Source organism: Adiantum capillus-veneris, chromosome 14 (assembly GCF_014529385.1).
Source record: "Adiantum capillus-veneris isolate H3 chromosome 14, ASM1452938v2, whole genome shotgun sequence".
Lineage (NCBI taxonomy): Eukaryota > Viridiplantae > Streptophyta > Polypodiopsida > Polypodiales > Pteridaceae > Adiantum > Adiantum capillus-veneris.
Window position 1 is genome coordinate 69,448,440 of NC_140944.1, and position 136,206 is coordinate 69,584,645.

The 136,206-nt window shown below is 44.8% G+C and overlaps 1 protein-coding gene across 1 annotated transcript; it reads left to right on the forward strand.

Annotated features, from left to right (window-relative positions):
* Positions 1 to 14,854: 14,854 nt before the first annotated feature.
* Positions 14,855 to 115,054, forward strand: EDA7 (embryo sac development arrest 7). Its single transcript, XM_086528719.1, has 16 exons — positions 14,855 to 15,064; positions 48,740 to 48,838; positions 48,951 to 49,042; positions 49,494 to 49,594; positions 78,894 to 78,984; positions 79,072 to 79,130; positions 79,233 to 79,353; positions 107,266 to 107,334; positions 107,448 to 107,500; positions 111,685 to 111,793; positions 112,823 to 112,993; positions 113,068 to 113,226; positions 113,438 to 113,530; positions 113,619 to 113,789; positions 113,868 to 114,148; positions 114,257 to 115,054. Exons 1-16 carry the CDS (start codon positions 14,947 to 14,949, stop codon positions 114,552 to 114,554), a joined length of 2,085 nt encoding a protein of 694 aa, XP_086384845.1. The 5' UTR covers positions 14,855 to 14,946; the 3' UTR covers positions 114,555 to 115,054.
* Positions 115,055 to 136,206: the final 21,152 nt, after the last annotated feature.

Here is a 136,206-nt window from a genome sequence, read left to right on the forward strand (position 1 = left end):
CACAAAAAATCGATGCTCTACTGTGCCTTTTTAAGTGGCAAGTGAGTGTAACAATACTAAGTAATGGTTCTTGTGCACCTAATGCTACTGGTGTTGGCTGAAAAGGCGCGGTTGGTGATGGTCATCATGCAACGGTGCTTGGGGTACATTGGCATGCAAGGTAGTTGGTGCATTTGAATTGTTCTTTTTTCAGCTATCGGCCACCATCCCAAACGACCCAGGTGTTGTCAAAAATTGGTTGATGGTACGTGTTGCATGAGGGCATGTAGGGTTTGCAGTGCTTACAACTAGTGAGCATGTGGAGTTCGGGTGCAAAAAGACATGCATGTTTTTGGATATATTTTGCATGCTCTTGCACTACGTGCTTGTCGTTGCCATTATTATGGTATGCTGCTGACGCTCCCATTGCTAAAGTCTGTTGTCGATTACCTATTGCTGCCGCACGTACCCATCGATCTCGCACTATGTTGATGAGGATCGCTCTATCTACTTATGATGCCTCACTTCCTTTATTTTGAGATTAAGAAGCTTATTATTGTTATTATGTTTATTTTCCTTAGGGCTCTTTCCCACGATACATTCCTGAGCATTGGTGCCAGGTCCCTTGAGAGCTATGGATTCTCTCTCGATCATCTCCATCGCAATGTTTCTTGGGTTCGCCTCCAGCATTGAGGGAATAAACAAGAAATATATATGTATGAATGTATGTATGTTTACACCTATTTGGATTTAGATTCGTGCTCGAGCTCCTCTTGCACATCTTTGGTTCATCGTTATGATGTTAGAATATCTTATTCGTCTTCTACTTCCTAGCTCCACATGTAATAAAAATCCTATTACCTACCTTGCCATGATCAGCTATCATGCACTCATCTTCTCTTCGCTCTCACCAGGAGATTATCCCAATCATAGTAAATCAAAGTGTCAAATTGATCATCATGCTATGCAACTTCATATGGATCCTATTGCATAAAATATCATGAATTTTATATCTTATTCGACCGCTTTCACTAATTACAAATTAATGAAGAATTAACGTTAAGATATCCAAGGATTTTCAAGAAATAGGTAACATCAAGGAATTTTTTTTAAACGAGAGTTTAAATAAACCAAAAAGCACTTAGCTCTGGTGCCTAATCGTACCGATCCTTGCTCAGATACCAGTTTTTGGATCTCTTTGCCTGATTGTTACAAAGAGTGTAGCCTTGCACTCTGATACCATACTACATACGAAAGACGAGGTGTCCTTGCAAAACATGGAAAATAACATGCTCCGAACAATAAACACAAAAGATTTGCATATGTGGCATACTGCACACCACATAATCAAAGCTATGCATGATTTGAAAGAGACAAACAGCGAGAGAGAGAGAGAGAGCAAGGGAGCACATGCAAATGCTCCTCCTAGAGCGGAGTGCTACATCGGCATGGCAAGAGGGAAGAGAGAAGTGAAGAGAAGAGAAGAATAGACACAGACACTAGGTGCAATCTCCCCCCGTGCAAGAGTGAGCATTTTCCTCTTGCATGTATTTATTTATAGATTTCTTGAATGCTCAAAGTGAATACATATTGGCCGACCGAACATAAATGGCCATAGCTCATAAGGAGCACTTAAAGAGTGAAATGACCGTAAATGTGCTATCCTTTCACATACCCCTTAGCTTTTTGCACCTATCACCTACAATAAATAAGTCATTTTCCATTCATTACACCACCCTCCTGGACGTAATGGTGGACAAAATAGTGGACGAGGTAGAACAAAATTAAACTTTAGTACTATGTACCATCCCCGATCAGATGGGCAAAACAGAGCAAGACCACAAAATTATTGAAGATATATTCTCATGTATTATTACAACAGGGAACTTAAGTGATGGATTCAATTTTTACCTCTAGTGGAGTATGCTTTACGATGCTTCACACCATCAAAGCATCGGTATGATTCCATTTTGTGCCTTGTATGGTGAAGAGTGTGACTCTTCACTCAACTTTCCACATCCTACCATAAGAGTCGAAGCACCTTAGAGGATGCTTGAAGAGATGAAAAACCAAATAAAGGCCATCTGAAAGGATATTCAAGTAGCTCAAGATCACCACATGCAATATGGGTACGATAAGAGATCCAAAAGGATTCAAGGAAGGAGACAAAGTTTCTCTTTGGATTCACCCAAAGAGAAGTAGCTTATCACTTGGGAAGTACAAGAAGTTTAGCCCACGCTATTGTGGTCCTTATGAAGTAATCGAGTGTAGAGGTACTCAAGCTTACAAGTTGAAGTTGCCATATCATATCAAAGTCCATGATGTATTCCATGTAAGCTTATTGAAACCCCACATTACTAGTGATGTCCAACTCCTTAATGATAAACAAATTGTTATACCCGCCCAAAACCTCTTGGAGCTCTAACCCTATAAAATTTTGGAATCTTGAGAGAAAGTCTTCATAATAGAATTATCAAAGAACACCTTGTTCAAAGGCATGACTATCGTGAAGAAGATGCAATTTGGGAAAATGAAGCCACCTTACTACATACAGAAGGAATACCCTCACTTGTTCTTGAGATGAGAACATCTCGAATTTCTAAGTTGGGGAGTCCGAATTAACTATAATTTTTATCAATGAATTTTCCTTCCACTCAAGACTCTTATTCTAAGGTTAGGAGCATTCTTAAGTGTATTAAGAATTAAGGATTTGTTCAAGACAAATTCTACACACAAGTTATGTTAATTCTATGTTTTATATCTTAAGAAATAAAGCGAAGGTTATATAGAGGCTTTACTTTTAAGAAATGGGTGTTGACTATTTTGTGGCTCACGGGTAACCGAGAGAAAAGGACTCAAAAAGGAGAGGCCAATGGGAACTCAAGCTAGAAGCAAAGGTCGCCCATGATTTGACTATACAAAAAGCAGTGGTCGTCCATGATTGTTGACTATGCAAAAAGCAGTGGTCGCCCATGATTGACTACACAAAAAGCAATGACGCTAGAGACTTGCAGCCGAAAATAGTGATATGGGCGTGGCAAGGATCTGAAAAGCATACGCCAAGAATAACGCACACTAGAAGCCTATAAAAAGAGGTAAAGACATGCCATCTCGGCACTAACCCCCTTCACCTCCCCCCTCCTCGACTCTCGCCAAGGTGGCGACCAAGGCATAGTCCTTTGCATACTTGGCCACGAGGTTTCAAAGTCTTCATTGGCGTTGTTGGTTGCGCACGAGGGACAACCATTTATCGAACTCAAAAACTTCCCTAGAGGTCACCCATCCCAATAAAGCTCTAGTCAAAGAGCGCTTAACCGCAAGATAATGAATCAGTGAGTTAAACCTCTTTGTTGTCTATATCCTCAAAATAATATGGGGTTAAGATTGAGTTTTTTGTCTACCTAAGCCAAACCGTGTGAAAAATAAGCTTATAAAGAAACATTCACGATTAGCTAAGCATGCATTTATGTGGGTGTATTACGGGTGTTTGCACTGATAATTAGGGAGTAGATTGCATTGTTTACGTGATTTTCTTTATATCAGTAATCCTCTATGTTGTTATTGTTTCTCCTTAAATACAATTTTCTCAATCACTTGGATGTAGAGTGTGAAGTATGGTTTCCTTCCTACACAAGGTTGTGTAGGCAGTAGAAGGTGTTTCTAGATAAATGGATGCATAAAACTCACACTACATTCTTATGTAGTTTACAGACAGTTTATATCTCCTTGTTGCAACTAATATCCATGTGGTTCCGATTGATTCTAGTACTACTCCCTTTTATCTTCTCCGTGTACTACATGAGAGATGGCCCCACCAAGGAAGAGAACACACACTCAAGAACACGAAGCTCCAATGCCATGCCTAAACCTCAAGTGAAACTGTGGTGTCAGAGGATGAGGTTGTTGGTGGCTATCTTCAACCGCACATGGTTGTTGCATCCGCTCCTATTTTGGTAAGTCAATTGTCGATTTCTGCATTGTTCATACATAAGTTGACCTTAGTATAAAAAGATTAGGATGTTTTAAATTGACTAAAAATGTGATTATCATCACGAGAGACAAGAATACGTTTTCATAAATTAAGTTGAAAGAATTGTTTGGCAACAAAGAACTCTTTGATATAGGGTAAACTTGTTTGATCACTATGGAAAGTTATCCTTAGAAAGGAAAGTTACCGATAGGGCCTGCTCTTGCTAGATGGAGCTCGCGTTTAGCGAGAAAATACCACAATTAGCGGAGAATAAGTTGTGCAACACTTGATGGACCACGAAGGATAGAGGACTTCCTCTCTTCTATTGCTTGTATCCTTGCTTTTTTAAATTGGAGTAAGGTGTTGTCAATGAAACTTGAGAATAAGGGAAGACCAACTATCAAGTCGCCACAATCTCTAAATTGGGGACCTTACACAAGGAGTCAAGTAGGATCGTTAATCCCTCTAACATTTATTGTAGCAATACTCATTAAAGTGTACTTTAAACAATTTGAATAGCTTCCTCATTGACAACTTCTTGCATATTAATTGTTGACAGGTGGAGGATTAGGGCCAGAAGATGTAGTTGTCTCCTATTGGGGTCGAGATGTCCTATTCTGATGGTATAGTAGCCATTGAGTCTATTGCCGCAAGGGTCTTAGGAGATGAAATGTCTACCAATTTGTCATAGACAATAGGAGATATGTAGTTGGAAGCTAGAATCCTTGGTTAAAGGTCCTCTTGGCTTGTTGAAACCCATCAATATAGGCCATTACCAGTCTTGTGCCCTTATCATATGATTTAACATTAGAGTGTTTAAATGATGAATCTTGTTGTAGCCATAGGCTTTAAACTGCCTTCCGATACGAACCTACAGGTTGAGCATAAATAGGGGTTGTAGGGGCAAAGGCATAAGGATTATTGCCAACAGGAGTGGGATAGGTAGGTTTCCCCCCATGTGTTACCCTCACGGACACCCTATCACCTTCGACGGATGCATACTATTTATTTGATTGAGTCATGGATTTGGCTTGTCGGTCCAATAGGTGTGTAGGTGATCGCTGATGAGCAGCGCACCACTTATCTTATTTTTACAGTAGTTTTGCAACAATCGGCCACTGTGGGCGCCCATGTGTGAATGGGCCAAACTCTTATAAAAGGTCCATTTGACTAAAAATCCTCATTCTCTGAGGTGTAAGATCAAAAGTGCTCTTGCTCCATCTCTGTCTCCTTCTCCTTTGTGTGCTCACAGGTGAGTGTGTGTGTGTGTGTGCTTGAGAGAGAGAGAGAGAGAGAGAGAGAGAGAGAGAGAGAGAGAGAGAGAGTGATCGAGCATTGCGGCGACATCGACGGCGGCGAGGTGGTTGAGCGCGGCATTGACGGCAGCTCCTTCTTCTTCGCAGCACAGGATCCTTCACGGCGAAAGCATTAAGTAGTGAGTGACATACCCCTTCCCTTTGAGCTTGCTAGGCTCTTCTAGTTGTGTGTTTGCAGCCTTTCGAGGCTCGCACAGAGTGCACAGGCAAGTTCCCAGCTTCGACACGTACGGCAAAGCGTACATTTTTGGCGCCGTTGCCGGGGAATGCCTTGCATTAAGCTTGAGCAACACTCATTGCTACCTCTAGAAGCCTTTCTTCCATCTATTTCTGTTTTTTGTTGTGTTGTGTGAGAACTATTAAGTGGCCGCAATGGGCAGATTAGCAGGTTTTTGTTAGCTACTGTTAAGTGACTGTAATGGACAGATTATCAGGTTTTTGTCAGCTTCTGTTAAGTGGCTGTAAGCTCTGTTAGTGTTGCATTGTACTTGTTTTTGTTAGTTTTGCAAGATTTGTAATGTGCATTAGTAGATCTGTTAGTGAGTGTAGACAGTGAGAAGTAAAGTAGACAGTGAATACTAGAGTTGATTGTCTATGAGTGTGCATTGTACTGTGTTTAACAGTGTGTTAGCAGAGGTAGTTAATGTTAATTAGTTGTGTTAGGTAGAAAGAGGTTAGACAGAGGTCGCACGAGCTACAGTGTGCGTGTGGGAGCTCGACGTCCACGCGGCCACATTATCGCTCGGGGAAAAGAAAAAAAACTTGAAAAAAATAAAATAATAAAAACACTCGGGATATTTGGGACTCAAAAAGAAAACTCAAAACAAAAATTTACAAAACCTTATCTTAAAAGGAAGGGATCGGGATCTTTCCCCAAGCCCAAGCCCAGGCCCAGGCCTCAGTCCTCAGTCTTATGATATACTATACACACCACTTTATATATAAAGACTAGAACCTCAAGTGAAGGGAGGGCATGTGGGACAAGTTCCTCAAGTCCTCCACCATCCCCTTCACACTCACCCGTTGGACTTGCTAATTCTAGCCCTCTCCCCACCTAGGAAAAGACTAGTTTTAGGATTCCAAGGGTTGAACGTAACCAAATCGGGGGTTGTAAAGCACGGCACGTCCCCTAGCCAAGACGCTCATTTTGAGCTATCACACGCCATATTTCGTGGCTTGGTTTAAAAAAAGAACCAAAAGTAACAAAAATTTGGGTTGTAAGCACCTAAAAACTAAGTGAGCGGCCTTCACGGGCACTCACCAACACCTCTAGAGTGTTGAGGTCACATGCACCTACGCTCTAGTTGTGTGCTAGAGGACGAGCACATAGAGAGTGTCTCCGTTTATGCGAGAACTCATTATTCCTCTACCTTAGGCTCTAGGCCCTTAGCGAGAACCCAAGGTAGTACCACTCAGGACCTACATATTGCGTCTAGTGACTCTTCCTCTGACTACGACATCATGGAGGGTTACCTAATGCTTAATCCTGATAGTTCAAGCCAAGACATGCATGCCATGGGCCCACGTTCTGGGCCGAGCATGCTTAGCCGCTTGAACAAAACTTTTAGTAGAGCCACTTGCTCCGAATATGGAAGCTAACGATGTAAATGAGGGGGATGGGGAAGTAAATTTGCCATTCATGACCAATGCAGATCCTATGCTCCTGGAGAATGTGCACGTGAATACTCCATTCATTGCCCCCCCTGACTCTTAAAAGTTATTCCCCTCCAAGGTTATATTACCTGATGGTAGAAGTCTTGCCGAAGTACATGAGGTTGAGCGATATATCATTGTGGCTAGGAAAAGGAAATCAAGAGCTTACGTAGGCCAGAGCAACGACGAGAGTTAAAAGAGAAAGCCCCTATGTCAACATCCATGCCAGATAAGCAATCGAGTGCTCCTGAATCAACGACCACTAAAGATCAACCCATAGAGAGCCACATTGCATCTAGTTCAAAAGACACCCCTAGCACCTCAATCCTAGATGGAGCGTTCCTAAATGAGAACTGGGAGTACAAACTACAAATGAAAACTCTAACCGACCTATACACAGGTCACACCTATTACGTGGGTTGGTTAGATGTCCTACAATCCACAACGGGTGCTACTAGTGTAGAGGATCAACAACAAAGGGTTTGTGAGGTCATCCATAGGGTTATTGAGCTAGATTGATATAACAAGGGGATCCATATGCCTTCAATGGGTCTCATGAGATTCTTGGATATAGGGAAGGCTAAACAACCAACATTTCACAAATGGAGACTCCCTCGGTAAGTCTGATGGATCCTCCATATGTTGTTTCGCCAGGGGTCTCAGTGCAATCTAATCCCACGAGTAATAACTTTACCTTTCCAAGTCTAGCTCATCTTTCCCTTGATGACACCACAACTACCATGCCTAGCCCAGTGATGGGCATGCTAAGGAACACACCATCTCATTTGTTACTAAGCACTGCAACACGCCATGGTAGCTCAATGCCAAGGAACACGCCATGGACCTCATTTGTTAGTAAAGCACCGCAATATGCCATGGTAGCTCAATGCTGGCACCGTACCTACAAGCGTGTATCAATCATATGCACCTACATTTCCTCGTACTCATATAGCTCCTATCCCAGGATATACTTGCTTGGACATATGATGATATGAAAGGTGTTCCACCTTCCATGGTGCAGCACACAATCCCCATGAATAGCATTGCTAAACCAGTCCAGCAACGATCATACCCAATGAATCCTAAGTATGCAAAGATTGTTCAAGAAGAGATTGAAAAGCTTGTCAAATGTAGATTCATATACCCTATTGAGCACTTAGAATGGGTGTCTCCAATAGTGATTGTGCCGAAAAAGAATGGGAAACTCATAGTGTGCGTGGATCTCAAGAAGGTCAATGCCGCCACTAAGAGGGACCATTACCCCTTGCCATATTCAGAACATGTGCTTGAAAGAGTTGCATGAAAGGAAGCTTATAGCTTTTTAGATGAGTATTCTGGATACAATCATATTACAATTGCATTAGAGGACCAAGCTAAAACGGGTTTTATAACCGAATTCGGAGTGTTCGTATTTCGTGTTATGGCTTTTGGCTTAACCAATGCTCCTGCTACCTCCAAAGATTAATAAACATTGCTTTTAGAGAATATTTGAGGGAGTTTTGTGAAGCTTTCTTATATTAATTTTGTGTTTATTCTTCTTGGAAAGAACATCTATTATCTTTAGGAAAAGTGTTTGAGAAGTGCAGATTGTATCGCGTCTCCTTAAACCCTTGTAAATGCCAATTTAGGGTTAAACATGGAGTCATTTTAGGACATATAGTGTCCAAAAATGGGATTTCCACATACGAGAGCAAATTTAAAGCCATTGCTAAATTGCCACCACCTACAAACTATAAAGGAGTTCAAAGGTTCATGGACCGTGTTGGTTATTACTAACGATTTATTTTAAACTTTGCCGAGATAGCTCGTCCTTTGTACAAGCTTCTTATTGAGTTCCACTGGACCGTAGAGTGTGACCATGCTTATGAGTCATTGAAAAAGACCTTGACAAGCGCTCCCATTCTACGAGTTCCTGATTGGAATGTAATTTTCCATTTGCATATTGATGCATCGAACTTTGCTATTGGGTGTGTTCTAGCTCAACCAAGAGAACATAAATTTGACTACCCCATTAGCTTTGCAAGTCAACAATTGAATGATGCTAAGAGAAACTACACCACTACAAAGTGGAAAGGTTTAGCTATGATTTACGCAGTGAAGAAATTTTGCTAATACCTTCTGGCCAACAAGTTTGTTTTCTATGTTGATCATCGAGCCTTGTTGTATCTAGTAAATAAACATTGTTCCACGGGAAGAATTACACGATGGTTGTTAACTCTTCTTGAGTTTGATTTCACCGTTGTGGTGAGACCTGGTAAAAGACATGTCACGGCGGATCATTCGTCTCGCATACACAATGGTGAAGCCCCTACTGGAGTCGATGATGATTTACTCGATACTTTCTTATTTCTAGTTGAGACCATGCCTGAATGGAGTGAGAAGATTGTGAACTTTTTAGTTATTGGTTTTCCACCCAAGGAGCTTCGTAAGGATATAGCTCAAAACTGTTAAAAGAATGTGAACCTTACTCTCTCATTGCAGGAACTCTTTACAAGTTAGGGAAGGACGATATTGTTAGACGTTGTGATTGTGAGGATGAGTATTTATACATACTGCAAGAAGCCCACATGGGTATAGCCGGAGGACATTTCTCAGGAGAACTAACTGCTAACTAGAAAGGTGTTGCAAACAATCAAGCTATTGGTGGCCTACCTTATTCAAGGATGCATCACTTTTTGCAAAAGGATGTGATGAATGCCAACGTTATAAGATCACAGAACGAAAGGATAAGATCCCCTTATATCCTGTTAAATAGACTCAACCATTTGAAAAATGGGGTTTAGACTTTCTAAGCCCAATTTGTCCGGCAGCTCGTAACACTCAATCTCGATATATTATCATTGCCACTGACTATGAGACAAAGTGGGCGGAATTCAGGGCGACACGTAAGGCTGATGCAAGGTCAACTGCCAAGTTTCTCTTTGAGAACATTATTACAAGATTTGGTTGTCCCTTTGAGATTGTGAGTCACAATGGTACTCATTTTATAAATGGAGTCATAAAGGAACTCATGACAAACTTCATGATAACCCACCACAAGTCCACGCCTTATTATCCACAAGCAAATGGCCAAGCTAAGAGCACTAACGAGACCTTTATTTGTATCTTGACCAAAACAGTCGAAGCTCATCCACAGATTGGGATTTGAAGCTGACATCACCTCTATGGGCTTATCGTACTTCTTATAAAGTGGCTATTAATTGTACACCATTCAAAATGGTATATGGCCAAGAAGCAATTATGCCATGGGAGTTTGTAATTCCTAGTCTGCGCGTAGCTTCACAAGAAGGTTGGGATGGTAAGCTTTTAGTTGAGTGTTTATATATCCTTGAAAGGTTAGACGAAGAAAGACAATTGGCTGTGCAAAATGCACTAGTGGAGAAAGATAGGACGAAGAAATGGTTTGATCGTCATCTAAAGAACAAAGATATCAATGCTGGTGATAAAGTCCTTATGTATGGAGTGCGAAACGAGAAGAAAAAGTTAAAATATGCTGGAAAAGAACCATATAGAGTATGTGAAATCACCCCACAAGGTACCATTTGTGTGGAAACTCTTGATGGAGTTGAAACCATTGGATTCCTCAATGGGAGAAAATTTAAAAGATACTATGATCCTTTAAGTCAAGAGGAGCTACGTGCCATCCATAAAAAAAAGGCAGCCAAGGCACAAACAGAATTTAAGAAGATACAAGCTCAAGCTGAGGCTAAAGAGCGACAACAACACATAAGACGCCAACGAGAGGCCAACTTTGGAGTTACACATGCATTCCACATTGAAATAGAGGATGATTGATTGGACTCTGATACACCTCTAAGATACCCTCTTTATGTAGTTCATATACGGAAATAAAAGCTTCGACACAACCTTCACCTACCATTGTACATATCCATACAAACAAGAAAGTGTTTTCACCTCCCATTGTAAGTTCACCACCTACAACAACGTTGCAAATAAAATCAAGGGAGAGTACCTTACCACCCTTGCAACTAGATAAAATGCCTAGGACAGACGAAAACTATTGGTCAAAGTCTTCACCTATGATAACTTGGAACAATTGGTTTCAAAAGGTGATGACATCATTCCAAAAGGTATGATCTACCCAAGGAAGGGGGGAGTGGTTGCTGACACTCATCATTCACTCACTCCCCTCTTAACCTTCCTCCCTGACCTCTCAATCTCCAATCTTAGGGAATGTATATACAAAGCCTTATACTCACAAAAACCAAAATAAAAAAGTAAAAGAGCAAGAGCCACCAAACAAAAATATGGAAACGTACAAGTTCTATATATGACACAAAATCATAAAAACACATTATGCACAAGGACACGACCTTTTGACACGACCTTTATAATATTTGCACTTTAACCATCATGTATGTGTACAGATATGGCTAGTACACTAGAGTCATCCACTCCTACCTTGGGTGAGAGGTACCCTCTTTACTTTTCACAAGTGTTTCACATAGTCTTTCCGGTGCTTGCCTGTGAATGGGATTTGGTAGGTACGCTAGCACGTGAGAGGAATTTTGAGGAGTTAGAATGGTTGATACGTCTCTTGACCACGACTGATCCATACTTAATAGAGAGCGTCTCTCCCATTGCACAAGCCTACCCTTTTGACCAAGATGACTATAGACGTCTAGTGACCTTCTTAGTAAGCATTGGCGCCTCTAATGATGAAGAAGATTTACATGATTACACGGATGGCACGTATAGTTTCACGGATGATGACTTTGTTTTTCTCGACGATGATGAGGATAGGGATTTAGCCTTAGGGTTACCTCCCTGTATCTACAATAACCTGCTACCTTGACTCTCTAGGGGGAGTGTAATAATTAGGTTAGGGTTCCTTATGTTGTTTGATTGTGTTCAATAAAGGTTGGTACCTCTTCCCATTGATGTGCCTCCTAGAGGTATTCCTTGTGCTTTCTAGTGTGTACATGAACGTGTTGTTGTTGTTAGGATTTGGAACTTCATGGAATATTTCTCTTGTTCACTCTTCAAATCAAGCGCGATCATCAACATAAAACAGGTGTTTCTGGACCATTAGCATTGCCCCTTGTCTTTGTTTTTGCATCCATGTTTGCTTGCTTTAAATGTGATTGTTAGCACAATATTCCGCACATTTGCTTAGATTAAACATTAGATTCTATATAAGTTTCTGTCATAATCCCTTGTCTAGATTTCATAATCAGGCAATCTGACTAAGCTAGTTTGACCAAGTTAGGAGTTAGAGATCTTCTCTTAATACCATGGGGAATGCCTTCCTAATAATCAATGGTTACTTTAAGTTCTTAATCCGATTTAGGCAGGATTGTGTGCAATGTACTAGAGCTTTCTAGTGGGCTTAGTTCCTATTGACCTTTAGCTTAAGTATTATAAAGGGAGTTTACTAGAGTGATGAGCCTGGGGAGGGTAACAGTGTTATATGACTCCCCAAAGTTTCAAAATTAAAATGCTGAAAACGAACAAACAAAAAAATCAAAAGTGCCACAATGTAAAATCTTAAGCTGGAAGAGAAATGCCAGCTTGATTTGGTACTTCACTCACATGTATCGCCTATGGTACTAGAGCCCTAGAGGTTCCTAGTGTGGGCACTTTTCCTTGAAAAGCAAAAAACCCAAGGCATACAAAATAAGCAGACACATCAAAATTGAATCAATGTGAAAAGACTTTGGGGGTCAAAGAAAAGGGAATAAGTCAGGCGATGATTTCATGAGCAATTCCTTTTATCGTAGCTTAACTACAAGGTCTTCTAGGTAAAGCCTCTAGTAAGCCCTCGGACATGAAATACTTGGCTCTCGCGATTAAACAACTTAATTGACCAAAGAAAATTGAGAAGCTTGCCCATGGTACTAATAGTTGACTCTAGTGCCTTTCGACCATTAATTTATTGACCCAGACTTGTTTAGTTTTTGACCTTTACAACTGTTTATGCGTTTGATTATACTACAGTTTAATGTTTACTGCTGACAAATTGGTTAATACTTTGTTACCAATCAATTTGTGTGCCTACAACTGCATATGCTTTTTAATTGTATAGGAGAATGCAGTTACTGTGCCAAATTTGGTTGATTTTATAGTGATTGAAAAAGACTAAGGACATTCAATATCGGATGCTCTTCCACCTCGACGAACGAACTTCATCTCAATAGCTTCCGAAGACGAAATCTACATCAGGAAGGGGGGTATGTTAACCCTCACAGACACCCCATCACCTTCAGTGGATGCATATTATTTACTTGATCGAGTCATGGACCGGGCTTGTTGGTCCAATAGGTGTGTAGGTGATCGTCGATGAGAGGCGCACCACTTATCTTATTTTTACAGTAGTTTTGCAGCGTTGGTCATTGTGGGCGCCCGTGTGCGAATGGACCAAACTCTTATAAAAGGTCCATTTAACCTCAAAATCCTCATTCTCTGAGGTGTAAGCTAAGAAGTGCTCTTGCTCCATCTTTGTCTCCTTCTCCTTCGTGTGCTCACAGGTGTGTGTGTGTGTGTGTGTGTGTGTGTATGCTTGAGAGAGAGAGAGAGAGAGAGAGAGAGAGAGAGAGAGAGAGAGAGAGAGAGAGAGAGAGAGCATTGCGGCGGCATCGGTGGTTGAGCGCGGCATCGACGGCGGCTCCTTCTTCTTTGCAGCACATGATCCTTCACGACAGAAGCAGCGAGCGGTGAGTGACACACCCCTATCCCTTTGAGCTTGCTAGGCTCTTCTAGTTGTCTGTTTGCAGCCTTTCGAGGCTCGCACACAGTGCACATGCAAGTTCCTAGCTTCGACACGTACGACAAAGCGTACACCATGGAAATTGGCCTAAGTATTTGTAGACACTTCTAGAGAAGTGGTAGATCACCCAAAAATCTGCTCTTTGGGTACTAATTTTTTTAATGCCAAGATATGAGGGAACCATTTCCACTTGACCATTACTGATTGTGGGACAAGTCTTGGACAAATACCCCCATTGTCCACAGCGGTAGCAAGACCCAGAGAGATTACTCCATTTAAGATAGAGTAGGATTCTATCCACACATGCAATTTCAATTTCAATAGTCTCAGGAGGCATTTTATTAGTTTGCCACATAACGCAGGTGCTGTCCTATTGGGGCAGTTGATGGTGGGACAAAACATCACTTTACCAAGGGAACCAATGAGGTTAATCGACTGCCACAGAAAGGAAGGGAGATCAACAAACTCCACCCAAATTGGGCATTTCGACAGGAGCTCTTCTTTAATAGCTCTGATTGGCTACCAAAGGAAAATATGGACAATCTAATCATAGATAATGGTTGTTGGAGAAGACAAGGAAGATTTTTGGTCCTCTTGCTTGTTGAAATTAACTTCAAATAGACCTGTGCCTGAGTAGAAGATACGGTCTATTATCATTCAACGAAATCCTTTGTTGTTGATTGACAGTGCAATGTTGTTGACAGATGGCAATCTGGCTGTGAAGTACAACACCACAGCCTTTTCATGCATAAGGGATAGATGCACCGTCCTCGCTCTCTCTCTCTCTCTCTCTCTCTCTCTCTCTCTATAGTTTCCTAGTTTAAAGGGAAAATTACCATAATACCCCACTAATTTGTGGAAATTCCCAAAATACCCATTGCATCTATTTGGTTGGATCGTTCAAGATTTTCTAATCTATATTTCTTTTTGACAATTGAGATCCGTTTTTGAGTGTTAGCAATACATTAATGAAGCAAATCATCTCCAAAGCCTACATGACCAACTCAAATTCTAGTTCTAGCATCTACAATCAGTTTTCTTATAAAAAACCACAATTCTTTTTATTTTTGGAAAAATTTACTCTCACAACCAGGGGTATTTTGGAAAATTTGAAGGGCATTCTCGGAATCTGTGACGAAATATTGGGGGTATTTTGGAAATTTCCACAAATTAGAGGTAATTTTCCAGACTTGGGAATTTCAAACTTCATAACAATTGTTCTCTCTCTCTCTCTCTCTCTCTCTCTCCCCCCCTCTCGAACGCGCGTGCAGCGAGCAGCTGCAGCTAGCAAGAGGCAAGATATGGGGAGTATGAAGGTTACATCGCTGAATGGTGTGAAAGTGTACAGTGTCTCCGACCAGCGCTCATTCCCTTCCTGGCTTCCGCCCTCCAAGCTCAAGACCTTGAAGAAAAATGATGGTAAGAGAGAGAGAGAGAGAGAGAGAGAGAGAGAGAGAGAGGCTACAAGGATTATGTTTTTTCATGCGTAAGGGAGTATACACACACAACCACGCACACAAAGCCAGAGATGGGCATGTGGGATATTTATGGCCAATTTTTTTGCGAAATTGTTATTTATGCTGTGTATATTAACCTTTGAAGGCTTTTAATACATACACTTAAAGCTGATAGTTTCTGTCTGTTTGCCATGGTCTTAGACTTTAGCACATGATTGCCCCTGTTTTAAAGTATTTAGTTGTCTGTGGCATTCTATATGGTTGTTCATGGCAGACTGGCAGTAGCATTCAAAAAAAATGCGCTTCTGAAGATCAGAGCCACTTAGACATGTGAATTCCTGCTTATATAATCATTGCTCTGTGTAGGGCATTCTCAAATTTTCTTGAGAATGAACTATCTAAGTGAAAAGGTAACACCCATTATCCCCAAAACAGAAAAAAGGCCAGAAATGACACCGTCCACGTTATAATATAGTGTGTGCACACATTTGTGTGGAGAGAGAGAGAGAGAGAGAGAGAGAGAGAGAGAGAGAGAGAGAGAGAGAGAGAGAGAGAGAGAGAGAGAGAGAGAGGAAGAAGAAGAAGAAGAGAATTTTAACGTCGTAGGAAGCTATCCCAAGAGACCTCAAAGATCTATCCAACAAGAATTGAACTCAAGACCTCTTATCCAAGAGGGGAATGGCATAACCAATCTACCACACTTGGGTGATAGAAAGATTATACCATTTTCCTCTTCTTATTAACACACTCACACACCCACACACACACTCGAGAAATGAGATGAAATGATGTATTAACGTCTACAAAAGGCCAAAATGACCTATGAGACCAACAAGTTACAAATTGATGAATCTAATACAAAGTTTGTTGCTGAAAGAAAGACTAACATCCTAAACAAAATGTTAGTGAAAGTGAATGTGGGGGAAAGAATAGAGACTCTCTAGTCAATACAAAGGTACAAAATATTGAGGGGTGCAAGAAACTTAAGCTATTAAGAAGGGAATAATCATCCAGCTCAAAATAAATCTAGCATCGGTCGGTGTCGGATCTCCTCGATGTCCTCCATGGTCAAAAACCTGACTGGGCATCGTGCTCTCTCTCTCTCTCTCTCTCTCTCTCTCTCTCTCGTCTACTCTTGCTCTTGATTGCTATCTCCATACTCAATAAAATTTGTTGAGTCACCAAAGAGATGCCATGCATCAAGGCTCACCGTTTCCAAAAGTTTCTTCTTTTAACACAATTCCAACCACGCTGTTTCCCGTTTCAAGGTCTTGACAGTGGACACGGGGTTCGTGGTAACTATGGTTTGTGTGCATGCTATGTTTGTTATGCTGCTTGTGGTTTTTGCTTTTGTCTGTGTTGCTTGTTTTTGGTCGTAAGAAAGCACATGGATACCTTTCGTAAAAGACTGATATTTCACAATGGCTGATGAGCCCCTGAATGAAGCTTTGCAGGAATTGTCACATCATCCGTTTGTATGTCATGCCACATCAATATGTTAGAGCTTTATGTTCACCTTCCGGATGCTTTCACTCTTGCTCATGGATTTTCTCAAGTGCAGATGGGCCCTTTGTTGTAGGTCAGCCACCCTTTCACCCTCTTGGTAAAGATTTTAGGCACATATAGGGTATGCACCATGCATTTTGACCATTTTTTTTTCCCAGTTTTGGTGGATTTTCTGTGTTGGGTATTTTTAGGGGTTTTCCAACCCAAAGTTGGCTCACTATATCAATGTAGCTACTGTCCCCTCTCTTGACATGTATTTCTTTGCCTCTTGAGTTATGGAATTGTCGGCTTTGCCTCTTTCTTTGTCACAACTCACGATGTGGCAAACATGTCGATAGTAGAAGACAGAGGGGACACACACACACACACACACACACACACACACATATATATATATATATATATATATATATATATATATATATAGAGAGAGAGAGAGAGAGAGAGAGAGAGAGAGAGAGAGAGAGAGAGAGAGAGAGAGAGAGAGAGAGAGAGAGAGAGATATGAAATGATCTATTAACGTCTTCAGAACGCCAAAATGACGTATGAGACCAATCCGTTGCAAACTGGTGAATCTGATACCGTGCCTGGGTACAAAAAATAAAGAGATAGTAAAAAAAGAAGACATACTAAAATGAATTTAGAATCTAGAAGGTGCTAATGTCTGGAACTGTGTGGGGTATGTGTGTGTCAAAGTAGAGGATGCGGAAGCGTAGAGACCAAGGAGAGAGCACGAGGCAAAGAGAGAGAGAGAACGAGAGAGAGAGTCTCCTGAACCAATCAACCTTGCCAATGAATAACTGAATATGTTTACAATGGAGGCAAGGGGTTGCTTGTCAAAGTGAGCAGCGGAAGGTGGAGAGAAAGATAGAGACAATGGCGATGGACACACAAGAGACAGATGGAAAAGGTTGGCAAGCCCCAATAACTCCAGATGGCATAAACTGTTGTGTACAAGATGGCAAGATATGAATGGGATAGTGCATCCTCCCCTCCTATATGTAGGAGAATAGGGACTAGGTAGGGTAGACCAGAAACCCCAACGACAATGCACAAAATAACCCATAAATGAGGAAAAAATGGAAAAGGGCCAGAATAGGTCCCGACCAGGAAAAGTGCTCAGCAAAACAGGTGTATGGGTGGCCAACCCACAACCAAGGGCCAGTGCACGTGTTGTGTGTGAAGCTGAGGAAGAAGATGCAACACGCCTGGCAAATCTGGAGTGTGAAAAGAAGAAGCGCTAGCCAAACAAAAAACGACGAACCGTCCAGCACCTATGTGATGATGACCGGAGCTAGGTCAGGCTGGTCAAGTCGCACAAGGAAGTTGATGGAGAGGCTAACAACAAAACAAGTCGTTGAAGAGGATATATATGAGGGAAAGATGGAAGACAAGCATGGAGCTCATCGATTGAGGTCAGCAGAAGAGAGAGAGACGGAAGAGAGAGAAACCCTCCTGAAGCAGAGCACTCTGACACAAAAGGATAGAAGGCCAAGGTGGTAAATAGGCAAACTCCAAGCCAAAAAGTGATCTCGATCATAAGAGGGAAGGAGGAGGTGGATGAAACTAGAGGGTGAAGCCATCGGCCTGTGAAGGGCTAGAGATGGCGGTGGCAGACATCAAGCCGTCCCATCGTCAGGATCTGAATCCTTCTTGCGGTCCTACCGTTGTTTATAGCATTTTGCTGCAAAATGACCTTTCTTTCCACAATAGGTACAAGTAATGTCTGGGCGACAAGGTGTACAACCAGGTCCAAACTGTCCGGGAGCACTACCACCCCTACTAGATGTAGAAACCAATACAGTAGAACCCGCAGAGGCGTCTGAGGTGGCTCTGTCCTGAATGCGCGAAGCTATGTGCTGTACAGCGGGTAAGAGTTTCTCCCAAGTGATAGGAGTAGGGCGCGTGGAGGTAGTAAGTGATTGGAACAAGGAATCATAAGTGTCGGGAATCTTGAGTAGCAACCGAGTTGCCATGCCCTCGGAAGAGATCTGGTGACCACAAGCGGTTAGCTCATCACGGAGCAGACGTATGCGGGATATGAAGTCCTGGATAGTCGAAAATGACGAGACCTATAAATCCATCAAAGTCTATTCCAGAGCGAGGATCCTTCTGGGTGTCTTCGCCTCGTACATGTTGCAAAGGAAACCCCATACCTCTTGTGCAGTGATGTGAGAGCGTAAAGACGTCAACACGCTATCCGCACAGTTGATGAGTGAGTAATCAAGATTTTGTGCTATAAATCCCGGAGCCAAGGCATAAAAGACAATTGTAAGGTTTTTTGGAGACAATCATTACTATGAATGAATGAGCGGATAAGGTTTTCTTTGTACCTTGTGTGTTTTCTCTCCTCTACTGCGAATTTCAATCTCTTGCATTGCACCGCACAAATGCCGCGTCGAAATTTCGAGGGCACCATTGTGTTTGTCTCTTCAAGCTCTATGTGCAGCATTGCAAGTGTCACACAAAAACCGAGTAACGACTTCTACGACCTTCCAGGTGACATTTCTTTCTATCATAGTGTCGATTTGAGATCCGTCGATTGCACTTTAGTCTAGGCACTTAGGAGAACCTAGTAGGCACATCTGAAGTATGAAAGGTTGACCTACATCTGGCTGCTAAGAGAAAATTTCATTAGTATCCCTATGTCATATTGCAGCTGAAAACTGAGGTCTCTTTAGGCTGAAAATTAATGGTCTTGTCTTTCCGGGCTGAATCTGCTACCTCTTTTAGGGCTGAATCTGCAAGTTGTTCATTGCTGAAAAAGCGCTGCAGGCTGAGGTATTCTGGTGGTCCAAATCTGATGCAAAAATGCCAGGCTGATGATGCTTCCAAAAACGCTAGGTGCTGTGGGATATTGCGGGAAGATCTGGTGCAAAACGCTAGGGCAAGGGGGCATTGCTGTCGTGTCTGATGAAAAACGCCAAGGGGAAAAGGGGCTGACGATGAGGAAAAACGCTAGGGCTGAGTCTTGCTTGGAGGGGAGAACCACCAAGGTCTTGCTTGAGAAGTTGCCTGCTGAGCTTGGCTCCTGTTGCTTCTTCTGCCATTTAGTGCTAGTCTAGGTTTGCTTATATACAAACTTACTCAATTTGCCCTATCTACTTTCCAACAAAAGTCACTTAAAAATAACAAGTGAAAAATGTCAAAAATAGGTAAAATAGGCTAAAATCATTGGAAGATACCCCTGATTGATTCTGATGGAATCATGGATTCTGATGGGAATACTGATGATCATGCTGTGTGCAACCAGAGGATATGCATCTATACTAAGTGACTGGGCATGCACGGTCTACGAATAGACTCACAAAAGTGCCAGATCACTTCTAATCTAGATTGACTGGACTGACTGAACCCTGATCATGCTGTAGCTTGTCCACGGACACATAGGGTTGGATGTGTCACGTGACATCCCCTCCTTTTCAAAGTGAGGTACTAGTACCAAACTGTATGGTGTCGAGGGGGATCGCCACTTGCATCCGGAATCCTGGAAGGGACTTTTCGCCGGCCCGCTTTGATGTGTGGGTCGTGCGGTACTTAACTTCATAAAGGTTTGCAACGCTTGCTTCTTTGGGCCGCGCCGAAAGTGACAGTCTTCTGTGGCTCCTTCAATGCTTCAACTTCATCTAGAGTCATGATTCTTTCTTCTTCAAGAATCTCCACGGCTAAAAATTCCTGAAACCATTTCCAACACAAAACCATGAACATACCCATTCCATGTAAAGTGAGTGGAAAAAATCTTGTCTTCCTCAAAGACTGTGCATGCAATGTAGACGAACAAATAGACGGAGTGCTAATCCGTTCACCACACACACGCAAATAATGAGATCGAATCTTTCTCTTTTGATCTAAAGCAATCAACTGTGGCAATGCACAATGGAAATGCCCATGCTTGGTGTTTATACTTTCATGTGCTCTTTCTACGAATGTGTCATGCCAAGGAAGAGACATGGAATGTGACGTCCTTGAATGCATACTTTTCAGCTTTTCATGAATAATCCGCATACATTTGTGCTCATTCATGAGTGAAACGTGCTCAACGTACAATATGTCATGCCTAGTAAAAGGGGTCACATAAAGACGTTGACTAAAATACAGGAAACGATCACGAATGAAACACTCGTACAATGCGTGCGTATCAATCATGCGAACACATAATACTTCCTGTGAGGGTTCTTTGGACCTAGGCTCGAGAGCCAAGATCGGATCTTCTTGAACGATCGAATCGTCCTGTGGGGGTTCTTTGGACCTTGACTCGAAACCCAAGATTGGTTCTTCGTGATTGATCGAATCTACAACGAGGTTAGCTTCGCTAGAAAAAGCATCCACTAACACATCATCCTTGTGAACAATCACATCATCTTCATGCAACTCATCAAGCTTGTGAAAAATCACATCTTGATCATGCAAATCATCATGCTTGTTATTGTCAACCAAGTCATCATGCTTATCATTGTTATTCAAATCATCATCATGCTTGTCATCATGCAAATCTTGTGTATCATGCTTTGGAGAAGAAGAGACTGAGAGAGTCTCTTTTCCCCAAATCTCTTGCATATGTGCCTGAACGTGAGAAAAGAGTCGCCAGAACTCTTTGTTGTGTCGGTTGCTTTGTTCTTGGCTTGCTTTGGCTGCCTTTCTTTCTGCTTTTCTTTCGACGTGTCTGCGTTCCATTTTTGCCATTCTTTCTGCATGGCTTGCTTCGCGTTCTAACTTCCTTTTCATAAACATCTACTCCAACTCCTCCATAGGAGTTAGTGCAATCCTTGACGTAGATGGGGAAGGGGGAGAGTCGGAAAAACCTCCTGGTGGGGAAAATTCTTCTTTGCCTCTCTCATGCTCATTACCTCCAAGCGAAGTATCCATTCCGCTTCGAGTGATGACCATTCTGAAGTCGTGGGTTCTTGTGGTCTTGGGTTCTTAAGTTCACGAGGAACTCGGGTTCTTGCGGGTCTTGGTTCTTGGGTTCTTGAGGGTCCTGAGGTTCTTGAGGTTTTCTTTCGCTTGCAATCTGTGTTAGAGAAGGATCTTCTCTTCACCCGAGTTCTTCTCTTTTCCATGGGCGCACCCCTTGGCGGCCTTGCGCTCACACCAAGGTTGCTTTTTCCCACCTCACACGTCGATTAGCCGGCCGCTAAGTGCACGTTTCGCTCTCAATGAGTGAAAAGAGGCACAAGGGGAGGTTGGACAAGCCCTTCTTTCCTGGGATTCCTTTCACTCTTCAAAAAGACGATTAGGAATCGACACGCCCAAGTGAACTTGGGTTCGTGCGACCTCAACAAGCAAAAAAATTCTTGTGATTCTTGTGGTTCTTTCCTTGAGTGATACAGAACAGTGCGAAAGCTCTGATACCAATGTTAGGTATAGCGGAATGAATGTTTGCGCTTTGCTCAAGATGAGTGCTCCGAATTGTGCTCAAGGTTCCTTTTGTCCTTATGGAAGGGAGAGCCTTCTGTTCTTAATGAGAGAATGCTATGATCACAAACAAAGTGAATGGACACTGTGCGTGCAAGTGTATGAGACTGAGAGATAGAGAGAGAAGAGAGATACGACACCGGAGACGTTGTAAAACCCTCCTCCGAAGGCCCCACTCTCGTCGGCGAGAGTTGTCTACTTATGATTGCACAATCTGGTACAATGGTGATACATGAGACTGATGCAAGTCTAGACTATGTCGGCGATGACGACGGTGATGAAGAAGTCGACCTAAGGGCTGAAATGTGCAATCTTTCTACTGCTGTCCAAAAATGCTATGGGCTGAAATCTGCGACTAGTCCAAAAACGCTGATTTGGGGGCTGTTTTTTGTGGGTCTTTGACGCTGAAAATCTGCAGGTTTAGGGCTGAAAACTGAGGTCTCTTTAGGCTGAAAACTGATGGTCTTTCCAGGCTGAATCTGCTACCTCTTTTAGGGCTGAATCTGCAAGTTGTTTATTGCTGAAAAAACGCTGCAGGCTGAGGTATTCTGGCGGTGCAGATTTGATGCAAAAACGCCAGGCTGATGATGCTCCCAAAAACGCTAGGTGCTGTGGGATGCTGCGGGAAGATCTGGTGCAAAACGCTAGGGCAAGTGGGCACTGCGGTCTCGTGTGATGAAAAACGCCAAGGGGAAAAGGGGCTGGCGATGAGGAAAAACGCTAGGGCTGAGTCTTGCTTGAAGGGGAGAACCACCAAGGTCTTGCTTGAGAAGTTGCTTGCCGAGCTTGGCTCCTGTTGCTTCTTCTTCCATTTAGTGCTAGTCTAGTTTGCTTATATACAAACTTACTCAATTTGCCCTACCTACTTTCTAACAAAAGTCACTTAAAAATAATAAGTGAAAAATGTCAAAAATAGGTAAAATAGGCTAAAATCACTGGAAAATTCCCCTGACTGATTCTGATGGATTTTGATGGGAATATTGATGATCATGCTGTGTGCAACCAGGGGATATGCATCTATACTAAGTGATTGGGCATGCACGATCTACGAATAGACTCACAAAAGTGCCAAATCACTTCTAATCTAGACTGATTGGACTGACTAACCGTGATCATGCTGTAGCTTGTCCACGGACACAGGGTTGGATGTGTCATGTGACATTTTCGGTCTTCTTTGCTCGAGTCAGATGAGCTAGAAGAACTGTCAGAAGAAGAAGAAGAACTGGGTACTCCTTCAAATCGAACACGCTTCTTTTGTTTCTTTGCCTTTTCAAATGTCGACTGACGACCCAAATAGCCCAGGAAGTTAGTGCCTTTCTTCTGCTTTTTGCCGTGCTTTGTTTTGTGCGTCAAAAAGCTGAGCAATTAGTGCATCAACCACCTCTTCTAATTCCTTCTCTGAATATTTCTTAGGAACAGGAGGTTTCTTGAGAGTGGGTTTTGGGGGTGGTATTGTGGTTTACTGCCACTGCGTGTGCACCTCCTCGAGAGAGGTCTTACTCATATATTTTGCCATTTTCAGGTCCTTGGCAAAATTAAGCATCATCTTTGTTGCATCGCCGATTAATTGTCGACGCTCCATCTCTTGACGCTCCGCCTGAGTAGGCCGAGGCGGGCCATACTCATCACGTAAATCTTGGTTGTGATCCCTTCCCGCATCTCCGGATGCAGAGGGAGTCGATTGATCTTGCCTGAAGCCATAGGTGCCGCGGAAAAAAATTTGGGATCGGATTTCTCGTAGAAGAGAAATCGGCCGTGCTCTGATACCACTGTAATAGACTTGGACACTCCAAGTCAAGAATCTACCACGACAGCACCAAATAACCACTTTAAAACAATTCACAGTTCACAATTTATTTGACACTGGCCCGGCGGAGTTCCGTGCCTAGAGATATTGGCCCCAAAGAGTGGCGTCCCTCTCGATATTTCTTTTTGTATTAATCTGAGTTAAAAGGTACAAGGGTTGCCAAAAGCAGAGCCCCAAAAGCTGAAAATCAAAAGCCTAAAAGCTTTCTAAAAATAAAGCAAGGTTTTTTTTTTTCTCTCTTTCTCTCTTGCTTAATAAATTAAAGCAAGAGGCTTTTCTCTTAGCAAATAAAGCAAAGGCTTTCTCTCAATTGCGTAGAAATCAGCGAAGAAAATAAAGCACCAAAAGCAATGCCAAAAATCTCCTGTTGTACTGCCCTTCTGCCGAAAATCTCGCCGCAATTCGTGGGGGTCCGTACAACTGCCACGTGTTAGCTCGCCACGTCAACAGATTTCAGATTTCTACAGTCAGGGTTAGGGTTTCAACAAAATTAGGGTTTTCTATTTTGAGGTTAGGTTTTTTGCAAAATTAGGGTTTTTGATTTTAGGGTTAGGGTTTCAGCAGAGCGGGCAGCCACATCATCACTTTGTGACAGCACCAGATGCAGGAGCAAGGCCGGGACACACGGCATTGGCAGTATCGGTAAGCCAGTCCCAAAGGTCAAACTGCATAAGCATCACCATGATCTTCATCTTCCAGACGACAAAGTTGGAGCCGTCAAGCTTTTTGCTGGGAGGAAAGATGGGCATGGTTGGAAGTGTTGCCATAGATACAGTAAAAAAATCAGTAGAGAAGTCTCATGTGTAAAATCAGAAGCAAAGGTGAGGATAGGATCGGAAACCACGCCGGATAGAACGCCAGAAGGCCGCGAAGTAGAGGGTAAGTGACGGGAGAGGCAAGGGAAACCCGAAGGGATGCCGATGAAGCAAAGTCAAGGTGCTGCTCAAACCTGAAATTGCAGCAAAAGGGAGCTCGAAACACCGCGAGAACGTAGGGGTTTGAGCAAAAACGCAGGTGATGAACACCGGATGTCGAGAAGGTAAGGTGAGGGCTGTAAATGCACCAAACCAGGTTGAAAATCAGCAATGGAGAGGTTGGGAAATCACCGGCAATAGTCACAGCTGTTCAGCTCCCAAGCGGGAAGACCAAGGGGCAAGGAGCTGGGCTCCGGCTGTCCAAGATCTGCAAGAAAATGCTGAATTGAAGATTAAAAAACGCTGGTCCAATGGTGTCGCGATCGTCACACAAAACGCTAGGAATGTTGGCTGCTGTCTTGCCCAAAAACGCTAGGATATAGGGCTGGAAAATGCAGATCAGCGGGCTGCTGTCCTGCAAAAATGCTAGGCCTTTTGCTGGCTGCTGTCCTGGAAAACGCTAGTGCAGGAAAACTCAGATCCAAAAGTTGGCCGTCTTGCAACAAAAACGCTAGTCAAATGGCTGCCTGGCTGCCAAAAACACTGATGCAAAAGAATGGCAGAAGGTGGCGATCAGGTAGAGGGTGGGAGGGCGCTAGCAGAGGATGCAGAAGATGATGCTTGCCACCAAAAACGCTAGGGCTGCCAACAAAAAGGCTGGATCCCAAAAAACGCTAGAGGAAGAAGAAGCACTTCTTCGCGATGGAAATCTCCGCAGTGTCCTCCCAGGTGTAGGCGATGGTAGATCCAAGCCTAGAGCTCTGATACCATGTCAAAGTGAGCAGCAGAAGGTGGAGAGAGAGAGAGAGAGAGAGAGAGAGAGAGAGAGAGAGACAATGGCGATGGACACACAAGAGACATGGAAAAGGCTGGCAAGCCCCAATAACTCCAGATGGCATAAACTGCTGTGTACAAGATGGCAAAATTTGAATGGAATAGTGCATCCTCTCCTCCTATATATAGGAGAATAGGGAGTAGGTAGGGTAGACCAGAAACCCCAACGACAATGCACAAAATAAGCCATGAATGAGGAAAAAATGGAAAAGGACCAGAATAGGTCCGGCCAGGCAAAGTGCTGAGCAAAACCCTAAATGTGCCTAAAGATCCCTGTCTAGCAAGTGTACGGGTGGCCAACCCACAACCAAGGGCAAGTGCACGTGATGTGTGTGAAGCTTTTAGGCAGGGTGCGAAGCATCTGGAGATGAAGAATCTAACATTGCTTATATAGCAACCCTAGTAAATTGCCCTACCCAGACTTTGACAGATAAGTAAAATGAATACCTAAAAGTCAAACTAAATAATGGGATCACATTAGGCAGTTCACTTGAGATGCCAAAACTCTTAACACCCTCTTTGTAGCTCATAGTGACATCAATACCAAGTCGATGAAGAAGCTACCATGGACACCCCAACAACACCTGTAATGCTGGATACATGTTGGATTTGCTACCCTCAACTTTGTACCTGAGAATGCCATCTTGAGAATCGGTTGCCTTTTTAGAAACTTTGAATTGTAGACCACACTACGTCCAAGAATCCCCATTCGTGAACTGTGAACACATTACGTCCAAAATATAATATTCCAAGTTAATGAATTGTGGAACACATCCTGTCCATGATCCGACCAACAACAATGGATTCGTGCACTCATCATAGTGTTTTAGATACGTGTGATTGGTTCCGTGCCAAATGCATGTGCCTTGAACTCCAACCTACGGGTCCAAACACCGATAACTTGAACTCCAACACAAGGGTCCAAATTAATTAGAGGGAGCACTGTTTGCCCCTCTCTACCACTCACAAGCCTCTCTCTGGCTGAAGCCATGTGACACTGGTATCCATGTGACTAGAAGGCGGGAGTCCGTGCCAGTGTAGTCATCACCAACTAGTAGCCTCTTTTTTGTCCTTCACTAAGTCACTATCATTGCTTTCCTCCTGATGCTTGCTTTTACCTTTGTCCTTTGTAGAATCTTTGTCTTTACCTATGGATCTGCAATCCTTGGCCAAATGACCACGCTTTCCACAATTGTAACTTCGTCCTCTTTTGGGAATCTGAAGAAGCAAGTGCTTCATATGTGCTTCCCCATTTATCTCAGAAATCTGAATTTTGCCTTTAGTTATCAACACGGCTTCCTCCTCAATGAGAAAAGAGTTGAGATCATCAAATTCTAGCTTTTCCTTCGTGACTTGTAGCCCAAGTGTCTTAGACACCATTTCATACTCCTTGGGCAACTTCGTGAAAACCAAAGCAACTAAATGAGTACTCGTCAGTGCACTTTTCATAGCCAATAGTTGATCATGAATAATTTTAGCCTTCATAAGAAATGATTGCAAGGAACTTCCTCTTGGAAACTAGATGGGAAATAACTGTTTAAGAAGGGTGACTGCTCGCATCGTAGAATCTCGATCAAACATTCCGATGAGCTTGAACCACATATCTTTACAAGAGGTGATATAATGGGTGATGAATCCATCCTCATCTGTACTCTGGATGTTGAGATAGTATGGCTAAAATCCTCTACTGTAGTCTCCGTTGATGCTATGAAGCTCCTCTTCTCAATCGTGGGAGTCTCGATCTCCCTAGGTTTAATGCTAGGTCATGAGAGTACCACAGGCTTGAGTATATGAGTCGAGCTTTGCAATGGTGGCTGCTCCTTTATCTGTCTTGTGTCTGTTGCGAAGAAATCAGTAATTTGTCTTTGGGATTCTCTCTCTCCGGATGTCCCGAGTAAACTATCTCTGTGTTTGTGTAGCTCAAGTAGATACAGTCCAAGACATCTCTAGTTGTGATAGCTCATGACATTGGAGAAAGGTCTGAACCCCTCTCTAAATAGACAGTGGAAGCGACCCCGTATCTTGTAATACACTGTGCTCTGACATTTATAATGCATCTCCATCTCTGGCTCTGTATGGCATAGGCGATATATCCTACTAGCTGTTGGTATCCCTTTGATTCTACCAGTCTCAATCTCAAGCTGGTATGAAGATGTCCGCATTTGATCAATGGCACAAGATAACCCATGAGATAGATGTGTATCCATATAGCTGGGTTGAATTACAAACCCATCCCCTGTGAGTTGGACAAGATGCTCTCTATAGAAAGCCATCTTTGTACCCAACTCTTGTGTCAGCTCTATCTGGTGTCCAATTCGATCAGGTTGTAAGACTTGGACACCCCAAGCGGAAGATCTAGAGCAACACACGTGAGAGAAAGTGAAAACAACCGAACTGAATTGAATTGAGAGAGAGAGAAATGAAATGAAATGAAATGTTATATTAAACGTCTTCAAAAGGCCAAAATGACCTATGAGACCAAACTGATACAATCCTTGTGGATCTAATCCAATGTCTGGGTACAAAAATAATGAAGTAAAGTGAAAGACTAAAACTAAAAGACTAAAAAAGTCAGACTAACAAGGCACGCCAGAGTTTTGCGTCGAGAAGCACTAGCCCCAAAGACTAGCGCCCCTTCTCGGTATTTCCTTATTTATTAAGCTTCAACAAATACAATGTCCGAGGTTCCTCTCTGTGGCAAGCTCCCAAGCTAATCTGCCTTGAGAAGACATTTTTAAAGGTCTTTGGCCCTCAAAAGCAGCTACATGAAAAGCATAAGTCTAAAATCATCTAGTGCCCCAAAAGCTAGCGCCCATAGGCTATTTGTATGGCATGCCACGTCAGCACGATTTGCGGTGCAAAACACGGGTGTTCGTACATCGTTGCCACGTCAGCATGCTCCACGTAATTTTCAGTCCTACCTTTAATTTTTTCTTAAGGCCCCTCAGCCAAGTTCCAAAAGTCGAGAGGGTTAGGGTTTTAATTCCTAATCCTAAGTTTTGTAAGTTGGTAAAACTTCTTCGGACTCTTTTGTTAGGATTTAGGCCCTCATTTGTTTGGCCTTTGTCTCTTAAGCCATGCCACGTCATCACTTTGTGACATACCCTCCTCTTGAAAGAATTGTGATCGTCCTCGATTACGCGCGCAGAACAAACATAGAACAAAAACTAGTTCAACAGACACCGACTCTTAAGTACCGGCGTACTAGACTACATATATAAAACACTTCCACGAGGACGACAGTCATTGAACATTCACATCACTATCCCCGTTGAGATCTTAGATGAGAATCATGATTATTAATAACTTACTTAGCCATCACTTCCAGACTGCGTTGATCTTTTCACGGATGTCTTGATCTACTAAATCTCGTTACTATCATATCCACATCACCCCTCAAGCCAATAAGACAAAATGCTGTAGTCATTTTGCCTTTCAAACATGCACTCAAACAATACACACATGAGAGAGTACATGTAATAGATGAGAGAGAGAGAGAGAGAGAGAGAGAGAGAGAGAGAGAGAGAGAGAGAGAGTAGACTACAAACACAAGATATGGTGAAGAGGGGGTGATTAGCTCCCCATGACTACCGGGAGCAGAAGACCCAATACACTATGACCAGATCATGGAAGTGGGTACCCCATTGGCCCCATAAATAGGTGCCCAAGGGGAGGTAGGGCAATGCTTGGAAAAATCCCCCACGACCCAACAAGAAAATGATGTATGGAAATATATGAGGGCGCTCAGACAAAGGTGGGCGGCGGGCCCCAAACTCGGGCGGCCAGACCAAGAGCAACCTAGACTATGGGTGACCCAGCCCGGAGACCATAGTTACATGGAACGGCGGGTTGGGGTCGGGAACGGGGACGAGACGACAAAAGTTAGGGAATGGGGACGGGGTTCGGAACGGCAAAAAAAAAGAAGTTTTTTGGCATGTTTTGACCTACAAACATGCCGCACACATAGAGCATCACTTTGACCACAAATTTAGACTAAATAGACCAAAGAACATGAGTCATATAGACGCAAATGTGCTAATAAAACATCAATGGATACAAAATTATAAGTATGTGCCACAAGGGCTTAAAAAGGACAAGCCTCAAGGATAACAAAAAGTGTAAAGGGCTAGGTAGAGGAGTAGATTCTAGACTCTAGAGTGATCAATGATCATCAAACTCCGGAAGTGCTCTCCTGCTGAATCTCCACATCATCGTCATAGTCGAGGCCGTTAGCGACATATGAGGTCTCGCGGTCCTCCTCTAGCTCCTCCAAAAGTGTCTCGGCTGTAGATGGATTCTCTTGTGTGGCTGTGCCATCTCCCATTCAGTGAAGGGATCTGCCTTGTGTGTGACGCTCTTGGAAAGCATGCGCAAGTTAGCGCTCACAAACACCAAATCATTGGTCCTCTCGACCCCAATGCGATTCCTCTTCTTAGAGACAATGTTGCTGTACACACTCCATAGTTGCTCCAAGCAACTAGTGGTACATGCTTGGCTAAGGACACGGACACCCAAGCGTTGCCATCTCCTCCATAGTCCTCCCACCACAAAACCGAGCCAACCTTGCTGCGATCAACCTGTGCATCTACACATCCATAGAAGCCCTTCTTTTGCCTGTAGTTGAGTAGCTCATCTCTAATCTTGCGCCTAATGTCACTGCTAGGCTCAAAGCGCTCCAATGCAAGCCACCATCCGTAGTATGCATTCCACCTGGACTCACACAAGCCACGAATCTCCGCATACTGAATAGGGTTAGGCACAAGCTTCTCAAGTGTCTCTATCATCTGATCCATGGCTTCGTAGACTTTGCCGATGCATGGCTGCAAGCTATCCGCAACTCGAAGTAGGTGTAGAATAGGCTTGACCATGGTGTCAAGAGTCTTCACCTCCTCCTACCAAGCGGCGTCGTCGGCCCATTTTCGACATTTCAACCCTCTTGGCTGATGTAGACTCCGGCATGGCATGGAACTCATCACTGAGAAAGAGGCCTCTTAAGGCTCCGCCACATGTAGACAAGCAGCCTAGCATAAGCCAATTGAATGAAAATCTTGTCTCTAAATATTTGAGCAAGGACAACTGGCTCCTCTTTGAGAACTCGTGGCGCACTTTTTGAGCACAAAGGTCAAATATTTAGAGACAAAGGTCACAATTTGATTGGCGTGTTTAATGGTGGGTGAAATCCATGACAAATTCCCTATGTCCTTGAGGAGGTTGTTGAGGCAATGCGCCATGCAAAATGTGACATGGATAGTGGGATACGCCCTCAATGATAGCCTCGGTTGCCCTATTTAACGCCTCTCCATGTGCAACCATACAAATGACATTCTCTGCGCCGATGAACTCTATGGTGCTTGTCCACTCCGCAGCAAGCATCTCCGCGGCCTTGCCACTGTCGGATGCATCATGTGACTACACAAAGTACGTCTCCCCCCCGAGAGTAGGCCACCACTCCATGGATGGATCACTTGCGGGTGTCGCTCCATCCATCTACGAGGAGAGAGACGCCATTGGTCTCCCACAAATCCTTTGTTGTTTGGGCCACTTGCTCCACGGCAAGCTTCTCTTAGTCAAGGAGGGTGGTGCGAAGCCTCTCCAATGAAGGTTGTAGCGGAGATAATGTGTCGTGCCCTCTATAGTGGGTGCTTCTCAATGCAATGTGCGTGATGTCTCGCTCTCTACAGAATGCGAACACAGAAGACAATGAGCAACAGAAGAATAACAGTAAGACTCAACAGAACTTCAACATGAAGAGCACAAACTCAAAGAAACCGATACAGACTCTTGCATGGCAACACACTCAACTCCAGCCCAGATCTCATAGGTATAGTGGGGGTGTCGAAGCTCAACTGTGCAGGGATGGTGCAGACGCGATGTGTATAACTGAAGATAATGGACTCTAGATAACTGACACACAAAAGTAGATAAAAACCCTCGAACAGCATGCGGATATATACAAACATGAAGAGCCAACAACGACTGCAAAATATCCACTCCAACTAAGCCTATCTCGGAAATGTGAGGTGGTGCGTTGGCCACGGTGTCGACTGGACCACCACCCGTATCCCTGTCACGTGTCATAGTCACCGACCGTCCAGTGTGAAACCAGCCAACTGTGACTAACGGCCTGTCCCGTGTCTGTGACACTGTAGCCCTGCTACAGGTTGCCCGCCACAAAACCACTCACCGTCTCAGTGAGAGAACAATTGAAACTGCAAAAAGACTGAAACTGCAATAATAAATTACTATTGTACTGCCATGGTGAAAAGACTGTCATTCTGTCATCCCAGAGAAAGAGTAGTCGCCACAGCCGCACCCGAAGGATCAGTCTCTGGAGGTGGAGCCATCAAATCAATGGTGGAACTTCGCTGCTGGACTAGAGGCTGTTGGGCTTGGCTGTCCATAATGTGGCCGCCTGTGAAAGGAGCCGTCACCTGCTCTGCAGGGCAGAGGGTAGCACTTGTCCGGTAGTGTACTGAGGACGTAGAGTGACATAGCCATGGCGTTGTGCACCAGCAACAGCATGTGGGACAATGGCGATGAGTGAAACCCTTGAGGATACTGTTGATTGTAGTACTGAACTGTAGGCTCTGTGTAGAGTCCCATAAATTGCTGAGAAGGACCTGCAGTATGCATTGGTGGCCCCCCAGATCCAGTCCATCCAAACCCCATGCCACTGGAGTTTGAGCCTGAGCCTGAGTAGACCTATCTCCATGTAGAAGCATTTCTCGAAATCCTGTACCTGCTCTTTAAGGTCTTCAATGATGTTTGACTTTATTTTCAAAGCTTGTTGTAGTGCGAAAATCGTAGCATCCGGATCCGAGATGGCACTCTCAACGACCTTCAGAGATCCCCCCATAGCTGCGTATATGGCAGAGTGGTGTTGGTACGTGGCAGCTAACTGTTCCGCTCCCAGCTCTATGGTGGCGATAGCATTCTTGGAGTCTTGTAATACTTTTTCTGAAAGGTGTAGCAGAGAAGTAGAGTTGGCCACCCCTGAAGATGATATTGGAGGACTCTCAAGTGGCACAACTGGCTCGCTAGGAGTAGGTACTACTGGTGGAATGGGAGCTGAGATGGTTGTTGCAGGTGGAGTCAGTGATATATTGGCATCAGTATGGGTGAATATTGGGGAAGAAGGTAAAGGAATCTCCGAGGGAGAAGCCTCCGACTTGTCATAAAGTTTGGAAGTAGACATTGGCCCAATAGAGACTCGAGAGAGGGGTGGAAGACAGAGAGCGCCATAGAAGATGTGTCACCTTAGTCTGTTGGCTCTCAAATATTGGCAAAGAGAGTAGAGACTCTGCTGTATCTTTCGCCACCTTTGCTTTGATCTTCTTTTTCTTTGTGATTTTAGGATCAGCCTGAATGTTTAGAGATTTCCTTTTCCCTTGCACATTTCGTGTATCCTCATCCACTTCGTCAGGTGTAACATGTATATTTATGACCCATGTCAAGAGAGGTGCTGCGAAACATTTGAAGCTGAGCTGCACATACCTCACCTGGGCCCGAAACCTTTTGGCCCTAGAGTGTAACGATGAAAAAAGAATCTGGTGAAATCCACAGGGTTGGGTGTGGATCAAACAGTAAAGGCCGTCCCAATGGGATAATGTAGTGGGCAATTTACATTTTCTTTGGCATCTCTAGCCAGAAAGTAGTATTTAACGATTGCATGGAGCTGTTTGTTTCTTTCGTAATCCGGGTGATCCGTTGTCACGTGACACATCCCAACCCTATGTGTCCGTGGACAAGCTACACCACAACAGGGTTCAGTCAGTTCAGTCAAGTCTAGATTAGCAGTGATCTGACACTTTTGTGAGTCTATTCGTAGACCGTGCATGCCCAGTCACTCAATATAGATGCATATCCTCCGGTTGCACACAACATGATCATCGGAATTCCCATTAAAATCCATTAGCATCAGTTAGGGGAATTTTCCAGTGCATTTAGCCTATTTTCGTATTTATTGGGATTTTCACTTATTATTTTTAAGTGACTTTCCTACAAAAGTAGGTAGGGCAATTTTGCTAAGTTAATATATTAGCAAACCAAAGTTCACACTTTCTAGCAGAAGAGGCAGCAGGAGCACCTTGCTCAACAGGCAACTTCTCAGCAAGACCAACCCCCGCAACTACTCTGGCGTTTTCTCCAGAGAAGACCTAGCGTTTTTGCATCAGATCAGCCTTGGCGATTTGTGCACAGCAGATCAGCCCCTGCGTCATCACGACACAGCAGATCAGCCTAGCGTTTTTGCATTTGGAGAACCCCGGTGACAGAAGGACCAATTTCAGCCCTGGCGTTTTTGGATTTCAGCAGCAAATTAAGACCGGCATTATTCACCTGAAGTATAGCAGATTCAGCCCGTAAAGACCATCAGTTTTCAGACCTAAGAAACCTTATTTTTCAGCAAAGAAAACGCAGCCAAAACAGTCATTTTCAGCCACCGAAACAGTCCCGAAATTCAGCGATTAGAAGATCTCAGATTTCAGCCATCGTCGTCGTCATCATCATCGTCGTCGTCGTCACCGTCGTCATCATCGGCATAGACCAAGTTGCATAGTCCATTGCATACGCATTGTACACCTTTGTGCAATCAAAGATTAGACCACTCTCGCCGATGAGAGTGGGGCCTTCGGAGGAGGGTTTTACAACCTCTCGGGTGTCCTATCTCTTCTCTCTCCTTCTCTCAGTCTCATTCACTTGCACGCACAATATCCACCCACTTTGTTCGTGATCATAGCACTCTACAAGACGGAAAGCTCTCTCTTTCCCTAAGAACTAAAAGGAACCTTGAGCAATAAAGATCACTAATCTTGAGAAAATACAACATTCATTCCGCTGCACCTAACATTGGTATCAGAGCTTTGGAAGTGTTCTGCATTACTCAAGGAAAGAACCACAAGAATTTTTTTTGCTTGTGATCGCACGAAACCAAGTTCGCTTGGGCGTGGCGATTCCTAATCGTGTTTTGTTGAAGAGTGACAGGAATCCCAAGAAATAAGGGCTTGTCTAGCCTCCCCTTGTGTCTCTTTTCACTCATTGAGAGCGGACCGTGCACTTAGCGGCCCGCCAATCGACGTGAGGTGGGAAAAAGCAACCTTGGTGTGAGCACAAGGCCGCCAAGGGGTGCGCCCGCAGAAAGGAGTAGAACTCGGGTGAAGAGAATATCCTTCTTCAACGCGATTTGCAAGCGAAAGAAAACCTCAAGAACCTCAAGAACCCAAGACCCTCAAGACTCAAGAACCTCAAGAACTCAAGTTTCTCGTGAACTTAAGAACCCAAGATCCCCAAGAACCGAAGTTCCTCGTGAACTTAAGAACCCAAGACCACACGAACCCACAAGAACCACGATTGCAGGATGATCATCACTCGAAGCGGAATGGATACTTCGCTTGGAAGTGATGAGCATGAGAGAGGCGAAGAAGAATTTTCCCCACCAGGAGGTTTTTCCGACCCTTCCCCATCTACGACAAAGATTGCACTAACTCCTATGGAGGAGTTGGACCAAGAAAGAGAAGCAGAAAGAAAAGCCTACGAAAAAGATATGGCAGCCATCGAGCGTAAGTACCAAGAAAGAAGGGCAGCCATAGAAGCAAAACTTTATCGCGAGAACAAAGCACAAATGCAAGAGTTATTGCAACTCTTTTCTCAAGCTCAGGCACAGATGCAACAGAATCGGAAAAAGGAGACTCTCTCAATCTCTTCTTCTCCACAACATGACACACAGGAATTGCATGATGAGAAGCATGATGAATTGAATAATAATGATTTGCATGATGGTTTGAATGACATTGATAAGCATGATGATTTGGATGCCAATGATTTGCATAATGATTTGGATGACAATGACAAGCATGATGATTTGCATGATCAAGATGTGATTTCTCACAAGCATGATGAGTTGCACGAAGATGATGTGATTGTTCACAATGATGATGTGTTAGTTGATGCTTTTTCTAGCGAAGCTAACCTCGTTGTAGATTTGATCAATCACGAAAAAGCGATCTTGGCTTTCGAGTCGAGGTCCAAAGAACCCCCACAGGACGATTCAATCATTCAGGACGAACCAATCTTGGCTCTCGAGCCTTGGTCCAAAGAACCATCACAGGAAGTATTATGTGTTCGCATGATTGATACGCACACATTGTTCGAATGTTTCATTCGTGATCGTTTCCTGTATTTTGGTCGGCATTGTTATGGATCCCTTTTCCTAGGCATGACATATTGTATGTTGAGCACGTTTCTCTCATGGATGAACACGAATGTATGCGGATTGTTCATGAAAAGTTGGAAAGTTTGTATGTCAGGAAGTCACATTTCATGTCTCTTTCTTGGCATGACACAGTTTCCGAAAGAGCACATAGCACCAAGCATGGGCATTTCCATTGTGAATTGCCACAGTTGATTGATTTCAATCAAACAAAAAAGATTCGAACGTATTGTTTGCATGTGTTTGATGAACGGGTTGTCACTCCGTCTCTATATTCATCTACATTGCATACACAGTCTTTAGAGAAGACAAGATTTTTTACATGTAATGGCTATGTTCATGGTTTTGTGTTGGAGATGGTTTCATGAATTTTCAGCCATGGAGATTCTTGAAGACGAAGGAAGCAGAACTCTAGACGAAGTTGAAGCAAGAAAGGAGATTCAGAAGACTTTGTGTCGCTTTCGGCGCGGCCCAAAGAAGCGAGCGTTGCAGACCTTTATGAAGTTCAAGTACCGCACGACCCACACATCAGAGTGGGCCGGCGAAGAGTCCCTTCCAGGAATACGGATGCTGTTGGCGATCTCCCTCGACGCCATACAGTTCGGTACCAGTACCTCACTTTGAAAAGGAGGGGATGTCACGTGACACATCCCAACCCTATGTGTCCGTGGACAAGCTACACCACAACAGGGTTCAGTCGGTTCAGTCAAGTCTAGATTAGCAGTGATCTGGCACTTTTGTGAGTCTATTCGTAGACCGTGCATGCCCAGTCACTCAGTATAGATGCATATCCTCCGGTTGCACACAACATGATCATCGGAATTCCCATCAGAATCCATTAGCATCAATTAGGGGAATTTTCCAGTGCATTTAGCCTATTTTTCTATTTATTGGGATTTTCACTTATTATTTTTAAGTGACTTTCCTACAAAAGTAGGTAGGGCAATCTTGCTAAGTTAATATATAAGTAAACCAAAGTTCACACTTTCTAGCAGAAGAGGCAGCAGGAGCACCTTGCTCAACAGGCAACTTCTCAGCAAGACCAACCCCCGCGACTACTCTGGCGTTTTCTCCAGAGAAGACCTAGCGTTTTTGCATCAAATCAGCCTTGGCGATTTGTGCACAGCAGATCAGCCCCGGCGTCATCACGACACAGCAGATCAGCCTAGCGTTTTTGCATTTACAGAACCCTGACGACAGAAGGACCAATTTCAGCCCTGGCGTTTTTGGATTTCAGCAGCAAATTAAGACCGGCATTATTCACCTAAAGTGTAGCAAATTCAGCCCGTAAAGACCATCAGTTTTCAGACCTAAGAAACCTCATTTTTCAGCCAAGAAAACGCAGCCGAACAGTCATTTTCAGCCACCGAAACAGTCCCGAAATTCAGCGATTAGAAGATCTCAGATTTCAGCCATCGTAGTCATCGTCGTCGTCGTCATCGGCATCGGCATAGACCAAGTTGCATAGTCCATTGCATGCGCATTTTACACCTTTGTGCAATCAAAGATTAGACCACTCTCGCCGACGAGAGTGGGGCCTTCGGAGGAGGGTTTTACAACCTCTCGGGTGTCGTATCTCTTCTCTCTCCTTCTCTCAGTCTCATTCACTTGCACGCACAATATCCACCCACTTTGTTCGTGATCATAGCACTCTACAAGACGGAAAGCTCTCTCTTTCCCTAAGAACTAAAAGGAACCTTGAGCAATAAAGATCACTAATCTTGAGAAAATACAACATTCATTCCGCTGCACCTAACATCCGTACTGAGCAACTCCTGACATGCCTGAATTGTGGCATCCTTGGAAAGCTGAGAGAAAGTTCGGGTAGCAGGCTTTACTGATGGAAAGGTGGTCATACCCATAGCATGGCCTAACCGTGTAGCAGTGAGTTTGTGGCCCCTCACCTTGGGAAAAAGATCATGTACCATCTCAACATGAACAGTAGTTGGCAGATTGCCATCAGCGAGTGCTGTGAGACCCAAAGTCTGTAGCTGGGCCTTGGAGAGGATTTCTCTTAGAGATGGTCGAGGCGGCTGTAGATAAACAGCCAAAGCGAATGGTGTGCGATTTTTTGATGTAGCTGACCGATTGATCTCATGACTGATGATTTGATGATTGCGTTTCTTTTTACCTGCTGCATTCACATTTGTTTCTTTGGAAGCGTCCGATTCTGAGGTAGCTTCTAAATCCGACTCCGAGTTTGGCGAGGCTTTGTAACTTCCGTCGTTGGCATCACTGGAAGTGAAGTCATCCAGATCGTGGCAACTAGTTTCTGAGTCATCCTCCTCCTCAACAGAACTCAGCGGTTGCGGTGATGGCTTCTTTATTAATCCTGCTTTTTTGAAACGTTTGCTGCTACCCGCCATGGGAATTGCAAAACTTCTGACACAGTAAATAATGTGTATAGGCCACACACTCACTGACTGAGGTTGTTCCAATTCAAAGCCCAAAAAAATGTTCAGACACTCAAAAGCTGAAAAGAAGCTATTCCCTTTGCAATGTACAGATCCACAATTGCATACATAAGATCAACTCTGCAATTACTGCATATTGCATACAGATTGGCAACTCTCAATTTAATTTCACCCTGTATATGTATATAACTGTCTGTAGTTATCGCAGCGGAAGGAGCCGAAGCGGAAGAAGCCGAAGAGGGCAAAGCGACCGAATAGGGTAGAAAGGTGAGAGATGTGTGTAATTAGGGTTGCTTTAGAGGGAAAGCGGATTCTGTGCGAATAAAGAAGGGTGTAGGTCCAGTAGGGTTTGACGAATTGGGACGGGTAACGAGGCGAATTGGGGATAGGGGAAGGGGAAGGCGAGTTGGGTAAGGGGAGAGGCGAGTTGGGGAGGGGGAAGGGCGAGTTGGGTAAGGGGAGGGGCGAGTTGGGGAGGGGGAAGGGCAAATTGGGTAAGGGAAAGGGACGAGTTGGGGAGGGGGAGGGGCCAGTTGGGGATAGGGGACTAAACGAGAAGGGGCGAGAGTTGGGGAGGGGGAAGGGCGAGTTGGGTAGGGGGAAGAATTGGTTAAGGGAAAGGGACGAGTTGGGAAGGGGCGAGTTGGGGATAGGGGACTAAACGGGAAGGGGGGCGAGTTGGTGAGGGGGATGAATTGGAAAGGGGGCGAGTTAGTGAGGGGGGTTGAACACTGAGCACCTGAGAAAGTTGAAAAATCATTCATGAAGATGCGAAGATGATCCTTAAGCAAGGAATAGAAAATGAGATATACCACTCGATTGAAGGAAGGTGGAGCATTTTTCAACTCAAACGACATTCTAGTGTAGATTAAAATACCCCAGGAGTCACGAAAGCCGTTTTAATCTGATCACCTGGATGGATGCCCAATTGATTGTATCCACAGAATGTCACCAGCGTGTGACTACTATCTATCCTTTTTGTTGTTTTCTTTCTTATTATCTATTTACTTTCACTTTTTGGAAACACCCCTCGGGAAATCTAACTGCCCTGCATTGCATAGCTAGTGTGGAATTGTCCAGAGGGAGTCCAGGCCTGAGGGCAAGAGAGCACTAAGGTTGGACAAGGACTATGGTTAGCCAAGTGGGGTCATTGACTAGCCAAAGTGGAATCCTTTGCTACAGAGGCTACATTTCAGTTCTGGATGTGGCCGCAGTGTACAAAGAGGGTCGGATGACCTAGAAAGATACAATGGCAGCATCTCCTAAAATTTAGGGAACTGCTATTTTGGGACCTGAAAATGTGTTGACATCATTACCTCCGGAATGACAAAGGGAACATTTTCTTACTCTGCCGTGAAGTCAACTGTACATTGGTCAAATGAAGAGCCCACTAGAGGGGCATAACATACTGCCAAAGGGGAGAGAGAGGGCAGTGCGTAGCGTGCAGGGCATCACTCCTTGCACGGCACTGTGCATAAGAGGGAAAGCAAGCACTCCATAGCTCTTAACCTGTGACAAAAACTGAAAATGAGGCTCTCCCCCTCCTAAATTCAGCGCCACTTCTTGTTGCATGAGGCAAGTGCACCAGAAGGTGCCACTTGGCACATTTATAAGCATTTTCCCGTTTCGGGGTTGCCGCCTAAAAATCTCCCAACCCATCCATGAAACTGTACAATACATGCCCTACTACATCTTCTAGCACACGCTCAATGAAAGGTGTGGGAAAACCATCTGGGATAGTTACCTTGTTTAGAGCGCGGTAATCTACGCACACACGGATTTTATTGGACTGCTTCTTAGGTGCTATCACCATGGGTGATAACCACTCAGAGTGCTCCACAGGTACAATGATCCCTGCCTCTTGCATTTTTTCTAGCTCTGACTTGACAACTTCTGCATACTTTGGGTTGAGCTTGTAAGCTCGGCCTCTAACAGGCTTAGCCCCTTCAACCAGAGGGATAGTATGGACACCCAATTTTGGTGGGATCCCTTCGAAATCCTTGTAGGACCAAGCAAAAACATTTTTAAATGAGTGCATGAAAGAGACCACCCGATCGAGCAAGCATGGGATGCTCCCATAACCAAGCTGCTAAGAGGATGTGTTGAGGGTTGCCCAGGTTGACTTCTTTGACCGGGTTAAGAGGTGTAGCTGGAGAGGGCGCCTCAGAAGATGAATAGTGAGCTGCCTCTTGGAGCTTTGAGACATCATGGGCTGGTGTTTGATCGATTGGAGACTCCGCATACTCCTCTTGTAACCATCTTGGTGGAAGCTCCTTGAAGGGTAAGTCTTTGGACACAACAGAGTGCTTTTGTGTGGGCGGGGCGTCAGACTCGGGGGATGTTAGAGGAACACTTGAATCATGGTCAGCAGGGGCTAATACACTTGCTTCTGGGACTGACATACTTTTTGCTGTACGACTTGGGTCACTGGTGTCAGCTTGAGGATCCGGGGGAGAGAGTGTATTCATAGATGAGGCTTGAATAGAGACCACATAGCACGACATTGATGTGGTAGCTTCCAACCACTTGAGCAAGTCTTCGTTAGACCCGTCAGGTGGGATAGGCTACTCGGTGTCGGGGTTGGACTGTACTGACAACGAGCTGTGATGAACTATTGGATCCATACCTCCTTCGAGTCGAATTGGTTGCATGGGGGAGCCAGGAGTATGTATCCACATGGCGTCGTTTCCCCAATCATGAAGTGCCTTAGTATGCCGCAACCATGGTCTACCAATAAGCAAAGGAAATCCTCCCTCCACCATGGGAAGGCTGACCACCACAAAATCCAAGCTAAAGGTGAAGTCTTGTACCTTCAAAGGCACCTTGTCTACTATGCCCATTGGATAGACTGTCCTCTAGTCAGCCAATGTAACAGTGAATGGAGCAGGGCGGGTAGGTTGCAGACCTAAAGCCAACATAGTAAACTCTGGTTGATCTCGGATCCACTATGACGCTTGAGAATTGATGCCCAAGAATAGATACAGTGAGACCAGGACTTTTGTAGTCGGTGAGGGGATAAGAAATCATTTAAGACTCCGAGGGCTGTACAGGGAGGTGTCCGCCACTAGGCCCTGCACCTGGGTACATAGATTAAATGACTAAGAGGGTGTCACTTCTGAGGGTTGCATCTAGCCGGAGCATATTATAAAGGGACACTTGTTGAAAAATGTTCTTCAAGGTTGCTTCCGCTGCGGGCTTAGCTCCTTGAATCTGGGCTTCCTCTGGAACTCTGACCTGTTCCAAGTCAGCCACTGCTTCTAAGAAGGCTCCATCAATGTCCGAAAGCATAGAGACTGGCCTACTCTTAGCACCAACGAAGGGCTCGTCAATTTGGTCAGGTTGTGGAATGGAGATGGACGAGATGGACCTGTTGGCAAGCTGAGACCAAGAGCTGCTCTTTGTGCCTGAATGAGTACGCCAGCGGGTTCCCCCACTTGTTGTGGCCGAACTGTATGAGTAGCAGGTGATGGTTGAGGGATGGTGTTCACTATGATCAGATTGATCTTCGGGAATGTGAATTCTTGTTGGTTGTGAGTTGGGCTTGAAGATGAGGATGCCCATTGCTTGGGACAATCCTTACTGTAGTGGTCTTTAGACTTCGGACAATGACGGCAAGGAGGAGACCCTTCATGTAAAGGACACTTGCTTTGGTAATGCCCATATTCTCCACATCTTAGCATAAGATGGGCCGATTTGATGCACAAAATGGGGGACGAGGTGGTCTCTGTTCTTGCTGCATGGAGTTGGAAGCTGAGGTGTAGAAGCTCTGAGGGGCTGAGGGAGCATGAGTATGATAAAAACTTTGAGACGGAAAAGACTAAAGTACCTGATATACCTTGGACAGTAGGGGTATTGAGCAAAGGTGACATGTAATTTAGATGGCCATAGGGGGCAACCATATTGGATGTTGGTGCTAGCCCTTGTTGGAGAGAAGGACCGAGACTTTGTTGTATGTGCGCAATCCCTTGATATAGTAGCAATCCTTGTTCTCATGTTCATACTTTTCTCAAGAGTGGCAATAAGCTCGAAGGGGACAGTCCTGTGGAGGGTGTCCTGGAGAGCGGCATGAGCTGCACCATACCAGTCTTCTGCTGAGACCTAAGCTCTTCTAGCTCTCTCTTGATTTGATCCAAAACCTCGTGATGTGGGGGCTTCTCCTGTCTAAGAGAGATTGATTTCTCCTCTTGAAGAGCGTGTTGTAGTTTTAGAGAAGAGTTGGTAAACAGCTTCCTTGCCCCCTCTATCCTAGTAGCAGCCGCAACAAACTCGTCCAAGGTGGCATCAGGTCGGAGATTCTCTCTCAGTTTTTGCTGGAAGTCTTTGGAAGAGCCTTCTCTACCCATTTCTTGACCATGAACTCATCTGGTGGTTGAGGAAGCTTAGCGACCAGAGACCTTGTTCGGGTCATGAGTTTTGCAAAAGTCTCTTTGGGCTGAAGCAGCAGGTTGGCCAACTCATCCAGATTGGCCAACTCATCCAGAAACTTTTCTTGAAAATCGCCTGGCCTAAAAGCTTCACAAAATTGTTGTCTTAATATAGCCCAAGTAGTAAAGTGGTTCTCTGCAAACTGATTGTACCACTTGTCTGCTAATCCATCCAAGGTAGATGGGAAGAGTACTAAGTAGGCATCTTCTCGATTGAGGCCATGACCTCTGCAGAGAGAAACAAACCTCCGGGCATGGTCGTCAGCATCTTCTGTGGTGAGACCCTTGAAAGTGGGAAATTTAATATTCACCTTAGCTAGAATGCTTGTGAGCTCCTCCATGGCTGTCTGTGCAGGAGCTTGCTGTAACATAGTGGATGAGAAGTTGATTGATGGGGGTGACGGGGGAGGTGTAGAACTGTTTGAGGGGGAAGGTAGGGGTAATGGGGCTGGTGGACTTCTGCTTGTCACGAAGGGTTGACGCTTCCTGTGGTAGTACTTCAATGGACTTAGTAGTGGGCTTTGTCGCTCTTTTGACTGCCTTGTATGTGTCATGCAGTAACCACATGCCCACCCAAGCCTTTAACATTGAGACTTCACTTACTGCACAGACTTCACTAGACGAGACTCCACTAGACTAGGGCTCTGGTTAGACCTGGACGAGAAAGGAATAGACCCAGCCTACTCTGGCTAGACCTGGACTAGAGAGGACTAGACCTAGCCTATTGTGGCTAGACTTGGACAAGAGTGGACGAGAGGGGACTAGATCAGGACGAGTGATTCGACTAGCTAGTCTAGTATTGAGCTCGACAGACCAAGCTGGACTAAGCTAGTCCAGACCAGCACAGGTGAGAGCTTAACGAGCTAGCTCCTCAACCTGTAGGCACAGTGGAGTGAAACTTCAGTTGAGGTCGCACTGGACGTGCCAAAAATGAGCGCACTTGTAGCGGGGAGAATGTGTCATGCCCTCTATAGTGGGTGCTCCTCAGTGCAATGTGCGTGATGTCTCACTCCACAGAATGCGACACAGAAGACAATGAGCAACAGAGCAATAACAGTAAGACTCAACAGAACCTGAACATGAACAACATGAACATCGACAAACTCAAAGAAACCGATACAGACTGTGGCATGGTAGCACACTCAACTCCAGCCCAGATCTCATAGGTACAATGGGGGTGTCGAAGCTCAACTGTGCAGGGATGGTGTAGACGTGCTGTGTATAATTGAAGATAATGGACTCTAGATAACTAACCACACAAAAGTAGCTAAAAACTCCCAAACAGCATGTGGATATATACAAACATGAAGAGCCACCAATAGCTGCAAAATATCCACTCCAGCTAAGCCTATCTTGGAACTGTGAGGTGGTGCGCTGGCCAGGTGTCAACTGGACCATCACCCGTATCCTTGCCACGTGTCACAGTCACTGACCGTCCAGTGTGAAACCGGCCAACTGTGACTAATGGCATGTCCCATGCCCGTGACATTGTAGCCCTGCTACAAAGGTGGGCACATAAGAGGGGCCATATTCCCCTTTTTGTAACCATGGTTCGAAAGTATGGAGATCTATCAAGACAAAAAAGAGCATGTTTTGTTAGTATGGAGACCCCATAATGAAATACAAAATGAGAGATTGCAATGTGCATAAGTCACAATGCACACTCACCGCGAAACATGGAAGGCAATGTGGTAGTGAAAGAAGAATGGGGCAACCGACCCATCCACCTCTTCCCTCAATTTAGGATTCCAATTTTCATTGATGGTGCTTTAGCAATGTGCAATGGAAGCCCCTGATGTTGATGCATTTGACTTGAACGCTTGAGAGGTGGAGCCAAGGTTGGCAATGGAAGAAACCGGCCCGTAGGGCGGTAGGCTTTGGCTTTCACCCGAGATTCTTTACTTTAGACACACACAAAGAGTATTTTGGAAAGGTAACCTGCCACGGGAATTAACACTTAAGCGCACACACGGCTCGGAAGCTAGAATGCTCCGAGCAGACGCTGACAACCTGTAGGCCCCAAAATTGGCGCCCCTTTCGGTATTTCTTTATTCTTTAAGAGGGTAGATTACAAAGTAGAGTCCTGGGAATTCTTTACATGAATCCAGCTAGATACCACCTGTTTTGGCAAAATTTTGGCAGCATATCAACCCCAAAACTTGCCCGAAACCAATTCCCCTGCTGGAACTCACTTCCACTGGCATAAACCCTTTGATTTCTGCCCAAAAACAGTAAATTCAGCAGGCTGTATTTACTGGTTTTTGCCTTGTTTTCAGCTCTAAACAGTCCCCGAATTGTCCTCTAACAGTGGGGCACTGTTCCCAATGGTTCTGTCATCCGTATGGCTGAAAAACAGTCAAAATTCAGGGCGTAACCAGCGCTGAAAACGCACCTGTACGTTGGGGTTATCACCCTCACCGGTGTCTGCTTTTGGAGCAGCAGTTAGCTACTCCTGTTCTTGCTCAGAGAGGCTCTTGCCTCAGCAAAGACGCATGTAACCACACAGCTGTACATGAGTCAAATGAAGAGCCCACGTGTGGAGCATCACATTATTGCACGTAGGGAAGAGAGAGAGAGAGAGCAGTGTGAGGTGTGCAGGACATGACTTCTTGCACCATACTGTACATGAGAGGGAAAGCTTGCAGTCAATAGCTCTGAACTTGTGACAAGAACTCTCAAATGAGCTCCCTCAGCTTAAAATTCAGCGCTACTTTTTTTGCAAGAGAAAAGTGCACCAAAATGTGCCACTTGGCAAGTTTACAAGCAATTTTCCGATTCTAGGTTGCCACTTAAAAATCTCTTGACTGGTTGCCCAATTGACTTTGTAGCATAGTTCTAAAATGTTCCTTGTGTCATTTCGGAGGTAATGACGCGAACAGATTTCATGGCCCAAACTAGCAGTTCCCTAATTTTTAGGAGATGCTTACGCATCAGCCACAACATTCTTCTTGCCTTCCACATGCATAATCTGGAGGTGGAACATAGAAAGAATGTTTGCCCATCGTATATGCCTCTCGGATAACTTTGACTGTTTCAAGAAGTATCGCAAGGTCTAATGATCTGTCTAGACAACAAAATCAGCACCTAAGAGGTAGTGCTTCCAACTAGAAAGCGCATGAATTATGGCCAAGAGCTCTTTCTCATAGACTTGCATAGTCTTCTTTGGCCCTTGCAAAATTCGGCTTTCATAAGCTACTACCCATGCATCTTGCATTAGCACTGCTCTGATGCTACTACCACACGCATCACACTGGAACACAAATGACTTCCTGAGATCTGGCAAAACAATTACTGGATCTGAAGTCAACTTTTCCTTTAAGAGACTAAAAGCTGAAATCTCTTTTTGGGTCCATCTAAAAGTGACCTCTTTCTTTTGCAAAGTGTGTAGAGGTGAACTTTTCCTTTAAGAGACTAAAAGCTGAAATCTCTTTTTGGGTCCATCTAAAAGTGACCTCTTTCTTTTGCAAAGTGTGTAGAGGTGATGCTATCTCTGTAAAATTCATGATAAACCTTTTATTGTAGGAACATAATCCCAAGAAGCTTCTGACATCGTGCACAGTCTTCAAGTCTCGCCATGTCTTATTAGCTTCGACCTTTGCGGGATCCATTCTGACACCATCCTTTGAGACTATGTGGCCTAGAAAGTGCATCTCTTCCAGGAAGAATTCACTTTTCTTAGGATTGACAAGTAGCTTGTGACTGCGCAGCTCTTCAAACACAATGGTCAAGGGACGCCTATGCTCCTCTGTATTCTTCGAATAGACTATCATGTCATCAAAAAATGTCCCAACAAACTGTTGATGCGAGCGGAAAATCCGGTCCATCATCCTGTTGAATGTGGCAGGAGCATTCCTTAGACCAAACGGCATCACTAAGAACTCATAAAGACCAAATGTCGTTTTGAACGCAGTCTTGTGCACATCCTCTGGCCTTATACGAATCTGATGGTACCCACTCTTAAGGTCTATCCTGCTGAAAATTGCAGCACCCTCTAAAGAATCGAGAATATCAACAATTCTAGGAATAGTAAACCTATTCTTGATTGTATTCTTATTCAACGCCGCACGGTAGTCCATACACATGCGCCATGAGCCATCCTTTTTCTGTACTAGGAGCACTGGGAGCAAAAGGGTGAAGAACTAGGCTGGATCAGCCCCTTCTCTAATAACTCCTCAACCTGGCCCATAATCTCTTTCTGCTGCGCCGCGCTAACCCTGTAGGGAGGTCTATTTGGTGGGCTACACCTTGGCACCAAAGCTATCCGATGGTCCTGAGGTTTCTCTGGCGGCAATTGCGACGGTAATGAATCATAAAAACAGTCACTAAACTCTTGCAAAAATGCTGATCTTTCTTTATCTAACACAGATAAATTTGACTGACAATTATGTGAGACATCACGTGCAAAAATCAAGTACACAGAAAGATGATTCTTTATTACAGAAGTGATAGCCGAAACAGGGACAGACTCCCCTTTCAGCTTTACATCAAAACATGAGTTTTGCCCCTATGTTGAAGGGTGATTGTCTTGCCGAAGGCATCCAGCACGCCATGTACTCTGAACATCCATGGAATTCCAAGTAGCGCATCGCACCCTTCCAATGGCATGATATAAAATTCTTTTTTGTCTACATATGACTGAATATGCAGACACAGCTTTTCAATAATGGGAGTAGCAACGCTCGGAGAAACTGTCCAGGAACAAGAGCGGGAGCGACTGTATACCAAGAACTATAGTAGTCTAGAGAGCAGCGCAATGTGCTAATCATTGCGGACCCTGATCATACTCGCATGGTGCGAGGGATCCGTGATGTATGCTCCACAAACAAAACCATCGGCAAACAATAACTACATGATGTTGGGGCAAAGAGCTGCAGACGAAGCTATAAAGCCCGACCCCACCAGAGACCACCTTCCCACCAACCACAAGCCACATCATAATCTTCGTCTGGCTTTTCAAATACAGGAAAGAAAACAGAAAAACAAGCAAAATACAACCACACAAACATGCGCATGCAGCCAAGCAACTCAAGCAGCAAACATTCATTTAAACCCAACTTAGATGTGGCCAACTTAAATGATGCTGCTGTGGCACATTCCCTTTGCAAGCTTTTATGGGAGTCCTTGCGTGGATTATTAACCTGAGGTGCTTCTGAGCCATAGATTGTAAATAGCAGATTGCTTTAGTTGCTCTTGGCCCGCCCCTTGTTAAAAATTGATTGATGTGAGCGGTCTAAAGAATTGATTGTAACTGTGATTGTTCGTTAATAAAAAACAAACGTCGCAAGGGGCGCCTATGGATGGGCCTGTGCTTCTCAGAAGGAAACTCCGCCCCTTTATGTCTTGACTCAGGTGTTCTACCAAGTTCAGTTTGCTGTTTCAGTTCAACTGTGTGGTATTGTTAGCAGTGTTTCCCTGCCTTTCAAGTGGTCAGCCGGTTTTAGATGGCCAAGTTCTTGAACAAGCAAGAATGCAATGGAGTTGGAAAGGTGGGCATGTAGAGGATGAATAATGGGCTCAAAAGAAAACACCCTATCATGTTATGACTCTTGAACTATTCAATGAAGGATCTTTACACAAGTTTCCATGTCCTTTTATGTTAATACACGCTTTCTTTGTGTTCATTTATGCCATTTGTGATATCTCATGTATTACCCTGTTCTATTGTACCGTGTTACTTTATGTTTGCTTCTTGTCACTCAAAGCTGTAGACTACATGCCATAATGTGAACGGAGACACCCAAGTTTTGCAGTAAGGGGGCGCTTTTATGTATCCTGTGTGTGACTCAGTACCTTCTTGGTTTGTAGCATACTGCAATCACAGAGGGGTGTTCATAAATGCGGCGCTACATAGTACCTTGGGGACAATTCTCCCATATGTATCATTTAAAGAAGCCCAGAATGCTAAAAATTCCATGAAAAGGCATCTATGTGCTTGGATCTAAATAGTAAGGCAGTTTGTTGTGAAGTACCCTCTCACACTTTTGTAGATGGCTTGTTAGAGATAAGAATCTCGCTTTTCTCGCTGTATGGTAATGGTAGCTGCTGCTTCACAATCATCATAGCCAAGAAGAGCTTGGGTTTAGTTTGTAATACTGCTCCATGTATGGTATGTGCAGATTACACTCGAAGGATTGAACTAATACAGGACATGAGTTTTGAAACCGCAGCTACCAGAATCAAGTCCACTCCTGACAATGAGTTTATTATCGTTTCAGGTGCTGAATTGATGTCACAATTAGTTTACCTCACTAATGTCTTACGTTGTGCTAGGTAGGTAGCCTTGCTTGAATTAATCTTACAACATTGGATTGTTGCTTGTTGTACCAGGTATTTATCCACCTCAAGTCAAGGTTTATGAAGTTCGCGAGTTGTCTATGAAATTTGAGAGACATTTGGATGCAGAGATAGTGGACTTTCAGGTAACGTATTGTTTGGACTTCTGGTTAGTAGCAGCTGATCCTTTCCAGAGAACTGTATTTTTTCACAGTGTCTTTCGATGTGTGCCCTCTCATGTATCTGAAAAGTCTGTCAGATTCTTTGTGAGGCGGCTTCTGATTTCGGAAGTTGTGTCGTTAAGATTGGGATAGTCAATGCCTTTTCTCTTGTGGTTTCTTTTCAGTACAATGCACTGCTTGGTTTCGTTCTTCGTCTATTTGTGCTATTTTCAGAACTTGGACATCAGGACTTTCTTCATTCTCCCACATGTTTTGGAAAATTGCTGCTAATTAGGCATGAGGTCTTTACCAAAACCATACTTCATGGGTTGCATTGGACTTCTCAGGATATCTTAAACATTTTGCAACAAGCTCTTTATTACGTTGCAAGAGAATTTTCATTTTGGTGCTGATTGCTCTACCGGTTGAAATATAGGTCCTTGGGAATGATTACTCCAAACTGGCCTTTCTTTGTGCGGACCGTTCTGTATGGTTGCACGCTAAGTATGGAAGCCATTACCAGCTACGTATACCAAGGTAATTCAGCTGATCTATGAAACACAGTAGTGGGTTATCTCCTAATTTTTCGTTTGACGATTTTACTTATCTATGTGTGCCATGGAAAGATCTCTCTGAATTTTCATTTGATTGTTTTATCTTATCCAATGTGGAAAGCCCCCTTTGCCTGCATGACCCTTTCTTGAGTCACCATAAGGGTAATGAGACTTCTGAATGATGAAACTCCTTACCTTCCATTATATGCTGGTTGTGCAAGATTCCTTCTGATGACTTGTATGCATCATTCTTCTCAATTGTACCGTCCAGTAATGCTAGCCAATACTTTGTGCATCTTTCAATACCTTTTCTAGTAAAGCCTCTAGAGGTACATAGGACACCTTATCGCGTTGGAGTGAGTTTGTTTGGAATTGGAGCAAGGTGCTCAATTTTATGGTGGAATGACATGACATGTCACTTGGAAAGTTTGACTACCTTTGCAACATAATACAACACCAGACAAAGAATTTTTGATTGTTTCACAATATACTACTGAAGGACACAAAAACATGACTAAAAGAGTCATAGAAACAGGGGGACGGGGACGGAGGGATGGGGACAGGGATGATGAGGGATGATCAGGGACAAATGGGCGTCCCTGCTTGGCTAGCCATCACAAGGGGACGGCAGGGGATGTGTCCCAGGAACAGCGCCGTCAAGGGGGATGGGAAAACATTTTAAAGGTCAATTTTGACAGTCAATGGCCCTCTTTTTTTGGAGGGTTTAGCCTTTAGGGCCATTAACCATAGTGCATTGTCCTGCCTATTTTTAGTTTGGGCTGTGGCTCCCAAGAGGCTGAAGCCTAAGCCGCAAGCTTATATTACATATGTCATTATGTCATGACTCATAGCCACCTTGCAAGTTGCTCAATACTCCCTTGCTTCCTCTTTAATCTCTCCCTCTCTAATCTCTTAGTGCTCCCTCTCTCATTGCTTCATTGCTTCAAGGGCCAAGGCTCAAAGCTCCCTCTTCAATCTCTTAACTTTCAAGAGTCAAGTCTCAAGCTCCCTTTCTAGTCTCTCTATCCACCATTCTCCAATTTAAACTTTATCTAGTTCATAATATCCATAATCCACCCTCTCTTTATCTTCGTGTCTCTTCCTCTACTGGTTGAGTTTCCCTTGCCGATCGAAGTTCTCTACCACTTTCTGCTAATATCACTCATGTTTTCTGTTTAATTTGATGCAATCTATGCTCATGGTGTTGTTAGCTCTATGAGACATGCGTATAGTTTAAAAAAGGTGAAAAAAAATGTTTTTATTTTTTGCCATTCCTTGCATCGACTCCGATCCCTAATTTTTTCCGCTTTGACCCCAATCCTGACTCTGTTCTTTGTCCCGGTTCCCTGTCTTATGTTACTATGATTAAAGAATCAAACCTAGCATTTTATCATTGTCAAACCCAAAATAACTTGATCATATCATAACGTTTGTGGAATGGGAGCGGTAATGGGAGCTATTGGAATGTGCTCCGTGTTGCTTCCTTGGAATGATGTGGCTTGGAAGGAAAATTTGGCATTTTATCGTTCTAAAAGAATGAAAATTTATCATTTAAAACCCAAAATAATTTGATTATTTTGTAACGTTTGTGGAATGAAAGCTGTCACAAGATGGGCACCATGTGCCAATAGAAAAGAACAGACTGAACAGACTTTTAGCACTCCAATAACAACTGAACTGAGAGAGAGAGATATGACACGCGACACGGAGTGGCGGAATTCCACCCTATAGAGTATTGGCCCCAAACCTTGGCGCCCCTTTTGGTATTTCTTTATATTGCATCAAACCGGTACTCCAAACTCTGCACCTTCTTGAGGAAGCATGCCAGAGAATGAGCCCATGGCCTCATACTTAAAGGCCAGAAGAGCTTCGATCTCAACAGGAGACTAAGGCTATGGTATGGTGCAGCTCATGTCGCTCTCTAGGACACCCTCCACAGGACTGTCTCCTTCGGGCTTATTGCCACTTCTGCAAAAAGTCTGGGCATGAAGACAAGGATTGCTACTATATCAAGGGATTGCGACAAATACAACAAAGTCTAGGTCCTTCTCTCCAACAAGGGCTAGCACGTGCATCCAACACGGTTTCACCCTATGGCCATCAAAACCCTATGCCACCTTTGCTAACAACACCTCCTATGCAAGGTATGCACAACAACTTTGCATCCCCTAGCTTTTATCATGCTAATGCTCCTTCAGTTCCCCAAAGCTTCTACACGTCAGCATCCGCCCCCCCCATGCAACAAGGGCCGAGACCACCTCGCCCCTCCAATAGGCCAATTTTATGCTACAGGTGCGGGGAGTATGGACATCATTACAGAAAATGTCCGTTGCCAGAGGGGTCCCCGCCTTGCCGACATTGCCCTGAAGCTAAGGATCACTATAGTAAGGACTACCCAAAACAACGTGCATCCACATCTGCAAGCACAAGCCATAACTAGCAGGAGTTTACATTCCCAAAGGTTAACCTCATCACAATAAGCACCATTCCACAGGCCCCGCCTTCCACTCTTGTAGTTGCCTCTCGAGATGAGTTGAAGCAGGTGGAAGAGCCGGCTGGTGTGCTCACATGGGCACAGAGTGCTGCTCTTGGTCTCAGCCTCCCTGGCGGTCCAACTTTTTTGTCTCCACTCATCCAAATGAGTCAAACTCCCCCTGTAGCTGACAAACCAGCAGGTAGTGCCAAGAGCCAACCTACCTCTCTTCTGTCAGATATTGATAGAAGCAGTAGAGGACTTGCAGAAGCTTAAGATACTAGAGCAAGCACCGATCAAAAGAGAGAAGCCTACATCAGAGACTTATCTTGAAAAACACCTTTCAACAAGTGTCACTGTACGACATGCTTCGACTTGATGCAAATTTCGAAGTGACACCCTTTCCATCGTCCAGTCTCTGTATCTTGGTGCAGGGTCTAGTGGCGGGCACCTACCTATGCAGCCCTTGGAGTCCTACATGATTTCTTATCTAGCTGCTCCCCTCATCGACTACAAAAGTCCTCGTCTCACTGTGTCTATTCTTGGGAATCAATTCTCAGGCGTCATAGTGGATGGTGGATTTGGGATCAATCTGATGCCAGAGTTTACTATGTTGGCTTTAGGTCTGTAGCCTACCCGCCCTGCTCCATTCACTGTGACATTGGCAGACCAGAGGACAGTCTATCCAGTGGGCATAGTAGATAAGGTGCCTTTGAAGGTACAAGACTTCACATTTAGCTTAGATTTTGTAGTGGTCAGTCTTCCCCATGTGGAGGGAGGATTTCCTTTGCTTATTGGTAGACCATGGTTGCGGCATACTAAGGCACTTCATGATTGGGGAAACGAGGCCATGTGGATACATACTCCTGGCTCCCCCATGCAACCAATTCGACTCGAAGGAGATATGGATCCAGTGGTTCATCACAACTCATTGTCAGTATAGTCCAACCCCGACCCTGAGCAGCCCATCCAACATGACGGGTCTGACGAAGACTTGCTGCAGTGGTTGGAAGCTACCACATCGATGCCGTGCTATGTGGTCTCTATTCAAGCCTCACCTGTGCCTGTAACACTCTCTCTCCCAGCTCCTCAGGTGGACACCAGTGTCCCAAGTCCTACAGCAGAAAGTGTGCCAGTCAAAGAAGTAGTCCCTGATGCCCATGATTCAAGTGTTCCTCTGATGGAAGCCGTCGGCCTTGGTGAACCTATAACACATCACCGAAGTGGGAAGAAATATTCTCTGCACGAGCTCGCCAATGTTCCACCTCTTCCTCTAACATCTCCCGGATTTGACGCCATGCCCACTCAAAAGCACTCTGCTATGTATGTGTCTGAAGACTTACCCTTCGAGGAGCTTCCACCAGGATGGTTACAAGAGGAGTATGCAAAGTTTCCAATCGATCAAACACCAGCCCATGATGTCTCGAAGCTCCAAGAGGCAGCTCACTTTTCATCTTCCGAAGCACTCTCCCCAGCTACACCTCCTGACCCGGTCAAAGAAGTCAACCTGGGCGACCCTGACAACCCTCAACACGTCCTCTTAGCAGCTTGGTTATAGGAGCATCCTGCATTACTTGATCAGGTAGTTTCTTTTATATACTCCTTTATAGATGTTTTTGCTTGGTCCCACAAGGATTTGGAAGGGATTTCACCAGAATTGGGTGTCCACACTATCCCTCTGGTTGAAGGGGCTAAGCCTGTTAGAGGCCGAGCTTACAAGCTCAACCCAAAGAATGCAGAGGCTATCAAGTCAGAGCTCAAAAAAATGCAAGAGGCAGGGATCATTGTACCTGTGGAGCACTTTGAGTGGTTATCACCCATGGTGATAGCGCCTAAGAAGCAGTCCAATAAAATCCGTGTGTGCGTAGATTACAGCGCTCTGAACAAGGTAACCATCCCAGATGGTTTTCCCACACCTTTCACTGAGTGTGTGCTAGAAGATGTAGCAGGGTATGTATTGTACGGTTTCATGGATGGATTCAGTGGATACAATCAGTTGGCATCCATCCAGGTGATCACATTAAAACGGCCTTCATGACTCCCTGGGGTATTTTTATCTACACTAGAATGTCCTTTGGGTTGAAAAACGCTCCACCTTCCTTCAATCGAGCAGTATATCTCATATTTTGTCCTTTACTTACAACTCATTTTCACATCTTCATGGACGATTTTTCGACCTTCTCAGGTGCTCAATGTTCAACCCCAGTGGAAAATCTAGAGGAGCACCTCGCTCAGCTCTCTGCTATCTTTCTTAGGTGCAGAGAGACAAGCCTAAAGCTGAATCCTAACAAATGTCATTTTTTGGTCACTGAGGGCACACTTCTAGGCCATGTGGTGTCTGCCAAAGGTTTAGCACCTGACCTAGAGAAGATCGTGGCCATCTTGAAGTTACCACCTCCCATCAACCCGAAAGGTGTTCAGAGCTTTGTAGGCCACACACGCTATCATCGCAGGTTTATACGAATGTATGCACAGGGGACTCAACCATTGACCTGACTCACTAGTGCTACTGTACTCTTTCAATGGTCAAAACCTGAGGCTGAAGCATTTGCATACCTCAAAAAATGCCTCACTGAAGCACCTATTCTAGTGGCTCCAGATTGGTCTCTTCCTTTTCATGTGCATACTGATGCCAGTCAATTGGCTGTGGGTGCTGTGCTGACTCAGCCTAGTAAGGAGTACAACTTGGATCGCCCTGTTCACTATGCAAGTCGGCTACTCACCAAAGCAGAGCGCAACTACAGCACCACAGAAAGGGAAGGTTTGGCTATGGTGTATTCTTTACAAAAGTTTCGTCATTACTTGTTAGGGGTTTACTTCACTATCATCACGAATCATCATGCGCTACGCTATCTTTTGAATAAACCCCAAGTTGCAGGAAGAGTCTAGAGGTGGCTACTGATATTCGAGGAATTCAATTTCGAAGTAGTTCTTAGTCCAGGCAAGCGGCACGTCATGGCCGACCATCTCTCTCGCATACATACAGGTGAGCTCGATACTCGGGTTGATGATGACTTTCCGGATAGTCATCTCTTTAAGGTAGACACGACCCCGGAATGGTATGGAGATGTGTTACATCTGCTCTCTACTGGCCTATATCCTGAGAATGCTTCTCCCTTGCAAAAAAGAAGACTCTTGCTGAAGTCTAGACCCTTCTCTTTGATTGGTGGACAGCTCTAGAAATCTGGGCCAGATGGTGTGCTGCGCAGGTGCGTCTCCCCTCATGAAGTAGACCACATTCTGGAAGATGCACAGAGTGGTCCTACAGCTGGCCATTACCCTGGTCACATCACGGCGCAAAAAATCTTACAAACAGGCTTATGGTGGCCATATCTATTGAGGGATGCTATTGCTCATGTCAAGATTTGTGATTTCTGTCAGCGATGTGCGCCCAAGCCTAGCAAGCAATCCAATCGCCCTCTACAGGTATCTATGGCGTGGTTGCCCTGTGAGCGATGAGGCTTGGACTTTGTTGGTCCAATTACTCCACGTGCTCAACCTGGCAATCGTAAGTATCTCTTGGTAGTGACGGATTATGCAACAAAGTGGGCCGTAGTGGTGGCTACCATCGACTGTACAGCCGCCACTGTCGCAAAATTTTTGTATGAAAATATTTTTTGCAGGTTTGGGTGCCCTTTGGAAATCACCAGTGATCGAGGTAGTCATTTCGTCAATGACCTGATCTCCACACTCCTCACGAACTACAAGATTTTTCATCGCAAATCTTGCTCTTACTATCCTCACGCAAATGGGCAAGCCGAGAGCACTAACAAAGTGCTAATCGCGCTTCTCAGGAAAGCTTGTCACCTGCATCCAACTTCTTGGGCTCAGGCTATCCTCGGCACAGATTGGGCTTATCACACCTCCTTCAAGGCAACCACTAACCACACCCCATGCCAGCTAGCTTTCAGTCTAGAAGCACTTGCACCATATGAGTTCAAGTAAGGTTCAGCAAGAGTGGGAACCGTTCGCGTCAGCGGGGATTGCTTCCGCAAACCTCTCTCGTCTCTCAAAGTTAGAAGAAAGCAGGACGTTAGCTTCACATGCTCTGCAAGCCGAGCAACTTCATCGCAAAGCGTAGCATGATCGCCATCTCAGAAAGCCGAAAATAACACAAGGAACTCTGGTGCTACTCTATCAAGCTAAATATCTAAAAAAAGCTAAGAAGCTGGTCCCAGGTGGCAAGGGCCATTCATGGTACAAGAGATTTTGCCACAGGGGGTTGTCCAGTTAGTCACTCTGGCAGGTGTTCCCTTGCCACTGGTAAATGGATCAAGAATTAAGTGCTATCACTCACATGCCCTGACTCTTTAGAAATCTGGGTATGTTATCCCTCCCGCAAACAACCTTATGACTGTCCCGTCCTCACTCTCTCCGGCTTTCCATTTTCCCTCTTCTCAAGTCTTCCTCATGTCAGTGCTCATCTCAGTTGCAATCGATGTTATCTTTAAAATTCTCCTTGTTTGACTATGTGCATCAACTTTGCTCTCCTCTCATTGATAGAATTGGGTTTTTGGAGTCCTACCATGATCCAACGTTACTGCTTTGTTTGTTTCTACTACCTCTCTGTCCTCAATGGATCTATTGAATGCCCGAGGCGATCTTTGATTTTTGGTATTGTTCCTAACACGTTCAAACCTGCTCTGCTATATCTCCCTTCCACTCTCTCTCTTATGGTGAGCTCTCACACACATCTAGTTCCTTGCCTTTCTTGTGCTATCTCTTTCGTAACACTCTTTCAACATGCTTCACTCCTGCTGCCATACTCCTTTCATTGCTCTTCCCCTCTCTCTGACAATTACATGCAAGTTTTCTCGAAGCTGGGCATGGTTGCTCTAACCTTTCTGCTCGACCACATTCTAGTTAAAGGAAGCAGGCAATTGGCATCACATTACAACTTTTTATCTCTCCCTTTCTCTTTTCTCTCTCTCGTGCACTATGCCCCTTTGCCCCCTAACTGCCCCTCGCCCCCCTATCTACCTCTCGGCCCTACCCTCTTATCCCCTCGCCCCTCACCACCCCTCCCTAATCCCACCCTCTAATTCCCTCGCCCCTCACCAATCCCCCCCTCACCCCTACCCTCTACTTCCCTCGCCCCTACCCTCTAATCCCCTCGCCCCTACCCTCTACTTCCCTCGCTCCCACCCTCCTTTGCCCCCTAACTGCCCCTCGCCCCCCTATCTACCTCTCGGCCCTACTATCTACTCTCGCCCCTACCCTCTTATCCCCTCGCCCCTCACCACCCCTCCCTAATCCCACCCTCTAATTCCCTCGCCCCTCACTAATCCCCCCCTCACCCCTACCCTCTACTTCCCTTGCCCCACCCTCTAATCCCCTCGCCCCTACCCTCTACTTCCCTCGCTCCCACCCTCTAATTCCCTCGCCCCTCACCAATCCCCCCCTCGCCCCTACCCTCTACTTCCTTCGCCCCTACCCTCTAATCCCCTCGCCCCTCACCAATCCCTCCCTTGCCCCTACCCTCTACTTCCCTCGCCCCTACCCTCTAATCTCCCTCGCCCCTACCCTCTTATCCCCTTGCTCCTACCCAACCAATCTCCCTCTCGCCCCTACCCAATTTTCCCCTCGTCCCCTATCTAATACCTCTCGCCCCTATCCTAAGCCCCCTCGCCCCTACCCTCATCCCCCTTGCCACTACCCTCATCCCCTCTCTGCTATCGCCCCTACCCTAACCCCACCCCCTCGCCCCTCCTATAGTTTATCTCCCACCCTCTTCCTCCTCCCTACAATAATCAAGTTGCAGTGTTCCCATCAAGTTGCAGCGCTACATTTGTGAGGGTGGTTCACCCCGCACACTGCCCCTGTGAGCTTTCCATGTCACCAAACACTGCTCTTGCTCTTCTATACTGATCCGCTTAGGGCAGCGCTACATGTTTTCCTTACGCTTTTCAGGCAGAACCTATTCAGCAATCTCCGACTCACGCTTTTCAGGTTTGCAATTCTAAGGACACAGTGAGTTCAACAACAATTCACGATGGTTGGTACAAGCAAGCAAGCTAGGAGGAAAGCCTTGTCTTGACAGAGACCCACTGAAACATCCGGAAGTTCTGCAGAGGAAGACGACGTGGAAACCTCCAGCCATGGTCTCACCGATCTATCCTCCACTGATCATAGTGATGAGAGTTACAAAGCGTTTGACTCCGGCTCTGCCTCCGACTCTGACTCAGAGTCTTATAGCCAACAGGAAGATGATGAACAGGAAGATGAAGTGAAAGACAAAAAGAAGAAGGCCAACACTTAGGTGCTCAGTCATCAAATCCCTCGGCCTCCTTGCTCCAAAATTCAAACCAAATTCATTTTGAACTTCCACCTGTAGTAGCCTCATTCGTCTCTTCAAGAAGTTTTATTAAAAGATCAACTACATACGCTAGGTCTGTCAGCATTAGTAGAGGCCGATCTGCCTACTGATATTCCCATGGATATGGTGCACTAGATTCTCAAGCTTTTTCCCAAAGTAAGAGGGCACCCACTGACGGCTACACGCATTGGTCACACTTTGGGAATGATTAACTTTCCTGCAGTAAAACCGGCTACGAGAACCTACTCACAACTTTTGAAAGATGCGACCATTCAAGCATGCAAAGAGCTACTGAGTACTAGTCATGCTAACTATGCAAGAAATAAAAATCTATGGGCCATTTTCAAGTACTACTTTCTGGTCAGAGCTGCTAAAGTAAGCAAGGGCAGATGTGACGTGCCTACTATGTTCTCTCACTGTGATGGCCTATACTGCCTCATCAACACCATCCCTTGTGGCTTTCATCAAATTCTATTTACCTCCTTACAGTCGTGGGCAAAAAGATTCAGAGCTCAGGTGCAATCTATGCAATCTAGTTTTTAGTGCTTTGCAGCTCCCATGTTGGCCTTGGTCATTAACATACATGTTAGCCCCATGGATGTGGATGCGGATATGCGGCGTAAAAGCTCTAAGGCAAAAGAGAAAGCTATTGAACAGACAATGTATCTACCTGGGAAACCGAAGAAAAAGGCGAAAGTAGTGAAGGACACAATAGAATCTTTAATATCACTGCCAGTTTCTGAAAGCTAGCAGCTTCGAGTGAAGCAACCTGTTCGACGTTCCTCGCATACTCCCACTACTGGTTTGATGGTAAGTTCAGGCGCTGCAGATCACACTATGTATGTCACAGTTGTGGCTTCTACAGTGTGTGTTCCTCTCTCTACTGCTGCTACTTTTACTCCTACCACAGTGACTAGCTCCCAAGCCCCAGTTGGATTTGCTTCTTCTCCTATGCCCAGTCCTGTTGCAGCCACTCCAACTGTCTCTATCCCACTAGAGAGGCATGCTCCCAGTCTACCACGAGCAGTGCCACTTGCCACCCCAGTGCCACCAGCAGTGCCACTTGCCAACCCTCCTCCGCCTGACACTGTTACGAGATCTTTCACAGTGTCGGAGTCTACATCACTTTTTCGCCTATCTGGGGATATATTGCAGGAGTCCAGGCAAGCCATTGCTACCATTGAGCTTGGAGCAGAGCGGTTGGCAGCCACACACCAGCGTCACGTAGCTACTTACGCAGCTATGGAGGGATCTCTGCGAGTCTCTGAGAGCGCCATCGTTGATCGAGATGCTACTATTTTCGCACTATAACAGGCCTTGAAGTTAAAGGCTCAGATGATTAACGACCTTCAAGCACAGGTACAAGGATTTAGAGAACTGCTCTTACATGAAAATAGGGCAACCCAGCCTATGATGATGGGTATGGGGTATGGATGGACTGGAGCAGGTACACCAATGCAGAATGCAGCAAGAGGTCCTTCTCAGCCATATATGGGACTCTACCCACAGACTCCAGTTACGTACTACAATCAACAGTATCCTCGGGGGTTTTAGTTGTCACATTGCCTCAGACGCAGACGTAGAACGTTCCTTGCTGTGACGGTATTGCTGGTGCACACCGCCATGGTTGTGTTACTCGACGTTCTCAGTTCACTACAAGACAGGTGCTACCCTCTGCCCAGGAACAGGTGGCTGGCCCCTTTCCAGGTGGCCCAGTTACAGACAGGAGAGCCCACATACAGCAAGGTCCCACCATTGATATGATGGGTCCACCTTGAGAGACTGATGCTTCGGGTGGTGTGGCGACTAATCTTTCTCTTGGGTGACTGCAAGACAGTTTTTTTCACCATGAGCAGTGCAGTAGTGGTTTCTTTTGTGGTTGATTAGAAGTTTATGTTGGTTCTCTCACCGAGACGGTGAATGGTCTTGTGGCGGGCGACTTGTAGCAGGCTACGGTGTCACTCTCACAGGACACACAGTTAGTATAACTGGTCTGGTTCACATTGTTGGGGTAGACTGAGATGGTTGACATTTATGAGCCGTTGGTGGCTCTTTATGGTTGTACATGTGAGTAGTAGTTGTTGAGTCGGGATTATCATCTTCTTCATGTATGGTCTAGCGTCGTCGTCTAGAGTAGCGAGTCTATATACAACACGTCTTCACCATCCCTACACATCTGAGCCTCGACACCCCCATTGTACCCGTGAGTCCTGGGCTGGAGCTGAGTGTGCTGCCACGCCAGAGTCTGTATCGGTTCTTTGAGATAGTCGAGTCATATGTGCTGGTCTGCTGTTGTGTCTCTGTGTGATCAATTGTTATCTATTGTTCCTTTGTTTTCAGTCTGTTTTGAGTGAGATTGTCGCGCACATTGCATTGAGGAGTACCCACTGTAGAGAGCACGACACATTATCCGCGCTACAATGTCTTTATGTCACTTGGGCCCCATCGGACGGGGTCTCATAAGTTGTTAGGACTTCTTTTTCTGTTGCTTCTTCTTCTTAGGGTTTAGGCCCCTCGACCGTGATCTGAAGGTTGGCTCTGCTCTTCAGTGTCTGGACAGGATTGCAGTTTGTGACAAAAGTGGGAATGGAAAAGCTGACGGAACGTGCTTCCTTGGAATGATGTGGCTTGAAGGACGTCTTATGTGATTGCTGTATGTGTTGCTAGTGCAAGATTCCTTTCAATGACCACCGTATATCTTACACATCAATTTCACCACCTAGAAATTTTAGCAAATGTCAAATAATATTAGCCTATCTCAGTGGGAAATTGTAATAGACTTGGGCTTCAAGCCGAAGATCTTGGGCAACACAGGCGAGAAAGATAAAAGAATTGAACAAAACTGAGAGAGAAACGACACGGCACGATGAAGTTCCGCACCCAAAGAGATTGACCCCAAAGACTTGCGTCCCTTCTCGATTTCTTTATTATTAATGTCACGTGACACATCCAACCCTATGTGTCCGTGGACAAGCTACAGCATGACCAGGGTTCAGTTCAAGTCAAGTCAGTCTAGAATAGGAAGTGATCTGGCACTTTTGTGAGTCTATTCGCAGACCGTGCATACCCAGACACTTAGCGTAGATGTATATCCTCTGTTTGCACACAGCATGATCATCAGCATTACCATCAGAATCCATCAGGGGAATTTTCCAATGCATTAAACCTATTTTCCCTATTTTTGACATTTTTCACTTATTATTTTTAAGTGACTTTTGTTGGAAGAGCTAGCACTTTCTGCAAGAGGAGGCAGCAGGAGCATTGCTCAACAAGCATCTTCTCACGCAAGACCCCTAAGAACCCTGGCGTTTCCCCCTCAAGAGAACTCCAATGTTTTTCAGCCCTAAAGGCCAGCGTTTTCAGCCTAGTTAACCTGGCGTTTTTCAGCCCTAAGACATCAGCGATTTCAGCCATCAGTCGAGCATTGCTCAGCAGCGGTTTGCAGGCCTTGAACCAGCGTTTTTCATCCCTGCAGACCAGCGTTTTCAGCCTTACTAAACAGCATCAAACCAGCGCTTATAAGAGCAGCAGGCCAGCGTTTTGAAAGACAGCCTTCAGCGTTTTACTTCAGTAGCAGGACAGCAGCAGATCCAGCATTTGTAGACAGCAAGGACAACGTTTTTGCAATAGCAGATCAGCCCCGTCAACTTCGACAATTACAGATTCGCCAAGCATTCAGTTTTCAGCCATAGTCTCTTCATCATCAGCATCACCGTCGGCCTCGACATAGCAAGCATTTAGAATCATTGCATCAGCATATTGTACCAGATCGTGCAATCAATAGTAGACCACTCTCGCCACCGAGAGTGGGGCCCTTGGAGGAGGGTTTTACAACATCCCTGGTGTCGTATTCTCCTCTCTCTCTATCTCTCAGTTTCATGCACCTTCACTCACAGTGTTCATCCACTTTGTTTGTGTCCATTGCACCTCTCTCACTAAAGCAACGGAAGGCTCTCCCTTTCGTAAGTAAAAGGAACCTTGAGCACAAGTTCGGAGCACTGATCTTGAGCAAAGTTCAACATTCACTTCCGCTGCACCTTACATTGGTATCAGAGCTTTGGCAGTGTTCTGTATCACTCAAGGAAAGCGTTGTGCAGGCCTTGACCAACGTTTTCCATCCCTGTAGACCAGCGTTTTCAGCCTTATGAAACAACAGCAACCCAGCGCTTACAAGAGCAGCAGGCCAGCGTTTTGAAAGACAGCCTTCAACGTTTTACTTCAGCAATACGACAACAACAGATCCAGCATTTGTAGACAACAAGGACAACGTTTTTGCAATAGCAGATCAGCCCTATCAACTTCGACAATTGCAGATTCGCCAAGCATTCAGTTTTAAGCCATAGTCTCGTCATCGTCGGCATCACCCTCGGCCTCCACATAGCAAGCATTTAGAATCATTGCATCAGCATATTGTACCAGATTGTGCAATCAATAGTAGACCACTCTCGCCACCGAGAGTGGGGCCCTTGGAGGAGGGTTTTACAACATCCCTGGTGTCGTATTCTCCTCTCTCTCTATCTCTCAGTTTCATGCACCTTCACTCACAGTGTTCATCCACTTTGTTTGTGTCCATTGCACTCTCTCACTAAAGCAACGGAAGGCTCTCCCTTTCGTAAGCAAAAGGAACCTTGAGCACAAGTTCGGAGCACTGATCTTGAGCAAAGTTCAACATTCACTTCCGCTGCACCTTACATTGGTATCAAAGCTTTGGCAGTGTTCTGTATCACTCAAGGAAAGCGTTGTGCAGGCCTTGACCAGCGTTTTCCATCCCTGCAGACCAGCGTTTTCAGCCTTACGAAACAACAGCAAACCAGCGCTTATAAGAGCAGCAGGCCAGCGTTTTGAAAGACAGCCTTCAGCGTTTTACTTCAGCAATACGACAACAACAGATCCAGCATTTGTAGACAGCAAGGACAACGTTTTTGCAATAGCAGATCAGCCCCGTCAACTTCGACAATTGCAGATTTGCCAAGCATTCAGTTTTCAGCCATAGTCTCGTCATCGTCGGCATCACCCTGGCCTCGACATAGCAAGCATTTAGAATCATTGCATCAGCATATTGTACCAGATTGTGCAATCAATAGTAGACCACTCTCGCCACCGAGAGTGGGGCCCTTGGAGGAGGGTTTTACAACATCCCTGGTGTCGTATTCTCCTCTCTCTCTATCTCTCAGTTTCATGCACCTTCACTCCCAGTGTTCATCCACTTTGTTTGTGTCCATTGCACTCTCTCACTAAAGCAACGGAAGGCTCTCCCTTTCGTAAGTAAAAGGAACCTTGAGCACAAGTTCGGAGCACTCATCTTGAGCAAAGGTCAACATTCACTTCCGCTGCACCTTACAAATAAGCTTCACAAAGTACAATGTCCGAGGGTCCTCTTCTCTCAGCCGTGCTCCCGAGTCCCAAGCTAATCAATCGGAAAAGAGACGCTGGCAATCCTTATAAAGTCCCTTGGCCCAAAAGCAGTATATGAAAAGCATCAAGTCTAAAAGCATCTTGCCCCAAAAGCTAGCGCTAAAGGCTGTCAGTGCGTTTTATGGAAATTCGTACAGCTGCCACGTCATCATGGTAAAACGCGGGCATCCGTAGAGCTTGCCACGTCATCAACGCAGATTGCGGACGTCCGTACAACTGCCACGTGAGCACGTTTTGCGCAAGCTTTGAGTGTGTGTGAGTGGTCCTGCTTTTATTTTAATATCTAGTGTCCCTAGGCCCCGTCAGACAAGGTCCCATAAGTTGGTGGGAATTGAACTTAAAAAATGGGCCACTTGGCAAGCCTTGTTACCAAACTAACTTCTTGTGCCTCTTTCACTAGGGTTTTGACCCCTCTCTGTCTAGACTCCGACGTTTAGGTCATGCCACTTCATCACTTTGTGACATAACCCCCCTCTCGAAAGAATTGTAATCGCTTTCGATTACGCCTGCAAAACAGACAAAGGACAGAAACTAGTTCAACAGACACTGACTGTATATGCTGATGCACCAACTTTTGGGACAAGGTCCCATAAGTTGGCAGGATGTGAACTTTAAAAATGGGCCACTCGGCAAGACTTGTGAGTTTGGTAAAACTTCTTCTGCCTCTTTCATTAGGGTTTTGACCCCTCTTTGTATGGAGTCCGGCCTTCAGGTCATGCCATGTCATCACTTTGTGATATAAACCCCTCTCAAAAGAATTGTAATCGCCCTCGATTACGCCTGCAAAACAAACATACGACATGTCACCTGTGCACTTTACTTGCGCTATGTGGATATGCTTCTACTATAGTCTAGCATGAGTCTTAGCTTAGGACCTAGCCTGGCACTTTGTGAGCCTCTAGCAGGATGAGCATGTCCGGGCCGGTCATAGTTGCATACCCTCTCTTGCACAATACAGCATTTTAGCACTTGGGCATTAACTGCGTGTGAACCGCCTCTTAAGCCATTTTATTAATAAGTGACTTTTCATTTACCCTTGTTGGAATGTAGGTAGGGCAAATGGCCGAAAGGACCCATAAAAGAAATCCTTTGGGCACGAGTAGAAGGCAGCGTAGCAGTGAAGGTGCCTCTCAAGAACCAAGCAATACCAAGCACGTGGGATGTCATCATCTTCAGTGTTTTCCAAGATTAGCTATCAGCGTTTTCAGCCAGCAGCAGCGTTTTGCTTTGCCCTCGGCACCCCACAACAAATCCATCGCGGACAACCATAGCCTCGCTGTGGTTGCAGTCCTCGCAGTGTCTACACCAGTGTTTTTAGTTTTCAGCCCTCAGAACAGCCAGCGTTTTCAGTTTTCAGCCATTGTCATCCATGACGACGGCCAATCAGCCCCTAGCCTCGCTGCATTAGCAGATTCCCATCAGCATTCCCAACGATTTCAGGTTTCAACCACGAGCATCTAGAGCATTTTCAGATTTCAGCCCATTAGCTTTGACATCGTCGTCGTCGTCGTTGACACAGTACCCCAGCACCTAGTACCCCTTGTCTTTTGGCTTGGATCTTGCCTAGCTCAGCAGAAGGACCCTCAGTACCTCGTCGTCGTCGTCGTCATCGTCATCGTCGTAGACATAGAACCCATTAGTAGCTCGTCGTTGTTGTCATCATCGTCGACATAGAACCCAATCAGTACCTCGTCGTTGTCGTCGACATAGAACCCATCAATACCTCAGCACCCTCAGTACTCCGTAGTACCCATTAGTACCCAGTACCCAACATCAATAGCATTAGTACCTATTAGCATCAGTACCTATTAGCATCAGGATCTCAACATTTAGTCATTGTATCCATTGTGCAAGAATAAAGAAAGTACTTGCTCTAGCAATAGAGCAAGGGGCCCTTGAGGGTTTGGGACCTGACATTCGGTGTTGTCTCTCTCTCTCTCTCTCTCTCTCTCTCTCTCTCTCTCTCTCTTTCATTCAGTTCAGTTCTGTTCTTTCAAGTGAAGTAAAGTGTCCGTTGTGTTTGTGCGGAGTCCTAGATACGAGCTAAATCCATAAACACTTCCGCTGCACTTGACACGACAGAAACTAGCTCAATAGACACTGACTCTATGTGCTGACGCACTGGAACACACATATCTAGCACTTGCACAAAGACGACTGAACATTCAAATCACATTCACATCACTATCCCCATCGAGATCTTAGATGAGAATCATGATCATTGTAACTTATTTAGCAATCACACCCAGACAACGCTGATTTCTGACGGATGTTTTGATTGATTGCACCAAATTCAATCTGTTGATTCATCGGTAACTCTTGGAATAGTCGGTGCTAGACCAAAAGCTTCAAGGTAAAGCTCTAAAATTTGAGGAGTATTTGCTACGGCCTCCTCCATCTGTTTTGCATCCAAAGCCAGGTAGTTCCTGAACTTGACTTAATACCAACGTGTCAGCTTACCTTTTACTTTCCTTTCCTTGTGAGCAAGGACCTGTTCTAGAATGCGAATCTGCTCTGTCTCTACCACTTCGGGCTGCTCCTCTTGCTCCATGTCCACTGGCACTTCACCTTTGAAATGTCTCAATAGACTCACATGAAATGCATTGTGAATGTTCCAAGTATCTGGTAACTTCAGTTTGAAGGATACACCATTGATCTTTTCTTGATCTGGAAAGGGCGATGGTATCGTGTACTCAACTTTGGAAAAAGCCGCTCTTTATCCTTCCGTTCTCCTACGCATGCCTTCTTAAACCGTAAAAGCATCTAATCATCCTCCTTGATCTACAAGTCACGTCGATGCTTGTCTGCTGCCTTCTTATGCTGTGCTTGAGACTTCTCAAGAGCCTCGCGTACCTTAGCAAACGAAGTGTCTAAGTCATGAGTGTACTGATTTGCTTCAAAAATCTTATCTGTGGTGCTTAGAATAGGTGGAATCTTCTTAACACCCTCGATAATCTTAAATGGTGCCTTCCCCCACAGACGTATGAAGTTATGAATTGTGTTGTTGTAGGCAAACTCCACCAAGGGCAAATACTTCTCCCATTGAGTCTTCTGTTTAGAGATATATGCCTTTAACAAGTCCAAAACCGTTGATAATTGCCCATCTATTTGTGTGTGGAAAGAGGACGAGAATTGTAGCCGTGTACCTATATTTTCCTAGATTGATCTCCTAAACAAACTGGTAAAGCAGGGATCTCTATCTGAAACTATAGAGTCAGGCAGACCATGTAGTCGAAAAATCTGCGAGACAAATAGTGTAGCCAAATGATCGAGTTTAATTGTCTTCTTTACCAGAATAAAGTGAGCTTGTTTGTTGAATCTGTCAATGACCGTCTAAATGTCATCATGCCCACTCTGAGTCTTGGGAAGATAAAAAATGAAGTCCATTGCTATAATTTCCCACGATCGGCTAGGTATAGGTAAAGGTTGTAGAAGACTTGGTGTCTTATGCTTGTCAAACTTGACCTTTTGGTATACTAAAGAGCTGCGGACAAACTCGTCCATATCCTTTTTGAGCCTCGGCCACTAGAAGTACCGCTCCACACCTTCAAGGTGGTGTCTATCCTGCGATGGCTTCAAAAAGGTGGACATTGGCACTCTATCAAAACCTTATTCCGCAATGCGTAAGACACAACATATTGTTCTGCATCAAATAGCTTTCTTTTAGGGAATAGCCTGCAGCTACCTCCCACTCTGCAAAGATGTCTGCAAAATTTGGATTTGTGGTGCACTTAGCTACCATATTCACGAAGCTATGATGGTGAATCACGGAAATAGCCGAAATCAGTGGCTTGCGAGACAATGCGTTTGCCACCACGTTTTTTTGTTCTTGAACATGGGCGATTTGAAAGTGAAAGTGCGACAAAATGTTTGCCCATCGCATTTGTGTGTCCAAAAGCTGTTTTTGAGACAAGATGTCACGATTGTGACTATGTTAACAGCAATGCATCTACTCCTAGTTGCAGATACGCGAAGTGCCATGCCAAGGAGGACCCCTGCGCTTGGATGGTCACACCCCTGTGGGGGAGCAGGAGAGAGAGCCCACTTGCTGTCCTATGCAATGAGAGTGAAGGAGAAGAGGAGATTGGCGCAGAAAGAGCACACGCAGAGAAAACGTGAGAGAGAGAGAGAGCACGTTGAATTTGGGAGAAGTCACGCTATTATTATTTTGGGCTTCACATTTGAGTGTATGAGTAAGTGACTAGGGGGCCATTCACACTTGGGCCCCCTCACTTATAAGTCTTTTTAACTTATAAGTTATAAGTACAAGGCACTTAGGCCTTTATTCCCTAACAACCTCCCACCTAAAGGCAATGTACCTTGGGAGATCAAAGAATCAGCTAACTATGATACAACAGCTGATCATGCACTTACTCATCCAACACCCATCATCTGACGGCAATATGCAAACCGCTCTGCTGGAAGACTCTTGGTCAAAAGATCTGCAGGATTGTCATCTGTGTGCACCTTGACAAGTGTAATGCTCTTGTCATCAAGCACACTCCTGATAAAATGATACTTCACCTCTATGTGCTTTGTCTTGGCATGAAAAACAGGATTCCTTGCAAGCATAATAGCACTCTGACTATCACAGTGTAGCACAGGAACCGGTGACTTAATGCCAAGCTCTTCTACCAAACGCATGAGCCACAAAGCTTCTTTGCATGCCTCAGTGGCAGCCACATACTCAGCCTCAGTGGTAGACAAAGCAACACATTTTTGCAGTCTAGAAATCCAAGAAACTGCACCTTCTGTGAATGTAAACACATATCCAGAGGTAGACTTCCTGCAATCTGGATGTCCAGCAAAATCTGCATCTGTAAAGCCATGCACAGATGTCTCACTCTTCCCAAAACAAATGCACAAGTCGTTAGTGCCTTTCAAGTATCTCAAGATACACTTCACTGCTTCCCAATGCTTTTTGCCAGGATTGCTCATGTACATGCTTACCACTCCCACCGCAAATGCAATGTCCGGACGTGTAGCAACCATAGCATACATCAAACTGCCAACGGCTGATGCATAAGGAATCTTGGCCATTTCAGCCCGCATATCATCTGTGTTTGGGCAGTCATGTGCAGTCAGTTTTACATATGGAGGCAGCGGAGTACCAAGTGCCTTTCCCCCATCCATATGAAAACGATGTAGCACCTTATTAACATAATCTCGTTGAGATAGATACAGACGCCTGTTGAGTCTATCTCGAGAGATACGCATGCCCAAAATATGATTAGCATTACCAAGATCCTTCATGTCAAAGCGATTCTTTAAGCTTTGCTGTAGTGCATCCAACTCCGTGACATTGTTACCCGCAATAAGCATGTCATCAACATACAAAATCAGCAATAGAAGAGATCCATCACTTGCCGTTTTGATATACAAACAGTGATCAGAATTACTTCTTTTGTATCCTTTAGACCTCATGAATGTATCAAACTTGTGATACCATGCACGGGGAGACTGTTTCAAACCATACAAGCTCTTCAAGAGTCTACATACTTTCTTCTCTTGCCCCTTTGACACAAAACCTTCTGGCTGCATCATATAGATTATCTCAAGCAAATCGCCATGCAAAAACGCTGTTTTGACATCCATTTGCTTTAACTCCATATCTTGAGAAGCAACCAGGCCTAAAACAAGACGTAATGTGGCAAGCTTTACAACAGGAGAAAAAATCTCATCAAAATCCACACCATGCTTTTGCTTGTACCCTTTAGCAACCAAACGTGCCTTGTACTTAGAAGAAGCATCAGATGTGACCTTGGTCTTGTAAACCCATTTACATGGCAGAGCCTTATACCCTTTAGGCAAATCAACCAAGTCCCATGTATGGTTTTTCTCCAAAGATTGCATTTCCGAAACCATTGCTTTGAACCATTTCTTACTGTCTTCCCGTTGCATAGCCTCTTTATAGCAAGACGGCTCACCACAATCAGTAAGCATGACATAGTCCAAAGACGGTTCATATCTATCGGGGGGCCTTGTCACCCAAGTAGACCTACGCACCCAATGATCCATAACAGGTGGATTTTCAGCCTGTAAACCATCAAAAACAGCAGGCTGTTCAGCCGGTTGCATCGCAACAACGGGCGGTCTAGGAGCATCAACCTGTTCCCCTACCTGTGGTGCATCAATGGCAACTTGTTGGGGCTGATTTTCAGCAGCTAATGGCTGATTTTCAGCACCATTTTCAGCATGTAAAGGCTGCTGAACATTGGGCCTTCTTGGCTGTCCATATGTAACATCTTCACGAAAAACAACCTGGCGCACTTCCTCGACCTTTGTGGGCTGTTTGTGCATGCAATTCTCATTGAAGATGACATCATTGCTGCGTATGATTTTCCGTAATGCGGGATCCCATAATCTATACCCCATTTCACCATCCTCACCATATCCTAGGAAAATGCATTTATGAGACTTTGGTTCTAGTTTGGTGCGAAGTTCACTTCGGATGTGAACATAGGCCTCACAACCAAACACTCTTAAATGTGCATATGAGGGTGGCTTGCCAGACCACACCTCCTCAGGCACCTTTCCACCCAAAGCCTTGCTAGGTGAGCGATTAATCAAGTGAATAGCTATTTGCACAGCTTCTGCCCAAAAACCATGAGGTAATGCAGCATGGGACAGCATACTCCGAACTTTCTCTTGGATAGTCCGGTTCAACCTCTCTGCAACTCCATTCTGAGAGGGATTAAAAGGAGCCGTGAGCTCTCTTTTAATACCTTTAGTAGCACAAAAGTCAATAAATGCTTTTGATACATACTCCCCCCCATTGTCTGAGCGCAAAGACCTAAGCTTCTTGTCAGTTTGATTCTCAACAAATGCAAGAAACTTCTTGAAAGTATCCAAAGCATCGCTTTTAGCACGTATTGGATACACCCACACCTTACGTGTAGCATCATCGATAAACGAGACAAAATATTTCTTTCCCCCTAAGGACAACTGTGGCATTTCACATACATCGGAATGCACTAAGTCTAACCTGTCAGACTTCAAAGAAAGTGACCTTTTGTGCGGTGTTTGACTGTGCTTACCATAAATACAGTGCTCACAATCAGAAAAATCAGCATACCTCAAACACGGCAAATAACCACAACGAGACAGAGTTTCCATTCCTCTTTTACTCATGTGTCCCAACCGGCCATGCCACAAAGAGACACTTGGCTGCTCGGTTACGGCGACAACATGGTCACGCACACTAGATACATGCAAAGGATACAAAGTGTCCGATTTACAACCCTTGGCTACAATCCGGGCCCCTTTACAAATTTTCCACTTGCTATCACCAAAAGTGGTGTGATAGCCTGCATCATCTAGCTGCCCTGTACTAATCAAACTCTTCTTGAGTTGTGGCACATGACGCACTTTGTGCAAAACAAAAGTCATACCATCAGCGAAAGAAAACTGGACACTGCCAATACCTGCAATGTCACATGCATAGTTGTCTCCCAAATAAACAGTGCCCTGCACCTCACCTGAGTACTGTGTAAACCAATCTCTATGAGGTGTTACATGAAAGGAGGCACCTGAATCAAGAATCCAAGTATGCATGTCCACATCAGAACCCATAGCAAGGGTATGTGCATCCACAGAAGAGGCATTGAGTACATCAGTGCTGTTGTCACTGTCACAACTACTAGCAACATTGATTTCCTCAATGAACACAGTGCTCTTCTTGGCATTTCCCTTGTCCTTTGCATCAGTTTCAGCACCCTTGTTCTTCTCTTTCTTCCACTCATAGCATTCACGTTTATAATGCCCTTTCTTTCCACAATGATGACACACAACATCTTTCCTACGAGATTTGCTGCGTGCCCTGTCCTTACTGTCAGATTTCTCCCTCTGTTGAGACCTGCCTCTCAAGTGCAATGCATTAGAAGACCCACCTGTGGTGTTCTTCTTGTTCATCTCTTCCATCAAGAGAGAACTCTCTACATCTGCATACTTAAGAGACGCACTTGAGTTACTAAGAGCTGTCCGGAATACATCCCAACTCTCGGGCAATGTGCATAGCAGAAAAGTAGCTTTGAACTCCTCATCAATCGTGAATTTCAGCTCTGTCAGTTGGCTGAAAATAGAATTGAATTCATTGAGGTGCACTGACATGTGCGTGCCCTCCTTCATGCGGAGATCCATAAGCTTCTTAAGCCAATACACTTTACTGGCAGCACTCTGCTGTGCATACAACTCGTCTAAACGCTTCAAATTCAGCGCCACTTCTTGTTGCATGAGGCAAGTGCACCAGAAGGTGCCACTTGGCACATTTATAAGCATTTTCCCGTTTCGGGGTTGCCGCCTAAAAATCTCCCAACCGGTTGCCCAGTTGACTTCACGGCAGAGTAAGAAAATGTTCCCTTTGTCATTCCGGAGGTAATGACGTCAACACATTTTCAGGTCCCAAAATAGCAGTTCCCTAAATTTTAGGAGATGCTGCCATTGTATCTTTCTAGGTCATCCGACCCTCTTTGTACACTGTGGCCACATCCAGAACTGAAATGTAGCCTCTGTAGCAAAGGATTCCACTTTGGCTAGTCAATGACCCCACTTGGCTAACCATAGTCTTTGTCCAACCACAACACTAACATTCATGTAACAGGTATTTCATTGGAGCTCACTTTAAATACCTTGTACATCATTTGTTTCAGAAGCCATTGTCACACTGACAATCCATTTAGCTTTGAAACTCAAGGGGTCAAGGTAGGTTGCAAACCGAAGGCTTCAAGGTAAAGTGATAACACAGTTGGTGACTCTGCAAGTTCACCTTCTTCCATCCACTTAGCATCCATTGGTGGATAGTTTCTGAACTTTACCAAGTAACGCCTAGCAACCTTGCCTTTCACTTTCCTTTCTTTGTGTGCCAAAATCTGTTCAGGGACCAAGATCTCGTCAAGTTCCTCGACTTCTGGCTGATCTTCAGCTGGCATATCTTCTGGCACATCACCCACATAGGGTCTGAGAAGACTCACATGAAACGCATTGTGAATCTTCCAACTGTCAGGCAATTTCAGCCTATATGCAACATCACTGATTATGTCGCACACTTGAAAAGGCCCATAGTAACGCATGCTGAGCTTTGGAAACAGTCTTTCCTTGCTCTTCATCTTCTTTAACCTTGCCTTTTCAAAGCGTAAAAGCACCCAATCACCAAGTGAATATACCACTTCACGACGGTGACGATCAGCTGCTTTCTTTTGCTTTGCCTGAGTCCTTTCTAAGGCCACTTTGACCTTCTTGTACATTTCATCCATGTCCTGAACATACTTATCTGCTTCAAATATCTTGTCCTTTGTATGCAGTATGGGAGGAACTTTCTTGCCACCTTCAACTATCTCAAAAGGTGCCTTGCCAGTTGATGAATGCACTGTATTATTGTATGCATACTCCACCAATGGCAAATACTGCTCCCACTTTCCTTTATGCTATGACACATAACACTTCAGCAGATCTAGGACAGTAGAATTTGCCTCTTCTGACTGCCCATCTGTTTGAGGATGAAATGACGAAGAGAATTTGAGCGTGGTGCCCATATTCTCAAACAAGCCTCTCCAGAACAAACTTGTCATGCGTGGATCACGGTTGCTAACAATCGACTGTGGCATGCCATGATACTTGAAAATATTGCTCATAAACAAGCGTGCCATCTGATCTGGCTTTATCTTCTTCCTGACAAGAATAAAATGAGCCTGTTTGCTGAATCTGCAAATAATGGTCCAAATACCATCGTTTCCTGTCTGCGTTCTCGGAAGATCAAAGATAAAATCCATAGCAATACTTTCCCATGGCTTATCTGGAATAGGTAGTGGTTGCAATAACCCTGGTGCCTTTTGCCTGTCAAACTTGACCTTTTGGCATATTAGGCATTCTCGCACAAAGGCATCCACATCTCTTCTCAATGTAGGCCAATAGAAGAATGTCTCAACCGCTTTAACTGTAGCATCGATACCACGATGCCCTGCATACGGTGGGACATGACTCTCTTCCATAACTTTGCGTCGCAATGGCTTTGTGACACACAATCTGCCATGCATCATCATGAATCCGTATTTAAGAAGATAGTGTTCATGACGTTGTCCTTGCATTAGCTGCTCAAAGAGCCTTGCAAAATCTTCATCATTTTCATACTGTTCTCTCATATCATCAAGTTCATGATGATAAGGAATTGACACAGCTGAAATTTGTGGCTTCCTAGACAAGGCATCAGCCACAATATTCTTCTTGCCTTCCTTATGCACAATCTGAAAGTGGAACATGGACAAGATATTTGCCCATCACATATGCTTCTCAGATGACTTTGTCTGTGTCAAGAAGTATCGCAAGGTCTGATGGTCCGTTTGGACAACAAAGTCTGCACCTAGCAGGTAGTGTTTCCAACTTAAGAGCGCATGAATCACAGCCAGTAACTCTTTCTCATAGACCTGCATGGTCATCTCTGGCCCTTGCAAAATTCTGCTCTCATAGGCTACTACCTTGCCATCTTGCATTAGCACTGCACCAATGCTACTACTGCAGGCATCACACTGGACCACAAATGACTTCCTAAGATCTGGCAACACAATGACTGGATCTGAAGTCATCTTTTCCTATAAGAGATTAAAAGCTGAAATCTCTTTTTGTGTCCATCTAAAGGTGACTGCCTTCTTTTGAAGAGCATGTAAAGGTGAAGCAATCTCAGCGAAATTTCAGATAAACCTTCTGTAATAGGAGCATAGTCCCAAAAAGCTTCGGACATCATGCACCGTCTTCAAATTTGGCCATGACTTGATCGCTTCAACTTTTGCAGGATCCATTCTGACACCATCCTTTGAGACAATGTGTCCCAGAAAGTGAATCTCTTCCAGAAAAAACTCACTTTTCTTTGCATTGATGAGCAACCTATGACTGCGTAGCTCTTTGAACACAATGGCCAAGTGATGCCTATGCTCCTCTTCATTCTTTGAGCAGACTATCATGTCATCAAAGAATGTACCAACAAACTGCTGGTGTGGACGGAAAATTCTGTCCATCATCCTATTGAACGTAGCAGGAGCATTTGTGAGACCAAAGGGCATCACTAAAAATTCGTAAAGGCCAAACGTCGTTCTAAAAGCAGTCTTGTGCACATCCTCTGATCTAATGCGGATCTGATGGTACCCACTCTTTAGATCTATCCTGCTAAACATAGCTGCTCCTTCTAATTTGTCCATAATATCATCAATTCTAGGTATAGGGAACCTATTCTTGATGGTATTCTTGTTCAGTGCACTGTAGTCGATGCACATACGCCATGAGCCATCCTTTTTCTGCACCAACAACACTGGAGAACAGAATGGAGATGAACTGGGCTGAATCAGCCCCTTTTCTAACAGCTCCTGTACTTGGCCCATTATCTCTTTCTGCTGAGCCGCACTAACCCTGTACGGAGGCTTATTTGGTGGGCTACTGCCTGGCACCAAATCTATCGCATGGTCCTCGGGTCTCTCTGGCGGTAATTGAGACGGTAATGAATCGGAAAAACAGTCACTGTACTGTTGTAAAAACATTGACCTTTCTTTATCTAGCACAGATAAATTTGATTCATCACAATCTGTCACTTCACGTGCAAAAACCAAGTACGCAGAAAGATGCTTTTTCATTACAGAAGTAATAGCAGAAGCTGATACAGTAGGAATAGACTCCCCTTTAAGCTTTACATCCAGAATGTGAGTCTCTCCCCTGCTCTGTACAGTGATCTTTTTGTTGTAGGCATCCATGATTCCCTGTACACGAAACAACCAAGGAATACCTAACAACACATCACATCCGTCCAGTGGCATGATGTAAAATTCTTCAGCATCTACATAGGACTGGATATGTAGACGCAACTTTCCAATGATGGGTGTCACAGCCTCTGTATGGCCAGGACATGCCAAACCTGCCTCTGCTGTATACCCCATCTCTTCAGGTCTGATTCCCAACTTTGAAGCCAATTCTGGGGAAATAAAGTTGGCTTTAGCACCTGGATCAAAGAAGATAAGCACTGTTTGATCCTTGACCTTTCCCCATGCTCTGCAAAGCTCACTTGCATCTGAATTTGGCTTGTCGCCCACCATATCTGGCACTAGACCAGCCATGGGCTTCTTTCCTTTCTTGTCTTCCTTTCCTTTCTTTCCTTTCCTTTTCAAGTTGATTCTACTGAAACATGTGGAACCTTGTGGCCTGTCCAATATATCATTGATCTTCGGTATTGGAAACCTATTCTTGATGGTGTTTTTGTTGAGAGCCTTGTAGTCAATGCACATTCTCCAAGATCCATCTTTCTTTAAGACTAACACTAGCGAACATTAAGGTGATGTATCATGCTGAATGAGACCCTTCTCTAGAAGCTCTTTCATTTGGTTCATAATTTCCTCGTTTTGGGCTTTGCTAACTTAATAAGGTGGCCGGTTAGGTGGCGTACTGCTGGGAATCAAATCAATGGTATGATCTTTAGGATGCTGAGGAGGTATCTCTCCTGGTAAGCCTTCAGAGAAACAATCCGCTTGAGCTTGCAGAAAGTCTTGTCGTTCCTTCTCAAGGTGAGACAAATTTGAGGTTTTATTGTCATCCAACTCATAATAGACTGGATTTTATTAATTTGGAAATGGCCGATGCCGATACAAATGGGACGGAGTTGCCCTTTAATTTTACATCAAGAATTATATCTCTACATTTCTCATTCTTCAAAGTCACTTCCCTCTCCCTATAGTCGACCATTGCGCTGTTCTTGTGGAACCAGGGGATTCCCAAAAGGACGTCACACCCCTCCAAAGGCATGATGTAAAAGTCCTCGTGTCCAAGATGCCCGTGACAATGCAACTGTAGTTTGCCTATGACAGGTTTAATGGCAACATCCCGTCTAGGTGCTGCTAGAACTCCCTCAGCCGCTGGTCCCATTTCCTCTAGTGTAATTCCAAGTCAAGCCGCCAATTCAGTCGAGATGAAGTTGGCCTTGGGTCCCCCGTCGAAGAAGATGAGGGCTTCTTGATCTTGTACTTCGCCCCACGCTCTGCAGAGCTCCGTACTTTTGTCCATTTGCTTAGGGTCGGTCTCCACAAAATCTGCTATCAATCCTGCTTTTGTCTTTCCTTATTTGTTCGCTCCTCTGCTACTTCGGAACTCTCTGGCTTGTCCTATGACTGATCCTTGGACACTTTGTTGGGACACCTAGCAAGCACATGCCCTTGTTCCTTGCATCCGTAACATTTACCCTCTTTGTAGTATTCCGCTCGCTGCTTTGCAGACAATCGAGGGCCTGAAGGTTTATGTTGCTTTCCCCTCTTGTTACTGTTGTTCATTTCTTGTCCAGTCCGAACTACTAAAAGCTTGTTTGTGGGGTACGTAATAGTGTCCCCGTGCATTGCAAACCCTTGCTTGGCATGTCCCATTAGTCGTTGCATGGACTCGGACTTTTGTTGCAAACAATAATCCGGTATCTCTTTAGGTAGCCCACAACAAAATCACCCAATCTGTTGCTTGAAGGTGACTTTTTCAAAAGAAGAGGCCGGTAGAAAAGTATCCCAAAATCTTTGAAGTAGACATCCAAAGTGCCCTCCTTGGTCATCCTCAGATGATTCCAAGTTGTGATTACATGGTGATGGGAGCATCGAAAAGGGAATATTCCATTGGTCTGGCAGGAAATTCGAATTGGAAAAAGGAATACGTGTAAAGATGCAAGCACAAGAATAAAGATGGGTTCTGGGAAGCTTTTTTTAAAAAGCAGAATATTTTGAAGTGTTTTCCGGGAAGAGCATATGCTTTCCCGTGAGGAATCTGTGTTTGTATTGCATTTGTGCTTGAGAACTGCATCCGGGGGGATGCCTGGAATGTGATTGTGTAGCATAAATTCTCAGCTCACTGAGTTTTATTGAGTTTTGTCCAGGTTCACACTTTTAAAGAAAAAAGTGACCGGTTATCCACTTAATAAGTGGGCAGCTCACTTAAAATAAAAACCAAGGCTCCCAAAAAAAAGACAAGTGCTAAATTGTACGGCTGAAAAAACATTATGATCTCTCACGCCAGATCTACCGCTAGCCTCCCTCCATCTCTAGTGCTACCTCTTGCCACTATTTTGGCTGGCACTGCACTAGCTATTCCTGCCCGGTGCGGGTGCCTATAAAAGCAGCCCACGTTCTCTCTTCGCGACCCAGTTTCACAAGCGCTAGTGGCAAGGAGCACCTCTGTTGGGAATCTGCCAACAATTGTGCAAAGCCAGTGCGCAAAGTTCGCTTTACCGCACTCGGAGCTACAAGTACCGATTGTGAATTCGCGATACGGGTGGTTGTTTCGTGTTCGTGCTTTTTTGCAGGTACTCCATCACGGAGAAGGAGCAAGAAGGCCTCGGCCTATGCTCACAGATTCCGGGAACAGAATCAGGAATGGTTTGTAGGGCTTCACACTCTAGGTACAGACGGAAACAGTATTGAGAGCTCGTCTCTTGGGAATTTCCCGCATGAGAAGGCATTGACCATCAAGATCGAGAATTTAGAACGGAGGGGTTACTCCGGCTCTTGTGCTTTTCAAAAGTTTCTCCCTAATAAAGATTCATCTTTGAGGGGGGGACCAGCCCATCTGCTGGTCCGAAATATTGTGCTGGTCTTCTCCTCATCTCTTTTGAGTTTATTCATTTTCAGCTGGTTGATTATTCGTGTGCGCTCTCGTTTGTGACAGCTTCAAGCAGTAAGGACTTTAAAAAAATGACAAGTTTAGGAGTATTATATATATTTTTTTGAAAACTATGAAGGGCCACTTTTATATCTAGTTCTAGTGTTCAATGCTTAGGTTTGTCAATGAAAGACCACCATGAAAGAGACTTGCTTAACTAATGAAGTTTTAGTCTATGGATGGCCTTTAGTTGCATGATTTCATAGGGCCCACAAAATGTGGTAGGGGATTCCTTACGTTTGTTTAACAGAAATTTCAATCTTAGTGTTTGCATTCCTCTGTGAGGCACACATCAGGTTTAGCTGCTTTAGTTTAGGACTTACAGTCTGTGATGTGGTATCTCTTTTTGTGCTTGAAATGTCTGTTCTCAGCTTCTCCATATACCATAAGGCAATGTGTGATTATTGTCTTTTACAGGATGGGAAGAGATCTTGCGTATGACTGCTGGTCTGCAGACCTTTTACTTGCAGCTTCTTCTCCAGAGCTTTATCGCATCAATCTGGAGCAGGTAATTTCATCTTTTGGGCGTAGATAATGTGGCGTGAGGTTTATGTCTCAATCATAATGTTTGGTCATTGCTTAACTTGTTTTGCAGGGTCGCTTTCTGGCTCCAATCAGCACACGATCTCCGGCAGTTAATGTTTTAGCGAGAAGGTTAAAGCTCTTATATTTGGCTTTTGTGCAGTTATACATAATTGATAGTGTGCTCTGTTCTTCTAATTTGAATTGAATGACCTAGACCTGTTGTTGATGCAGTCCTGTGCATGGGCTACTAGCATGTGGAGGTGAAGATGGTGCCGTTGAGTGCTTTGATCTGCGGCAGAAGGCAGCGGTTGGACGAATTTCCATTGGGGGTACAATGGAAAGTGGAGACCAGGTAGGGGTCTAGTTTTAATGACCCCCCTTTGAAGCCCTCGTAATATCAATATAGGACTTTCGACTCATTAAACTAAAACAAGAAACTCTTGATTTTTCTTATCATATACAATTTCTATATATTGGTAGACAAATATTTTATTGCAAGCTCCCTTATTCACCATGCACTGAGTTTTTATTGCAGCACTTTAGCAAGGCTACAGTGTCCTGCACGGTACAGTGTCCTTCACAGGACAGATAGTTGGACAGTTGTTACAGTTCGTTTGGTTCACACTGGACGGACCCTCTGGCTGGGAAGTGACACGTGGCAGGGTACCGGCGGTGGTCTAGTGGACATCGTGGCCAGGTCACCACCACCACTCAGTTTGGAGATAGACTTAGCTGACTGGACGCTTATGAGCCGTTGGTGGCTCTTTATGATGGTACATGTGAGTAGTAGCGGTTGGGTCAGGATCATCATCTTCTTCACCTCTGGAGCTTGGACGGAGTCATCGGGAGTGAGTGAGTCTAGACACAGAGCACGTCTTCACCATCCCTGCACATCTGAGCCTCGACATCCCCATTGTACCTGTGAGTCCTGGGCTGGAGCTGAGTGTGTTGCCACGCCAAAGTCTGTATCAGTCTTTGAGATAGTCGAGTCATATGTTCTGGTCTGCTGTTGTGTCTTTGTGAGCTCTGTTGACGTCTATTGTTTCCTTTCTGTTCAGTCTGTTTGAGTGAGATTGTCACGCACATTGCACCGAGGACCACCCACTGTAGAGAGCACGACACATTATCCGCGCTACAGGTGCTCTCATTTTGGCGATCACGGTGGGACCTCAAAGGAAGTCTCACTCTTGTGGAGATACAAATCGTGAAGCTAATTGGTTGTTACCTAGCTCCGCACACTTGCTTGCACTGTGTAAATAGTCTGCTGGTCTGGTCCTCTCTTGCCTGGTCTAGTCCTCGCCCTGGTCCAGTCCTCCTCGTCCTTCCAGCTAGGTGGTCTAGTCGCTGGTCCTGGACCAGGTGGTCTAGTCACTATCCTCACTTGTCCTGTTTTAGACCTGTGTTGTTCAGCCCACAGTTAGAGTCTTCTTGCCCAAAGCTTGGTTGGATTGGTGGTCACTGCATGACACATACAAGGCGATCAGTTGAGCGTCAAAGCGCACTACTGAGCCCTCTGAAGCACTATAACAGAAGACGACCTGTGGTATCTAGTAGAAGTCCATTAACCTCATCACCCATACCTCCACATACGACATCCCCCATTCCTTCATCCGGTTCCACATCTTCCAGATCACCTTCTCCAGCAAAGCTCTCTCCTATTCTGCTACAGCAGGCTATTGAGCAACAGGCTCAACAAGGGGCCATGGAGGCGTTGGCTAGTGTGTTGGCCAAGGTAAACATCAAGTTCCCCACCTTCAAAGGACTCTCTTCGGAAGATGCTAACGACCATGCACGGAGGTTCGTATCTCTCTGTAGAGGACGTGGTCTTAACAGAGAAGATGCTTATCTGGTACTTTTTCCATCCACCTTGGATGGCTTAGCAGACAAATGGTACAGCCAGTTTGTAGAGAATCATTTTGCAACTTGGGCAGACTTAAGACAACAGTTCTGTGCAGCTTTCAAGCCGGCTGACTACCAAGAGAAAGTGTTGGATGAGTTGGCCAACATGGTGCTCCAACCGGAGGAGACCTTTGCAGAACTTATGACGAAAACCAAGTCTTTGGTTGCCAAGCTTCCCAAGCAACCAGGTGATTTATGGTTAAGAAGTGGGTAGAGAAGGCGCTTTCCAAAACTTCTCAGCAAAAACTACGAGAGAGCCTCCGACCCGACTCTACTCTGGAGGAGTTCATCGCAGCTGCTACTAGGATAGAGGGGGCTAGAAAGCTGTTCACCAACTCCCCTCAGGTAGAGACCACCTCATCGGAAAGTCCTTCTGATCCGATAACTTCTTTACGCAGGGAACTGGAAGCCCTAAAGTTACAGAGAGCTCTTATAGAGAAGAAGTCAATCTCCCTCAGACAGGAGAAGCCCCCACATCAAGACGCTTGGGATCAAATAAAAAGAGCTAGAAGAGCTTAGGTCTCAGCAGGAGACTAAGGCTATGGTATGGTGCAGCTCATGCCGCTCTCCAGGACACCCTCCACAGGACTGTCCCCTTCGGGTTTACTGCCACTTCTGTGAGAAGTCTGGTCATGAGGACAAGGATTGCTACTACCTCAAGGGATTGCGACAAATACAGCAAAGCCTTGGTCATACTCTTCAACAAGGGACAGCTCCGGCATCCAACATGGTTTCTCCCTGTGGCCATCCACACCATATGCCACCGTTACTGACAGCCCCTCCTATTTCCGTCTTAGAGCTTTTATCATACCCATGCTCCCTCATCCCCTCAAAACTTCTATGCCTCCACCTCCAACTCCATGCACCAGGAGCAAGGACCACCTCGTCCGTCGACTCATCCTTTGAATCGGCCCATTTTATGCTACAGATGCGGGGAATATGGGCATTATCAAAGCAAATGCCCCCTACCAGAAGGGTCCCTCCTTGCCGTCATTGCCCTGAAACGAAGGATCACTACAGTAAGGATTGCCCTAAACTTCGTGCATCCACAGCTTCGAACTCAAGTCAAAGCCAGAATGAGTTTGCCTTTCCCAAGCTCAATTTGATAGCAGTGAGCACCGTTTCTCAGCCGCCCCCTTCTACCCACGTGGGTACCCCTCAAAATAAACCGCCGCAGTTGGCAGAGGAGCCATCGAGCGTCCTCACCCGGGCCCAGAGAGCCACTCTCGGTCTTAGCATTCCATCAAGTTCAACTCCCCCACACATTCTCACACCAGTGGATACCCTGCCTGCAGCTGTTAACAAGCCATCCCCCAGTGCCATGAAAGAGTCCAAATCTTTGCTCTCCGATATTGATGAAGCTTTTTTGGAAGCAGTTTCCGATCTGCAGAAGATCAAGATACCAGAGGAACAAAAGGTAGAAAAAGAGAAGCTTACAGCAGAGACAGTCTTGAAGAACACTTTCCAACAAGTGTCCCTCTATGGCACGTTGCAGCTAGATGAAAATTTTAGAAGTGACACCCTTGCTGTTGTTCAGTCACTTTATCCTGGAGCAGGTCCTAGTCCGGGCACCTCCCAGTGCGACCATCAGAGTCCTATATGATATCCAATCCCGCTGCTCCACTCACTGATTATAGAAGCCCTCACCTGACAGTGTCCGTTTTAGGTCGGCAATTCTCAGGAGTGATAGTGGATGGTGGATCTGGCATCAACCTGATGCCCGAGTTCACTATGTTAGCTCTAGGTCTACAGCCTACTCGCCCTGCTCCCTTCACAGTTACATTGGCCGACCAGCGGACAGTCTACCCAGTGGGCATAGTTGACAATGTGCCTCTGCAAGTACAAGACTTTACTTTTAACTTGGATTTTGTTGTGGTTCGTCTTCCCCAGGTTGAGGGTGGATTTCCTTTGCTCATTGGAAGACCATGGCTGCGACACACTAAAGCACTTCATGATTGGGGAAACGACGCAATGTGGATACATACTTCTGGCTTCTCGATGCAACCCATTCTCTTAGAAGGTGGTATGGATCCCGAGGTGCAGCAAGTTTCTTTGTCAATAGAAACCAAACATGAACAAGAACAGCCTATTACACCTGAAGGGTCAGATGAAGATCTGCTCGAGTGGTTGGAGGCTACCAAATCTATGCCTTGCTATGGAGTCTCTATTCACTCTTGGCCTGAAGATACACCCTCTTTAAATGTTTCCACAGTCACTAAACCTAATGTGCCAGCTCAAGAGTTGAAGGTCACAGAAGATACTCCTGATGCGCTCTCGGTGAAAGCCCTCTTGATGAAAGCAGTTGAATTTGGAAAGCTTATGAAAAAGTATATAAGCGGGAAGAAATCTCCCCTATAGGAGTTCACCACCCCTCAAACATCAACCCCTGGGGTGTCTGCTTCCCCGACCAGAACAAAGCTCTCCTCTGCATCTAGCAAACTCCCTTCACAGAGCCCGTCCTACAGCATGAATTCCAAGATCATGGTATCTGTCTTGGTCATGATAATTGGGTGCTTCTTATTTGCCCCTAGTCCACCTCATCCCCTCGCCCCTAACCCTCGCCCTACCCTCCCCCTCTCTCTACGCCTCGCCCTACCTCCTCTCCCACTCGCCCTCGCCCCCTCACTACCCCTCGCCCTAGTCCCTCACCCTACCCCCCTTTCCCCCTCACCTCGCCCTAGTCCTTTCCCCTCACCCCCTCGCCCTCGCCCTAGTCCCTCACCTCACTCCCTCACCCTACCCTCCCCCTCTCCCCTAAGTCCCTCTCCCCTCTCCCCCTCGCCCTTGCCCTCGCCCTAGACCCTCCCCCTCACCATCTCGCCTAGTCCCTCCCCCTCGCCCTCGCCCTAGTCCCCCTCTCCCTCGCCCTACCCTTCCCCTCACCTCCTCGCCCTAGCCCTACCCCCCTTTCCCCCTCGCCTCGCCCTAGTCCTTTCCCCTCACCCCCTCGCCCTCGCCCTAGTCCCTCCCCTCACCCCCTCGCCCTACCCTCCCCGTCTCCCCCTAGTCCCTCTCCCCTCTCCCCCTCGCCCTCGCCCTAGACCCTCCCCCTCACCATCTCGCCCTCGCCCTCGCCCTACCCTCCCCCTCACCTCCTCACCCTAGCCCTACCCTCACCCCCTCGCCCTACCCTCCCTCTCATCTCCTCGCCCTAGCCCTACCCTCACCCCCTCGCCCCTACCCACCCCCTCTCTTGCCCTCGCCCTCGCCCTCCCCCTACTCGCCCCTACCCACCCCCTCTCTTGCCCTCGCCCCTGCCCTCCCCCTACTCGCCCCTACCCACCCCCTCACACTCGCCCCTACCCTCCCCCTACTCGCCCCTACCCACCCCCTCACACACTCCCCCTACTTGCCCCTACCCTCCCCCTACTCGCCCCTACCCACCCCTCACCACTCTCGCCCCTACCCTCCCCCTACTCGCCCCTACCCACCCCCTCACACACTCTCACCCCTACCCTCCCCCTACTCACCCCTACCCACCCCCTCTCTGCCCTCGCCCCTATCTAGCCCCCCAACCACCCCTTTCCCCCTCGCCCCTACCTAGTCTCTCCTCCCCCCTCCCTCAGCCCTACCTAGTGAGCATATCACTTTGCTGTGGTGGAGCCTCATTTTGTTGTGCTAGTTGGGATTCTTGGACTAAAAAATCATACTGGGATCCTGCCTATTCAAAGGCTTAAGGCAATTGCAAGCAGTGCAGTGTTTTTAACACCATTTTTGAGGCATGTAAGGTCATGGTTGGGCCTCACACTGCTTCACGAAAGATGTACGGAGGCGGTGCCTAGTGGTTTTCTTTCACACTTTTTTCAGTATTCCTCCCACCGAGACGGTGAGCGGTCTTGTGGCGGGCAACCTATAGCAGGGCTACAATGTCCTTCATGGTACAGTGTCCTTCACAGGACAGACAGTTGGACAGTTGTTACAGTTGGTCTAGTTCACACTGGACGGACCCTCTGGCTCGGAAGTGACACATGGCAGGGTACCGACGGTGGTCTAGTGGACATCGTGGCCAGGTCACCACCACCACTCAGTTTGGAGATAGACTTAGCTGACTGGACATTTATGAGCCGTTGGTGGCTCTTTATGATGGTACATGTGAGTAGTAGCGGTTGGGTCAGGATGATCATCTTCTTCACCTCTGGAGCTTGGACGGAGTCATCGGGAGTGAGTGAGTCTATACACAGAGCACATCTTCACCATCCCTGCACATTTGAGCCTCGATATCCCCATTGTACCCGTGAGTCCTGGGCTGGAGCTGAGTGTGCTACCACGCCAGAGTCTGTATCAGTCTTTGAGATAGTCGAGTCATATGTTCTGGTCTGCTGTTGTGTCTTTGTGAGCTCTGTTGACGTCTATTGTTTCCTTTCTGTTTAGTCTGTTTGAGTGAGATTGTCACGGACATTGCACCGAGGACTACTCACTGTAGAGAGCACGACACATTATCCGCGCTACAGCACTATGTTTCTAAGTAACTTTAAAATCTAAAGATTGGTTATTATGCAGTGTGTAGTTTTTATGGCTACACTAAGGGAAAATTTCATCATAGGAGTGTATAAGGTACACTTTTCAGACTAGACAATCAGGGCTCGAAAATTTCTACTGTCTTTTCAGTTTGTGCATATGTACAATTTTTTAGTGGGGAGTGCATCTTCTGTATGTGCCTATGTAGAGAGTTTGTCACTTGCGTGGCGGTGTGTGAACACCTAATGACCCTTTGGTTCGAGGGTTGGGAGTTTTTTGTTTTCTTTTGAGAGGAGGCCAACCCCTAGGCTCACCATATTGCATAGTTACCGGGGAACGCCCCCTAGCCCCCGTTCCGGCGTTCCGGGGGGCAGTTCCCTTCCCGAACGTTCCAGAACGTCCCGGAATGTCTGACGTTCCGGGTGGCCAATGCAAACTGGAACGGCCGTTCCGGAACGTTCCGAAACGCCCCCGAATCGTTCCGGAATGCCCCTAGAACGGCCAACGGCTACAAACAAATTTGGCAAAAATTGAAGTAAATGTTTGGGCTTCTTTTGAAAGTGCCCTCCCCCTTTCTCTTCACAAGCTAATCCTCAAGGCTCAAGCTCTCTCCCTCTCACTCTCAAGATCTCTCCCTCTCAAGACTCACTCTCTCAAGGCTCAAGGCTTCAAGCCTTCAAGCTCTCTTCCTCTCCCTCTCTCTCTCTCTCTCTCTCTCTCTCTCTCTCTCTCTCATCATCTAGTCATAGCAAGGTTGAATGGTCTTCAAAATGAGTTTTTTGTGAGTATTAGAGTCAAAGCACTCTAATACTCCTTGTATTTAAACACAAGGAGCTAAAAATTGCACTATTTGGGTGTTTTTTATACCTCCCGTTCCGCGACGTTCCCGTTCCGGACCCCTAGCCGTTCTCCCGTTCCGCGTTCCGGGTAACTATGCCATATTGTAGGCGTGCAACTTATCATGTTGTAGGGGGTGGATTTCCTGATCTCATGAGGCTATTGGTAAACTGGCAATCACTCCCTTGAGAAGTGGTCACGCAGAAAACTACTATTATAGTTATGCATCACTGAAGTTTTAGCCCATCTATTAGAAAACCATCATTTAGGTATTTTACCTGTTTGGAATTTCTCAAAATCAAAGTGAAGTTTACTTAGTAGGTACCTAAGACTACCCCTGCCCCCCACTGTAATCATCTTCTCACTCCGCAGTCTTTACACTAGACAGCATGGGCATTTGATGGAGAGGTTGGATTGTTTCTACATAGGTCCCTGGGAAACATCTTATGGAGATTCCATGACAATTGGCCTGGAACTGACCTTTCTGATCATGCTCTGGTTACTATGCACATCCGGTTTTGTTACGTCCCCAGACATACAGCAGGCGCCCATCCTGATGTCTGGGGACGTAACATGTTACGTCCCCAGACATCAGGATGGGTGCCTGCTGTATGTCCAGCGACGTTACAGGTTTGCCATTCGATCGGCTATGAGGAGAGGGCTTGTATTCCCGATTTAATTAGTGGGATCTGTCTTTGTGTCGACCCGGCTGATTTCTTTCTCCGTATCTTTGTTAGTGGAGACCTATCACGCTCATGTCCCCTATATATGAAATCTTGCCTCGGATGATTAGTACCTGGTTGCAGCTTTTTGCCTGATCCCATCCGTGCGTCATAGACCAGCTTTGGTCAGGACGGATGCATCCTCAACAATATCTTCACCTTTCATAAGTCAGTAGAGTAGGCGATACAGTCAAGACCAGCAACTTGCTATCATCCTTCTCATATTCAGAAGGTGTATGATCGTGTTGACTGGGATTTTTTAGAGGGTACCCCTGGAGGATGGGATTTCCAAAGCGGTGGGATTGTTGTTTGTGTTGCATCACTTCAAAGATCTTTTCTAGTGCAGATACCATTGGTGGGTTTATAGGTGTGTGCTTCAGCTTATCTCGATCGTCGTGTTAGGGCTGCCCTCTTGCCCCATACTTCTTCCTGTTCTATGACAGTCAGTGTGCAACACTTCTGGTTTTTCGTCTGGTTGTGGAGATACAGGGACAGAGTTCCCTTCTCACGCAACCCTGGCTCCTCAATAGGCGCCCCTAGCAATATTTTCTTATTCCATTAAAATTTCAGCATCTCTGCAATCAAGCTCTCGTGGAGAGACGTCACTCCAAAGCTGGGAGTTCTAACCTATGATCTATTCGTGCGGCAGAATATCTGAGATAAGTGTGGCAGTAGCCCATGCAACCGAGCCACTTGGCTGGTTATGCCTTCTGCAACTCGGTCCCTTCTTCCACTAAGTATGCAGCCCACAACATCCATTTGTGCAGAGCATAGTTGCCTCTTGTATGGGTCGCCTCCCCTTAGGTGTCCTGCTATGGATGGAGGGCACGTGTCCACTCGCCATGCAAATAATGCGTGTTTGTTCTCCTCAGGGTGGTCTCGTACGGTCACGTACGTTTTGTCCACGTACGAAGACGTACGGTACTCATCGAACTAGAAAATTTTATGTCGTACGACATGGTTACGTACGTTCAAAAATAAAAACATGCAATTCTTAACCCTAGATTTTAGACTTGGGACAATTAGACAATTGATTATCACATTGGACAAGAAGGCAACTTGCAAGTGCCAAGTGCTGACACTCAAGAGTTGAGAATCAAGACAATGAGACACAATGGGCAATGAGACAATGAGACAATCAAGCAATGAGAGAGAGGGAGAGGGAGAGAGAGGAGTCTAATGGAATCGAAAGCAATGTGTGTGTGTGTGTGTGTGTGTGTGTGTGAGAGAGAGAGAGAGAGAGAGAGAGAGAGAGAGAGAGAGAGAGAGATATGAAATGAAATGAAATGTTATATTAACGTCTTCAAAAGGCCAGAATGACCTATGAGACCAGACTGATATTAAAGTGGTGAATCTGTTACAATGTCTGGGTACCTTAGTACTAAAGTACTAAGTGTGAAAAGTGTGAAAGTGTGAAAATAAATGTGAAAAACTAAATACAAAGTATTAAATAAACTTCTTAGGAGCATTCTGGGTGTCTGGCTAGAATGCTTCTAATCCTTTGTTGTAGTCTCCTCCGGTGAAGTGTGCTTCTGCATCTCGGTTGTGGTCGTCTCGATTTCCTAAGCTCAATCGCCCTGTCAATAAGGGTGCCTTTGGTATGAATGTGGGTACTCCTTTGTGCTAGCTGCTGGTCTCTTGCTTCTCCTTCCACTCCTGCTTCTCTCGATCCGAAGAAATCTGTGATCTGGCTCTGAGGCTGTAGTGCTCTTTGTCTTCTCATTAGATTATCCCTGTGCCGATGTAGTTCCAGTAGGTACAAGCCTAAGCATCTTTGATCTTGGTATTGCATGACTCTATCTAGAGGTCCAAAGCCTTCTTTAAATAGGCAATGGAAACGCCCACGTATCTCATAGTATACGGTGCAATGGCATATGTAGTGTAATTCTGTCTCCGGCTCCATTCCGCATAACTTGCAAATTCTGCTCTCAGGTGGGATTCCCCTAAATCTGCCAAATTCAATTTCCAACTGGTGTGAGGATGTACGAATCTGACCAATAGCACATCTCAAACCATGAGACAGGTGGGTATCCATGTAGCTCGTGTGAGAGAGAGAGAGAGAGAGAGAGAGAGAGAGAGAGAGAGAGAGAGAGAGGAGGCTCAAGGCATGTGGGAGGGGGGGGGGGGGGGGGGGGGGGGGATCCTAGGCTAGGTGGGAGGGATTTTATGCCAAAAGGTAACCCAAAAACCTTCCAAAAAAAAGCTCAGTCAATGGACTAAAAAACCGGTCAAACGTACTAAAAAACCATTGGACGCAACGGACGCCTTGACCGGACGGGACGCCACCGTACGCCTCGTTCCGTCCGACGGACGAGAACAACCCTGGTTCTCCTTCCATGCATGGAGAGCCTGAGTGTCCACCTACCATGCATGGAAGGCTCATGTGTCCACATGCACCCGTGTGTCACCTCAGCCTGCGATGTCAGCAAGTACCTTGCAATGCCAGGAAGCTCCTCTCCACCTTGCCCGACTTTGGAAGCTTTTTGTCGCATTATCAAGTTGCTCATGCTCCTCAGTGAAAGGTTACTTAGTCAGCAATTTGTAACAGGATTGATGATTGTATGCAATGATTCATAGGGAGATGACCATGCCACTCCATGATGGTTGGTGGGGTTCAGGGTGGTCTCGTACGGTCACGTACGTTTTGTCCACGTACGAAGACGTACGGTACTCATCGAACTAGAAAATTTTATGTCGTACGACATGGTTACGTACGTTCAAAAATAAAAACATGCAATTCTTAACCCTAGATTTTAGACTTGGGACAATTAGACAATTGATTATCACATTGGACAAGAAGGCAACTTGCAAGTGCCAAGTGCTGACACTCAAGAGTTGAGAATCAAGACAATGAGACACAATGGGCAATGAGACAATGAGACAATCAAGCAATGAGAGAGAGGGAGAGGGAGAGAGAGGAGTCTAATGGAATCGAAAGCAATGTGTGTGTGTGTGTGTGTGTGTGTGTGTGTGAGAGAGAGAGAGAGAGAGAGAGAGAGAGAGAGAGAGAGAGAGAGAGAGAGAGAGAGATGAAATGAAATGAAATGTTATATTAACGTCTTCAAAAGGCCAGAATGACCTATGAGACCAGACTGATATTAAAGTGGTGAATCTGTTACAATGTCTGGGTACCTTAGTACTAAAGTACTAAGTGTGAAAAGTGTGAAAGTGTGAAAATAAATGTGAAAAACTAAATACAAAGTATTAAATAAACTTCTTAGGAGCATTCTGGGTGTCTGGCTAGAATGCTTCTAATCCTTTGTTGTAGTCTCCTCCGGTGAAGTGTGCTTCTGCATCTCGGTCGTGGTCGTCTCGATTTCCTAAGCTCAATCGCCCTGTCAATAAGGGTGCCTTTGGTATGAATGTGGGTACTCCTTTGTGCTAGCTGCTGGTCACTTGCTTCTCCTTCCACTCCTGCTTCTCTCGATCCGAAGAAATCTGTGATCTGGCTCTGAGGCTGTAGTGCTCTTTGTCTTCTCATTAGATTATCCCTGTGCCGATGTAGTTCCAGTAGGTACAAGCCTAAGCATCTTTGATCTTGGTATTGCATGACTCTATCTAGAGGTCCAAAGCCTTCTTTAAATAGGCAATGGAAATGCCCACGTATCTCATAGTATATGGTGCAATGGCATATGTAGTGTAATTCTGTCTCTGGCTCCATTCCGCATAACTTGCAAATTCTGCTCTTAGGTGGGATTCCCCTAAATCTGCCAAATTCAATTTCCAACTGGTGTGAGGATGTACGAATCTGACCAATAGCACATCTCAAACCATGAGACAGGTGGGTATCCATGTAGCTCGTGTGAGAGAGAGAGAGAGAGAGAGAGAGAGAGAGAGAGAGAGAGAGAGGAGGCTCAAGGCATGTGGGAGGTGGGGGGGGGGGGGGGGGGGGGGGGGGGGGGGGGGGGGGGGGGGGGGGGGGGGGGGGGGGGGGCGATCCTAGGCTAGGTGGGAGGGATTTTATGCCAAAAGGTAACCCAAAAACCTCCCAAAAAAAAGCTCAGTCAATGGACTAAAAAACCGGTCAAACGTACTAAAAAACCATCGGACACAACGGACGCCTTGACCGGACGGGACGCCACCAGACGCCACCGTACACCTCGTTCCGTCCGACGGACGAGAACAACCCTAGTGGGGTTACTTTGATCAGGATGACCATTGACCACGGTGGCACCTAGGGGCTCTATGGTTTTCTCAGCCAATGAGGATTTACATAATCATTGGTTGCGATTTTAGGGTTCAGAGCCTTTGATGCTTATATTGACTTGTGGATGACTACCATGAATCTATACCTTGCACTTTCCTTTTAAGGAATTTGGCCTTATCCTGGATTCATCTAGATATATACACTTTTTGAGCACCTTGTCTGCATTGAAGTACATGCTACCTAAAACTGATTGTGTCCCTCATCACCATTCTCATATGCAACATTGGCTTCACCAAAAGCGTTTCCATGCTTTTCCTTTCACAATTCTTGCATCTAGGAACTCGAGATGATAGACGCTAAATATGATATGTTAAGTACGGAAAAAAACAATCTACGGTATAAAACGTCAACTTTGAATCGTAAAATACATTTAAGTAATAAATCATAATTTGTTTAACATGTATGCGCGTGTATGTGTGAGACCTTGTATGTGTATGTAAAGCGTGTTTGCCAATTAGAGACGCTTAAGACTAAACCACTTACATGTTTCACATGCCTACACGTGTATTTGTGTGACCTGGTATGTGTATATAAAGTGTGTTTTTTGATTGGAGACACTTAGAAACATAATACAATTGTCACACTTTTGTTGCATGCAAAATCTGAATTAAAAAATTCACAATTTTCTTGCGACATTTAGAAGTCAAGCAATTGAAGTAAAAACAATTAGTACGCTAGTATTGGATGACCAAAACGATATGAATTGAATCAGGCCTATAAAGGGAGTCGCAAGCTAGTGACTCTCTCAGATTGATCAAGCACTACAGTTCAGCCCTAGCGTTTCTGCAAGAGGCAGCCCAGCCTAGCGTTTTTTCTCCATACCAGCCCTAGGGTTTTGGGAGAAGATCAGCCAGCGATTTGCAAATTCAGCTCTGGCGCTAGCAGAAGCCTAGGAGATCAGCCAAAGTTTGCAGTTTTCAGCCTCTTCCTTGCCGGACGTGCACGAGATCTGCTAATGCCAGCCATCCAGATGCAGTCTGGTACTTCGGCAGCCCATTGAGCCTCTCATCGGCCATTCCCTCACCACATCGAGTGGCTCCCATTTCTGTCCATCATCGGCATCATCGAGATCTGCGTTTTCAGCCTTCCATTGCTCTCCCATTGGGAGTGCAAATCAGCCCCTGATCTAACCTTGGTGGTCATCCACAATCCCACATCAAGATGGATCCAAAGGTGCATAATCAGCCTGGCAGGTGCTTCATCTTGAAGAGTTACCAAGGCGACATTTCCCATGAAAAGCAAATACTCATCGGCAACGGTGTGGGGGGCCCTTGAGAGGGTTGGATGGGACCCCATCCAGTGTCATTCTCCTCTTCTCTCTCTTGGGATAGTTTCCTACGACGTAAAATGCTCTTCTTCTTCGGTGTGTGTGTGTGTGTGCACATGCGTACGCTAATAAAAAGAGGAAAAACGGTATTGCGTATCTGTCACCCAAGTGTGTTAGATTGGTTATGCTATCTCCCTCTTGAATAACAGGTCTTGAGTTCAACTCTCCTCTTCGGATAGATCTTAAGGTCTCTTGGGATAGTTTTCTACGACGTTAAAATTCTCTTCTTCTTGGGTGTGTGTGTGAGTGTGTGTGATGCCATTTCCCTCTTGAATAAGAGGTCTTGAGTTCAATTCTCCTCGTTGGATAGATCTTTAAGGTCTCTTTGGATAGTTTCCTACGACGTTAAAACTCTCTTCTTCTTGTGTGTGTGTGCGTGCGCGCACGCGTGCTAATAAAAAGGGGAAAATGGTATAACCTTTCTATCACCGGAGTGTGGTAGATTGGTTATGCCATTTCCCTCTGGAATAACATGTCTTGAGTTCAACTCTCCTCATCGGATAGATCTTTAAGGGCTCTTGGGATAGTTTCCTTCGACGTTAAAAGTCTCTTCTTCTTCTTCTCTCTCAGTACCACATGACATTGTTAGGGTGGAGCTCATTGCTCCTCTATTGGTTGTGGAGGCACTCACTCGATCAGTTTCATATATGCATAGCACCTGGGCTCTCCCTGCCGAGCATCCTCGGGCATGGATGATGAAGATGATGATGATGATTTTCAGGCTGACGATTTGAGTCTTTTAGTTTTAGTCTCACTTCATTTCATTTTTGTACATAGACATTGGATGAGATCCACAGGGGTTGGATCAATTTGGTCTCATAGGTCCTTTTGGCCTTTTGAAGACGTTTAATATAACATTTCATTTCTCTCTCTCTCTCTCTCTCTCTCTCTCTCTCTCTCTCTCTCTCTCTCTCTCTCCTCTCTCTCTCTCTCTCTCTCTCTCTCTCCCCCCCCCCCCCCCCTGCGCGCTCGCCCCCCCCCCTGCTCCCTGCTTTGTTGCGCGCTCGCCCGCCCCCTGCTCTGCTCCCCCCCCCCCACACACACACACACACACACACACATTTTTTTCCACCTGCTCGCGCTGCCCTTCCGCCTTTGCTTTGCAAACAACCCCCCCCCCCTCTTTGTTGTCCGAGCGTAGAGAGAGGATGGAAGGAAAGAATCAAGCGTAGAGAGAGAAGAAGAGAAGCAGAAAAGCGTAGGGAGAGAAAGAGAATGGTGCGTAGAGAGAGAAAGAGGGCAGAGAGAGAAATTTGAAAGGTAGAGAGAGAGAGGTGACTTAGCCGCGTAGAGAGGAACCCCCCCCCCCCCCCCCCCCCCCCCAATCCATCTCCTGTGGCAGCCTTTCCGACCATGAGGAAGCAGAATGGCAAAGATGACCCGGTGGAGGATGCCATCCAAAAATGCAAAGAAGAGCTGAGCGAGTCCATCAACATGATCAACCGCCACCTCCTAGGTAATATCAACATACTCGACGCGCGCGTGGCAGCACAGGAAAGCATGATACATACACTCGAGGATTGTGTGAAGGCCCAAGATGAGGAAATCGCAATACTCAAGAAAGAGCTTGCAGAGGTGCGATCGCAAAATGTCCTCGAAGAGGAAGAGCTTCAACCCTCAGTAATTGAAGAGCTTAACACGATTAAGGAACAAGTGCGGGCCATCAAAGAAGGTGGGAGCAACAAAAAGAAATGACGACCTCGTGGGTAGATGTCATCACAAAGACCCAACAAAAAGTAGAAAATGCCGAAAAATGGATCGAGATTGTCAAGAAAGGGAAAGGCAAGGAAATAATCCCCACCCCCACACCAACCATCATCAACTTGACACTAGAAGAGGAGCAAAGGAGACGTGTGCGGGCCGTACACGTAAGGATATGTGGCCTCAGAGACCAAGATAATGTGGAGGAAGAGGTGAAAGAACTCATGACTTTGATGGGGGTCAACGAGCAAACACGTACGAGGGCCCGGAGAGTGGGCACAAAGAAAAGCGGGAGCAACGGAGAAACCTCGAAGGAAAGGGCACTCATTCTCGTTTCCCATCCATGGAGGCGAAGGACTTCCTAAAGAAGAGACCGACTTTGAAGAAGATTGACATCTTTCTTGGAGATGACCTCACCCTCTCGCAAATTGCTCATATGCAAGAAGTAATGCCGGAAATAAGAGCAGCAAGGGAAAAGGGGAAGATTGCTTTTTATAGGGATGGAAAGGTGGTGATATTGGAGCGACGCCCCGCATGACGGTGCGAGACCTATGGGACCACACTAAAGATGGCAACTTGGAATTGTAATGGGTCACTCCGTCTTGATGTAGGGGCCTTTGAGGATAGCTTCACGGGGAGAGACATCATTTTCTACTCTGAGACGCATCAAGCACCTGGACAATCCATGCCACAGGTGAGCGGATATAGATGGGAGACAGCGTGCAGACAAGAGACCAGATCAGAGCATCGAGGACGGGGCTCAGGGGGAGTGGCAGTTCTATTCAGGGAGGAACTGCAGCCAATGATATATATAGCACGCAAGGATGAACAGGCTAGGTACATGTGGGTGAGGCTCAGGGCAGAGACGGGCAGATACCTCTACATTGCTATTTGTTACTTTCCTCATAGTACGTCAGTATATGCATCACCTAGAGGACAATCCCCCTTTGCTATTTTGGATAATGACATATGGGAGTTTTCCAAGGATGGTGACATTATCATACTAGGGGATTTCAATGCTAGGACTGCCCACCACCAGACAATATTTTATGATACTTCTGAAGAGATGCTTAGGGAGCTGGACGTCACAGAGATGGGTCTATCCAGACTATCACAAGATGAGGAATACACTGAATATGGCAGATACTTGATAGATATGGGAACCGCACACAGACTGGCCATTGTGAATGGCTTATAAAGATTTTCGACAGCTGGAGGTCTTACTTGCTTTCCACACCGACATGGGGCCAGCACAATGGATTATGTTATGGCCTAGCCGGGTCTCATTCCTTTCTTTCAGGATTTCATGGTGGGCACTAGGCCAATTGGAGTAGCAGTTGATCATGCTATCGTGTCTTTCACCCTGACCTTTCAGTTCAGCACAACTCCATTAGGAGAGGTCCCCACACACACTCGGTATACCTTCATGAGGGAGACGGATTCTGTGTATATGGATGAGATATACAGGCAGCTATGCACCTAGGAGCCGGGATGGCCACTAGATGAACTCTCAGATATTGATAGAGACGCTCCATGATGCAGCATCAGAGGCATACCCCCACAGCCAGCCAACACGGAGACGATCTGGGAACATGCCCCAGAACAGTTGGTCTGATGAGGAGTGCAGAGAGACGAGGATCAAACTACAGAGGGAAGTGCTCACGGGTATTACCACGCATAGACAGTCACGGATTTTCTTTCGCGGCCTAGTGCGACGAAAGAAAAGGGCCTATCTATCTCAGCTAGAGCGGGATCTATATCAGCTATTTATAAGTCAAGACTCAGGCGAAGCATGGAGGCTATTCCACGAGCATTCACCACCGCCCGTGGTCACCTCCACTGAGACATGGGGGGAATATGCCACATCTCTCTACACAGCATCAGGGCAACCACCTCTGCCGGACCCACTAGAGACATGCCCAGAGACATGTTCTTTCTTTACTGCCGAGAGAGTTAGGAAAGCCATTGACAGGATGAAGACAAGGAGAGCACATGATCATGATGGTCTGGTAGCAGAGCACTTCATCCATGCCAGGGATATGCTTGCAGAGCTCTTGGCTATGAATTTTAATTGAGCCATGTATGAAGGCTTCCCGGAGACTTGGAGTATGTCTACGATTGTGCCTATTTTCAAGTCAAGAGATCCCATGATTCCTGCAAATTATCGCACCATCATGGTTGGCCACACATTAGCTAGGTTGTATGCATCCGTTCTTGAGCAGGAGCTGAGTAGATGGGCAGAGCGAGAGGGAATAAGAGCACCAAGGCAAGCAGGTTTCAGGAGAGGTTTCTCCACTCTTGACCAGATTCTGACACTGAGAGCTATTATTAAGGAGGGTAGACACCATGGCAAGAGAATCTATTGTAGCTTTGTGGATTTCCGCAAAGCTTTTGACACAGTGCCGAGAGCCAGACTTATACATAGACTACAGGACATGTGTGTGCCTACAGAGCTGATATGGGGTATTCTGGCTCTATACAGGACAGTGATGGGGCGGGTACGCACCACTGAGGGAATGTCTGACATGGTCCACTCCACTATTGGAGTAAAGCAGGGATGCCCCCTATCCCCGACTCTTTTTGGGATGTATGTGGATGAGTTTTCAGACTATGTAGAGCGGCAGGGGGACAGGGGGCTCAGCTAGCAGGGACATGGATTCCGTTGTTACTATATGCTGATGATATTGTGCTGATTTCAGACTCCCCAGAGGGGATGCAACGTCATTTGGATGCTTTGCATACATTTTCTCGTGATAGTGGACTGTTGGTCAATCTGGGGAAAACCAAGGTTATGGTGTTCAACACCACACTGCAGTAGGTCAGGAGGTCGGCACCCACATTTATGTATGGCCAGGAGACGGTAGAGTACACAGATGCATATACCTATCTTGGGGTAGTATTCAGTGGACTCGTGTTTTCACTAAGGAGAGCATCAGAGACTAGACTGACGAGAGCATTTGCAGCTTTGGGAGGACTGGAGAGGATGTGTTCGCAGGTTCAGTTTCAGGAACCGCGAACAAAGCTTTGGCTTTTTGACATGCTAGTAACTCCAGCTATGCTATATGGAGTTCAGGTATGGGGACCCTCAGTAGACCACCATGGGAGATCTGGCAACACAGATGGATGGAGATGTATGGAGAGGCCTTTGGTCTCTATGATCGCTCGGATAATTCGGGCTAAGGCCTCAGTACCACATGAGATTATTCGAGCCGAGCTAGCCCCCCCCCCCCCCCTCTCGTGGTAGAGGCACTGACGAGATCAGTTTCCTTCATGCACGGTCTATGGGATCTCCCCAGAGACAGATACGCTAGGCTTGCCTTGGAGTCATCTCGACAACTAGCTCTACAAGGTGATACAGCATGTTGGTATGGACAAATGACATCATGGTTTCTGTCGCATGGTCTCAAAATGGATAGATTACCCCCGCTTCAATACTCCTTGGATGCACCCTCCTTGTCTCTCACACAGACAGAGATAACTAGGCTCATACACCACGATCTGATTCAGCTAAATACCAGGAGCACATGGATACAGCCGACACAGGAGTTGGGCACGAAGATGGCCTTCTACAGAGAGCATCTTCTCCAACTCACGGAGGACGGCTTTGTGACTAGGCCAGCATACATGGATACACACTTATCTCATGGGATAAGATGCGCTATTAGACAGATACGCACATCCGCACATCAGCTCCAGATTGAGACTGGCCGATTTCGAGGAGTGCCAGCAGGAGCCAGGATATGTCACCTATGTAACTTAGAGCCACAAAGCTGCACTACACATGTCACTGCCCGGCATACTATGAGATACGCGGCCGCTTCCAGTGCCTGTTTAGAGAAGGGTTCGGACCTTTTTCTAGAGTCATGAGATACAAGGATCAGAAGTGTCTCGGATTGTTCCTGTTAGAGCTGCGCAGACTTAGGGGGAGCTTGTTGAGGACATCAGGGGAAAGACAGTCTCAGAGACGAATCACATAGTTCTTTACACCAGACAGAGGAGGGCAACGGAGCAGTCATTACAGCAGATCTCAGAGCCTACTCATACTCGAGGTACACTACTTGACAGAGCCACTGAACTTGGCATATCCAGACGTCCACAACCTCGGGGGGTCTCACACTACCGACGAAGGTTGCAACAGAAGATACAGATCACTCTAGCTCGACATGCAAGACACCCAACCAGAGTTCTGACCATGGAGGAGGTCAATGAGATCCGATAGCGACCAATGAGAGATTTCATCTGAACCCACGAGCCGCCCCCCCCCCCGCCCCCCCTCTCTTTTCTCCCCCCTTATTTCCTTAGTGTTTTAGTGTAAGTTCTCTGTTAACTTGGTAACTTTGTAATTTCCGTAATCAGACATGGTATCAGATTCACCAGTTGTAACTTTTTGGTCTCATAGGTTATCTTGGCCTTTTGAAGACGTTAATATAACATTTCATTTGTGTGTGTGTGTGTGTGTGTGTGTGCACATTTCTAACTCTCTCATTCCCTCTCTTTAGGGAAATAAAAGGAGTCATCATTCATGCTAAGACGCAATCATTAACGCAAGGAAAGAAGTAAAGATTTGTGGAAGTGAACAACAATTCGGACGCTCGCTGCTGCTGTATCCCCTGGGCTGCGCCCCCCCGCCAGCCCTCGCTGCCCCCTTGCTGCCCTGCAAACAAGGGCCTGTCTCAGGCACGCCTCCGTGCAAGTAGACTGACACTGCTCCAGGCCTGGCCGCAAATGCTTCAGCCTCTTCATTTAAGAAGATCTCGTTCAAGGAACAGATTGAGCGGTTTACCTTGGGTCTACCTACAGAGATCCGAGATCACTCCTTAGAACAGAAGTCAGCTTCCATTCAGGAGTTCATGAGTCATGCAAAACGGGGTTTTGCCATTCACTCTAGCAGCCTCCCCTGTTGTGCCGCTCCCGCCATTGCCCTCGCCCGTTGCTGCTCGCACTCTCGCAGTAGCCGTCTCCACCCCCCCCCCCCCCCCCCCCCCCCCCCCCCCCCCCCCCCCCCCCCCTCGACCCGCCTGTTTTTTTCTCCTCACTCTTACATCCTGCACATCGGTACTCTCAGCATTGACTCCTTTTTTGGGGCAGTGCCTGGCGTGTCAAGTTGCAGATTCTGCCCGCCATCCTCTTCTTACGCCACAGCAGTAGACACAGATGGAGGCTCCAGCTTCGCCACAGAGGGACTCGCCTGAAGCCCCCTCGCCCGACCCCGCTGAGCCCAACATTCGACTTGCTCTTTCGCCGACAGAGCAAGCGAGCCTTGCTGCAGAGGTAGAGCGCTTGCAGGCGACTTCGGTCATTTGCAAGGTTCTCGGCACCCGACCTAGCAGAGGAGAGCTACGAGACCTTCTCCAAGCCCGCCTTCTCGCAGAGGTGGGCAAGATCCTGGATGTCCAGATTCTCGGACGGGGGTACTACCAGATCGAGTTCGAGAATTCCGAGATGGCCTCCAAGGTCATAGCTATGAGTCCACTGGCCATCCGAGCATCACGCGCCCACTTTCGACAGTGGCGACATGGTTTTGACCCGACTTCGGATGTGCTAGTAGAGGAGGAAGACATCCCCATCTCAGTCTGCTTTCTGGGTTTACGGAGGGAGTACCTTCCACTTCTCTCCAGGATTGGTTCCGCCATCGGGACAGTCCTGGAGACACCTCGTACGGCAGCATCAGTAGCTGCAAAGGCGGCTGGCATCCCTTCAGTTCGAGTTTTGGTCAGAGATACCCACACGCTCCCGAAGGTCATCCTTCTGCCTCGGGTGAGTGGGGGTTGGTTTAGACAGAGTGTGGAGTACTCGGGTCTCCCGAACCAGTGCTTCATTTGCAGACAGATGGGCCACCTAGCGAAGGCCTGTCCACGGAGGAGGCCACGACCTGCACCTCAGCCTCAGCCCCAGCCTGCCAAGGCTGGGCCGCAGCCACAGCCAGCGGCACAGCGCACAGATTCAGAGCCACCCTCTGAGCCTGGGGCTCCAGCGGAGGAGGGGTGGCAGCAGGCCCGTGGCCGTCGACGCCAGGGGCCACAGCGACAGCCTGGCACTCAGAGTGGCCCTCAGGTGCCTACTCAGCAGCAGTGGGTTCCCACGGGGAATCGCTTTGGTCCTCTTGAGCAGGAGGAGCCCCCTACACAAGCATCCACCTCCACTTCACCCTCGCCAGCCGCCCCCCCTTCAGAGTTCCCCTACTCCTCCTCATCCCCCCCCCCCCCCCCCCCCCACTCCTTCTCCCCCTCCTCCTGCTTCAGTACCACAGTCGACTCAGGAGACTGGTCCCTCGCCGGCGGCTAGGAGATCTCTTGGCAGCGCTTTTGCCACGAGTCGCCTAGCGAGAGAGGGTCAGCCTTTCTTGCGGAGTACTCGGGCCTCCGGAACCAGTGCTTCATTTGATGACAGATGGGACACCTAGCGAAGGCCTCTCCATGGAGGAGGCCACGACCTGCACCTCAGCCTCAGTCCCAGCTTGCCAAGGTTGGGCCGTAGCCACCACAGTCAGCGGCACAGCGCACAGATTCAGAGCCACCCTCCGAGCCTGGGGCTCCAGCGGAGGAGAGGTGGCAGCAGGTCCGTGGCCGTCGACGCCAGGGCCACAGCGACAACCTGGCACTCAGAGTGGCCCTCAGGTGCCGACTCAGCAGCAGTGGGTTCCCACAGGGAACCGCTTTGGTCCTCTTGAGCAGGAGGAGTCCCCTACGCCAGCCTCCACCTCTGCTTCACCCTCGACAGCCGCCCCCCCTCCAGAGTTCCCCTCCTCTTCCTCATCCTTCCCCTCGCCCTCTGCTCCCGTCGCCTCTCCACCTCGCCCCTCTACCTCTGTCGCCCCACCCCGCTCCTCTTCCCCTCCGGCCCCCCCAGCTCCTTCTCCCCCCCCTCTTGCTCCAGTTCCACAGTCAACTCAGGAGACTGGTCTCTCGCCGGCGGCTAGGAGATCTCTTGGCAGCACCTTTGCCACGAGTCGCCTAGTGAGAGAGGGTCAGCCCTTTTTGCGGCCCCCTCTGCAGATTCAGACATCTTCCCATGCAACTATCCCTCGGGGACTGACGAGCATTGACCTCCGACGCCGCTGGGATTTCTTCGATTACGAGTTCCCCCGTTTCTCGGCGATTCCGCAGCAGACCACGAGGCAGCCTGCTTCAGGGTCCATGCTTTGTTCCTCGCCGCTAGGGGGACAGAGGCCTTGGACTCAGCAGTTGGTTTCTCTTTCCCCCTCTGTGGTAGGACCGAGACAGAGTGGTCCCTCGACTCAGTGGTGGGATGGTTGCATACACAGGTTCTCGAGTTCTCTCACCACATGGGAGAACTTGGAGTTACAGATTTGCTGCAGACTTTGTGGCCACTGGCCAAGTTTGCGGTGACATCCCCAGATTCAGTAGGATGTAGGCACATTGTGGTGTACTTTTTTGCTAATACGCAGTGTTTGCCTTGCTATGTATACATTCATGAGGACTCCTGGACAGAGGAGGTTGCTTTACGCACGGCTCGCTCTGCTTGGGCTTGGGCCAGGCACTCACTGCAGTCTCGCCTATCTAGAGGACGCTCGGATGCGGATTACTCCCCAACCAAGCCAACCTCGAAGATAGCCCGTCTTGCTGCTGCGGCAGCATCTGTTCTCTCTCGTTCCCCATGAGGATCGTCTCGTGGAGCGTGCAGGGACTAGGTAGGCCCCAATTTCAGCGACAGCGGGGCCGATTGCGTCAGGAGCTTCAGCGTTGCCTTGTGGGAGGAGAGATTGATCTCCTTATGCTTCAGGAGCACCATTTGTCTGAGAGCCGCATTCAGCGATGTGGTCAGATTTTGCGTGGACGTTATGATACCTTTTGGTCAGCCGCTTTTGGACCTGGAGGCATCCAGGGAGGGGTATGTATGACTATTGCGGACTCATTGCAGCAGGCCATTGTGGGCAGAGGGATTATTGTGCCAGGTAGGACTCAATGGATCACTATGCAGGTTCAGGGTGGCCTTGTGGGCTTCCTGAACATCTATGCGCCCAATGTGGCGAGTGCTCGTGCAGAGTTTTGGTCACAGATTGTTGAGTCCTTACCACAGGTTGACCATTGGTGTGTAGGAGGGGACTTCAACATGTTGGAGGACCCTTTTGACAGGATCGGAGGCAGCCATGCTACTGTGCATGGAGTCGAGTTAGCAGCTTGGGAGAGGTTGTGTATGACTTAGAGGGTCTCGGATACATGGCAGCATTCTTGCTTTGTGAGGCCTCCAGAGAGTCTTGCCTTCTCTAGATCGGACCGCAGAGTGGGTGGAGTGAATCTATCGCGGATAGATCGCTTCTACACTAGTGACCACTTCAGTGACCTGGGGGGGTCCATGGGCATCCTGGCAGGGACTTCCTTCTCGGACCATGCACCAGTGATCCTCACAGTGGCAGACAGGCAAAGGAGTGGGAGCACGATGCTTCGCATCCCAGAGCGGGTCTTGTTGGACTGAGCACTCAGAGAGAGGGTAGAGGCTCTCTGGACAGAGGGCATGGACAGCCAGGCTCTACCTGCAGACAGAGTGGCCTTAGGCCTAGCTCAGCTTAGCCACTTTTTTCTCCAGGAGTCTCTAGCTCGACGGGCTGCAGCGAGAGAGGAGGAGCAGCGTCTCAGACGAGGCATTGCTTCACTACAGAGGATGCAGGAGCAGCATCCAGACAGTCCATGGTTGGAGGAGCAGTTACAGCAGGCTCGATAGGAGCTTGCTTGCACAGAGGAGAGGCGTCATGAGTTTGCCTTTCACCGACAGGCATCTCAGTGGACTCAGGTGGGTGACAGAGTTACAGGTGCCTTTTTTGAGACAGTGGGACCTCGGCACTCACATGCCAAGGTCAATGATTTGAGGAGACCCGATGGATCAGTTGCTTATGAGCCCGAGGATATGCGTACAGTTGCTACTGACTTTTACCATGAGTTACTGTCGGTTGAGCCCCAGTCAGAGCGACAGGATGCATGCAGGGAGCAGGTTTGGGCACAGATGCCTTGTCTTGTTACTGAGGAGATGCGCCAGAGGCTAGAGATGCCTCTTCAGCTTGAGGAGCTGCACACGGCTCTTAGGGCCCTCCCTCGTGGTAGCTGTCTCGGTGAGGATGGGCTGACTCCCAGCTTCTTCTTGGAGTACTAGGACCTGCTTGGCCCAGATCTTTGTAGTGCCTTTCAGTACATTCTGCACACAGGAGTGATGTCAGATAGCATGAGTAAGGGCCTGATTTACCTTATTCCAAAGGAGGGTGGCTCCTTGGATGAGATTCGACAGTGGCGCCCCATCACCATCCTCAACTCAGCCTACAAAATTCTTGCCAAGGCTCTGAGTTTGAGGATTCATCCACTTTTGGAGAGCCTTATACATGGGACTCAGACAGGTTTTGTCAAGGAACGCAATATCCTTGACAACATCTTCACTTTTTGGGAGGCTTCTGCCCTTGCACGGCTCCGTGGGGAGGACCTTGTGATTCTTCTTCTCGATTTTGAGAAGGCATACGACAGAGTTGACTGGGACTTTCTAGAGGGCACGCTACGCAAGATGGGCTTCTCAGATGCTTGGATCAGAGGGGTGTCAGCTTTGTACAGACAGGCTCACAGTCAGGTGCTTTTGGCAGGAGGTAGAGGTGAGCGCTTCATGCTCACACGATCGGTCAGACAGGGTTGTCCTCTTGCCCCTTTTCTCTTTCTGTTCTATGTGGAGGCGATGAGCAGATTTTTGGTGTCACAGCAGGTTGGTCTGAGAGGCTTAGCACTCCCTATACAGGGAGATGAGCTTCTGGACGCTGAGTTTGCCGACGACTCAGCCTTGTACTTAGAGGGCCAGGAGGCCAATCTACACAGATGTGAGCAGGCTTTGGAGACCTTCTGCTGTGCATCGGGCGCATTGATCAACTGGAGAAAGACAGTGGCTTTCTCGGTTGGCATTGCTCCTGTGCCAGATTGGATGCCAGGAGAGGGTTTCAGGTGGATTCCTCCAAGGACTGCAGTTCGGTACTTGGGTTGTCAGGTAGGTTTGGACTTGTCGCCCGAGAAGCAGATTGCTCCTCTTCTCCTGTCCATCAGGAGAAAGCTGTTACATTGGAGCTCAGCACGACTTTCGCTGGCTGGTAGAGTAGTAGTTGCCAACCAGGTGTTGTTGGCGTGTTGTTGGCAACTATGTGGTACATCACTTCTTGCTGGATCTTCTCGAGTTCTTATATCAGCCAGGTAGAGAGGCTGATCAGGAACTTCCTTTGGTCAGGTCGCGATACTCAGATTGCCCGAGCCAAGGTGGCTTGGTCTGTCATCACACTTCCTTGTTCTCAGGGAGGGCTTGGGATCATTGATCCTGTACAGCAGAGCAGAGCCCTTCTTGGGAAGTTTGTCGTCAGAGGACTTCTTCCAGGCGAGGAGCCCTGGAAGGATTTCTTGTTGCAGAGGCTTCGTGCCAGGGTGCCTCAGTCAGGAGGCCCTTGGCAACCTTCGACTTGATGGATCTTTACAGAGTTGCGCCGAGTTGGTTTGAGCAGGAGATTGGAGGACAGATTCGCTGTGAGTTTGCTTCGATCTTGGGAGCTCTTACGGCGTGGCCTAGAGCAGAGACAGCCGACATGCACGGAGGAGCGCCTACGGCAGCCCCTCGTCTGGAACCCCATGGTTAGCACTCAGAGAGGCCACTTGGTTGGGAGTCGGCCTCATGTTTCTTGGGGTCCCATGGCGGCATGTCCAGCGCGTTCTCTAGGTGATTGGCTAGAGTTCACAGGTTTGTCAGAGGAGGTGCAGGCTGTCCAGCTACAGGGCATGAGAGGGGTGCAGAGCATGTGTCAGGACATCTCAGAGTCAGTTCCAGCTGAGTGGCTCACGCCTCTCAAGCCAGTAACACCCTGGTGGATGGGAGCCTTCACACGATTGGAGGTTCTCATTTCAGTCAGGGCTTGCTCAGAGACTGTCCCAGCCCTGTTCTTCGAGCTTCAGGGTGGGGGACGATTACAACGAGTTGCAGTAGAGGCCCCGCAGGTAGCAGAGTGCTGTTTCCAGAGGATCCGAGTTGTGGGCATCTGTGGGAGGACTTGCGTCATAGACCCTGACCCAGCAGCTCTTGAGACTGGACACTGGAGGCTATGGGCTTGGGAGTGTTGTCCACTGGCACGAGTACAGTGGGATCCTGGTGAGTGGCTATGGAGGGACCCCTTCTCTTCTGCAGACCGCCTAGGAGACCCCTTCTTTCAGTACACTGTTCGGCTTGGACGTCATATACTTGCAGCACAGAGAGAGGCCCGCCCCGCTGCAGCACGTCATTGGCAGGAGGAGGGTCTCACAGTCGAGTTCTTGGCAGCTTTTTGGCAGAGGCTGTGGGACTCCAGACAGCCGAGGCGCGTCACTTTGTTCCAGTGGCTGGTTGCACACAGAGCCACAGCAGTAGGGAGCTGGCTTGTGCATAGTGGTCTCTCGGCCGCATGTGCAGCCTGTGACCAGTTGGTGGAGAGTCAGTGTCACTGTCTGTGGGACTGTCCCTCGGCCCAGCAGGTGTGGCTACGTGTTCTTCGGCTGATGCCTGCCCTCTCCACGGCGCGACAGTACACTTGGGGGGCAGCGGCTTGGTCCACCCTCACGGGCCCAGCACTTCAGTTTGAGCTATCTTCCACCAGCAGGATGATAGTGATACAGGGGGGGCGACCTACACTCCAGCCTGCTACAGAGCTTACTCCACAGGAGTGGTGCAGTGAGAGAGAGGAGTGTTGGGAGCTCATCAGCGGCCTAGCTCTCTGGTTCATCTGGGGGGCCCGCTGTTTCCGCATCTTTGAGGCTCGTCCTGTGCCACCAGCAGAGACTGTTCGTGACTTTTGGCTAGAGCTGATCCATACTCTCAGAGGACAGCTTGAGGGACTACAGGGCAGCTCCGACCGCATGCGGGAGCGCCGCGAGGCTTTTCTTCGACTCTGGCGCCCTGGGCCTTTCTACACCGTAGTCCAGGGGGTGCTCACATGGCACTACTATCCACCTGTGTGGCTCTTCCCTCCTCCCATCTCTTGATTTAGCCTCATTGTATATATGCTGTTTTTTCATTGGGAGAGTCTGCCCATCATCATACAACTCCTTTCCCTCAAGAAAAAAAAAGAGAAGCACAAGTAAGGAGTTGGCAAGTGACTTTTCAATGGAATACTGGGATATGCTACAAATGAGAAGGGGGAGGGTCACCTATGTATGAACGAGTGGCCTAGAACTCAGAAGATAATTAGACTGATTCATGGAGTATGCTGTGTGGTCACAAGGCTACATTAGGGAGATATTACAAAGATCCGGGTATAGCATGAGCAAGCCAAACAAGAGAGGGTGGAGCAAGCTTTCTTAGATCTTGCTACTATGTTTTGGGGACTCTTCAACTTATCCCACTGATGCATGATAGCATCCATCGTGATATTTGTACCGAATGTAGCTAGCTAGATACATGTGTATCATGATTGTACTCATTGAGCATATAGCTTCTCACCCTTAACACTTGGAGCTTCATCCCTCATCACTCGCATACTTGTGTATTATTGTGACCTTCCGAGTTTGTCTTGTAGCACTTTTGTCCCTTTTTTCCGTCATGTGAAATGCCAGATTTCCTCCTTCATATGTTACAAATTGTAACATGTTTGTGTAAAGAAGTTGTCAAGAAAACTAGGCAACAATAATTGCTCAATTTTTAAGCCGGTTTCACAAGCACTTTCATAAGATCAACCTTTGGCCATTGAGATCATGTGATCATAATGGCAATTAGTCGGGAGCCATATATATTAGGTTTTCTACTTCCTCAAAGTAGGGACCTAGCTCCTATCACGAACCACTCAGACAGTGTACAGGGTCCGCAGCTTGTTTATAATAGGAAACAATGCCCATTTATCTTCTGTGATATTACAAGCGACATGATTTATGACAATGAAGATTTCAAGTAACTTTCTTGCATCTTATTTTTGCATTGATTGATCTAGTCTGCGTAAGTTTTGTTTAGTTTTTGACATGGTTCTCTCTTGAGCTTCTTAATATATGCTGCCTGAAATTTCAATAAGAAAATGAACCATTTCATAAGTTCTATGTGATAATCTGTTTTTGTCTTGATTTGATGTGCTACCTTGTCATATCATTCACAACAATAAGAGCGCCTCTCTCTTTCTTTTTGCAGCCAGTGACAGCCCTGCGCTTTGATGACAGTGAAGGATTTCAATTAGCTGTAGGGACGAGTTTGGGTCAGGTCTAATTTTTCAATTTTCTCTTATCCTTAATCCTACAAGCAAACATGTTCCTGTCTCTCATTTTTGTTATTGAACTTCAGCTTCAACAAAATGTATTTTGTCCTATTTGCAGATACTACTGTATGATCTGCGCTCGTCGACACCTATTCATGTGAAGGATCACATGTACGTTTTTATTTTTGTAGGTGATTTATGGTGTCTTCAAAGTTAATAGTTTCTCAACTTGCTGGTGTGTGCTGTCCATGTTCCCCATTGCATTTTTCTCTAGAGTTAAGTTCAGTTACCTTGATGAGCAGGTCATCGTTTCTTGTAGTAATGTATATCAATCTAGGTCTAGTGATAGGGTATTGATGTAGTGGCTAGCAAACTGAATTTTGATGAAGGAAACGGGCTCTGCATAAATCACCTCCATCTGCTAGGAGCATCCACATGTGAAGCAAGGCAGAGCCATCATTGAGGAGGGTAGGGCACATGGGAGACGAATTTATTGTAGCTTTGTGGATTTCCGCAAAGCATTTGACATGGTGCCCAAAGCCAGATTGATGTGCAGACTACAGGAGAGGGGAGTGCCCATTGAGTTGATTTGGAGCATCCACATGTGAAGCAAGGCAGAGCCATCATTGAGGAGGGTAGGGCACATGGGAGACGAATTTATTGTAGCTTTGTGGATTTCCGCAAAGCATTTGACATGGTGCCCCAAAGCCAGATTGATGTGCAGACTACAGGAGAGGGGAGTGCCCATTGAGTTGATTTGTGGGATCATGGCTCTATACAGATCAGTGATTCTCTCCTAGTGTTAGAATATGGTCAAGAGTGGAGAAGCCTCTCTTGAAACCGGCCTGTCCGGCTGGCCGTATGCCCTCACTCTCTACCCATCTGCTCAACTGCTGCTCAAGGATAGATGCATACAATTGTGCCAATGTGTGTCCAATCATAATAGTACAATAGTATCTAGGCTTCGTAGGATCACCTGCCTTGAAGATAGGCACAATAGTAGACAGTCTCCAAGTCTTAGGTAGACCCTCACACATGACACGATTGAACATAACTGCAAGAATCTCTGCCAGCATACCTCTAGCATGTATGAAGTGCTTTGCTACTAGACCATCATGATCATATGCCCTCCTGGTCCTCATCGTGTCAATGGCCGTCTTTACCATCTCAAGAGGATCAGGAAGGGGTGTCTGTCCAGGGACCATACTGGCCCCACACATCAGGGGAAGTAATCATTGGGGGAGGGGAGTGTTCATGAAAGAAACTCCATGCCTCTCTTGAGTCTCTACTTAAGAACAATTGGTATAAGTCCCGCTTGACACTTGGGCTGTACTACACGAAAGGAGACGGAAAGTGTCACGAGAGCATGATCCATTGCTACACCCATTGGTCTGGGACCTGCTGTTAAAGCTTGAATGCACGGGGTGAAGCTCAGCTGTGATATGACATAGTCCATTGTGTTGGCCCCATGCCTGTGTGAAAAGCATGTGCAACCGGTTGCTCTAGGAAAATGCTATAGGCCATTTAGTATCGCCAGACCATGTGTAGTCGCCATCTCCGTGAGATGTCTCCCATACTTTGTTTGCTATCTGTCCTGGAAATGTTTGTCAAGCCACAAATCTACTACAGCCAGCATCTCCTTTGAAGTGTCATTGAAGACTGTATGAGCATTGTCCGTCCGAAGTCCCCTAGGAGGATGATGCCATCATTCATGGAAAACTCCCATATGTCATTGTCTAGGATAGAGAAAGGTGATTGACCTCTAGGCCCAACATAGAGTGATGTACTGGGGGGAAGTAGCATAAGGCAATCTATAAAAACTAGCATGTGTTGGCCCTCAGTCTTACCCGCATGTATCTTGCATGATCATCTTTTTGTACAATGTGTAGAAGTGGTTGTAGCTCCTCTCTGAATAATATTGCTGCACTCCCCGATCCTCTGCTCCCACACTCAGATCTCATGTCAGTCTCGCAAGTTGTCTCCTATCTATATTTGGTCACATGTGGCATCATCTGTCCAGGGGCTTGATGAGTCTCTGAGAAGAATATAATGTGCCTGTCCCAAAATTTATCCTCAAAAGGTTCCCACATTCAGCTCATAAGGTCCATTACAATTCCAATGTGCCATCTTCAATATGGTCCCATAGGTCTCACACCGTCATGTAGAGCGTCGCTCTACAATCACCACCTAGCCATCTCTGACCCGGTCATCTCTGTAGAAGGCAATCTTTCCCTTCTCCCTTGCTATTGTAATCTCTAGCATCACCTCTCTCATGTGAGCCAACTGCGAGAGCGTGAGATTATCACCGAGAAAAATACCTGTCTTCTTGAGAGTTGGCCTCTTCTTCAAGAAATCCTTCTTCTCCTCCAAGGAGGGGAAACGTAGTATGAGTGCTCTGTCCTTTAAGGACTCTCCCCAGCCTTCACTCCTCTTGCCCACCCTCCATGCCTTATTGTGCAAAGGCTTCTCCATCCCCATCATGGACATGAGGCTTGTGACCTCTTTTTCAACATTGTTGACATCCTTGAGGTTGGCGACCCTCACATGTAAAGCATGTATATACCTCACATCCTTGATATATATCTTTTTCAACATCGTTGACATCCTTGAGGTTGGTGACCCTCACATGTAAGGCACGTACCCGCCTCGATCCACTTCTCGGCTCTACTTTCTTTTGTGTCTTGGTGATGACCTTGACCCAAGACGACTTCTTTTCCTCCTCCTTGATGACCTGCACTTGTTCTTTGATTTTGTTCAGCTCCTCCATCATGGAAGGCTGAAAGAAGAAAGAAAGAAAGAAAGATTTAACTAGCGTCTTCTAGAGGCCAAACTCAGCCATGAGAATAATGGATGTACAACTTTGGTATCGCCTTTGATAGCCCAACGAAAACTCAAAGTAGAGCTAAAGCTGAGGCAAGATTCAGATAGAGCGGTATTACTCAAGCTTGTGTGGCAAAGCTAGGGCTCAACACGGTAAAGAAGTCAGATTTTTGCATCAAGCTAGCCAACCAGTCAAGGGTGAAGGACTTAAAGGTGGAAATGTAAAACGCTGGTCAACTGCCATTTGATGACTGCTTTTCCTCTTTTCTTGGAAGGCCATGGTTGCAGGCAATCAAAGCCATATAGGAGTGGGTCGCGGTACCATCACTCTCTATAATCGCTGGGGTGACAAGAAGAGGTTTCATAGAGCAAGTAGGCAATTTCTCGATGTTGAGCTTTGGTAAGGAAGGTGATGAGGAAGAGTATTCAAAATAAAGAGGAAGCACGGGGGATAACCAGAGTGAGTTGGATTCTAGCAGTGGCTGTGATAGAGAGGTCTCCTTCCTGTTTGTTGAAACCGGAAAAAAAAAACACTGTAAACAAAGATTTCTGTGTCTTATGGAGAATAAGAGAACTTTTGGTCCTTATGAGCAAATTGAAAGTGCAGCCTAATGTCCAGCAGGAATAAATTCAAAGTATGTTGTGCACAGCCATGACTAGTTTTGAAAGAGATGGTAGAGCAGTTTCCTGACTTATTTATCACTTTTGATGAGGAGATTAGAGTCTTCAAAAGGAGAAATACATATTCCTCTCAAATAAGGGGCTCAGCCCATGCACCAAAAGTTGAGGAGGATGGGGCAAGTACAATGCCTCAAAGGAGGAACTGGAGAAGCTTCTCAAAGCTGGCGTCATGTATTTTGTCAGCACTTGTTACAGCCACAAAGGATGGCTAATGGAGTTTGTGTTGATTATAAGCCTTTAAATACAGCAATAAAGGGAGATACATATCCTTTCCCTTTTTAGATGCCATATTAGATTCCATTGCAAGTCATGAAAGATGTAGCGTATGTGATGGATTCTCTGGATATTTTCAGCTCTCTTTTAGCTCAAAATGATGAGAAGTAAACCATATTTTGTCACACCATGGAGATGTTATTGTTATCAGATCCTTCCTTTCAGTCTTATGAGTGGCCATGCTTGGTACCGGGAGGTGAAGTGATTACATAATGTCTAACATTGCTGATCTCACAAGATAGCTTATAAATGAGCATATTAAGAGATTGCGTAACTGCCTTATGAACATGGCAACTGAGTTCTAAGTAATTGCTAATGTGGCGGGTCCATGGTGAATGTGGAAGGCCTCCAAACTCTTTTTTTTTTTTTTTTGGGGGGGGGGGGGGGGGGGGTGTGTGTGTGTTTGTGAGGCATAACTGGAGGGTTCCTTTTCCCCCTTAGCCCTTGTGTCCTTGCATGAGCATGTTATAGGGAGTCCAAGGCCAGTTAATCGCTGCTAAAGTATCAGCAATGTGCCTTGCTGAGCAAATACCGTCCAGCTCTAAGGGAGTATCTTGATGCAACTTTTGGTTTGTTAACAGGTATGGCACATCTATTGTAGACATAAAGTGGCATGAAAGTTTAAGCTCAACAAGAAAACACATCATAACTGCTGATTCCCATGTGGTCAGGATCTGGGATCCGAATACGGTAAGCAAGCAATGTGGTTGTGATTGGACTTACTTTTGCTTGGACCATCTCTGTGGCATAGAAAACTGCTGTTTGTTTACTTCTTATGTGCGGATTTTCAAGTGGACTACCTTTTTCTCACTGCCTTTAGGAGATTGATAATGGCATGTCACGATGTATTACTAGGGTTGTGTTTTTTTGTGTGCCTCTTTGCATCTGCACTTTTTTATTGAGCGTTGTAAACATGTCAATCTTGCTATTGGAGCTTTGGCTGCTGATGTTTGATGCAGTGAACTACAAAGCTGTTTTTATTAGATCTTATTTAGAGTGGCAATTCTTGGAAGGTATACACATTGGGAGAGGATGTAGATACAGTAACCTGAAAAGGGATAGTGTGAATACTTCTTGGGAATGCTAGCTGCATAGAGGTAAAGAGCTTGCATAGTTGATTGAAAAGATTTTTTAAGAGAACTTAATTGAATCTGATGAAAAGAGAGAAGTATATGCTTATTTAGCCATGCCCTGAAAAGGTATCAGTAGAAATATGACTTGATTAAAAGATAGGTACCTGACTGAGTAACAAAGGTGATGAATAATCATATGCTGAATAAGGACTTGAACAAGTTACCATCTCAGGACAAATCACTAGCCTTATGAAATGAAGAGAATCTTATAAAGACAGTTGACAGAGAAGATACTACTCTTGTGATACTACTCTTGTCACTTTGAGATGCATACATGCTTGATTTTAGGAGGTTGAGCACTTGAGAAGCTTAATATTTTGATGAAAGAGATGAGGATGGGAAGAAATGGATAGTGTTTGGTTGTCCTCAAATGCATGAAACTAGGCATTACCTTCCAGATTTGTCAGCTTTCATAAGTCACATAGCCATGCTGTAACGTACTGGGGCTTGATTGCTTATCAGGTTACTGCAAGTCTGAAACGGATTCAAATTTTTTGACTTTTCAAGTTTTGAGTGCTGAAAGTTTTGGTAACTAATTGAATATGATAAAGATATCCACGGAGGCACTTGTTCTGGATTTTATTAGGGGGATGCTTTTACAAACTTGGAGCCACCTGCTGGTTCAATCAATGATATTTGTGTCGTTCGCAATAGTGGTCTGATGTTTATGGCCCTAGACTCCCCTCAAATACCAGCCTACTTCATACCCACTTTGGGTCCTGCACCAAGGTGGTGTTCTTATCTAGAAAACTTGACGGTATGCATATGAATTTTCACTTGTAGCCTAATTCTGAATGCCTTGATGGAAGTCAAGTCTAAGTACTTTTGCAGGAGGAGATGGAAGAGGAAGGGCAAAACATTATATACGATGACTTCAAGTTTGTTACCAAAGAGGATCTTGAGAAGCTGAATTTAAGCAATCTCATTGGTACCAATCTACTCCATGCCTACATGCATGGATTTTTCATCGATCATCGATTGTTCAATAAGGTAAAATACTCCACCGATACAAAATCTACTCCCTGTTGCATGTTTTTAGTGCTAAAATTATATTTGCATTATGACGGCAAGAGAGAGAGAGGCTTGTGGTTCTGCTGGCACAATGCTTCTTTTTGTTGTGACATTATTGAGGAACTGAGAAGCTTCAATAGCTGAAGAAGTCCTTGAATAACTGTCTGGAATCTGTCATGATTTGTTTCAGGCAAAGTCATTGGCAGACCCATTTGCTTATGAAACGTACAGGCAGAAAAGAATCCAAGAAAAGCTGGATGCAGAGCGAGCAACCCGTATAACGGTGAGTAATCATGGTGGTTTTAGGGTTTACCGTTTGATTTACTTATTGACACTAGTAAGGGCTGACGGAGGTTTCCTGATTGTTTTAGATAAAAAGAAAGCTTCCCAAAGTAAATAAGGAACTGGCAGCCCGCCTCCTTGAAGATGCTGGCAACGATGCAGAATCAGAATCTGACGAGGAGAGTGGAGTGAAGAGGAAAAAGTCAAAGAAGTCTAGTCTTCTCGAAGATGAGCGTTTCAAGGCTATGTTTACGGATAAGGCAAGCCCTTTGTTCAATGATGCTTTTACTTGGCTTGTAAAAGCTGTTACTTTGGATTTTAACACTCTTTGGTAATAGGCTTTTGAAGTGGATGAAGAATCACAAGAGTACAAATTACTTCATCCGAACTTTAGGAAAAGCAAAAGCTCCCTACTGGCTGAGCATTTTGATGAGGTGGAGGAAAGTGACAATGATCAGGCTGATGCCCAACAAGAGAGAGATTCTCAGAGTGACAGTGATGACCTTAGTGCTGATGGTTCATCAGATGATGAGGGTTTGAAGGACAGAAGGGAATCTAAAACCAAGCAACAGAAGAAGAAAACAGTAGAGAAGCCGGCACATCGAGCATCCAAGCCACGGTAAGATCACACCATCAACTCATTGTTGTGGTTGTTTATTTTCTGGGGAGGGGTGTGTTTGTATTGTGGCAGAAGTTCAACTCGTTGTTTTGTTGTCCATATGAGCAGGTTCTACGAAGTGAAAGATGATCTTCATGCTGATGCCTTCCGAAATAAGGTCTCATTAATGGCAGAGAAAAAACTACCTTTGGAAGAGCGTATATCGATGGCTGATAGAAGAGGAATGCGTAATCATCGCAATTGGAAGATCAATAGCAAGGGACAAGGAGGTGGACGGGAAATTTCATTTAAAATGGGTAGCGCAGCTAAGAGCCATTCAGCAAAGGCTGCACACAAAAAGCGGGGCATCCAATCTCTGGGATTGAGGAATGGCAACTCCAAGTTTAGGCCTAAACAGAAAAGATGAATATAGCTGATTGTTTGTGAGTAAATTTGTATTTTAATGGCTTCACTGGCATCAAGCGGATTCTTCCGAAATCTTGGACAGGGCAATGTATATTAATTCAGTTTTGACAGGAGTCCTTCTATTTAGTGCAAGGAGTAAGGTCATACAAACCTTGCAGGACACTAATAATGGTGCTCAAGATGCTCTCAAATGCCCTTTTAAATGAGTTCTGAGGAATTCAGGGCTTTTAAAGCTTCAACACAATTTACTGTTTGTCAATTGGAGCAAGATGGGAGCCATTGCTGACGGACAGAGTCTGCACAAATGAGAACACAGACGTGTCAAACTCACTTTGATTTGTAACCATTTGAGCTCATTAAGATCCTCAAGCTGAAATGTAATTATACCTGGAGTCCTTCCGAGTCGAAAGAGAACAGAGAACATTTTGGTAATACACAACTCACAATTGTTAGGGATGCGTTTCTAATCAGAGGCTCCTGGTTTGCCTCTTTATTTTGTGATATTGTCCTCCTCGTCTCCTCAGCAACTTCATGCTGCAATGACAACTCGACTACTTTTCATTATCTTGTGTCGTTAAGCACCATTCTATACTAATTAGGATTAGTGTCATCTAATCATGAATGGGACACTAACCCATCCTCCTTAACCACACTAACCCTAACAAGTGGTATGAGAGCCGATGTAATTAATTCTGCTATTATATCATTAATTAGTAGAATAAATTTTGCATTTAAACCTCTTGCATTCACAAACAAAATCTACACTTATTTTGGTTAATGCCTTGGGCATGTACCTTGTGAAGTCAAGGTGCCACTACCCTTCATTAAACAAATCAACTGGTAGGGAGTAGCTAGATCTAGAGAGCCTTTAGGTGCATCCTTTGTCTCCTCCTTTTATTAGGTCAAGGTCTTGTCCATAAGCATCCCCCTTCTCTCAAGGCTATATGCATCTTTGGCCAATCGAATGATAAGAGTCAAACTTGCCCAACTTGCCTCTATTTTCATGGAGAATTTTGTGGAAAAGGGGAGGCAGCTGGGCACCCCCCACTTGCAGAGGTTGGACAGCTCTTGCATGCGGTATCTCACAAGGCACTCAACATGAAAGTTGTAGCCTACCTCAGGGTGCAGCCACCCAATGTGCCAATTCCTCTAATTGCCCACCACGTATTTCAGCCCATGCACCACTCGAAAGAACTGCATGCTTTGAGTGAGCGGCATTCCTTCTAGGGATGCCTTTGCCCTACACATGGGCATCAACTCACTAAGTTTCGTGCCAAACTATGCACCAGGCTGCATAAGAGTTGCATTTTATTGCGGTTGCAGAGCTTATGGGGTGGAGCATTTGACACCTATGGTAAGACCATTGATCATAATCGATTTTATTCATAGTCCAACTAGTTTTTTGGTGATATATAGAGCTTGGGCAAATACTTCGGGGATCTCATCAACCTCTGACATCAAGCTTAATGACTTCTCTTCAGTGCAAATCACTCATTTGGTTGAGATGGTTTGTGGCACACTTGCTATGAGGTGTATGAAGATTACTAATAATAATAATTTGATAGCAGAGGTTATCACGATTATAGAAGCCCTAAAAACGCTAACCGTCTCTTTCCTAATGCTATTTATGCTTATCTTGTTATTGAAGATAATGATTATGTGCTCATTGTACTCACATTTGGAGGTTTAGACACTACTCTACATTGGGCAAGACCTACCTCTTACACACTCTTCTTGAGCAATTACACAAGGATTGGAGACAAAGAAAAACCATTCGTGAAGGAGACAAAGGACTCCGCACACATAGAGGAGCTCTACAACATGAAGGAGTACACAGAAGAACACAAAGACCAAAGACAAAGACGGCTTCGATATGAAGGGCACCATCAACACTGAGAAGAGGCGACATCCCTCTTCACACATACCATGCTTTTGAGTAGAGGTGACGCTCCCCTCTACACACACACACACACACACACACACACACAAAATTCCTTTTGACTTTGTATAAGCCTTAGGATCTCATGAGACCCTATATGTTGTATCCAATTGAACCATCGTCGTTGAATCCACTAAGAACCGCAACGATGTATCCAATTGACAACCGTGAGTGTGCAATCCACTGACAACCCACCATGAGGTATACAAGAACCTTGTAGATGTATCCAACAAGAGACCTAGGTGCTATGATTTGATCACTGGAATAATCTAGGCTTAGCAGGGTGATTGTGGGGTAAGCTTAGCTTATGCCCTGGTATGGAGACTCTCCCTAAGTCCACATGCATGATTCCACATCCTAAATGATGCCCATTTATGTATACATGACCCATGGACCTTTCTAGCCCCTCTACACATGGATAGGGGGTCATTTAGTAGGTCAAAAGTACCAGTAAAAAGATGCATACGAGATTTTGCCTAGAAATCTCCATTTGGGCTGATTTGAAGATTGTCTCACACCTCACAGATGATATCACTCAACTTATCACTTCTCCTAAATATCGAGCTCATTTCTATGCACACATGCAATGTAACTTCATGTTGCAATGAGAACTTAACTACTTTTTACTATCTTGAGTCGTTAAGCACTATTCTATACTGATTAGGATTAGTGTTATCTAATCATGAATGAGAACAATAACCTGTCCTCCTTAACCTTACTAATCCTAATACAACATTTCTCAAGGTTGTACCTATACATGGTCCAATAATTTTTATGACAACTAGAAAAAGAACGTGCATAGCTTGTAAAACTTGGCAAATAGAACTGATAAAGCTTAAACACCTATTTGTACAAAGCCTTTGAAAAATTCAATCAAAAACTTGTGAAGGGTTTCGACACTGTCAAAAACATAACCGATAAGATTGTTCTTAAATATGGCTTCGGAAGAAGGTTTTGAAAAATTTTGTGGCAAAAACTCATACTTAGCACATCAGAATCAAATTTTACCTAATGAAAAAAGGATTATGAATTCATTAAGGGAAGCAATGAGGCTAGACCTCAAACATGAGAAAGCTTAGAACAAGGGGAATTAAAAAAACACAAGGTTCTAAGCATTAGGTGAAAACCTGCATGATACATACACCACATAGGGGATTATAAGATGGTGTAGGAAGCCTGGGAAGTACTCGATAAAACCTTCGAAGCTACAAGCAAGGCATTGAAATTCACCTTATTCATACAATTTTTTGGGCTTGAGAAAGACTGTTCCACCAGTATGTCAACACACTTAAATAACTTCAAGAGACTATTAGCACAATTGGTTGGCATCAACAAGCAAGTAGATGATGATATGAAGATAGCCATCTTAACAAGTTTAGTCACAACGTTGACAAACATACAAACACCAAAGTTAGAAGAAATATAAGCCTCATTAGTTGAAGAACAAAAACGTCTTACCAAGAAGATATAGGCCATCACAGATAGTGCTTTGTAAGAAATATGAGCAAAAAGGTAAAAACTATAGAAAAAATTACCTACTTGTAAAAAAGAAAATAAAGTCACAACGTAACATCAAATTGTAGCCAGACACAAAGTGCACTTTTCGTGGAAAGATCAATCATATTGAGTAAAATTTCTTTCAAAAGCAAAAGATCAAGGCTATGCTTTATTGAGAAACAATAAGAAGAAGTCGAAAAACATGAGGAAATAGCAGCAATGTCTGAAGGTGAGACCCCCTCCTTCAACCAATGAAGAGTGGACGTTTTAAAAGCCACATCAACAAATGGGTTATGTGTGTGAATGTCTGATAATTTCTCTTTAATCCTTTTTAAATCTTAGATACTTGGAGATTTTTGTATATGTTGTATTCAGGCATTGAGAAACATCCAAAGATGTATCCATAAGAGAACCTTGATGTTGTATCCTTGCGAGTAGTAACCCCTATATGACTCCTGGAATATGAGAGTGAAGGGGGGATTGTTTGAAGATACTCACATATTCTTTGGCACAAACCGTGAAAATCCCATTAATATTTTAGGTGTGCATGGACTCCTAAGCATGAATAAGCCAAGAGGTCTTTTCCTATACCCATAGCCTTTTTATTCCTGGAATAGGCCGCATATAAATTGCATTTCTTCTACCATAAATCACTCTACCTACTCTTAGGATATTATTGGATGTTTTTCACCTCTTTTCTTGTTGGAACAACATGGGTCCCTTGATATAGGGCATGACCACACACCGGGAGCCCTTATATAAAGGACACTCTTTCTTTTGTATTTGTAAGTTACATTTCTTCTATCGTAAATAAATCTACCTACTCTTAGATCTTATTGGCTGTTTTTCACCTCTTCTTCTTATTGGAACCACACACTAGATTAGATCTAGTTGGTGCCTTGATATAGGTTGTGACCATCCACTAGGAGCCCTTATAGAAAGGGAACTCTTTCTTTTGTATTTGTGAGTTACACTTTAATACATAAATTATACTTTACTTGGCCATGTAGATCTCTCCTAGAATAAGTGTTTACTCATGTCTTAGCTATAGTGTGAGCATTGCATTGATACCCTAGTTAATTTGAGGAACTGATCGAACAAGAAAAAGTAGCCGCCCGCTCATACAGAGGCACATCCGTCATGCATATGATACTAGCATGGAATTTCAATAGTTTGGCAGGTTGCTATGGAAGAGACATTACAGTGAACAAAGAGATTGATAAGAGTAAAAGCTGATTATGTCACATCCATGGATAGACAATACACTTTGGAGATTGACAATACACCCTCACCTTTTGGTTGATACCAATGGAAGTATCTATGGTTTGGAAATTTGAAATTTTTGGGGTTACTTTTGGAATTCTCACAAAATTTAGGGGTAATCTAGCATTTTCTCCTAGAAGATACCTATGCATCAACAACGAGCAAGAATATAGATGATATGGAAGGTCATTTTACATGTATCATATCTAAACACTTTCTGCAATGGTGACAAAAATTTGGTGATAACATCCGATATGCCGATTCTAAGAAGAATATATGGTATCTGGATTCGGTGCATGAAATCACATGACTAGTCATGGAGAGCGGTAAAGATTTGCAAGCTTTGAAGAACCTTAGTTATGTGGAAACTAAAGATGATATTACAATTATTACGAGTGGAGAAAATGGGTAAGATGAAATAGTTTGTATGGGCCAAATGGTGGAATGGAGTTTGCTAGTCAGGTTTAACACTTGAGAACTATTAAATGCACTTCTATTCCATGCATGTTTGTGGAAAATTCAGAGGTATTTGTTAAATATGCCAATCTTCTCTTGAGTGCTCCCACATCTGATTTCATGTGTTTTGCATCATAAGCAATTATATACTTTGTTTACCATAATTTGTACCTTAACGCAATCGTGCATGCCACTAATTTTTACTTACACTTAAATCCATTTTCCTTATGACCTTCCCTATAAGCTCTCTATTGAAAATTCATTTACCATTGTTGTTAGTGGAGCCCCATCCCTCCCTCTCAACCCCACCTTGTTATCATTAAAAGAGCACTCTAATTGTGAAGATGTTTCATCTCTCAAGGGAGGCCTCACTAGAAGCTTAACAAATCCCTTTTAGACTAGAGCCTTTGCAACTATATTTTGATGCTACCAATCTTTTGCGTGCATTGAGATCTTGAAGCCCTCAAAGTTTAACAATCCCAATGCCATCCATTCATGTTATTTAGCATTGTAATCATTTGAATAGTTCAACATATCTTCCTCGTTTTCTCTATGTAGATTTCTTGTCATACCATGAAAAATTGTATAGCTATGGATAAATTATTTTAGGAACAAGGAAAAGTCTAATAGGAAGAGGGCTCATAAGTTGTACTTTACAAGATTGATATGAAAGGCAACATGTTATTGCAAAAGAAAGAACCAAAGCCTACATTCTATAAGTCAAGGATAAATACGCTAACATTGAACACCTTGTGCTCTAATCTACGGTTAACAAAATGAGGTCATTGCCATTTTGTGCATTTAAGCATAAGAATTTGATGATTCTAACATATTCCTTTTGAGAATACGTACTAGAAATCAAATCCAATTGCATTACAAATCAAAATTAGCCTTCTTAAGTGGCACCATAATCACTAGTATAGGGCACATTGTAGACCACTATTGTAATAAGAATCGTGTGTAATATTAAATATGGGAGCAAGTTAGAGCATGCTTGCTAATTTGGAAGGTCCACAATCTCTTGGCATCTCGAGTGCTTGATAAAGCTAACATAAGTGTAATGAAAAATTTATAAAAATACATTGAAAACCCACCAAATAGCTTGACTTTCTTGACAAATGTTGGATGTATTCCCTCCCAATAGGACCACACAAGGCATGACTGAGGAGCCCATGGGTTCTGTATCAAGTGAACTTGAGAATGGATCCTCCATCCAAAGTAGACCTTTGACCATCAGCATCACAAGAACATTGAGTATTTGTACAAATTGGGAGAAAAAATTTAAAGCTTACCTATCCCATAATCTAAAGCTTACCTCCTCATCCTCCACCCTAAAATGACATGTTGCACTCAAAAGCCCTCCCACATTGCATGGTTAAAATTTTGAGAAAATAAACTTTGGGGTATCAAAGAAGTGAACAAACAAGACTTCTAACGCGCTCTCATGTGATCATAAACATGAGTACCCATTGTGTGCCAATCACTGTCCACCCAATGAACGTTATTAAAGAAAACCCACAAAAGACCATGATCCACTTGGCCATATGTGCCCTTAAACCAAATCCACTCCTAAACATGGACCCTTCATTAACATCTTGAAGATATAATAGTATTCCTTTAATGAGGTTGTTTGTTGCAATGAAAATTGTGACCCATGGAAAACTAGAAGCATCATTTCCTCTTACGCCACATGATTACATGATACCCACCACATTATGGATGTGTTGATTTCCTTCTTTGGCTAACCGTATGCTTTACCTTGCAGCATGACAACTCAATTACCATAGGATAATTAAATAATGTCCAATAAAAACATAAGCAATCAAATCCAATGAAACCTTGCAAACAAAGGATGCATACCAGGTTACTAAATTTACTTTTTAATATTAATCAAGGTGAGGAGCTCTATTAGAAACTCTAGAGAAATCTTCTCTAGCTCTTTCTCACTCATGAACTCTCCAAAAGTAAGATTTTCATCTATGAAGGCCTTCATTAGTAGCTCATTGGCCAAAATCAATTGAACATTCCTATAAACAACCCTACTATCCATGTTTTCCACCCTAGACACAAGTACCTTAATATTTCTTATTGAGGCTCAAGACATTCCCTTGTGGAATGATGTGCTTATGCTTTCCATGGTGCATAAAGGGCCTACTGTGACATGAGTTGCTATGCATAATTAAAAAAATAGTGCTAGGGCATTTCTTCACACACACAAGGAAATACTTGCAAAAAATCATTCCAAGGTTCTGTAGCCAACCATAGCTAAGCATCCATTATATGAAGTCTTTATCGCTTGATGATTTTAGTGATGCTTGTTTGGCCTATTGGTTCATAAAAGGACTCAGTCTTAGATTCATTTTTGTACATTACAGTAAGAATGAAGCATCATTCCAGTGATTTTTATACAAATAGTGGATCTATAAAGGTCATTTAGAAAAAAAAATGCCAAAATCTTCAAAGTCAGACAACAGCTAAGTCAAAATGCTTTTAAGTAAAGATAGCATTTTCACCTGCATTCATATAAACAAGACAACAGGTTCATTAACATTGAATACATATTACAGGTGTCTACAAACCTATCAGTTGTTATCCTTGTCCTACTTACTTTTCTTTAAGCTTAAACTACCATCCAAAACAACTTTATTTGTTCTTTTAAAAAAAATATAAAATGCAATAAATCATCAAAAGGCCATTATCCCTTGTGAAGCAAGTGGCAATTTGTAATCCATCCTTCATCATTTTTCAAGTTTTGCATAGTCCAATCCATATTCTTCAAGAAGTATCAACAAGATCTATGAAACTCCATTATGTTTGTTTAAAGGGATTAGGGAAACATTATTATGCATCTATGACTATTGATTTTTTTCAATTTTCAAGCCATAAACTAGGCCCATCAACTTGCTATACCCAAGCATAGACAAATTCGTTAGAACCAACATGTGAATAATGAAGCCCATATTTTTTTTTACTAGTCCATAGTCTTAGAAGGTTAGGAATCCCATCTCGCGGCATTATGCTGAAAATATTATGTTTGTGATTGTATACTTAGAATTCCAAACAATTTTTCTTAATTTTTTAGGCCATAAGCTAAGCCCACCAGTTTTCCAGGTCCAAATATTGAAAATATAAAGTGAACTAGTTAGAACCAGTGGTTTAAAGTTTTAAAAATCATATTCGAGGTGAAGCATCTAGAATTTAAGCGAGATCGTCTCTTTTTCCGGCCAGTCCATAATCTTGAACAATCAAGAATCCCATCTTAAGATCATACCCCACCAGAAATCTCAGCCAGTGCTAGGGGAGAATTGTGAACCAAAGATCAGTATGCACTAAAAATCTGAACTGTTTCACAAAACAATAGAATGCCAAGAAGCATCTACTATAGTATCGACAACTTAGACAAGATCTAGTCTATTCTCCAAGACCCATATGGTATTCCAACAGTATTTCTAAATTCTGCAGCCTATCATACAAAAAATGACATTCTTCAAAATAGTTATGGCATAGTGATAATTTCAACAAGTACTAACCAAATATCAAACCAAGGTCGAGATTCTCACATTTTTTTAAAGATACATTCAAAAATTTCAACAGTCATCAAATATTATATATGGAGTGGTTTTACATTTTATGACACATTTATTGTCAACAAAACGGTTGAGCATTCATCTTCCAAGGTTATGATAGAAGGTTATTATTACTAAGCTAGGAAAAAAAGTAACCATTTATGACAGCTTTTCAAGCTATAATTACTAGTTAAAGTAATAAAAATAGACCACACTATTTCATAGTAAAATAAACAAGCACAAAACACTACAACCTATTATACTCTGCACATGAAAAAGCAAGTTAAGAATAACCTGAGAGGGAGGATTCAAACTTGCTCAGCACAGTGAAAATGTTATAGATCAGCCTATAACTGATGCAGATATACATGATGTACTTGATGAGGAAATGACTGAAAATGAACAGGCTAGAGGTATGCCAAAATGGTTGGTGCACACTTTGCGTGACAGTAAATTGGATGCACCTCTATCTAGTCTTACTCGTTTAGATTCTTGCCATGCCTCTTATGCATCAGATTGTTATGCTTTGGTTGTGTCTAGCTTATGTGATATAGAAGAACCTCTATCTTTTGATGAAGCACAAAAATTCAGAATTGGATGGCTGCCATGCAATCATAATATGGACTTTATGTGATTTGCCTCCTGGCAAAGTGGATTTACAAGTTGAAACACAAGCCGGATGGCTGCGTTGCATTTATACGCCCTTATAACAAAAATTATACGTATAAAACGTCAATATATGCCGTATTTCCGAATAATACCCGAATACCCGCATAAAACAGTTTTCGATCGAGATATTTTTCGATCAAAAAAAATTTCGATCGAAAAATATCTCGATCGAAAACTTCTATATATATACAGCCGTCACCGTATTCGATCGAAAAGCATTCTGGAGCTTTTGGGAGTTTGCAGAGCTTGGAGCTTTTGCGAGATTAGCAAATAGCGACAGCCCCTTCGGTTTACATTGGTTTTCACGTATATTTTTTTAATTTTCAATAAATACTAACTTTTTTTGTGTTGTGCCAGACTTGTGTGGTGCAGTAGTTTCGACTCTCACCACAAAGTTGGCTTGCAGGTCGTAGGCCACTTCATGGTGTGTAGCCATATGGCCCACTCCAGAAGTGTGTAGAATATAGTCTCCTTTCCTGTGGTGTGTAGTCATATGACTCACTCCAGGGAAGGCTTAGGGTAAATTTAGATTCTCACTCGTATGGTGTAGTAGTATACCTCTCACCATAGAGATGAGTTAGGATTAGAGGTCGACTCGTGGAGTGTAGTAGGCATGATGCTACACTTCTCACTTCAGAGTGGCCTATAAAATTTACAATTTTAAATTAAGTCATTACTGATTATTCTACATAGAAGCACAAAGATTAACGTTCGTCATTTTAAGAGTGCAGAGATGCATACTTTATGCCCTCTTCATCTTAATGTGACTTTTGTTATTTTTGTGCTTCTATTTATATAGTAACATCATTGTTCATCAGCAGATGACTTGGTGTTACTCTGAACGTAGATATATACAACAATTGATTTACATTTGAGATTGTTGATTTGTTTGCTGATGGTTGTGTTGTGCATTCCACACACTCCATTAGAAATAGCTTATTAAATTTACAATTTTAGATTAATTTTTTCTATCATATGTGTTACATAGAAACACAAGCGTTACCACTCGTTATATTAAGAGTGAAGAGATGCATATTTTCATGCCCTCTTAATCTTAATGTGACATACTGGTTACTCGTGTGTTTCATATTCCAAAGGAACATCATTTTTCATCATTAAATGACTTGGTGTTGTTTTGGATGTAAACACATACGATAGGTAACTTACATCTGCAATTGTTAATTTATCCGCTGATAGTTGTGTTGTGAGTTCCACTCACTTTATCAGGGATTAGATTGATAAAAACTATCAATCTATTTTACAACAGCATCCAGGACTTGTGCTGAGAATATCTCACACTAGCTGAGTTGTTCACGTGTACGATTTTCCAATCCTTTAGATGTGATTTCTTTCATATCATCTCACACTTCTGCACATAGCAGGGTCCAGTTCTTGTGCTGAGAGCATCTCACACTCCTAGCCTGTTTCTCTCTCTCTCTCTCTCTCTCTCTCTCTCTCTCTCTCTCTCTCTCTCTCTCTCTCTCTCTCTCTCTCTCTAATTTAATTTTTATGGTCGATTCGCACAATGTGTTTGTAATCATAAGATTTTCTCTTTAATTTGTAATAATTTAAGATAGTTTAATAAATTTGCATCATCATTTAATACATATAGGGTTATTTAATACATATAGGGTTATTTAATACATATAGGGTTAACACTCATTATATAATAACTATGTTACTATGGTGTACAATCTTTTCGTAAGATTCTTAATTTATACAGATATGGCAAACACGAAGCTAGCGAAACATCAACGAAAGTTCGTCTCCGAAGTGATTGTGAGAAACTTTCATTACATGTCAGAGGCAGAGATTAGGCGTTGTTTAAACCCTGTCGCTCCAGAGCATTTTTATCAGCTTACAGAGACTCTGACCAAGTCTGTGTTTGAGCAGCTCCAGGCAGAGTTTGCACCAGCTATTTTTGACATAGCCCTCTTGACATCAAGTGCTTTAGTAAACATGGTCAAACAAACCATTGGGCAGATCATGAAAACCTTTCAAGAACTGAAAAATCCTGCAATTACTTCCTTGCCAGACATTGCTAAGTGCATACATCTTGTGCAACAGCTTTATACGGAGTTCAAGAGCAAGGAAAAGTTGGAAAGAGCAGCAAAGCGTGCAAGAGTGGAAGCCAGCTCTTCCGAAGCTGCTGTTGAACCAGAAATCCTTCTTAGAACAGAGTCTGCAGCGTCATCCGTTGCTGCATTAGACCTCTCTCAGCTACCACCTATTTTACACCTTTTTCTCGACACAGCCGTCTTCAATATCCAAGCTCCACAGCTGGGAGAGGGAAGATGGGCACATGTGAAGCGTGTGGGTGTCACACATCCCGTTTTCAAAGATCAAGTGTATGCTACAAAAGTGTTCAAAGTACACTTACATGGGCCCACCATGGAGCAACAGGTCAAAGACGAAGCAACAATTTTGGATATTTCACATCGTGGTATCATCTACCCTCTTGCCATGGTGCGCCACGTGGAGCGACCTATGCTCATTTCACGATTTTGGAATGGCGGCCATGTGGAGCAATGGATAAAAGAATGCACTGCAGACGGCACTCAGCTTGTCATTTGCGATTACGTACTCACTACAGGAACAATAGAGCTATTCCATGAGAATATTTTGCAGATCATGAATGCTCTCCTCCAAACTCTGAAGTATATACATACGCATAACTACTCCACAATGATCTACACTCTCGCAATATGATGCTACATTTTGGCGAAAAAGGTGTTTACGCCGGCATTGTGGATTGGGGTTCATGCACCAAAACAAATATGACAGCCGGTTTTCCTCCTCCACGCGATATGCAGATAGAAACTAGAAAACAATAGGAGAGAGATTATCCATGGGCAGCCCCCGAATGTATATCTAGTAATCCTCCCTCCTGGACCAAAGCTATGGATATTTATTCCATGTGTCATACATGTAAACGCATTTTGAAGTGCTTACCAGAGCCCCAAGAACAAAGCAAGAGACATTTTTTGAGTAATGTACTTGCCCATCTTGAAAGCGGCAAGCGCGTTCACCCCAAAACCCGGCCTAATGATTTTGACCTCTCCTTATGTTTAAATGGTGCCCATAGAGTGGGTTACAACATTGTAATGACATCTGGCTTACGACCAGTTGATGATTAATAAAAACACAGTCTCATGATTTCATCATTGTTTTACTTTTGGTGTCAGATTTAATTGTATGTTTAATTGAGCAAAAATTCTATGTTTGTCATTCGATATACTGTCAAATTAATTGAATGGGTATTTAAAAGTAATGACATGTTCACCTGATATGCAGATATGGAAGAAGAACTCAACCACGCTGAAGCTCATGCAATTTTTAAAGAAGAACAAGTTAGATATGGACAAGCATATCTTTCTACTATTACTAACATTGAAGAAGATGAATTGAGCTACAGGGCGAACCATTAACCCTTAAAGAGTGCAAAAAGCTTTGCTCTAATCACTTTGTACGCCATCAACTATTTCAAATAAGTGGCAATGCAAAAGATACAGCTCCGTTAAAGCTCTCTGATTTACAACATAAAGGACTGGCATGTATATTGCTGCAAAGGTTTATATGACAAGAGAGATGCCTACCAAACAACAACCAAGTAGCAATTTACTTTATCTAGCAATGCTATGTTCGATATGTTTTGCTGAAGAGAGTGAATTGGTCAGATCGTCCAGGCACCGCTCCGTTGGACGTGGACGCATTGCAGAAAAGGTGGCACCACGCAATGCAAATAATCCAATGCCTCCTCGCAAGCATCCTATTGTTTTACTTCCTGAAGAGTCAGAAACACTAACTGAATTAGCTAGCCAAGGACAAGACCTTGCCAGCCAAGGAGAAACACCGGACATGCTTCGTGGTCGGATTCTTGAGCTTGAAATAGAGTTAAGTGATGCACAAGCAAAGCTTCAACGATATGAATCATTGTATAGATGTTTGTCAGATGATACTACCACTTCACATAAAGATGTTGTTGAACCATCCCCTGAGCTAGGAATTACAAATTTTACCATAGACGAACTTATAGCAAACCTATCAAACTCATAAGTCACTCAGAAGCTTTTTGTAATCCCAAAATTATATCAAACTCTTTTCGATTGAGTGATTTCCCAGAACTTTGTTGTAATTTCAAACCTACATCGACTTTATGTAATTTTTATTCGACAAGATATTATTAGCAGTTTATTATTTTCAACTGAAGAGACCACATCTCTTAATTGTCTATATATTTGAGTGTGAGTGAATATGTGCGTCTGAGAGAGAGAGAGAGAGAGAGAGGTTATGATGTGAACGACAACGAGATAACACTTTCTTTCATCATATACAAAAACTTGTTGAGTAAGTATTACAATGGTACTCTCACAAATCATCTCCATCTTCAAAAACTGCAACCATATCATCTACTTCGTCCATATCTGAGCATTCTGAAACTATCTCCCATTCCATATCATCATCATCATCAACTTCTGCAGAAATAGCTTCATGCGTTTGGAAGACTCCGTATTGCTTTTGAGCGGCTCTAGTTGCAATGTTTTGAGGCTTATGAATAAGTCTCATATTGCAAAAAACATACACCAAATCAACAGCATGTTTAGTATGAAGTCTGTTTCGCTTTTTAGTGTGCACAAAGTCGAATGCTCACCAGTTTCGCTCACAACTTCCACTTAATGCAGCTACTTATAAAACTCTAACTGCAATGTGTTGCAACTCCACTTTCTCTCCACCGTACTCCTTCCACCATAAAGGTGCACTTGTTTTGCCAATGGCATCTATATGCCACGGATCCTGAAACATACCAGTTCTGTTGGCATAATCTACTCGCTGATGAAAAACTACTTTTCCATCTTCGTGCCCTAAGAGTAGGGAGCACACTGTTTTGAAGTCGGACATAACTTCTTTGTTGACAGATTGCTGATGCATTTGAAACTTAGGATCCAATACAAAAGCCGCACCATGCAATGGCGTATGCAACTGCACCCAACGCTTGTTAACAATTGTAATCATGGTAGCTTTATCCTTTGCACCAAAACTGACATTTTCTCTTAGCTTGCGTATAGCCTCTGACATATACCAGTAGACCCAACCAAAAATAAAAGAATCTGTGTCAACTGCTTTCAAAAGAACTACAAATGGCTTTGACATAGTTACTATTCTTTCTACATTACGCCAAAAGACTGGCGAGTTTACTATTTGTGCAAATCGATCAGCTGCTTCCTGATAACTTGGATACTTGCTGAGCCATCCATCCCATCTTCTGTCTACTAAGGTTTCCATCAATGCAGGCTTCAACTCTTGCAAAGCAGCAAGAACATAGTATGCCGTAGCAAACCTTGTCGCGCAAAATATTTGCAAAGCTTTATTTGGTGACTTGGTTCGAAAAAGAGCATATAAAAATTGATGCTCTCTAATGAATTTCACCACATGATTTGCATCCAATAAACTTTGCTTCACACATGCCATTTTACCAATATCTTTTAAAAGAAAATTTAAAGTGTGAGCTGTCCAAGAAATCTCCAGACACTTGACTTGAATAGCTCTTCCTGCTCCTTTGTAGTTGGCCGCATTATCTGTGACAATAGCAGTCACATTCTTTGGTCCACCTGCCTTTGCAATTGCACGCTCATACACCCCTACTAGGTAGGTGATAGTCTTCTCATTCAATGAGTTGTCAATTGCTTCCACGAACATACCCCTCTAGGGTTAATAAGCATTACATTGATTAAAGGTTTTTTCTGACAGTTAGTCCATCCATCAATGCTATGGTGCATCCATATGCTGGAACAAACTCTAGCACTGTGCGTTTGAGAATGGCTTCAGTACTGTCTTTGACTTTATGAAGATATTCAGTTCACATCTTGTTATAGTCAGGAAGCATAAATCCTTTTTTGGCTGTACTCATCAAAGCATTTTGAAATATTGGATTGCGCATAGCATTGAATGATATGCCACACGCAACAAATGCTTGTGTCCATTTTAAATGCAACTCAAGCAACCATTGTTTACCTAATGCTTCAGGCATTGTTTGTCCATTGGATGACACTCTGCCGGATTTGCTTGTGCTAGCAACTCCTCCTAATGTAGAAGCATGTCCATGAAGAGGGTTCAATTGAGAACTCTGATCGTTTACTTGAGTGGTACACACCTCTTCTGTTGCCTCATTGCATACAAATGGTTCAATATTTGCATGAATATCTTTAGAAAAATCACCTTTATGTTTAGCTGCAAGAATCAACTTTACTTTGCGAGAATACATGGGAAATCTTTCATGAATATCTTTTGGTGGTGCCTCGCACTTTTCAACATTGCCAGGAACTTTAAATAAATGCTTTTTAATTTTGGTTGCATTACCACTGAACTAGTGGCCACAAGATTTACATTTAAGTCGATATGTATTTCTCCTAGCTTTCAACTCATGCACATAACTCCACTCTTGTCCTTTCACCATGATGTACAAAAGTAATTTGCTAGTGAAAACAAAGTCAATGATCATTTTCATAATCAAAATCAATTTAAACATTAAATTAATTTAGCTAACAATGATTGAACGAAATTAAAATAATCAAAAACAATCATTGAACAAAAATAAAATAATAAAAAACAATACCATTGGATTACATATAAATTGCATTGATTTATTTAAAGTGCAAGCTTGTAGCTTTAACACATTACGATAATCAATAACTACAATTAAATCAAGTATTAAAATGATTATCATTATAAATTATTATACCTACAAGAGCTATAAGTGACATCTTTAAATATCAAAACGATAATTACTTAAAATACTTCATAATTATCGTATCTATGTAAAGTGCGAACAAAAAGTTCTTACACTTTACCATAGATTTTTAAGCGATTATCTATCTACAATGCGAGCATGTGTATGCTCTCACACAGTACGATAGATTTTACAGTCCAAATAAAGATAAGAAAATATCAATATTTTTGGACATGTTTTTCTTAAATTTTTACTCTAGTGAGAGCATAGCAGTGTGAATAGCTCTACACAAAATGTAAATATATAATTTTGTTTCATTATATTCATTTGGAAATGAAAGAGATCTCTACACATCAAAATCGAACTTTAAATTACATAAAATTAATTTTTATGTAATTATATTTTTAAACTAATTATCTCATGTGAGAGTACACTCTACACACAACGATAATATCCTAGTTTTTTTAATTAGTCACTTTTAAGTGTCAATTAATTGAACACATTGATAAGTGATTCTTATAATTACATTTTGTATCAGGTGAGAGATTAAACTCTTCACAAAATACAAACTTTCAACTATTTACTAATCTATTCAAAACAAATTTATAAATTTGAAACACAAAACTTACAATCCATTGAATTTTAATTTTTATCTAATTCCAATTGTTTCATTTTTTTACATATTACTCTTTTAATTGTTTGGTGAGAATACTCACATGGAACACTGACTGTGAATGATGGTGTGAAAATTGGCTGTCGCATGTTGCTTTATATACTAACATATTCGATCGTTATTATTTTAGATCGAAAAACTAAGACGTTATACGTTTGGTCATGTATGCTGATGTGGCACCGTATAATACGGCCATATAATTTAAATAAACGAATAATACGCCCATTATTCGCGTATTATCCGTCTCCCGAATAACGAATAATGCAACTTAGGCGGACGGTGAGGTTGATCGCCATAAAGCTCGACTTGTTACAAAAGGCTATGCACAGTGAAAAGGCATAGATTATGAAGAAACTTTTGCTCCCACTTGTCATATGACTACTATTCGTTTTCTATGTACATTGGCAGCTTATTTTGATTGGGATGTACATCAATCCGATATTGTTACTGCTTTCTTAAATAGTGATATTTTTTAAGAAGTCTATATAACACAAACCTCGCGGTTTAGAAAGGACAAGAGGACAAAGTGTGCAGATGTAAGAAGGCTTTGTATGGGTTGAAGAAATCTCCTCGTGCTTGATATGAGAAAGTTGACACTCATTTGGTCAAACGAGTCTTTTGGTACAGTCAAACAAAAAGCACATTGTATGTCAAGCATGAGGGCGATGTACTTCTCATTGTTGTTCTTTATGTGGATGATTTGCTGATCGCTCGTCCCAATGAGGTACATATTGTTGAATTTATGGCTGATTTAAATACTACTTTCAAAATGAAAGATTTGGGGATGTTGCATCATTACTTGGGCATATAGTTTAAGCAGTGTGATGGTCGTATTGCCTTGTGTCAGAAAATTGCTATGTAAGTTTGGACTTGAGGATTGTAAACCTATTGCCACTCCCATGGAAACGGATTTGAAGTTGAGTCTACATAATGTTAGTGATCCTGCTGATGTCACTCTTTACCAAACTGCTGTTGGCTGCCTCATTTATGTATGCAACACGAGATCGGATATTCGGTTTGCAGTCTCACAGGTCAGCAGATTTATGCATAGTCCAAGGTCTAAGAATTGGCAAGCAGTCAAGTGGATTTTTCGCTACTTGAGTGGCACTTTGCATCTTGGCTTGTTTTATCCCAATGAGGGATCATTGCCGCCAGATTTACATGCTTCTTCGGACTCAAATTGGACTCGTTGTTAGAACACGTGTTCACAAGTGGTTTTTGTTTCATGCTTGGCAGTTCATGTATTTCATGGTTGATCAAGAAGAACCTACTGTGGCCACTTTCAATTGTGAGGCTAAGTACAGGGCAGTCTTCACAGCTACGGTTGAGTGTGTATGGCTCAGACGCTTTATGGTTGATTTGGGTGTTGAACAAGACATTGCCAACATCATCTACACTGACAGTCAGAGCGCATTGGCAGTTACAAGGAACCCAGTTTTTCATGATCGCACAAAGCACATTAAGATGCATTACCACTATGTCAGGAAGAGGCTCTTAGCAGGAGAGGTCAGCTTGGCTTACGTGCCAACACATGACAACCTTGTAGATCCTTTCACAAAAGCATTGTCTCGTGAGAAGTGAGAAGCTTTTCGCAAAACTTTGGGCTTACTCCCCTTTGTGGACTGATCGTGTCCTTGGGACATAGCACTTCCCTTTACTCTTCGTGTCAGCCCTTGTTCATCGCATCACTCCCAAGGGGGATTTATTACCATTTACATGTGGTAGTGATGTGTGTGAACACACTAGGACCGTCGGGGCATTTTTTTCCTCCTTAGGAGCTTTTTTTCCCGTGCATTGTATATATGTCCATCTGTGTATATATGTCCATCGTTTTAAGGCTATCCATCTTTCCATTGCACACTAAGGAATACACTCTCTGTCGTGTGCCTTGAGCTTCCTTCGTCTTCTCCAAGCTGTGTGCGTTTCCTTGCAACCCTAATTCCAACATTTTCCATATCTTGTTCGTCTGGATGTAAATTCACAAACCATGAGATATTCCTAGTAGGAATACACTAACAAGGTCCAGTAAGGTATAAAATTTACCCAACTACCTTGAAAACATCAAAAGCAGCAGCGCTACACTAGCACCAGTTACGCACAGAGGAAAAAGTAGAAGGGAAAGCCAAGAGCTCGAGGTTGGTAGTGAATGCGGTTCATCATAGTAGGACTCCCCATAGGGTATGGTAATGGCACCAGAGGAACAGGAATCGACCAGGTTTAGTTCAGCACAAAGGGAGAAGGAGAAGGAGACGGGGATGTCATACCTTGAGGGCGATGGAGGAAAAATATCACACCCGTGTATAGAGGTTAATGCAGGCATCAGATACTAAGGCTCGGCATAGATGCAGTGCAGGAGCGAAGAGGAATAATACCACATTAGTATCTCTAATTTAAAGCGGTATGTGCTAAGAGAAGCTCCCACTAACATGGGTTTATAAGTAAATACTTAATATAAGGTAAGCTCCCAAACATGGCACAATAAAGTTATCCACCAAAGGGTGTTTCCCACACTGGCCAAGTTCTAAATCTAGAGCCTAGCCGGCTAGGTAAGAGGGGAGAGAGAAAGAAATAGGAGGGACTTTTTAAAAAGAAATAGGAGGGACTTTTTAAAAAAATAACTAGGAAATCTTTAATTATGATTCAAAAGAGGGGAAAAAATTTTAGTGATTCAAGAGTGTGTGTGTGTGTGTGTGTGTGTGTGTGTGTGTGTGTGTGTGAGAGAGAGAGAGAGAGAGAGAGAGAGAGAGAGAGAGATGAAATGAAGTGTTATGTAAAATGTCTTCAAAAGGCCAAAATGACCTATGAGACCAAAAGTTACATCCCAGTAGAATCTGATACTTTGTCTAAAAAGCTACAAAAACAAAAAATGAACCAAAAATCTAAAATTTAGGTGTTTCATATGTTGGTGGGTAGGTGGGAAGGGTAACATAGTAAAAATGATGAACAAGGTATGGGAGATGAAAGCTAGAGACCGTCAAGGTCCAGGGTCAGGGGGCAGGCAATCTGAGCTGTTCATCTACTCCATATGACTAACAGTAATTTTATGAACAACCGTTAGATCTGCGACAAGTCAGCATGTGTAATAAAAAATATCACTTCATTTAGCTTTGCCATCCACAACACAACACATCAGCATCTGTAATTAAACCACAGTCTGACACATCAGCACTTAGAAAAAATGATGACACATAAATTTTCTCACTAATTACTGTGCAGTCAGAACTCAGTGTGTCACTAAAACTGTCTCAATCTGATCAAAGCACACCTGATGGTAGATTTTTGCGAATGCACACCTGCAACTTCAACAACAACACCACCTGGATGTTCAAAATCGGCACAGGTCCTAATCCCTTTCCCATTATAATCTCGAAAGCATACAGTCGTTGTGCTTCTTGGCGTAGCTAACTCCATATCAATAGGCAGGAGAGAAAACGAAGGAATGGAGCCTGCATCACCTAGTATGTTTGGCGGAGTCGACTTATGAGCCCTCTCGACCATCTTCTTGCCTCGCCTGGATCCCATACGAGCGCAAACAGAAATTTCATACCTCTGCTTCAAGCTAGTGCACGACACACAGGTAGCGCGTAAACCAACCTCGCACCCTAAGTTCACGACTTTCACATTTGGCCCCCTTCCCCTGGACCTTGACGGCCGGGAATGGTCATTTAGTGACCATTCCCATAATGTTGACTCCCACATGGCTCCCGGCCTCCGCCGGTCGCCACGTGGTCATCAACATTATGGGGAATGGTCACTAAATGACCATTCCCTACCCCATCATATACATCAATACGTGGAAGGAATGGGGAAATAGGGGTAGAGGCTCAAGGTGTACAATAGTTCATCTCAAGAGACCAAGCATTGGTCTTTGTTGTAGATGTGTCTTCCTCCATGGAAAGCTGCCTAGAAGACTCAATTAGAGAAACCATATTGACCTAGATAAGGCATCAACCACGATCTATGGTGCTTCCATCTCTGCTATGATGATCTCATGTGGGATTGAGGCCTTAGCCCTAATCATCCTAGAGATCATGGATATGAACGATCCCTCCATCGATCTCCATCCCTCACATGGCAGTCTCGATCTGCTATGGTGATCTAAGTTGGGCCCCCATACTTGTACACCATAGAGTCTGGCTCATGTGATAAGAGTGTCAAAAGACCATAGCTTAGTCCATGGCTCTTGAAATTGTACTAGTGCACACATCCTCTCTAGTCTACCCAATGATGCATATCCTCTAATCATGCTTGCCTTTGTTGCCCCTCTAAGGAGAAAATGGGCCCACTATAGGCCAATCAAAGATAGGGATAAGAATCCACATGCTCCACAATCTCTTGTCCATAAAAGAAGGTAGGTGCTAATCTCCTGACCCATTGAGTCGTAATGTTAGAACACCATGGCCTTGGTTTTACCAAGGTCACTAACAAATTGTTGTCCTGTTCAAAAGTGTGTAAGGCCTGGAGGTGCTGCTACATGCCCTCTGGGGAGTCTACCATAAGCACAATACCATCATCATACATCAATAGTGATATCTAAGTGCCAGCCGACTAGGCTTAGTTGGCTCCTTTGCTTTCTGAGCTCTCAATGCAGTCTAAAATCTCATCAATATATAATTTAAAGAGGGTTGATGAGATTGGGCATCGCTGTTTCACCCTATATTGGGACGAACTGGTTGTGATAAACCTCATGAGGTACACACTTGTCGCACCACATTCTATTAGAGTGCCATAATACCCCATATCAACTCACGTGATACTTCTAAAGCGCGCAGTCTACGCATCGGTCTGGTTCTCTGTATCATGTCAAAGGCATTGCAAAAGTCCACAACGGTGCAATGTATCCCTCTCACATGTGCTCTGCAC

What these genes read in the sequence shown, in the direction of transcription:
- EDA7 (XM_086528719.1), top strand. Translation starts at nt 14,947, where the DNA reads ATGGGGAGTATGAAGGTTACATCGCTGAATGGTGTGAAAGTGTACAGT. An exon ending in CAGAGATAGTGGACTTTCAG is followed by an intron (nt 49,043 to 49,493) that starts GTAACGTATTGT and finishes GTTGAAATATAG; the next exon opens with GTCCTTGGGAATGATTACTC. An exon ending in ATCGCATCAATCTGGAGCAG is followed by an intron (nt 78,985 to 79,071) that starts GTAATTTCATCT and finishes CTTGTTTTGCAG; the next exon opens with GGTCGCTTTCTGGCTCCAAT.